At 45.0% G+C, this 144,179-nt stretch overlaps 2 protein-coding genes across 2 annotated transcripts; one reads left to right on the top strand and one right to left on the bottom strand.

The window, feature by feature from the left end:
* Positions 1-8,797: 8,797 nt before the first annotated feature.
* On the bottom strand, positions 8,798-30,232 carry LOC144824598 (gamma-crystallin M2-like). Its single transcript, XM_078683651.1, has 3 exons — positions 30,195-30,232; positions 11,937-12,179; positions 8,798-9,127 (listed from the first exon to the last, which is right to left on the bottom strand). Exons 1-3 carry the CDS (start codon positions 30,201-30,203, stop codon positions 8,846-8,848), a joined length of 534 nt encoding a protein of 177 aa, XP_078539777.1. The 5' UTR covers positions 30,204-30,232; the 3' UTR covers positions 8,798-8,845.
* Positions 30,233-48,421: 18,189 nt separating this feature from the next.
* LOC144824599 (gamma-crystallin-1-like) lies at positions 48,422-97,489 on the top strand. The gene is made up of 3 exons (XM_078683652.1): positions 48,422-48,439; positions 90,526-90,768; positions 97,160-97,489. Exons 1-3 carry the CDS (start codon positions 48,431-48,433, stop codon positions 97,430-97,432), a joined length of 525 nt encoding a protein of 174 aa, XP_078539778.1. The 5' UTR covers positions 48,422-48,430; the 3' UTR covers positions 97,433-97,489.
* Positions 97,490-144,179: the final 46,690 nt, after the last annotated feature.

A 144,179-nucleotide genomic window follows, 5' to 3' on the forward strand; every position in this document is an offset into this window, starting at 1 on the left:
ATGTTTTTTCCCACAAAGACACGGAACAGACAAATGTCCCACCCTCTGTTCTCAGGAGTAGGAGAAGCCTGCAACCTGCTTCCCACCGCACTCAAAATCGCTGTTCATCTCCCGCGGCGTGGGACGCTTGCAGCTGTTTGAAGTGCAGGATATTTCTGCCAGCAAGGGACTCTGTCTGCCAGAAATCCATGAGGCGGAGGAGGAGCCTGCATCCCACTTCCTTACGCCACTTGCTGAAAAGCGCTGTTCCTCTCCTGTGGCGCAGGCCGCATGCGTACTCCCCTGGGCAAAGCTCGGCCCAAGGGCGGGCTCGTCCGCACTCGTCAGAGACAGGAGGAGGCTAGGCTGAGCCCCTCCCCCTCTTGGTTTCCTGATCTTCGGGAGTTGGGTCAGTAGACCCATGGTAGATGTAGCATCCAGAAAATCATAACATCAAGGACCTTGTGTGGGAATATTTGAACAGGCCAGCAAGATCAGGTAGTAGGCCACTGTTTTACCTCCTGCTTTTTTTCTTGTTTATCTAAACACTTTGGTGCAAGAATGTTGTCACTTTAAAATCTTCCTCGGCCTTGAAAATCCAGCTTACTGGTACGGTTAGTGGTTCGCTCTACACAGCTCATCACTGTAGTTCTTAGTGTCATTGTTGGACAGTCATGGGGAAACACTAGACAGCCGTGGCAGCCTCCATGGTCTTATGGTAATCATGATGGGCTCTTTTTTACAGAGAGCAGCAGGGGTCTATCTTAGATACAGAGATAGAGTTGTTGGCTGGACGGCTCTCTTGCTCCCCTGTAAATCACCTATTCCCTAGTTCCCCAAGAGTTCCACCATCTCAGGTCTCCAAGCTGGATCTTGGATCCTCTGTCTTATCTATAGGGCAGAAAACAGGCGGAGAGGCAGGCCCACCTATTACTTTGGACAATGCTGCCAGGGATGAACCAGATCTTTCTTATGCTGGGAGTAAGGATACCATCAAGACAATGGTCACTCATCCCCTAACCTCATAAGGGGGCACCAGAGTGTGAGTAGGGACAGGAAAAACAAGAAAGTGTTCCAAGACTGGGGGTAAAGCAAAGCGCTGAAGGGTCGAGGGCACATAGCACACACAACATACAAGCACTGACCAAGGAGGATATAACGGTCATGATGAAAGAGTTCTTGGGTTCCTTGCTGGCCAGAATGGACTCAAAACTGGATCCAATCAAGCAACGTCTAGCTACAATAGAACAGGAACTTCTCAAGCTTAACCAGCATAATCTCATGGAAAATATTGTACTTCATTATGGACTTGTGGCTTCACCAGGCAAAGAGGCAAAGAGCGTTGTAGCCGGGTTGGTCCACGTATAATGAGTCAGGAGCAGCCATCATCACCAACTTTTGTGCAGGAGAGTGCAACCCATCCTACACTGCCCCCATCAAACCTAGTCCATTCGGAAGCAAGGACAAAGGGGGGGGATCTTCAGGTCATAGGACTGCCCGGGAATTGCCAAGTCCTCCACATGGAAGCCAATGAAAGGAGGGGATGATAGCTCAATGTATTGGGGTATCGGGTACTCTGAGATAGGGACTCATCACTCTTCATCTTCCACCAAAAACCACACCATATGTAGTGGTCTTAGGGAATGTACCCGTGCTCCTGTTGGATGTCTCAGAAGACTTCTACCAACTGAAGAACAAAGTTCTGTATTGGTTGAACTCTAACACGGTATTGGGAATAGGGGTGGAGAGGTACATCAACATGGTGCATATAGTTGCTTGGGTAGGGAGGTCTAAGAAGAATTGCAAAGGTGACTGTGTCATTATCAACTTCAATAGACCCATGTAGCAGAGAGAATCCTTTCAGTGGTCACCTTGAGTACCCCACATGCCCCACCATGACCATCGTGGCACTTCCTCTGGGTTATTTTCTATAGACCTTCAAGTATTTTAAAATCTCCTAGCGAAAGGAACCCCAGGAGTTTCCCTGACCAAGTCCAGTATGGGCGGCAGATAGAAACTCCCAATATACCCCTTGTCAATGGTTTTGCACTTCTGGTTTCGTTGGACAATTCGACAATTGTGATTGACTCTCTGCGGCAGTCCCAGTGGAGTCAATATTTTCCACACACCCGGTTGTCCCTGGATACCCAGGCAGTAGGTCATTGGATGGCAAGGACTGTAAATCCATCTTGTGGAACATAGCTGGGTTGGCAAGCATGTTTTCTTACCCATGATGGACTTCTTTCATAAAAAGGTTTGACGTGATATACTTATAGGAAACGTGGGCTCTCAAGGACACCTTTTTTTATAGATGGGTATAAGTCCTTTTTTGTACCTGCCACCCACTTGAGGGCAGGTAGACCCAAGGGGGGTTTGGTGGTTTATGTTTCCTTAGCAGTAAAATGTAGATCAGTTGTGTTGCCCACAGATAATTTATGCTAGTAAACTTTGTCACTTACCAAGTTCTTATGATCGTTTCCAACTGACCAGGTTCCGGTTTGACCTCTTTCATCTTCTTCTTGTCCACCCATGGGGGCGGAGCAGGGGTCAGAGTTTGTCGCACTGGGGCTGCAATCGAAAGTCTCCACAAAACATGCTCCATTTTTCAATGTTCTGTAGTTTTTATGAACTACCGAGGAAGACAAATGTCATCCCTATCTTAAAGAAACTTTAGGCAGGTGTGTCGTGCTTTTTTCTGTTTATCAGCGCTCTCAGGTAATACTGTATTTTATGTTCTTAGCTTTTTAAAGTCCGCTCTTAGGTTCAGATCTAGCAGTGATTAACAGTTGAGGGTGTATCATGGCTGGATGTGAGCTTGCTATCACTTTTTTATTCTGTATTTAGTTTCATGTACCTTTTTAATCAGAATTCTGCCAATCTGACTTTTATATTTTTTTGCACAAGTCAAATAAAGTTGTGTTGTTGTTATTGTTGTTGTTCATTGACACATGGCCCGATAGCAGTATTCTGTGACCTGCTGGGTCCTCGCCTCAGTAAAAAATGTATTGTATAAAAGCCAAAATATACACATATTTTTAGAATGTGTAAGTACTAATTGCATCTGTAGTCCCTGTAAGGGAAGGGGAGACCTTATTGTGCAGATGTACACAATGTGCAAGAGCAGAATGCCATCACTCACAGTCAGGAAAGCCAGTAACTAAAGTGGACTTGTGCCCCATTCTTCATGCTGTGGTGGGTGGAAGCAAAATTTGAATGACCCTGCAGCAGAACAATGGATGAAGAGGGCTTGCTGTTAAGTATATATATTTTTTCTAAAAACAAAGGCCCCCATTAGGATGGCGGGTGGACTTTGCCCGCCCGCCATCCTCATGCAAAACGGGACCGCCCGCCGCCACAGGAGCGGTGGTCTCGCCTTGAGCATTAGGCGGGCGCATCCTGTATTTTTACCATTGAGGCGGGCGGTACAGAAAGCGCCGCCCGCCGCAATGGTAAAAATGCATGTTGTGCATTTCAAAGCACAACATGACAGGCATCACGCGGTGCCTGCCATGTTGCACTTTGAAATGCGAGGGGGTACCATAGGTACCCCCCATGTGCATCCCCCACCCCCCGGACTCCCGCAGGGAGTTCCCGCATGCCTTTCCGTGGCGGCATTGCCGCCACGGAAAAGCATGCCAGGAAGGGCATCCTAATATGGCTGGCGGTGTCTCATAGACACCGCCACCATTTTAAACATTTTCCGCCCCGGCCGCAAGGCGACCGGGGCGGAAAAGCGGCGGACGGACTTTCCGTCCGCCGCGGTCCCCCCTGTGTTGTAAGGTTGTAGATCAAAGAACGCAACTTCCAAGGATCAAAATCCGTTGTTGTTAGAAATGTTGGAGCTAGTGACCTTAAAGTCCATGGTCGAACTGCTCATGTCGGTGGGTTTGATTCCTATCAGCTTCCGATCGTCGCCAATAAATGTTGTAAGGTTGTAGATCAAAATAAGATGGAAATCCGGATATAAGGGTTGACATAGGTGGTTTATTCAAGTAGAGTAAATCAACCCACGACCAGTAAAGTTGAACACCAGGTTTGCAATGGTCAATACAACAATCATAGCATTCTAAGAACATGGAATAAGAACTTAAGTTGGACATTCCTTAAAGAGCTAGTGTAACAATTATGAAGTACATACTACACCCTGCCATTCTAATATGGGGCCCGACATCATAATGTATGGGCTAACAGCAGACATAAAAATGCATCTGTCTAACATGATCTTGCAACTAAATGCTAATGTAAAATTAGCCTTTGCTGCTCACGAAATTTTTGGTGTTTTTCCTCACTTCGGTGATCATACACTGATTTTATGGCACGACACGGAGGCCAATATTATGCAAAACTCCTTTATTGCCACAGCTCAGTAGCAACAATTGAAGAACATGGAACTTCAATCAACATTCTAAAGAAGTATAAAGTCCCTTGGAGACCATCCATCATCCTTCTTTGTTGCTGCTGCTAAGAAAGATAAGTATCTCTCCAACATCCTTTGATCTGCTTTCTTTATTTCACACTTATATGTGTGTGGGTAGCATGTTATCTCTTATGGGAGGTTCTTACGTGTTTCTAACGTGGAAGCCTTTCTTTACAGGGCCTCAAAAGGAATTTTTTTAAATGTAATGTTAGATTGAGTTTGTTTTTAATTTTTCGTGTGCTCTTATTAATGCCTGTGCTTTTGATAGTGCCTGTCTCGCGCTGGTGATCGACCCGCGTCTTTCACCCTAAAATGCTCACCTCCAATTCTGTTTCGAACCGGATTAGGACCTAGGTTTACTTTTGAAATCCGGCGCGAGGATTGCGCTCACATGCTCCTACCTTAGCGCCTCTACACTCGCCTTTACTGCCAGCTCAACTCCGTCGATCAAACGCTCGCAACACCCAACGACACGGTGTGGCCCCACATCGCATCTTTGGGCAGCTTCTCCGGCACCCTCAGCATGCATGGCTATGCTTGGAGGGGGCCGGATTAAAGGAATTGATGTGCGTGGCGGCCATTTTGGGAGCTTGGGCACTCCCCATTGCTTAACATTGAGCGTCCATTTTAGGAAGTTGGGTTTAGTTTTCTGTCACTAATCCCACGATCGGAGTTTGGGTCGTCTTTCACCGGGACAACGCCGAATTGCAGCGTTTCGAGTCACTGGCCCAACTTTATTGTATTTTGTAGCAATAACCACTACTTTTGTGGAAAATATCATTCTGATATCATAGCTCATAGATAACAACAGAAGTAGGCTCCAAATATCATTTTAACATCTTAGCTCATCGATAGCATTAGAAGCAGGTTCCAAAATGTCTGAACCTCTGTCTAATATTGAAGGACACCTGGAGAAACTGGTTAATAAGGCCTTTGAGAAGGTCCTTGGTTCAATTGATGAAACAATTAACAAAAGACTAGAATCCTTAACATCCCCACGCCCTTCTACTAGCAACTATAAATCAGGAGCAGTTAAGGCTCCAAATAAATGGGCCCTTGGAGGAAAGGAGCACAAGGACTCTAAGAGGAATAAGACCTCCTATGCCCCTTCTGGCCCTCGTGGCAGTTATAAAAACGGTACCTCGGGCACCCCAATTGGGCAAGGTGAAGGCCCACAGCCCCCTATCGACATTGCTAGTGATAATAGCTCAGACAAGGAAATCGATTTATCCTATTCGTCTGATTTTAATACTGATGAAGAAAAGGCGCAACCAAGGGGAAAGGGGAGCTCAGAAGGGGCATCCAAGGCCCCAGATAAAAGCATGGGTCTACTGGACCCTTTTGGATACCTTATGTTTAACCCCCTGATGATCAAACACCCTTTGTCCCCGGAGTGGACCCCTCCCAGCATGTGGGAGATTACCTTTCCTTCTGGTTAAGATGTGAAATACCACAAGAGGTCAGAGCTAGTAGTAGCCTTTATATCCAAAACATCAAGAGACCCAAGAAAGGGCATAGACAAGGGCTTGAGATCCTGTCAGGAACGCCTCCTTGACACGGTGGGTCCTATTACAAAGATATTTGAGATGACGGAATCAGCTTACTTAGAGGACCGCCCGGTCGACCCAAAGGAACTCAGGGAGTGGGTCCAAAGGGCCATATGCCTTATCGGCAATGCTAATACAGCCTTGTCTATAGAAAGGAGGAAAGGGGTCCTGTTTAAGATCGATCCCAAGTTGATCGAGTTGGCAAAGAATGATGGTGGTCAAAATACTCAGGGATTCCTCTTTGGTGAGGAATTTATTAAAGATATGGCCAGATATATCGGCGCATTTAGTTCTATACAGAAATCCCAGAAGGATATTAAAAGAGTTTTCCAAGATCGTGTTTTTACTCGGGCCGGGAGAATGCAGGGTCGTTCCCACGGCCGTGGAAACTCAAATATGAGACCCTTCATGTCCGGGGGAGGCGGGAGATTCGGCAACACCTCAAGCGGCTTCAATCAGTTCTATCCCCAGAGACAGAGGACCCGTGGTCGTCCCTTCCGAGACGAACGGAGACAACAATCTTTTTCAACAGGTAAGAACTTTGTCAGACCCTTTAGATATCCCTCCAAGGCTGGGAACTGGAATTTGGTGACCAAAGATCCTTGGGTTCTCAATACTACTGAATAGATTTTATCGACACTCCTCTTCAGACGAGATCCCCCCGAGAAATCACCTTCCCTGTCAAGGACAGGGCACTGGTATCTCGAGAGGTTCAAGTACTTCTAAAAAAAGGTGCGATCATAGAGATTACTCATGTGGGCTTCCTCAGCAATATATTCCTTGTAGAAAAGAAAAACAAAGAACAAAGGCCAGTCATAAACCTGAAAGAATTAAACCAATGGGTGGTCTACCAACATTTCAAAATCATTACTGATCGAGGCACAGTGTCTTCAAAAAGAGATAGGATCATAGGAGTGTGCAGCCCTATACTTCTCCTCAATGATCACAACTCCGTCGCTTCCTCTGTGCCCATAGTCAGCGCCAAAAGCAGAGGAAAAAGCCAAACATGATGCCAATCAGTCACAATAACTGCTGATTATTTATTGGGTTATTGCATCATTGAAATCTTTCATGTCTGATCTTCATGTAAAACTGAGAGATTGAAATGAAAAACTCCCCAGTTATGTGTATGTGTACTGCCTTTATAGTCTCAATTAAAGTTATAATACATGGGAGCCTGATATCCTTGTATAAGAACCAGTCTCTAATTTCTTTATTATAGGCAACTTGTGACATCTTTATTCACCTGTAATAACAAAATGATGTAATTGCTCAACTGCTGCAGTTGAGTTGTGACGTCAAATACGTCCTGCCACCAGTCAAGGCCAAAGGCAGGTCACAGACCTTTATTACTGCTGCAGGTTAAACAATGCAAAGAAAATGAAAACTGACTTTTCATTCATATTCTTAGTTTTACTAATTATGTGTCTCAGCACTTTTTAATCTGACTTACATTAAACTGATTCCAATATCTTAATCAAATTATTAATTGCTACCTTATTTGTTTATTTTTATTCGAGGTTCCGCTTTTATTCTTTATGGAAGGAGCTATACTACCTCTTTCACATGAGCATGCCACTAAGGATTTAAGTGCTTTGCAGGAAGGGTGAAGGTGTGACCATGTATAATAAGGAATAAAAAACCCTGAGTAATACATTTTAAGGATATTGCAAGTCATTGCAAAGTTCCATGACCTCAACATGGTCACATAACACCTCAGTGAGTTGCAATACCCTTATAATATACAGCATGGGTGCTTTATCTTAGATATTATGCTGTAACACCAAATGTATTCATCTCACTTGGAGTGACTGTATGCACAGAGGATATATTACAGAAGTGGACCAATATTTGTAGCATGAGAGAGGAACATGTTAAAATGTATGTGTTCCTGTCTGCCAAAATCGATGTCCTTGAACATAATATGGCGAGAACAGAGATATTGCACATTCTTATTAGTATGGAAGCAGAAATGCACACAAATGTTATAGAGCAGGGGTTTCCAACCTTTGGTGTTCTTTGAAAATAATCCTGAGCTACTAATATGATGATTGTTCTAAAGTGACCCTGGTAAACACGGCTACATCAGTGGCCAGGATTACCACCACCGTTCACCTCAGTGCATCAGGCAGGGTTGTCAGCAGTAATACAAACAAGGCTATATCAATATGGAATGCCTCTGCTTGGGTAATGCAAAAAAAGACATAGCTGCCATTCCATTGGCACCCAGTTAATATTATTAGTAATTTTTCCCCAATGTGCATAATCTGTCACTTAAATATCAGCCCTAAAATTATTTTGAAAATTCAACAATTTTTCTCCAATCAATGAGCATATGAATTTTGACAGTACACACGTTTTCTTCTCGAATGCTCACTTTTTTTATTTTGGTTTATTCAATGTTAAATAAACCATGCAAAAGGTCTAATTGATAGCATTGGCTACACAGGAGAGCTATTTACATGCAGCTAGAGCTATTCGTTGGAGAAGCCTGTTATGATCCATGTGTTGTTGCCTGTCCTTATCATAACTGTCCAGAGAAGTGAACTGAATGCGAAAGATAAAATGAAGTGGGAGGCGTACTCATGATTCGAATGGACGGGAAGCACTTACTGGGGACATGCTATACAGCACCTTGAACTACTATAGCGGGTTTATTTCACAATAATTTGGCGTCAGAAATATTGGTAAGATATATTGAGTGTTTGACTACTTATTGAAAATAATATGGAAATATTTTCTAAACTTACTGACAGCTATTCAAATAATGTTTTGAAGTCATGAGACAGTTTACACATGTTGTGTCTGGACATATAGTAATTGAAGTTTATCAGTAATAAGAAAGAAGCAATGCTATGAATGAATACATTTTATTCACAGTTCTTGGAAACAAATTTAAATCTTAGAAACTTTTGTGGAATTCCATTTTTCTAAGGGAGCCAACTTTGCTGCTCATGGATCCCCAGTCTAAGTATCTTCTGTACTCCCCGGGTCTAAGGAAGTACTGTCGCCCCCTGAAGTTTGGCTGTTCATAAAAGATCCAATATCCCTCATGCACGGTGCAGGAGTGGATTTCATGGTATTTGAATTCTTCATGTAGATCAGGGCAATCCTCAGTAAACTCCATCATCTGCCCTCTGAAGTCCTCTCTCTCGTAGATCTGGATTCTGAACGTGCCTCGATACTGTGAGATGAAACAGTAAGGAACAGTGTTATGTTTAGTCATGTTATGTTATAGGAGATAGCTTGGATAGCACGTAGAAGCCCCAGTGTACATAAATGGAGTGCATATTTGACCCCCAGCTGCTAGTTCTTTCCTTCTATCTTTATTCTTACTTCTGTCATTTTTCCTTCTTTGCCTCTTTCTTTCTTCATTCCTTTCTTTCATCTTCCCTTCTCTCTTTCAGTTTCTTTCTTTCCTTGTTGCGGTGTTTCTTCCTCTTTTTTATTTCTTTCCTTCTTTGCTTGTTTGTTTCTTCCTCTTGTTCTTTCTTCCCTTCATTCTTCATTTCTTTCTGCCTCCTGTTTCCTGTTCCCTACTTTCTTTTCTTCTTTTTAATTATTTCCTTCTTTCTTTCTCACCATCTTTTCCAAAGGTAAGAGGTCTTTTTGCTTGGTCTGTGTGAACAGACTTAACAAATGAAGACCTTTTGATTTTACTCAAATTATGTGTATAACATAGTTACCTACTGTGGTTGTCAACCAGATTTTGTCAATTAGTCTGTGGTTCTGTCACTCACATTTTCCTTCCACACACTTCAGCCTTCATCAAGGTGCAATGTGTCAGCCCACTTCAGCCATTAGCTGATTTCACTATAAGTTATGGGTTGCTGCCCTTTCACATCAACACACAAAGTAGTTCCTTTCAGTGCCAGGCAGTACTATGCATATTTTTTCGACCAAAAAACAACACTTTTGCCTTTAATCAATTGTTTTGATTAAATTGATCAGTGCCCAGCAGCTTCCTGAATAATAAAGTTTGGCAAAAACATGACAAACAAAACAAGAATTTCCAAAAGGCTGGAGGCCAACACCATATCTATTGGCTTTGCCAATGCTTGTTTTTCCAAGTCATGGGAATTATGTCTTTTGCCTCCTTATTTTGCTGTAGGACAGGTTTGGCAAAGATGAAACCGATCAGTGCAGACGCAGATGGGAACCGTGTGTTTGTTTTGACCGAAATTGGCCTGTGTGCTGCACGTACAGTAACTAGGAAGATCTCCAAGTTAGTGGATTGGCAACAGACATCACAACTTGGAAAGTTGGAGCAGTAATAACTTATTGGGCCATATCATGAACTGCACTACTCCCTCACACAGTACACAGTGGCTTTCTTGAATACTCTGTCTACAGTGTATATGTTTTACCCAAAATGTCTATGAATATGAACATTAACTGCGGACAGCACTGCTTGTAATCAGATAGAGGCAACCAAAAACAGCACTGCATGCACTCACTCAGAGATATACAGAAATAAATGTGCTTTAAACAATGCATTGCCAGAAAACCAGTTGCACATAATATAACCCTCAGTGTTTCCAAACTGTGCTGTATGCAGTGCAGATATTAACTAAATGATTTTCAGAGATTATATATGTGCCAAAAGTGCAGCACTATTGGTAAAAAACACAAATGGACAGATCCCTATTTGGCACTGAATGGCATCATGATACAGCATATATTTAGATTGTTGTATGCAGAATGCACGACTTTTTGCCTCTGCATGGTACATATACTGTGACCTAATTCTTACGTTTAGGGGTTTGCCTAGTGAATTGGCAGTGGAAAAATCATTAAGGTCATATGATTATGCATTGTTTTTCATTGTAAGTACCAAGGAGATGACTACAGCTCCTACTGTTTAGATGATTTAAGTGGGTAAATCTGCCCCATTTTTAGGTGGGCTGGCAGAAGACATCCTTTGCCCAACCAACACTGTTCAGATGGCAGTACAAGTGTTAGTACAAGTGTTGTCATCTGTCTTAGATGTGTATCAGTTGTCTGTGTTACTACCAACGTGGACTAGGAACCAAAAGCAGTCCTGGCAAAATGTTCAAAACAGCCCACTAACATTCCTCCGGTGTCTCTGCCAAAATCCCTTTTCCATTCAACCACACTCTGTCTCCCACTCTATTTCTTTTCTCTATCCCACCTTCTCCCCTTCTGTTCTCTTTGTCTCATCTCTATTGATATGACCCACCTCTCTCTCTCTCTTTCTCTCTCTCCAAGGGGCTAATTTTGATGTTGTTACATTCGCCACCTCCGAGCCAGCAATGGCGACTGTCATGACATCGTAACGAGTGAAACCCCCCCCGCCATATTACAATGGCGGGGGTTTCGCGGCAGATGCAAAGTGCGCCTGCAGCTTTTCCTCCGGTCGGCAATCGTTCCAATGGCCGGCCGGGCGGAATTGGCCCCTAATATGGTGGCAGTGCCTAGCAGGCACCTCCATCCATATTAGGATAGTGTGTTGTGAAAGGCTGTCGGGATGTTCTTTGAGGGCCCTATGTGGCCCAGGGGTATGGGGGTGCACTTGGGGGGTATCCAGCAATCCTCCCTCCATTTGCATGCACAAAGTGGCAGGCACCGCACGGTGCCTGCCACTTTGTGCATGCAAATGCACAAAATGCCATTTTGGCATTGTGGCGGGTGCCGCCGCAATGTCAAATATGCAGGATGTGACCGCCAGGGTGGCGGGCGCATCCTAATCAGGGCTGCGGCACTGCAGCATGTCTGTCGACTGGTCACGTTTCCACTGGGATGGCGAGTGGACTAAAGTCCGCCATCCATCCTAATAAGACCCCAAGTCTCTTTTGCTCTCCCTGGAACATCTCATATGCTTGAGGATGGACCCTGGAGAGCTGTGAAAAGTTACAGTGACTCCAGCCAGAGCAGTGAGTCATCGAAAACTGTTCTCCAATGGCTACAGCCCTCTGGCAAATGCCTAATGAGATAAATGGCTAATCCAGCTCTTTTTCTACAAAAGAACTTACTGGTAAAATAAATCGGCAGGAACGAATAGTGTCGTTGTAACCCATCCACCGCTGGAAGTCAGGGTATTCTCCTCGTCTTAGAATGTACTGGTAACCCATATAATTGGGCCGCTCATATAGAACCCATGGTCCGCTTTCCACACGGATGGAGTTGCACCTACTGAAGTAGGAGGAAAGGTCTGAAGAGTCAGTGCTGCACTCATAAGAGCGTCCCTGAAAGTTTCGATCCTCATAGAAGATAATCTGCAGTATAAAAAGGAAATGTGTAAGTGAGCTCATTGAATTTATACACCTATTGGCAAGATATATATGTCTACACTGTAGGCTTTTTTCAAAGACTGTATTTACAGTACCACTTACTTATTACATCATGCAATTCACAAATGGGTGTACGGAGAGGTTTAGAGACAGATATGGAGGGGTTTTGGGGTGGACAGACACCCACCCACCAAAGAGTAATCCTGTTGCTATTCACAAACTTTACTTCTAAAGTTGTTACAGTCAAAAACGACACACATCAGTGGTTCATGTATTCTAACTCAGACCTGAAGCAAGTTTAGTACTACAAATGGCCAATCACTTGTTTTATATATCTTCACAACTGCTCTCATATTCCAGTAGCCCTGCAGCAAATGTGTATGTCTGGGTGAGGAGCACGCCAATCTCACCTCTATGAACACCCAACTAAGAGAGACATACACTTCGCTGAATTAATGCTGCATTTAATTCACATTTCGTGTGTAAAGCACCATGCAGTACAAAACACCCAATGCATTTGGGCATTAATAACTAATTGGTCACAGGTAAATATAATTTCCCAGAAAAACAAATAAATACACTTTAATGTGGATAAAATCAAAGAAGGACAAATGTACCAACGTTGATCATCTCATATTTCGGCCATCTTGAAGTGTAACAAAGGTATTATGTGTGTAATGTCGAATAGCTTTTTAATCTTGCCTAAATGTAAATGGGCATGGCAAATCCTCATCCAATGGCCTTATACTTGAGAGCTATAATTCATGACTCATGCAAACTGCAATTCCGTGAATGGCTAATATGCAAGAAAAATATAATCAATACATGATAAGTACATCATCCTTCTTATACCTCCTATTCACAAAAAAAGCTAAATCAACAAAAGGGCAAATTAAACCTACTTCAAACAACATAAAGCCCAAGGGAACTTGCCCATACTAGAATACGTAATGACAGGTTATCAAACAACATCTGACCTTATACTATCTTAATTATATAGTACAATCAAAATTATCTACACAACACAGTAACATTATTTATAACCAATGCCCCATTCCATATTCAGGACATCATTAACTGAGCAACAACTGAGTACTTGTCTCTCTTGACTGGATGTTAACGGAAGTGAATTGGAGATATGTATATATATATATATATATATATATATATATATATATATATATATATATATATACATATATAAATAATTTAACTTTTAAAGTACATAGATAAAAAATAAATATTGTATGATAACATATTTTAATGACATTTTAGATGATTAAAAATAATTACAACTTCAATGTACTAATAATTACAATGATCTTAATGAATTATATACATATTTTTTTGTAATTTTTATTACGTACAAAATAAATTTAAAGTAATCTATTGATAAATGGTAAGTTGATATGTGAGTAAATCTACACAAGTCTATGAGATTTTGGATGTCAGCGCAAGCTAAAATAGCCTTATCAATTAATTGGGTTGGGTAAAGAAGATAGAGAACCAGCTGTGTGATATGGCTAATATATTATAAATTCATAATTACAACGTTGAATACCCCATAGCCTCCTCAAAAAGGGAATTGTCTGAATGGGGTTTGATGATTGAGAGAGAAAAACATTTCCGATACCTGAGGCAAAAGCATGCAACAGCAGATCTGTGTGAATCATGGGAAATAAATTCTTCCTTCCAGTATTTATATGCCCTTTCTAATCATTTAATGTGGAACAAAATCAAATGTTTAGACTAGGACGCCATCCTCTCTGGAGAATCTTCCTTTAGGAAGTAAGATTGGCTGGGTGGATATAGATTGAAGATACAGTGTACAATGGCTCATATTGTATTAGATTGTTTTTATTTTTTAATGTGTGCTGCAAAATCCTAAACCATTAAAAAATATATATAATATAATATAAGGATCTGTGGCAATACAATTCCTATTTATGTATGCAATATATGGATGTAACCTGTGCAATGGCAAGATTTGTATTGGTTTTCAATGATTTTGTACTCTGATCATGTATATTTTCAGTATTTTAATTATCTATTATTTTAGTCTATTGTACATTTTAATGGGTCTTTTTAAAATTGATATTGTAGTGTTTAAGAGACATTTCTCAAACAAACTTAAGTTTTTGTCCTTAAACGGGACATTAACAAAAGTAAATTTACTCTTAAACTTAGGGGCCGATTACGATGTGGGGTGGACAATACCGTCTTGTAAACGGGACCAACCAACCTCCAGTCAGCGGTCCTTATCACCTGATTTGGATGCGACGTTGGATGTTTGGTTGCATTCGGACATTCGAGCATGTGTTACGGCCGGAAACCGACCATAGTACATGCTCCCATAGGGAAACCAAAGATCACGCACACAAGAGTGCCCTTCTAGGGGCCCCCAAACATGCTTTCCGATGAAGACCGGCATGGAAACCCTGCCTGAAGCCATGTATCTTAATCCCAAGGGCGAAATGACCGCTCTTTGCGATTACAGGCCGGCATCCGACTGGCCGATGAGCTCCTTGAATGACCGACGAGTTTTCATAATCCGCTGGTAGGAATTGAAACCGATTATGACGGTTGGAAAGCCTCTGACGTTTGGTCGGAGCTTTCCGACAGCAATCGTAATAAGCCCCTTTGTAGTAAATGTACAGCTTTTGTCTGTTTACCATTTCGGGGTATACATTTACTACGAGGTGCAGACTTAAATGTCCCTTTCCACTGTATGTGTGCTTTAAGCAATTTGGGCCAGTAAAGTCAGGTTAAAGTTGACATTCCTTATTTAAAATATCTGATGTCTGTGCTGTGCTTTCATGCACTTCAGCTTGAGGTCTATGCTATTTGAGAGTTACTTCATTTCTCTTGTTAACCTGCTTCGGGATATAGAGGGCAAGTTAGTGTATTTGCCTTCGATTTATTTTCTATGGTGTGATACTACTGTTAAATGTATCTTCTTCTTCCTACGTGAAATAGGGAATAGTGTCCCAATCATGATGGAACTGCAAAATATGGGTGTAAATTGTGCACCTGCCACTTTACATTAGTGAATGCTGCACAAAATAAAAGGTGCTTAATTTACTTCCGATTCCAAGTTTCACGCATCGGAATGAGGAAAGAGCACATATAGCTCATGTTATTTAGTTGACATTCCGGATTAGCAGGCGTTGCCCACACACGTAGCTGCTAGCACGACAGCTCTCCCCCTCCCTCTGCCCACTTCCTTTCTCGCTGTGACGCTGCTGAAATGCTCTGGAGGAACGAGATACAGAACCATGGCAGCCCAGGCACGGATAGATGTGCCAATTCCCTGTGGTTGGTTCGAGCAAGAGCAGCGCTGAAGTGGGGAAAGATACCCGCTATTCCTGGAATTTGAACACTGTTCTGGCGGCCGGTCTGAAGCGGTAACAGCACTTGAATCGTGGGTCCTGTAACCACTATGTGTTTTATATGGCGGAAAACACCCTGCAGAGCTCAGGGGTGGAATTAGGGGAGGCTACGGCTGTGTTTCACATGCCCCTGCTGAAGAGGCTTCTTATTTATAAATTTAGGAGGAGGATGACTTTCAGCTGCCTCCTCCTGCTTTGGCTTGTTTTCCTGAGGGGGTGAGATATCAGAATGGGCACAACCAATCTGAAACAGCGAAGAAAGATATTAGTGAAATGCCAGACCAGACCACCCCTTCACCAGCCACCAGGTCGATACGGAGGGCCCAAAAAACACCCAACACAGGGTGGAGCTTAAAACGAATGCACTTTTTGAGTTAGACAGGCAAGCTTGATGACCCCTGAGACACTGAGAGAACGCCTGCGATAGAGAATAATAAAGATCTCTCTGACCCTTTGTTGGACCTGCAGCTGGATACAACCTGCAACGTTGAATCCGAGGCCAAGTTCTAAAAAGAACAGAGATGCAGGGGGCTAACAGTGGTACAAGCACAAGCCCCAGCCCTCCTAAACAATACCTCCTCTTCCAATAATATTAGAAGCAACAGAACCCAGCCCCGTCTGTACCAGACAAGGATACACTCACTAGACAACTGGCTAGGTCTCAGGCTTTTTGCACAAGGACAAGAAAATATTCACCCGGGGCTGTCTCTAAATACCTCCAATGGCCCTCTATCTCCTCAGGGCATTCAACTGCTAGCTAGGACCGCACAGGTTTCAGTCAGTGAAAATGAAGAGAGGGATGAAACATTAAGCCCGAAGCTGTTACCAAGAAGGATGCCGGAAGATGGAGAGACATTGATTCAATATATGCTGGCTACCATACTGGGCGAAATTGGGGATCTAAAATAGTCCCAGGCTCTAGAGATTGTTTACTGCATGAACGGCTGTTCAAGTTGGAGGAGAGTTTATCCAATACACACAAAAGAATTGGGTAGGCAGAGAGTCGCATCTCAGAACTGGAGGATAAACAAGAACCAGATAGAGCTGAAGCTCCAGGACTTAGAGAACTACAATAGGTACTCAAACCTTCGCCTAGTGGGAATCCCGGAAGGGTGCGCAGATGCTCAGGTATCAAAATGGGCGGCATTGTTACTGAAAAAAGAAATACCGGAGCTAGAAGGGGACTTAACAATTACAAGAGCTCAGAGAGTCCCCACTCAGAGACAGTCAAACGCAAGATTCCCTTGGACAATATTATTGAACTTCGTGGACTACCGTGTTAAGGAAAGAATACTGAGTACTGCTATTGCTAAGAGGTCCTTCTCTACTTTGGAAATCCCACAGTTTAAGATATTCTCAGACATGTCGGTGGCAACAGCCGTGCATAGAAAAGAGTTTGTTAAAATGATCAATTTATTCAAAGAGAAGGGGGCTCAGGCATCGATAGTACAATCAAAACCTAAAATGTTAGCCAAAGAACACTTTCACATATTTACTGATATTCAGGATGCTCAATTGATGTTATCAAATTTGTCTGCAGGGGAAATGTGTGGTTAGCTCACAGTGCTGCAATTTACTCAGATAGTCTCACAGTAACGCATTGCTGAAGGCGGGAGGAGGGGTGGAATGGGTGCTTAGAGCACTAGTCGTCGATGGGGGAGCAGGAGTGCGCAAAGGATGCAATACAATGGCATCCAGTGTTAGAAGGGGGGAGAGGGAATAGTGGGTGATACCATGTTACAGGGAGGGCACAAAGAGTTTGAGGTGTTTAGGGTGGCGGGGTGGGGCAAAACATAAAAGGAGAGTTCAAATCTAAGTGCTTAACAATTTCAGGGGCTGTATCAAATGTACTATATAGGTCATATCATCTGTTTTCATAAGAAACTGAAAATAGAAAGCATGGGGAGAATAGAAATTGCACAGGACACTTTATCTGAACGGATAGTATACAGTTATAATAGGAAGAAAAGCACACTGCACTGACCAGTTATCTGTTATATTATCTGTTTACTTTAGTACGAGTCACTTTAGTCATTTTAGGTAAAGAGGTTCTGAAAGTAATCTCTTTTAATACTAATGGACTAAACAATAAACAAAAGGCTCAAACAATAGAAAGCTTGCTGAGAAGCCACAGCCCCGATATCATACTCCTGCAGGAAAACTCATTTTAAGAACACAAGCAAGCCGAGTTGGATTTTTTAACAATGGGCTGTTTTTTATTGTCTATCTAATGCCAGCTGCGCACAGAAGGAGGTATTGATTTACATAGATAAACATGTATCATTCCAGGTGAAAACCACACAGACAGATTCCGGGTGGAGTTAGGCCTTTGTAAATGTGAGTTTCAATCAATTCAATTTTACCAAAGCAACAAATGACGCACCGGTCTTAGACAACCCGCTCCCTTTGCTCCAGCTCAAACAGGTTTTAACCAATATTGGGTGGATACTTTAATTTTCTCCAAGAACCCCTAATCGATTCCGCCACTAAAGCTCGAAAACAAAAGAAGCCACAGATGGCTATTGCTGTAGCTAATTGCAAAATAGATTTAGATCTGATAGATCCATAGCGATCTCTGTTCCCTTGGAAAAAAGCTTTTTCATGTTTTTCAGCAAAATATAATAGGTCTAGAATAGACTACTTCTGGATCTCACATGGTCTGAAAATGATCTCTTATGAGGATATATCAAAAAACGCTTTTTCAGATCATTTAGAGAGGGAGGAATGGTATACAGAGGTAACAAATGACATTGATAGGTTTTTTTAACCCCTTCCCTGAGCTGCTAATTCTGCCGTGGCATGGGGGAGCTAGGGGGTGGGCGTGGCGCTTCAGTGCTCGTGACGGCTCCACGCCGTCATGAGTCACGGGTTGCGTGTGCTCATGATGGCGTGGTGCCGTCATGACCTCTCCCGCTCATTAATTCAGCGAAACAGAAAATAGAAAGCATGGGGGAGACTAGAAATTGCACAGGACACTTTGGGCTAGATGTAAGTCACAAAATCCCGGTCGGTAACGGCCGATTTCGGATTTTCAGATGTAGGGGGCTTAAAAATTACCGATTCGGTAAATGACCGAATCGGTATTTACCGATTCTGTAAATTTACCGAATCGATAATTTGAAATGTAGGTGGCACTGAAAACAGTGCCACAGGGCCTTAAGAATTCGATATTTACCATCAAATACGATTTGATGGTAAATAACCAATTCCTGTGTACATGCACATCTGTGCATGTACACCTGTGCCATGTGGCACACATACATGCCCAAAGGGCATGTATGCCTTAAGGGCCATCACTCCTAACCTTGTACATATTTTGTAGCTTTATTTGGCACACAAGCCTGAATCAGGGGTGCAACAGGGTGTCAAAGTGACACCCTGTCCTCCTTGTCAATTCGGTAATTTTACCGAATCGGTATTTACCGATTCGGTAATTGCCATTGGTTCCTATGGGCCTCAAGGCCCATAGGAATCAATGGCAATTACCGAATCGGTAAATACCGATTCGGTAATTACCGAATTCTACCGATTCGCTAAATTATCCGGTAAAAATACCTACATAGCATTTACCGATTTGTAAATACCGAATCGGTAAAATTCGGCATTTACGAATCTGTAAATGCCATTTACCTACATCTCGCCCTTTATCTTTAACAGAGCACTCGATGCACTTTAATACCTGCTACATGCTTACGTCACTTTACGTATATATGATGCACTTTTGATTTATATGGGCCGTATTCTAGCTGCTACTAATCCTGAACGGATGGTATACAGTTATAATAGGAAGCAATGCACACTGCACTGATCAGTTATCTGTTATATTATCTGTTTACATTAGTACGAGTCACTTTAGTAATTTTAGGCTATTGCTGTAGCTAATTGCAAAAGGGATTTAGATCTGATGGATCCATAGCACTCTCTGTTCCCTAGGAATCAAGCTTTTTCATGTTTTTCAGCAAAACATAATAGATCTAGAATAGACTACTTCTGGATCTCACATGGTCTGAAAATGATCTCTTATGAGGATATATCAAAAAATACTTTTTCAGATCATTTAGAGAGGGAGGAATGGTATACAGAGGTAACAAATTACATTGATAGGTTTTTTTTAAACCCTTCCCTGAGCCGCTAATTCTGCCGTGGCGTGCGGGAGCTAGGGGGTGGGCGCGGAGCTTCAGTGCTCCTGACGGCTCCACACTGTCATGAGTCACGGGCGGCGTGTGCTCATGACGGCGTAGTGCCGTCATGACCCCTCCCGCTCATTAATTCACCCGCACAGGCGGGGAAATAGTGCTGCGTCGGTGGAGCGGCAGCGGCATGACAGATCCATGCCATCATGAGCACACGGCTACAGTGACTCATGATGGTGTGGAGTCGTCATGAGCACCCAAGGGGTTAATAATGCAATGCCTGAGTAAGCATTGTTGGGATGCCTTTAAGGTGGTATTACCGGACTTTATCACATTGAAAGAATCCAACAGCAGATGAGTAAAAGGGAACTAAGATCCAAGCTCAAATTTAGGCTTGAGCAAGCACTTAGAGAGCATGCCAAAAATAGGAATGTAATTACAAAAAGAAACTTCCTCAGGCAAAGTTGGATATGCAGGAATATTACTATTTGCAGGGTAACATTGCTAACACTGTCTACCTCCAGAGTGTATATGAGGAGAGTGAATACACGGGGAGATTACTGGTGTGGCAGGCAAAGGATAGACAAACGCAAAATAGAATACTTTCACTGATGGATATGGATTCTAACACACAGATAATGAGTTCCTTGGAGTCCATTTTAAGTAATTATGAGAAAATCTATCAGACGGATCCCCAAATAACAGCAGATCACATTATAAGGTTCTTAGATAAACTGCCATTTCCATCCCTATCCAGAGAGCAAAGCGAAATGGTAGAGGCTGAGTTCTCTCTTGAGGAGATGGATACAGTAGTAAAGTCAATGGCTAACAGCAAAACAGCTGGGGAGAATGGACTACCGGTAGAAATATATAAGAGGTTCGCCCCAATTTTAAATATGCCACTGCTAATGCTTTCCAACCACATAGTAAAAGGAGGAGAACCCCCAGCATCCTTCCACACCTCTGTGGTAGTTAGTATTTTAAAAAAAGACAAAAATAAGGAAAACGTCACTTCCTATAGGCCTTTCAGCCTTTTTAACATCGATTACATAATCTTTACAAAGCTACTTACCAATAGGCTCAATAAGATCATGGGATCAAGCTGGTTTTGTAGCAAGCAGGCAGCTCTCTTCAAATACAAAGTTTTTAATAGAAGCTTTGGACTATTTTACACAAAACAAAATAGAGGCACAGGTGTTATTTTTTAGACGCTGAAAAAGATTTTGATTTGATATCCTGGAAATGTCTTTTTTTAAGTCTTGGAAGATTTGGGTTCTTGGAAAAATGTAAACATATAGTGAAACACCTATCGAGGACTCTTCAGCACAAATAATTATTAATTCTAGAAATATAGGTAGCTGTAGAATAAATAGGGGGGACAAGGCAGGGATGTCCTCTAGCCCCAATTTTGTTTGCTTTATTCATAAAATCTATGGCAATAGCTATAAGACAAAAAGCACTACAAACAGCACCTTTACAAGGCATGTCCAACATAAAATTATACGTCAATGTTATTGTTTTATTTCTCAGGCCGGGGGAGAGTATTCAAAAGGAAATTTTAGCAATTTTTGCAGAATTTCAAGCACTGGGAGGATACAAAATAAATAATGTTAGGACGGAAATCTTACTCTGCAACTGTCCAGGTCACACACTAATACCTGATTTCCAGCAACTACATAATTTGAGGCCTAAGATATCTTTAGGTATATTTGTGTCAGAAAATGTGAACAAACTGTATACATTGAACTATGTCCCCCTAGTCCAGAAATTGAAGCGTTTATATGCTAAATGGATTTAACTCCCAATCTCAATAGTTGGAAGGGTAGCATTAATACGAATGTCTATTTTACCATTATTTAATGTTCTATGCGCAGCAATCTCCTGTGCATTACAAATGTCTTTTTAAAAAAAAAGAAATAGATGGTCTATTCTCATCCTTTATATGGCCAACAAGGTATCGAGGCCAGCACAAGTAACTTTGAGTAACCCATATGAGGAGGGAGGGTTAGCCCTTCCAAACTTGAGGGAATACTATTGTGCAAATTTTGCAGATAACACATATAGATTTTTTTAAACTACAGTAATCTCCCAAGTACAGATAACTTTTATTATAATAAAGAGGCTGAAAGAATACATTTTAGATCCTATGAGGCTGGTGAAGAATCCCAAAAAAGCACACTATAAGGTCTTCTAGTGGATTTTAAAGCATAAAGCTCAACTACTTAAGTATTTTAAAATACCTAAGATAAATGGCTCTGCACGTTTGGCCGACCTTCAGGTTGGGGAGTTTAGGCTGATCCATTCTAACATATTAAAGAAATGGGAGGAGAACGCATATACTTATGTGGCAGATTTTCTCAGCTCTGGACAGAGATAGAATGCGGTCTGAGTCATTGTAAAGATATACTTAAATGGCCCTTAATCCAAATAGGCCACCTTTTAGAAAGTAGTATTAAGTGCAAGACCAGAACTCACTGAGTATCTATTAGAAACAACTAGACGCAGACCAATAAGTAGTTGGGTAACATTTTTTAATAAACACAAGACTGTCAAATTTTAAGAAATGTATGAGAAAGAAGGCCTACAGATTTCGAGGATGGTCTGGAATAGAATTAATACATTCAACACTACATTATTAAGAGATGCCAATTTCAGGAGAATGCAATTCTACACTACATGGCTGATATACAGGAATCCATCCTTTCTCCATAGAGTATATCCTCAGATAGAGGATAGATGTTTTTGGTGCTTAGAAGCAGTGGGAGGTACATGGACTCACATTGTTTGGGATTTCCCAAAGATTAAGGAATTTTGGGAAGAAATTGAGAAATAATGCAGAATGAAGCTAGGTCATCCACTAGTTATTGATAGATATATTGCAACTCTTGGATGTTCCCAAACATAACGGTATACATTATACAAGAAGAAGGGCCTTATATAATGGCGAGATCACTAATCCTCCAGAACTGGCGAAGTGAGATCGTACTTACTTTTCATTGTTGGCAGGCTAAATTACATAGAGTAAGAGTGCTGGAGAGACTTACAGGTAGATGCATCAAGCATTTTTGCGAGTGCACACGGTGCGAAATCGCAAAAATCTGCAGTTTGCGCCCGCAAAAATGGCATTTGAGATGCATCAAGGGTTCATGCACTCGCAATTTAAGAATTGGCAAATAATTGCGAGTTCTCAAATTGCGATTGCATTTAAGGAATCGCAATTTGCGATTCCTTAAATGCAATGCATGAACCATTCCAAGATTGCGAATTCGCAATCTGGGGTCGCTATTTACCGCAAATTCAAACTAGGTGGTAAATAGCAAAAACTTAGAAATATGCACTTTAGTGCATTTTTCTAAGTTGTATATTACACACACACATGTCCTTGGGACCTGTGAGTGCACAAAACCAGTGAACATGACCATTTCAGGGGTGCAACAGGGTGTCCTTTGGACACCCTGGCACCCGTGAAATTGCGGCACATTTGCGATTCGCTAATTGCTAAATGCAAATAACGAATGACTCCCCTGTCATTCCAATGGGCCTTTAGGCCCATACGAATGAATGGGAAAGAAATTCCTTATTTGCGATTCACAATTAGCGAATCGCAAATAAGGAATCACTAGGAATTGCAAATAACATTGCGATTCCTACATGCATCCCGTTTTGCGAGTCTTTAATAGCGAATCCTTAAAATTCTCTATTAAGGACACGCCAAGCATAACTTTGATGCATCTGGGGGTATATGCCCTAAGGTCGGGCTCGTACACTAAGTTTGAGAAACGCTGGAAGTCCATAGGAAGCTAGCCAGTAGATTAGATTATATAAGTTAAGTTATTAAGGGACAAATGTGCAATATGTGTTTTCTATGAGTTTTTAAAGTATTACCCTCAGCGATACATCTGGAATATATACTTTATTGTATATTTATGCTTTGTGGATGACATGGGCCAATCAAAATCGGGTACTCTAAGCACTTTATTTTTATACGAATGATTGTGTAATAAACTCTCAATAATAAAAATATATATTTTTAAATATATAGATCATTTTATTTCATATTCTGGGGTGCACAATCCATACAATTGTCATATTTACACTTGTGAAGGATTTGCATCAGATTTCACCGACTGCAAACTTTAGGTGCAAATACAATATGATGACTTTCTGGGACAAACAACGTTTGTGCTTAAAGCAGGGTTACCAGACCCATCATAACTGGGGCCGAAATATTTGATAAAACAGGTTGAATTATTAGCAAGAGGATCTATTTCTTGTGACAAGTACAGGCATAACGGTGTAGTGTCCTAGCTGACACTGTTAAGGGTTAACCATGTATGCCTACACTGAACACCCACCCACCACTGATGTCACGACATCACGTGACACAGTTAATAAAAGGAGCCGAGCGCACGTGCTCGAGGCTCACTAACCCACGATACCTCTGTGTGTGTGTCGCAGTTCTTCCACCATGTGGGCCTAGGGCCCCACACTATTACAATGGCGACGAGGCGGAGCCGGTGCCCATGCGTGCACCAGCATTAACGTTGGGGGGGAAAAAGAAGGGGAATGCTGCTCGTGCCATGAGCAAACCCCCCGCACCAGCAAGTGACCTTCGGCGAGAGGCCCGTGGGGCGTGTGCCGTGCCCCGGGCCGAGTCATCGGAGAAGAAGCGGACCGGGCTGTGCCCACCTGCACCGGCCGCAACTGTGCCCCAAGCGGACCGACCGGAGCCCACCCGAGCCGGCCGCAGCAGCAGTGATCCCCACCGGAGCGGAGTGCTGACCGGGCGGAGCCCACTCGCCACGGCCGCAGGAGCAGACAGGTCCGTAGGCCGGAGGTGAGCCCGGGGACTGTGAATGCCCCTGGGGGGGTCGCGTATGCCAGGAGCGATCCCCCCTGTGATCGCACATAAGCGGTGCCCACCCGCATGGTCAGGCGCCCTGCCGGGCGTGAAGCAGCCGAGAATTGACTGTAATTAACGGCAGAACAGCGGAGCCCACCCGCGGCCTACCTGCTGCTTCCCCGCCACGCAGCGTGTGAGAAGTGCGGCGGCGGGGTGGAGAAAAATGCCCGCAGCGTGTGAAGTGCTGCAAGGCGCTGCAGGCCGCCAGCGGAGCCTACCCGTGTGGCCATGGTGCCCAACAACATACACTAAACAAAGCAGCGCCGGCGGAGACCACCCGCGGCCTGCCTGAATCGTCCCCAGTCCCCCGCCCTGCGCAGCGTGGGAGTAGAGAAGCTGCCGCGGGCGGGGACAGGAAAAGTGCAGGTGGCGCGGAAACAAACTTTAAAGGCAAGCGCCCGCAGCGTGTGGAGAGCTGCGGGGCGCCTATCGCTATGTCCGATGCTGCCCGGCCCGCGTGCACACAAGCGGAGCCGACCCGCGATGGCAGCGACGCCCTGCTGAGCATGTGCAGCTAAGCCAGCGGAGCCTACCCGTGGCCTGCAGTGTTCCCCGACCCCGCCGCCGGTGTGAGGAGGAGCTGCTGTGGCGGCGGGGGGTGTCAGGAACAACGCGGAGGAAGCTTTCCCCACCCGCAGTGGGACCCGAGTGCAGCCGCTCCCCCCCCGCACGGTGAGTGAGGTCGGAGACTGCTGCCCAGCAGTAATTGCCAAATATAGCCCACAGCCCCCCCTGCCCGTTTGAGGACTGAGAGGCTGCCGGGCAGGGAGGGTGAAGATAACGTGCTCCACCCCCTGGGTCCTCGAAAGAGTGAACAGTATACAAACAGCTAGTGCTGTTTAAAACAGATGGAGAAGCACGAAATGCCTGCCAGCACCTGAGAAGACCCCACACTGACCCAGCTACAACAATAAAATAATGGACTTACCTGCAGCCTGCAGCCAGCAGTAACTCCAGCCTCCTCCCCCTGCACACTCCATGGGCAAGGCAAGTTCAGCAAGCCCAAACAACATGGGAAGGAAAGTCACCAAGAGGAGGCAAGCAGCTGCCGAAAGAAATCCAGCCTACACTGCCATCTATTGGACTTTGGTGAGCAGTGCACCCCAAAAGAAGCCACAAGAAACAAACAAGCACAAGACAGCACAAGGGACAGCCTACAGGAAGAGCAAGCCTGCAGCGACGCGGATCAAGACGGAGACCCAACACCGCGGCAGAAGTGACGCCTGTGGCCACAGGTGATCACCGCAATCGCAGATGAAGACAACCTCACGCTGGACGGAGAGGAAGAGTCAAGACGTCTACCGCAAGCAGCAAGATCCAAAGGCAACCGACTGGAAGAGCACAAGTGTACCCCGGACGCGGACAGTACAGGACCGCGCCTGAAAGTAAGGAAGCCACACCCAAAGCACCAGAAGACGTGCGAGGCAAGTACCCAAGTGTGAAGAAGAAAAGTGCGACACGCAAGTGGAAAAGCGACAACGCCAAAGAATCAAATGAACCGCAAGGAACAAAGCTACACTGAAGATGTATCACGACGGTACCAAGTGAAGCAAGAACTTGCCACTACACTGCACACTGACGTGCACCGGAAGAGTAACGCAAAGTTACCCCGCAGCCAAAAGGAGGCGAAACAACCAAGCAGGTGAACGCCCCAAGAAGCTAAAGAACTTCAACGGAAGCGAGCACGAGAAGTGCATCCACTGGAGAAGGTCCATGGAGCGGTGAAGTTAACCCTCCAGAAAAGCAGAGCACACGAAGAGCGCAGGAGAAACTGCGCCAACGCTAAAAGCACTGCAGCAGAACCAATAGCGATCCTAACGGTCGCGGATAGCAAGAAGACTCACGAAGAGCAAGCTATCCACCCCATCTGGTAGCAAAGAAGATCGCCCAGGAAAAAGGATGATCCGACAAGCCAGAGGGGCGCCCAAACAAAAGCCGATCACCCAAAATGATCGCCAGAAATGAAAGAAGAAATTCTGCCAAGACAGGATGAATATGTCCTGCCAGAAGACGTCCGTAAACCGAGAGATCAGAAGACCCGGAGAGACGGACGCAACACCAAGAGTAACTGGAAGTAATCGGAGACAAGAGAAAGGATCGTAATGACCGGTCCAGTCACCGAAGAGTGGAGAGAAGACAGTGTCCTAAAGACAGGACAGGACCCGACAGAATCAGGCAGAGTGCACGCTGCTTGAAGATGCCTGGTCAGCAAGACAAAGGAAGAAAGGTGACCGCACTGTGTCGTGAAAAGGAGAAGAGTGGCACGATGCCATGAAGAAGAGAACTGAAGAAGTCATGTGGCACGACGCCATCATCAACAACTTCTGGAAAAGGTGAAGTGAGGTGTAACAAGTCCACACACCTACAAGGAGAAGAAGAGGTGACACACCACAACATCGTGTACAGTGACCCGCACATCCTGGAGAACACTGATAGCACCAAGAACAGAACAGGCACCTATTCACAAGACCCCGACGACCCGTGGACGGTAGGAGAGCACAGGCCGGACCATTGGCAACACCCACCTTTGGGATTGAGCGGAAGTCTGGAAGCTGAGGGAGCTCAGATGTCCTGAACAAGGAGAACTGACCAATCCACACCAGCCCATGGAGATCCAAGGGGCAAAGGCCTCAGGGACACCGGTGGCAGAGGGTCCCAACACGAGAGATGAGTCCATCGCCGTCTAACCTGCATGTCCCGGGAAGATGTGGAACTTGTGCGCAAAGGCAAGAGTCAACAACTACCCTTCAGGTGGAGCTACGGACTTTGTGAGGTAGTACCCCATCGACTCCTCCATTCACACGCAGACTGTGGAGTTGGAGCAACGCTGTGGAATAATACCCGACCCAGTGGAAACCTGGTAAAAGGGCCTCCGGTGATATCTCGTGGCAGGAGAACACCCGCGAGAGGGGCGTCCTAGTGAGAAGAATGTCCTTCGAACACTCCACCCTTTGAAAAGTAAAGGCAAGCTGCCTACAGTGAAGAAACCGACGGACCAGCTGAAGACAACCCCATCCAAGTCTAACTTCTGGTCATCCTGTTTGACGTCACCCTCAAAAGTAAGATCTCCGTGGACTGACCACCACACGTCCACGGCGCAAGCAAAGAAGAACACGCCCACCGAGAACCAGGACGTCGAGCCAAGAAGAAATAAAGTCTCAGCAGCAATTTACATCACCGTCCTCAAGCAAGCAGCTGAAGAGACTCACTGTAAATTTGTAATTACTGTATATTTATGTACTTCCTCCCACAGGCTCGGACTTTTTGCCTTTCCTTAATTTTTATTAAAGTTTGGGAGGAATGTAGTGTCCTAGCTGACACTGTTAAGGGTTAATTGAAGAACGTGAGGCTAGAGGATCTCTAGTCTCATCCCTTCGTAGGAACACACGTTGTTGTCATTCCTCAGGTCAAGAAAAACGACTTTCATTCAATGATCCTTGTAATTCATTTGTTTATTCCATGATTCAATGTTTTTGTTTTTAGCGGATTGAGTCAGATTTCTTCAAAATCATTTTCAACAATACAGTTCAGGCACTGTCTATTAAACGTGTCCAATGCATTTCGGGCATTAAGAATATGCCCTTCATCAGGGAATTGACACTAGAAACAATAATATAAACAAACATTAGTATAAAGGATTTAACTGTGTACAAAGGTAAACATAATTAGTATCACTGTGTTATAACGTTATGAACTCATGATACAAAGCGGAAGGCATTCAACATTGTGTGTGTGGAAAATCGTTCCATCTATTTACATGCAAGGGAAAAGGTGAAACGGGTCGGTGTCTAACTTACATGCCTGTTGTCAGAGTGCGGTGTACAATCTAAAAAAAGAGGAGATTGAAAAAAACTGCGGTTAGAACCTATGAAACAAGGTGCTTAGTGGTGCACTCAAGATGTTCTGGGTTGGAAGGGTGATGTGGACTAACCTGGTTATGATCGGCAAGTTGAATCGGTCCGGTACTCGTCTCCGCAGAACGCCGGCAAAAGGTTAAGTTTGCCGCGTTCTTTTAATTCAAAATTCACATGACACCCTAATTTTGAATTAAAAGAACGCGGCAAACTTCATAGGTTCTAACCGCAGTTTTTTTCAATCTCCTCTTTTTTTAGATTGTACACCGCACTCTGACAACAGGCATGTAAGTTAGACACCGACCCGTTTCACCTTTTCCCTTGCATGTAAATAGATGGAACGATTTTCCACACACACAATGTTGAATGCCTTCCGCTTTGTATCATGAGTTCATAACGTTATAACACAGTGATACTAATTATGTTTACCTTTGTACACAGTTAAATCCTTTATACTAATGTTTGTTTATATTATTGTTTCTAGTGTCAATTCCCTGATGAAGGGCATATTCTTAATGCCCGAAATGCATTGGACACGTTTAATAGACAGTGCCTGAACTGTATTGTTGAAAATGATTTTGAAGAAATCTGACTCAATCCGCTAAAAACAAAAACATTGAATCATGGAATAAACAAATGAATTACAAGGATCATTGAATGAAAGTCGTTTTTCTTGACCTGAGGAATGACAACAACGTGTGTGCCTACGAAGGGATGAGACTAGAGATCCTCTAGCCTCACGTTCTTCAATTATTTGTTTGACGTCGGTGGGCCCTCGACGCCTCCTGGTAGAGCACCACAAAACACTTAGAAAATATCTTCGAACTCGAGTTCAAATTTGATCAAAACTCAGCTGTGCATCCATCTGACAATAGTTACTGTTAAGGGTTAACCATGTATGCCTACACTGAACACCCACCCACCACTGATGTCACGACATCACGTGACACAGTTAATAAAAGGAGCCGAGCGCACGTGCTCGAGGCTCACTAACCCACGATACCTCTGTGTGTGTGTCGCAGTTCTTCCACCATGTGGGCCTAGGGCCCCACACTATTACAAACGGTACCGAGTGCTGCACAAAGCGGTTGTTTTCCAGTATGTACCAAATCTGCCCTGGAGTGAGGTTAATTCAAAATATGTAGTCAAACAGCCCTGGGCCTCTCCCTCGAAACAGCTAATAAGGGTTGAAATCAGTGTTAGCTGTGGCATTGTTGTGCAAGTCATTGTACACGTAGCCAGACGAAACTGGTCTCAGAACCCAGCCTTTTCTTTTGTGGATGCTTCCGACTCCGAATCAAAGAGAGGATGCCTGACATCTGTGTGTCAAAAGGCAGGTTCTTTTATTTCCCTTTTATTGTATACTTTCTACCCTACCCCTGTTACCTAGACCATTTTATTTAGACATAGTCTTGGGTTTGAGGACAGATGGTTCAAGATTAATGTTCTATAATAAAAAAAGGGAATCTGTTACCCAAAATGTGAAAGACTAGTTCATCAAACCCAAGTATCAAAACCTCTAACTGTGACAAACATTCTGCAATTCAGGTCTTTAATTAATAAAAGGGTGGCAAATTTCAGTTTGAGATTATATTCATTGGGCAGCATTGGTTTAATCTTGCCTTGTATTAACAGTACGCCCCTCAGGCAGCACAATACTCGAAAAAAGAAAAGCACTGCAGTTTAAAAAAACTATATGTGAAACAGATAATCAGCCTTACCTTCCCCATGTTGGCTTGTGTTACGCTGTCGATGTATTTGCTTCTGCTCTCAGGCAGCAATCCATGTAGCTCTTATATACGTTCACCCGTGAAAACAGTTCAGGGACCCAAACAAAGGAACTTTTTGTGTGGAATCACAAAAGAATGTATAGCTCTTTCACTCTCCATTTAGTTGCCCTTTTCATTGTGAGTTTTTTCCTTTGTGGATTTAGATTGTTAGATTTGCTTACTGGAGGTCAATTTGCAGGTAGCAGAAGCTACTGATCTGCATACCACTGTGCTCCTCTCCACGTTTGTGTCTGTGCATCATGTGTTATGTGAGAATGTTTACTGCATTCCATTCGTTTGAGGTATGTCACAGATTTTCGGTGACATCCCTCAGACATATGGACCGAAAGCATCCAAACAGGTCATATGGTAGATTCATAGCCCCCCACATTCAGATGGGACACCATATCACTTAAGGAACTAGAAAGTCATTATATCACTTGCAATGGAAAGAAATACAAACAGTCTCTACTGCAAATTATGAAATGAATGGGCAAACAGTTAAGAAAAGCATGGGTGTGGGATTCATAGTGTAAACTATCATATTGTGTAGGATTATAGATGCAACTGCCTGAGAACCTTAATCTCAATACCACTTATTTATTGGTGGATGCCTCAATCAGTCATTTCTGATCACATTAATTTAAATAATTTTTCCACTACATGTGCTCATTTTGTAGGACAGCAACTCAGAGCTAAAGTAATGCCTTAATGATCTATGATCTCATTAACCCTTACTCCCTCCTGATTAAGGCCTCTGTGAATGACGTCAAAACAAATACATCAATGTTTTGGATCTAGACTGTTTTTTATTTTGTCCTCCTTTGTCAGTTTAAGTGAGGGTTTCAGAAAAGATCTAACCGTCTGTGGCAAAAAGTACCCGGTCTCTCCACGAGGGAGGGATGTAAACAGTCAACCCGGGCCAACCAATGACCTCCTGCCCAGTCGGAAGAACTGACTTCTCTGTACAGGTGCAAACTAGGGGGCCACAAACCTGTGCAACCTGTATAGCATATTGCTAATCATTGGACCATGGGTTTTCCAGCATTAGAAGAAGGAGAAAGAAGAGAAGGGAAGAAGAGCAAAGAAAAGAAGTATTAAAAAACTTAGTGGATTAAATTAGTAACATATAACTTAAACCAGTCTTTCCAGACTTCCCAAAATTGTGTTCTCTTAACTAGCTTGGTAGCTCGGTCGAGAGTCGCTATTTTTTGTACTGATCGGATCCATTCTGCCTCTAGAGGGGGACAGGGAAGAATCCACTTAATACACAACACTCTGTGTGCAAGGAGAATTAAAACAAAAATTGGGGCTTTATGAATCTTAAGAAGGCCCCCATTTCCTCCCTCCCGAAACCAACTCAAAGATTACCAAAAGACAGACTCACCTTAATCTCTTGAGCCAGGATTCCCGAAATAGCCGTGCCCACTTTGTGCCAAAAGATATGGATTGAAGGGCACTGCTAGAACATGTGGAGATTGTTCGCATTGTCTTCTCCACACTTAGGACACTTCTTCACTTTCCGACTTCCCAACTTTGATAATTTCCATGGCGTCCAATGGGCCTTATGAATTGTAAAAAGATGGGTCTTCCTCAGTGGAGCAGATTTCAAATATGACCACAAGTGATACATAGATACTTGCCAGAATGATTCAAGATCTTGATCTGGCAAGTTCCTGCCTCTAGATCACATTTTGCACTTGTTCTCCGGACTGGATTAACATCCAGTACCATATTGCAACTTCTTTCCACAAGAAAGGTCGTTAGCGTATCCTAGCCTCCAATTTTGGATTCCCTTCACCATCCTTTCCCAGGGTATTTGCCCAGCTTGCTATTTGGTAATATTTGAATTTTGAGACAGAACCCTCAGAGATCTCCAGCAGTCATTGCCCTGAGGTTTCTTTAGTGTCTCTAGTGTCTTCTATAAGCTGTACCCAGCTGTGAATACCTCACTCTCGCATGGGAGTTACTAGGGATCTAGACGGCAATCGGGGTACCAGGAGAGTCCCAGATAGGAGTTAGGTCACTGTAGTAAGGTATTTGTAGGGAGAGTCTTACTTGGTACCAGATCTTAGATGTACCTATGAGAAGTTTTTAACCTGACTTTTTTAAAAAATCTGGCATGGCCAAATTTAAGGAAGAGAAAGTCTGCCTGATCTTGAAGGCCTGCCGTAAGAGCCCTAAAAAACAGGGACAGGCAAGCACTACTCTTCAGAAGCTGTCAAACGTTCTTCAACTGGAAGGCATGGTAGTACTGATACAGATCTGGACTAGCAATACCGCCATGTTCTTTCTTTTACTAAGCTTCTTCCAGGTAATTCTAGGGTTTTTGTTCCCCAAATAAAGCTAGAAAACTCCCCTTGCACTTTTGTGAACCAAACCCTTTTAAAAACTAATGTAATAGCATTAAACAGAAAGGTTTGTATGACATTAAAATGCTGGCTTTTACCCCGCCTGCCATTACAACGCTGTTTTTACATCGCAAGTCGTTACAATGACTTGCGCTGTAAGCGCCGGATAGTGGAATAGTTTAATTTTCTATTCCAACTCCAGCCCACGTTACAGTAGGGAAGGTGTTGGAATAGAAAATTAAACTATTCCTTTTCCAACAGCGCCCTCCAGCGCAAGTCGGTAAAACGACTTGCGTCGCAATGGCAGCGCGTGGTAATGCCCGCGTTGTGATGGCTGCTCACCACAGAAAGGTGAACTTCGGGAGGATTAACATTTTCAAGAGATTAGATCTACCTAGAAAGGAGAATGGGAGTGCTCCCCAGGCCTGTAGCTGTTTTTTAACACCAGAGACTACCTTATCAAAGTTCACCTGGGCTGGCTTCTCCAAGTTGTGTACTATTTGGACCGCCAAATATTTTCTTTCTTGTCTTTTTAGGTTACTCGTATACTGGGTGTTCCACTGCATCAACTCAGTTTTTTGCTGATTAATTGAATACCCAGATACCTTTCCAAAACTCTCCAAAGTCTCCCAAAATGCAGAGAGGGAGTTAGGTAAGTCTCCTGTAAAGATCATCAGGTTGTCTGCGTACAACCCTATTTTTTTTGACCAGCCATACAAATAAAGGGGTAGATGTTCCGGCATGCCCTTAGTTTACAAGCCAATGGCTCAATGTAGATGTTAAAGAGGAGAGGGGAAGAGGGCATCCCTGTCTGGTCCCCCTACCAATGTTTATTAACTTAGTGAGGCTCACATTCACTAAGACCTTGGCCGATGGGTTTTTATGTAGTGCCTTGATTGCTGCCAAGAAACTTCTCCTAAATTGAAACGTTGGATCATCTTGTACAGGAACTGCCAGCGAACCCTGTGGAAGGCCTTGTCAGCATCAAAAGTCATCACTGTTAATGGGTTCCCATATTCCCTCGCCAGGTCAATTGCATCTAATAATTCACGGGTTAACTCATGTAGTTGTCTCCTCTTCAGAAAGCCTTCTTGGTCAGTGTGGATTAGAGTTCCCACCACCTTATCGTTTGTTAGAATCTGGGTATATACTTTACAATCGCAGGTTAGGAGGGAGATGGGTCTATAGGATTCGCAGGCCCTTAGATTTTTTTTGTTGTTTAAGGAGTATAGTTATGGTGGCAACAGCCAAGGAAAACAGGAGACTATGTCTGCAAATAAAAGCAGAGTTAAATCCTTAAAACATGGTAAAATTTGATCCACACCTACTTGGCACATTTAATGTACTTATAAATCCCCAGCAAAGTGGTACAGCATGTACTCAGGGCATGAATATGAAATGCTACTAGTGGGCCTATTCCTTGCACCACTTTTATTTCTAAGGACCTCACCCAGCCAACCTGAAGGACATTTCAGAGCCATCTGTGGGGAAGAAGGGGGGAGAGACTCTTCCACTTCAACACTTTAACATCAGCACCAAATAAAAATCCCGAGCTGATCACCCCGATGCTTGAGGACTGCCTTGCTGCTGGGACCCAGGACTATCAGTGTGACTCAAATGGCTAGCTGGCTCTCCTCCTGTTCTGAGCAATAAGGACACACAAAGCTCCAACTTGAGCCCTGCACTTGGACCCTGCCTGAAGTGAGTCCTTCCCTCTAAATGGTGCTTACCAAGTCCTGGACCTTGAAAGTGGTGCTAGAAGTACCCAAACAGCCAAAACCCAAAACGTGGGACTTACCTGTTCACGGTTCTGCCCAGGTGCATCGCCGATCAGCCTCACTTCATAGTAACTTCCAGTAAATTCTATTCTGCAGCAGCAAATCTTGTTCAGGAGCTCGTTGTGGAAGGGGTTTCTACCTCATGGACCCCTGGTCAGCTACAGCCTGCAGTTTCATCTTGCTGAAGATTTTTGACTTCTAAAAAAGTGGCAAAGTCCAAACATAGAAATCTTTACCGCAACTTCATCCGGAGGGTTCCGGACGATGGCACCTCTTCCTTGGACACCACCAGATGCTTTGCCCCGCTGAACTTTACCTTCTCAGACATTTGTCTTAAAAAATGTCTAGGCACAAAGGTAAGCAAACACTGAATCCAATCAACTCTGTGTATCTAAACTGCGCTCCGTTAAGGTTGGCCATAATGCCATAGCTTTCAACTTTGTCCCAGTCTTGCAAATCTAGATGCTTGCATTTGGCGCTTTGATTTTTAGGTGAGAGTTTTTACTAAAACCTTTAAATATTCATATCTCTGGTTCTACTAGTTAGATTTTTGTCATTTTGGTGTCAACTAATATATTAAAAGTTCCACTATTATTCTAAATGGGTGTTGGGTTTTTCTTGTTTTGTGTATTCACTTTTCGTACCACATATGGCCTAGATAAATACTTTACACATTGCCCTAAATTAAGCCTGACTGCTTCTGCGCCATGCTACCAGAAGGTTAAGCACTGGTTAATTCAGTGACGTTTGTGGATCAGCATGACAAGGATTGTAGTTCATTAAAATCTGACCCAATTACACACCTGCTGCCAAGAATGTTCCCATTAAAAAAAATAGACTGTTAGGATTCCTTAACCTCACAAGTGTTCTACACCACCATCTAAAAGGTCAGTCTGTAAAAGTGGTGAAGGGAATCACTCAACTTTTGTTAACAGAGGTTGATCCCTAACACACATCTAAGCAGGGCTGCCGGCACACCATAAAATAGTTCTCTATTAGGAAGATAATTTCCTGACTGTCTAGGAATAGCTAGGCTTGATTCACCAAAACAGGGAGTACAATGACCAGCTACCACTCTGGGTGTGGAGAACTACACTCGGGGGCACTCTATAAGCATGCACTTGTGTTGCTACCCGGGGCACTGTATTTTTATTATGCCAATACTGTTCAATTTATTGCAGCCAAAGCGAAAATGATCATAGCCAACTGCATTGTAATAAGTATGTAATACCTGCTACGATTCACAGACAATCAAACATTAATTCTAACAAATCCAAAAGTAAACTACTAAAATCATTGCACATTTTACAGAAGGCCTAAACACTGAGTAGAAAGAAATGCTCTGAAGGAAAGCTGGGGGAAATACAATTTCCTAAATGTAATAATCACAATGCAGCTGGGGCCCTGTAAGATCAGGCGTGGAGGTACTTGGGCACTCCAAGGGGTTAATGCCCCGGTTACTTACCGGTACTCTCATTACTCCGAGTATAGTCTTCCTCGCCACATGACTAACAAAGTGAGCTTCAGCTCCACACCAGAACCCTCCAAAGCAAACAATTCAGCCTCCCATGCCTCCCATCCCTTCCCAATATGGCCGACCCATTACACCCTTGACCTCTAAAGAGGTGGACAGGCCCAACCCATCAGCCTAAAACTACCAAGCACAAACATGAAGCCGAAAGCCAAACAGGGAGGGAGGGATGGGAACTCATGTGGCGAGGAAGACTATACTCTGAGTAATGAAGATTACCAGTAAGTAACCAGGGCATTACCTACTCGTTAGTCTTCCTCACCACATGACTAACAAAGTGAGCACATACCAAAGCCAAGCGGCTTCATGGAAATTCACAAGAAATCAACGGACCAGAATGGTATACCCACGAAAGAGGGCAAACCCAACAGACCAGACGAGTGGAAGAACCACCCAAGAGAGAGGCAACCATGAGCAGGAAGAACCAGCTGGGACAGAAAGACACCAGGAGGGCCGAAAACCCAGACCCCAGAGACACGAAGTGCCGCCAAAAAATCCGCCCTATCCAAAAGTCAAAGGAGGACAGAGAAGGCACGGAACCAGACCGAACGGAGCAAAAAGCAACAGCAAACAGGCCCCAGAACAGAAAGCAGCAAGCTTGTCTAAACACACCTAGACTGCCCAATGGACAGCCAAAAGTGAGAGGAGATCAAAAGCCCAAACAGAGGAACCGAAGAAACAGAGGGCATCCCCATCTCAGTGACACAACAAAAAAAACACAGCAGAAAGGAGACGCAGCCCGACAGAAACACAGCAACACCGCACGGTGGACCACCAACCGCGAGAGAGCCGAAACCACCAGAGGAACAGGGCAGCGGAACCAGATGCAATCAAACAGCCTGGCAGGAGCCGTAAGAATGGAGAGGGGTGCAAAAGGAACCCAGCACGCCAACCGAACAACCAAAACCACGAAGGTCACCACAACCCCACCCACAAGGAAAGAAACAGGTGGGACACGGACCCCAAGCGCACAAGGAAACCCCCGGGAGGGAGCGCAACACCAAAGAGAGAACCCAGGCAGGCACAAGGTAAAATAGCGCCAGGAAGGTGCCGGAAACGACACCAAAGAAACCCGGCCACCAAGGGAACCCAACCGGCCAACAGCGAAAAGCCCATAAAGCTGCCCATGGAGCCCAAAGAGCGGAAGGGACCAGGCCCAAGGCCAAACCACCAGAAAAGAAGCAAAAGTCTACCAGAGGTCCCCAAGCAGATGAAAACACATAGAGCCTGGCAGGGAGGGAATGTAGTGCAGAAATGCGAGATCGCTCCACACAGGGTTAGGGACCAAGTAAACCGAAACAGGAACGTACCACAAGAAAGAAGCGAGCCACCGAAGCGGATGCAAACACTCCCAGGCAGCCAACCGAGCCAGCAGGTCCCAGATTCAAAACCAGGGACAAAGAAGAAGAGGGGACAAAATCCACACCGGAAGCACAAGGCCCTGACTGGGAGAGGAGAACCGGGAATCCCAGCACCCCTGGACAACCAAAACACTGCTGGAAACAAACACCACCAAGGTAACACCAGAAAGCAGCGGCAGGACACAAAAAACGGTGCCCACAGAGGCATAACACAGTCCAATGAGCAACAGTACCCAAGACCACCAACTGCACCAGGAGATCTCCCATCCAGGTACGTGAGAGGCTCGACCCTGCTTAACTACAGAGATTAAATGAGATCATGTGCTTTCAGGGTGGCATGGCCGTAGCCAGAATAAAAGAGACCCATGCAAAGACAGCACCATCGTGACAAAAAATCAACATGGGCAAGCACCGCAAACCCCCTGGAGCACAAGGCAAGGGAGAAACCACCCAGGAGAGCAACAAGAAGCCCCCGCAGGGCCAGGGCAAATCCCAGAGAAGCCAAGGAACGGATGACAGAAGGCCAACCAACCGACCCAGCACCGACCGGGAACCTAGGCACGCCCCAAAGGACAGCAAAGGTCGCCAACACCTGGGAAGGGGAACCCAGAATAGAAAGACCACAGGCCCAAAAAAGAAGTGTCCGAAGACGCGAAGCCACAACACACACAGGACATAGGCCCCTGAGGAAAGGCAGCCCACAGCACTAAATACTAGACCCAGGCAGACACCCAGCAATGTGCTAACCAATTCAGACCCAGCCAAATTTCTCAAACAGACGCGATCAGAAGCTCTCAGGGTAGGAAGGACAAAGTGCCCTGGAAGACCAAGTTCAGGAGGCAGGAGATACATCCAAATGCCAAGGCGCAGCACTCCTATACTGCGGCAGCAAGCCACACCTCAGTGTACAAATATGCCGGAGAGGGTGCCACAGAGAGGAAGGAAGGGTACACCCAACTACCCCACCAGATCACCCAAATGCAACCCAGTCAACAATGGGAGAAGGACACCCAACTCAATCAGAATCCCCCACAACCCCGTGAAGGGGACAGTAGAAAAGGATGTGAACACAAAACCAGTGGAGTAATAGACATCAACCACTAGGCCACAGCGACTCACGGACAAGGGAAGGAACAAAAAGGGCCCAGCATGAAAACGAGCCCAGGGGAGCGCAAACAAAAGTCCAGACAACAAACACAGAGGCAGCACGCCAGAGGCCAACACAATCTAGGCTCCTGAAACATATCCACAAAATGCCCAAAAACATACTCTGCCATACTGGCAGACGGAAGCACCCTCCGGGATGAAGGGGACCCCCTGAATCGGGGTCAAGGAGTCCAAGAATAAGCTGCACAGAGGAGAGCCACACTCCTGCCACAATTTAAGCAGATGATGAGGAGGGCAGAAAAAACCACACAGCGCCACCTCCAAGGTACAAGGACACCCGCGACATACTTCGAGGGTGATCCCCGACGCCAACCCAATACCAGGGGACCAGAGGAAAAACCAATGAGGACTGCCAGGAACAGGAAGAGCCCCAAAACCCAACCTGAACAGGCCTCCCCAGATTGGAACCGGGAAGACCGACAACAAAGTGGTGCGGCAGCAGGCGGGAACCACAGAACCGCCATAGAGGCCACCCAAGACGCAAGGAGAGGCCACAAAACAGTCCCCCACAGAGCTCTAAAGGCCAGGAGCTGAGGAGAAGCCCGACACGGACAAGAGGCAGAGCGGCCGTATGCAGAGCCAAGAATCCGGACAAGAAAAGGGGGGTGCCAATGCAGCAGACTCAAAGGAGCAGAAGAAGAAGCAAAAAACCCACACGGAGAGGACAGAGGCAAAGGCCCCCAGCACACCCGCATCCGCTAACAACCCCCGAAATCCCCAGGAGGACACCCAACCAGGGACCCACCAGGCCAGACCCCACACCCCAAGGAGATCAGGCGAGAACAGGAGTTCACCTGACGGAAGGACCTTAGGCCCAAAGCCCGGAAGGGAAGAAGGAGCCCAGGACAAACACAGTCAACAATGAAGCAGTGGCCCCGCGAAACACCCCAACCGTCCCAGTAAAACACCAGGACCGAAACATGCAACCGCAAAGGAATGCATGAACAGCAACCCTCTCGGGATACTAAGCAATCAAAGGCAGGACATCAACCCCGGACCCACGAGATCCCATGCACCTGAGGCACACGATGCACCAGAGAGTCATAACCCCCGGGTAGAAAGCACTAGGAGGAGCCAAACGCCGTGACAAGCAGCACACGCAACAGAGCACACAAGGCCCCAGAAAGCAGCAGAAAGAAAAACAGAACAGCGTGGCCAGAACCACAAGAAGCCGAGCGTCGGCGCAGAGACCCGAACTGACCACACCAGCTTAAAGGCCACATCCCCACAGCCCCCCTCCTACACACTGTGAATAAGAGCAGGCCCGGAAACACAAGTGACAATGGGGAAAACCTAGAATGTAACCATAATCCACTTATGAAAGCAGTCAGGCAAACACCTACCAACCAGCAACCGCAGGAAATGTGGCTGTCGGGTCGAATACAGAGGCCAAGACGTTTAACCCCAAACACCAGGTCCCAAAATCAGCAGTACTGCTACCAGACAACATCTGCCTCACAGAACAACACGCTCACGTGATTGAACTAGTGACCACAAAAGTATGAAGGAACCTCGCATATTAACAAGGAGGTCCAGGAAAAACATATAAATATAGAAACAACATACTCACCCAGAGTACGATGATCCTGCATAACCAAGTCGCCCCCGCAGTGCAAGAGAGGCAGAGCCTGAAATGAAACACTGCCCACACAGTATCGCTGCGGGTATTAATGTAGCGCGCATGTGCATGTGAACACACCTGAAACACAAACAGAAGCCACAGGAAGGAAGGTGAGGTCGCACGCCCTTGGCCCGAGGGACGGGTAAGTAACGCAGACCTAAAATTCAAACATTTCAGAATTCTAAAGGAATAGCTACATGGCAGGCCTCGCTGTCTCTATATCATGTAGCCAGTGGGCAGTCATCAGAGCCATCACAGACACCTCCCAGCCCCCCTTTCGGGAACGTCCGCGGCCACGGCCACAGTGCGCGGCACCAGGGGAATGTAACTGCACGGGGCACCCGGCGACTCGCGCGCCCACTCCTGGAGGAAGCTTGCCCGGAACTAATTCATCTGAGAGACAATTCCCAGAAAGCAGAACAACGTAACAAGCCCAGAGTAAATGCACAACGCATTAAAACTGCCCAACCGAGGCCCCCAGAGGAAGCAAATCCCCCGCAGCAGACTGTGACCAACCAGCCCCACAGGACAGCATGAGGCAGAGGTGCGCCTGGGGAATGAATACCGGCCGCCGGGTGCCCCACCCCCAACACACAAGCCCCAAGCCGTCCCAGTAATGGGAGACCATTGGCATCAGACTGCCACCAACAGAAGGAACATTCCCAGGGAGGGAGGGGGAGGCGGTCTGGGCACAAGGATAAGCCAAAACATAGCGCCCGCACGGACAAGGGGAGAGGAAAAATAAGGCTGCTAGGAAGAGCCCCAGACCTCCCCGTCCGTCCTCCTGTACACCTTGGGCTCACTAGAGCAGAGCCTAACCAGCCCAGAACAGACACCGGGGGAATTAAGGAGGATGGTCCCAGAGTACTAGGGCCCGCTAGAGCATGGCCACCAACCAGGGACCCCAGTTCCAGCTATACCAGGAAATACTTACTTGAAAGAAGTACCGGAGAGAACTGCAGCGCAGAACCAAAAAAACAGGCTGATGGGTTGGGCCGGCCCGCCTCTTATCGAGGTCAAGGGACAAGGGTGTAATAGGTTGGCTATATTGGGAAGGGATGGGAAGCATGGAAGGCTGACTTTTTTGCTGTGGAGGGTTCTGGGGTGGAGCTGAAGCTCACTTTGTTAGTCATGTGGTGAGGAAGACTAACTTGGAGGGAATGGCGGCTTTAGTTTCCCTCCGCCTGTCTCCATTAATTTATGCACAAATAAATCACGTTTGCAGGTGTGTGGACTCAAAGCTCTGTTGAGGGAACCGCAGCAAAAAAGATGTTTGTGCCTAGAAGAAGCTACTCTCCCTACCTAGTGCTTTAATAACCCGCCGACTTCTAGTGCTCCATAGCATAAAGTTAATACGAATCTACTTTCTTTCCTACACGCTTTACGGCCAGGACCCAAATGCTTCCCATCAGCTATCCCTGCACGCCTGACCCTTAGAAACACGCAAGAGTAGAGCTAACATGACCTCACAAACCATGCAGACACGATAAGTCAACTGTTTGTGTATCTCAAGGCCTGAAGCACGGGTGGCTGTGCACAGATGTAGCGCAACATGGGGGCTCAGTTTCCAACCCAGCCTCATCCTCCCGAGGTAGATACGAACCACAGCCATGCGTGTGCATCAGCATGTTCCAGTTGTGGAAACCGGTAGAGACGTGTCTCCTGACGTTCTCGTTCATGCTTTAAGTTTCGGTAAGAAGAGAAATACAGAGCAATGGCGGCCCAGATTAAATCACCACGTGGCAGCTCCGTCTGTTGTATAAACGCCCCTGCACTCTTTATACTCCGAAGACCCTCGAGCTCTGAATAAAATGCTGTGTTTTATTTTATCATTACCACTTAGGGACCATTGATATATATTACTGTTAATCAATTTACATAACCTAAAATTAACCAGCATTAGTCAAGCATGAAAGCAGCCGAGCACGAAGGCCTGCAGGCAAAAGAGGCCCACACATTTATTTAAGTCAAGATGGATCCCAAGGCCCATCTGTTAATTTAAAGCCCAAAAAGGGGAAAACTGCCTTCCATGAGCAGCAGTCTTCAACGAAAACCTTTTGTAATACAGTTTCTGTGACTCCAATTTCATACCTCCAACCTGCCTTTCCAAGTTGGCTCCTTTGTAGACAGATTATTCCCTGCCCTGCTGGCCTATTTATAGAATCATATTTTCTCATTTTGGTTATTATCCCACAATTAATATGTTGTATACTGCCACACACCTTTTTACCACAAACTGCACAAAAACTCCTACGTAGGTTTCTTTGGAGCCCTTGCACAGGTGGGGTGAAGGTCGGTGTGTTGGTGGGTGGCATTGATTGATTTGTAAAAAAGTAAGGGGAAAAAAGTGATTGCCATCGTGCTCCACCCATTGCCCTGTTTGCTCTGCCAATGAAGGTAACAACACAACTACTAACCATCACACAAGTGAGACAATTCAGACTGTTTCTAGGCCACTTAAAGCTATAATAAACATGATTTGCAGGTATTTTATTAAAAAATTGTATATTGATTTAATAAACATTGTAATGCTCATATCAGAATTAGACAAACCGCGCCACCATGTGGGGACTGTCACTAGAGCCAGTGCAGACAATTAATTGCCGGTGACGACTAGCAGAAACTACCGGCTCAAATTGAGCACTGGTGGTTTGGTTTCTGATTTCTGGCATAGATGTGGATTGTGCTCATTCATGGGAGTGTGGTTGTGGTGGTGCATTGTAGTTATCCGGGCCTTATCTCGCAGCATCTCAGGGTTTTCTTTTGCTGATGGGTAGATTTATTTTAAGCAGATTTAGATTTTATCTTGTCCCTTACTTGAGAAACACTCTCTGTTCGTTCTTTGGCGGTGTTCTGAACCGTAGTACACCTACATTATTGATTTAATTACATTTTGGAATGTCCATAGAAAAACCTCAGGGGGGAGAATGCAAGAAAATGCTTGAAACCAAGATGATTAATTAAGGGCAAATGAGAGATGCAAGCATGGACGTGGGTGCTGCTCACCCTTCTTCTTGCCCTGCTAATCCCAGGCCAGCTGCAAGTAGTTTTATGTTTCCAGGGCTAAATACTATTTTTGTGCCTCCCTACCTCTATCAGCAAGGCTTGTTTAAAGACAGGTGCAATATGGCGCCCTCTTGTGGTCACTTCTGTAGCCAATGTTCTGCATCAGTCCCGGAAAGGCATATCTCCTGTAAAAGCACTCACTGCATCTCTACCTCACAGTGGCATACCTGCACGAGCCACTCACTCAAAACAAGCATTGGCATAGCCAATAGATCTCGCCTTTGGGACCTTAGAAGAGTTTAGCCATGCTACACTTGATGTTGTTGTCTCAAGGATATTGTACTGGATAACTAAACACTTATAAGGTACCAAAGGCGAGACCTATTGGCTACGCCAATGCTTGTTTGTGGCTGATGAGGGAGTCCCTCATTATCATTTAAGACAAGCAAGTCCTTTTGTTGTGAAGCCTTGTGAGTGCAGCAGGTGTAGTCCTTATGAGTGCAGTCCTCTCTTGTGCAGTCCAACGGTCCAGCAGAGCAGTGTTTCTTCTCTGGACATTTCTTTTGGGTCTTTTAGGGCCCACAACAACAACTCAAGGTTCCAGAATCTCTGAGTTGCTCCATGGGTAAGTTGGGACTACAAGACCCACAATGCATCTGGTCAGATAAAAGTCCGCTGAATGCTGTCTAGCTGAGTTCCCCTCGGTCGAGATGGAACAGGTGGAGCTCTTTTAATCTGTTGCTTTCAGGAAGTCAATCCTATCAATAGTTGTACTATATTAAAGTATTCCAATGTTAGCCTATGTTGCCAATGTGCTACAATGGCAAATTGGCATTTTTTCCCTTATCAAGGCATATAAAACATCTTTTAAAATGTTTCTGCTGATAGTTACAATGCACCCTACTGATGGAGCACTCAAGGGATACCTTAGGGGTGACGTATAAGTATGACGTTTAAGACTTTGGAAGAATCTTTAATTCCAAAATCAAATTTGCATATCATTTAATTTTAAATGCAGCTTGCAAAGCAGGGCTTCGTTTAAATTGACAGCAGGCAACACAACAGTGCACACTTAAGAGCATTAAATCTGCTGGCCTCTAAACCAACATGCCCTACCATATACTAAGTACTTACAGTTAGGTTATCATTACCAATTTTAACTATACCTAATTACCATGTGCCTTCAATCAGAGCACAGGCCCTGGGTCTGGTTAGCAGAGCCTATGGCACAATCAGAGCCAGAAAACCAGCATCTAGTAGTCAAAATGGGGACAAAAAGTGAGAGGACACTGAAAAAAGCGCTGGTTTCTCATACTTAACAAACTTGTGCTTTTTGTTAAAATTTGACAGTTGGGGAGGACAGCAGGGGCTCTCACCAGGTGTGTTTTCATTACCCAGAATCCCTTATAATCCTCAAACTTTGACTAGAAACACACATTTTCCTCACATTATGGAAAGTTCTAAAATCTGTAGGGAGCCACAAATTTCCTTCCATCTGGAATTTCCCCGCGTCTCCTGATAGAAATGTTACTTCACTTGTTTGGATAGGCCCAGTGCCTGCCACATGAAATAGTCCAGGATGCAACATGGACGCATCACATTAACCCTCTGAAAACTGACTCTTTTTTTTCACTGTGGGTAGCTGTGGATTTTGAACCCTAGCTCAGCCTGCACCTAGGTCAACTAAGCAAGCCTGTACATTTTTTAATTCTAGACACCTAGGGGTATCCAGGCGGGGGTAACTTGCATGGCTCTCACCAGTTTTTTCACCCAGAATCCCTTGCAAAACTCTAACTGTGACTAAAGTAATATACTTTCCTCACATTTCTGTGATAGAAAGCTCTGGGATGTGCAGTGAGCCACAAACTTCCTTACACTCAGCATTCCCCCAATATCCAATAAAAATGGTACCTCACTTGTGTGGGTAGGCCTTGGGTAGGCCAATGGCAGAGGCAGGAAATGAGCCAAAACACAACAAGGATACATCACATTTTTCCATTCAAAGCTTACCCTTTTTTTCAAAATGGGTAGCTGTGGATTCTGGGCCCTAGCTCAGCTAGCACCTAGGAAAACATAGCAAACTTGCGCATTTTTAAAACTAGACACCTAGTGGTATCCAATGTTGGGTGACCTGTGTGGCTTGCACTGGGTATTTTTACCCAGAATCCCTTGAAAACCGCATACTTTGACTACAAAAAGCCTATTTTCCTCACAATTCTGTAATGAAAAGTTCTGATATCTGTAGGGAGCCAAAAATCGTCCGCATAGCATTTCGACAAGTCTTCCGATAAAAATGGTACCTCACCTGTGTTGGTAGGCCTAGTGCCGGCAACTGGAAACAGACCAAAATGCCACATAGATACATCACATTTTCCAGTCAAAACAGACCATTTTGTTTGCAATGTGGGTAGCTGTGGATTGTGGACTGTAGCTCAGCCAGCACCAAGGAAAATCTGAACATTTCGGAAAATTAGACAAGCAAGGGCATCCAGGGGTGCATGACTTGCATGGCTCTCTCAAGGTAAATTTACCCAGAAGTCGTTGCAAATATAAAACTTTGATGAAAACACATTTTACTACCATTTCTGTGACAGAAAGTTCTGGAATCTTCAGGGAGCCATACATTTCCTACCACCCTGAGTTCACACACATTCCCGATAAGAATAGTACCTCACTTGTGTCGGTGGGCCAAGATACCACAACACAATTGGCTCTAAAGTGCTACATTGGGAGATAAGGAATAAAGTTAGCTTCTGTATTCGGAGCCGTGCTGTTGTACCACCCATGTAAACCTATGAATCACAGACATTTTCGAAAACTAGATAACCAGGGGTCCATAGTGGTGTGCCTTAGATGGATCCCACAAGGTTTTTCCTACTCAAAATGTTCTGCAATTCTCAATATTTGCCTGAAATCACACATTTTTCTTCCATTTCTGTGATGGTACCACAACATGACCTCAAATATAACAGCCACGCCTATTGCTTATCGCTCAACGTAGCACCTTCATGGGAGGCGTCATTAGGAGATTATACAGAGGCATCTGTTAGTTGAGATTGTGTGGAGGTGAGTAATGCATAGACAAAACAAGCATTCATAGCTGCTTAGCTACGAGCTGTGGACTAGCAATATTCAGCATTGATTCTGGGAAAAAATGCTGCCTAGTTAAGTGATCTTCATGGAGATGTTTTGCATGGGTGAATGTCCTCCTCCTCATCAGGTCATACTCCTCCTCAGTAAGGTCCTGCTCCTCCTCTCTTCTCAAGCAGTGTTGGCCACTGAGGTAGTACATCACAATCATCCTATTTCCTTTTGCTCAACAATATTCCGATTGGACCCATTGCATCAGGATAGTGTGCACACACTTTTCAAATGGGACTCAAATATCCCATAGAATGACAAGAATTGCTTTTTATCTTGAGGATGTGGTGCCTCAACTATTACCTTTACCGAGGATTCCTGAATGGACAGGCTGCTTAAACCCTACAAAGTCATGTTATTTCTGGGCGGACCCAACATAAATCAATAGCCTTGCCAGTGGAGCAAACCAGTACGCTTTCTGCATTGAAGGTTTGCACCTCTGCTCCAGAGAGTTGAAAACACTGTATTTATATTATTTCTAAAAGTCTTGCAGAGAAACTAACCTAGTGAATCATGATGCAGTGTTAATAGAAAATCCTGGGAATTTCATATTGTATGCTGGGGACAGCTAGGCCTAAGCTAAACTCTTCACTCATATGAGTACGTGGAACTCAAGATCTCATTAGCTCTGGATGTAAAAAGTGAATAAACCACTGTTTAAGCTTTCCTAAACATCCACCTTTAAGCAAAGGTCAGGTGTAATACCTGTAGTGTCCTGCCAATCCCCAGGTGCTCGCAAATAATCACGCCATACATAGAGAGCAATTTTACACATCGTTATTCTGCTTGGTGTAAGTCAGAACTCAACATTCAAAGCCTGCCTTTAACTTATCTTTCCAAACACTTACGTCACAGGCCTACAGTATACAGTGGGAGCCAAAAGAGTTCCAGCGTTCTTTTATTTACAAGACACTACATTCCCCACAAACAGTTGTGTTACAAGTGGAAAGACTTCAGTGCATAATGTGAGTTGGTGGTTGGCAGTGGTGCCCACTGGCACTCATTTTATGGGACCGCCACTTATGTTTCCCCATCATACAGTTCCCAAGAGCAAGAAAGGGAAAACACACAAAATGGAAAGACAGAGGAAGAGAAATACCCAAACAATATTGCAAAGGAGGAAACTGTAAGAGTGAAATAAAGGGGCGGGTATTGTCTGGTGGTGGATTAAAGAGGCATGAGGTGTATTCCAGACAACCAGCCTCCATATTCATGAGTCAGTGCCAGCTGTTGGCTTCTGATCAGAGCTTTAAGCTCGAGCACTTCTTCTGCCAATTAAGTACTGAAAGATGTTGTGTCGAGAAACTGGACTGGTGTTTCTATATTGGAGATATACATATATTTTCTAGGAATTCAAAAGTGTCATAATAACATTTGTGGAAGATATCTGTAAATGTAAATGTACAGGAATTTATATAGCGCAAATCACCAAGCGGTTTCTAAGCACTTGCTTAGGGAACCCGTCCTGGTATTCCCCTGTGAGATAACCCCGGCAGGGTATCCGCAAGGTGAAAGCCAGGCATCCCGCCGCGAGGGGCCGTTGTGGAGAATAAGCAAGCTATTGCCCAGAGTCGCAGAGTGTGAACCCATGAATCGAGTAGGCACCGGAGCGAGAATTGTCGAGTCCATGGACATTTTAGGACTCAAGACCCCGCCGAGCCGGGAATTGAACCCTAGTCCCGGGCTGACCTCTGCTTCCAGGTCTGCCTCCTCTAACCAGTGAGCCACACTATCTGTGGGATCTTGAATGACCAAATCCTCTTATTTCAGTTTAACATATTTGGTTATCGAATAAAAATGGTATGAAAACCTTTAATTTAGGGATTTAAGAATCGACTAACAAAGTATCAGACCTCGCTATGACAAAACAATAAATGTTTCCCTTCAAGCTCTATGAACACATTCAACATATGAAAACGTTCTCCATGTGTTAGGCTTCCAGGAATATTTAACTTTGTTTTGCTCAGGGGCTGTCAAAATGGTTCCAGAAACCTGTATTCTACGCAAAGTGTCAGCAGTTAGCTTTAACCCACAATAAGCAAAAACAGAAAAAGAGAATCTGAAAAAGAAGACTGTTCTCAATTACAGTGCAACAATACAGAAAGCTATACATTCCCTTTCAGGGCTTGAGCGAGGTTCATTGTTTCCAGACTTCAGCGTTTGTGCCCACGGTGTATAAAAGGGCTGGGGCCTCTGAGTACTGAGTACACAGCTTCACTGACACCAGCCAACATGGGAAAGGTAAGGCAACATGTCGGGCTTTAGCTTTAGAAATTCCTCAAGTATTATTGTCCCGGATGTCGCTATAATATCAATTACTCATTTGTTAGGATCCCTCAAGGGTTTGATAAACAGAGTTAATTGTTACCTTATGTTGTAATACAGATGGCTAAGATAGATTAAGTTGCTTTGAACAGTTCATTTGTACACGTTTCTGATGTAGGTGCTCATAGCTCAAAGAAAAACGTATTTAGCCTTTCCTAGAGCACTGTGCCATAATTGCATTATTTGTTACAATCTTATGGACAGGTGGAAGCAGGACAGGATAGGTTGCAATGCTTGTCAGAGACAATTTTTCTAAGTCACCAATGAGATTGACTGCATGCGTTCCGGGAAAGATCGCTCTTTGTATTTCTCGCAGTGCTCACCCTTATATCTCCTCTCGTACCTGCTAAATACACAGGGCCTCATTTATGAGAAATGACGCATCGCTGCATGAAAGCAGCGATGCGTCACTTCTCAGTGCGCACTCCTTGCAACATACCTGATGCGTCATATTTAATGTATGACGCATCATGTCGCAAGGAGGTACAGATACGTCAGTATTTCTGACGTATCTGTAAGCGCAAAAGTGACGCATTGCTGGAGTGTGTCACAAAAGTGACGCAACTCCAGCCATGCGTCCTTTCACATGGGGAAAGCCGGGCCTGCGTCAGTCTTACGTGACGCATCTGCTTAGTGCGCAACAGGAGGCATGTTTTACGCCGCCGATGCGTCACAAAAAGTGACGCATCGAAAGCGCAAAACTGCCTACTCTTTTTAGACTTTTCCCCTCACAGTTTTCATCTTCCTGGCTCCTCTATCCCAACTCCCACCCACCATCCCTTTCTTTGTCTTTAGGGTGATGTAGCTTTCTGAGTGACTGACTTAAGCGGTCAAAGAGTGTTTGATATTTTTGGCATGTCTATTGTTTTTCTGTACATTTAATTATTTAATTGTGGATTGTAGATTATCTCATCCATTCTTTCAATAAAAAAGTATGCAAAAAATAGCAAAAACAAAATTAAATCACACCATTTAACACTTTCCTTCAAACAAAAGTTCTACGTTGAGTATTTTGGGAAATCATTGCTGAGAGGGATCCATGTGTGTTCCACCGTTCTTGTAAATCCAACAGGTCTGGTTCAGATAGTGATTTATAGGCCACACTCACTGGAGTTACCAATGTTCTTTTGCAGCGGGCAGCAGCTGCTAGGATGTCTCAGTAGTAGCCGCTCGCAGGGGATAGAAGGCACCAAGTGGGGATTAAAGCAGTGCCGCGGGTACACAGTAAGGAAGCAGTGAACTGAGAGCATTCTGGTGGTAGGGTAGAAGGGTAATCAGGTGCAATCACAATGTCAGCTGCGGCTCAGCAGCAGGGCAGATGTGTGATTGGTTACTGTGCTAATCAGAAATTGATAGTGAATGTATGATGAATGACCAAGCATTTTAGATGTACAATAGCCCCTCATGCGTCCCATTAGATGAGAGAGAATAGTTTCAAACAGCCAGTAGAAAGACGCTGAGACTAAAATACGCTTGTGGGCTGATTGACAATGCCCCAGCCAATAGCCGAAGCATCCTGAGTCTAAGTCGTCAAAGGATGACCTGTATTCCCCTATATATTCTTAGTTTGTTGACAGAAAAAAGTCTTAGCTTACCAATGTGCTTAGCAACCGGCTGATCAACCCTAGAAATAGTCGTGGGGTAGGGTATTGAGACACAACAGTAATTGATGCTTCATTATTAGGGATAGGCTCCCCATTCTATAGTTAACATTGGCTGTGACTTCTAGTGCACTCTAGGCTATATACTATGCATGTTAATTTCATTAACAATGTATTCACACATCCCAGTGATGCGTGAAGGACAGAGCATGCGACAATTTTTACTGTATTTCATGGTAAGCCTCTCACTAGGAGATGAGTTCTATCAGCTTTTCAATAATACCGAGCCTCAGAGCTATACACGACCACAATGCTGATGAACACAAATTTTAAGCAAAGTAATGCAGAAATATCAAAACTGGGCAACACATTGTCTATTTAGAAATGTAGTTAAATAGATCTCAAAATATTTGGTGAAATTATGGAATGCATCGATGTGCATGAATTATGTTTCATGTAAAAGATAGGTGCCTTTCAAGGGGTGTAATGGTGACAATATCACTTAAAAAAATTAGTGGTATGAAATGCTTATATAGAGATGCCTATGCCAGAAGACTTAGCCAACCAGGCCTTTAGCTATGACCATTGGCTATTGCCATTTACCCACCTAAGCAAACATGAGAAAAATAAGTCTTGTATATAATTTTGAAATTTAACTCACCCCATAGATAATGGGTGAAGTCAAGCAGCCAGTACTGCTCAGAAGATTACTCTCATTTCCCTTCTTCCACTGACTGAATAGGTGACTAGTGATGAACTTTACTACTACATCGTAGTATAGACTCAGTTTACCAAGGATCTTTTTTTTTTTTTTTTTTTATTTCAAGAAAATTTTATTAATGAGAATAACGGTAAGGATAATGAATAGGAAATACAATACAAGTGATACACTCGATGCAAGAGACATGTGCAAAAAAGGCTAAAAGTAATATGTAAACTAAGAGAATATATATACACAAGGGACATTAGCCCATGAGAGATATAAATTGCATTCAAGTAAAAGCCTCTATCAAGGCAATAAAACAAACGTATCACTTATCAAAATGTGGAGAAGGGGATAGGGGAGGAAACAGAAAAGAAAAGAGAGGAGAAAAGAGAAAGAGTGAAGAGAGGATGAATGGGAAAAGAAGACAGGAAAGAAAGAAGAGAAGAAGAAAGAGAAAAAAGACGGATTCCCACAGGACAACCCCAGCCCAGAGACCAATAAGAAACAATAATTATGCCAATACATCAAAAGGAAACTGAGGAACCAACCCTGTGGAAGACAACTCCATATAATCATCCAAAGCCTGCCACACCCCACTAGAAATAGATGGAGAGAGGTGAGCTTGATCAACTGAAGTGTGTGCACTGCGTAAAAAGGAGACCCAAGCCCACCACGTATGATAGGAAACCGATGAAAAGGATTTCCACTCCATAAGAATAATTTTCACCGCGACAGTCAGGAGAAGATCTAACAACTGCAACTCCAATGGATCTAAAGGGAGAGGAGTAGGGGCCGCCAGTGGACCTAGCAAGATTAAGGGGAAGGAAAGTTGGAGCTCACAACCAAAGATAAGAGAGAGATGCTTCTGGATGAGGTTCCAAAAAGGTTGAAGCAAGGAGCAATGGAAAAACATATGAGGAAAGTCGCCCGCCTCCAAACCGCAGCTCCAACATAAATTATCATCTTTAAGGTTAAGCGAATGAAGACGTACAGGTGTCCAATGGAGAAGATTAATAGAGAAAAACTTAGACTGCATTAAGGAAGGTGCGATCTTATTACGGAGAGAAAATTTACCAATTGATTGCCAGGTATCAGGGGAAATATGCTCCGTAATAGCATGGTCAAAATGATGTAGCCATTTTTGTTGAGCAACGGTCTGTGCAGGAAGTGAAGCAGAAGACAAAAATTTATAAAGTTTGGAGGCGACATGCCCAGATTTAATCCATAGCTGAAAGAGTGAGATTGTAGAGGAAGTAGGATGAAGACGCACTTTAGCAATGGCCACCTTAATTTTAAGAAAAGTATAAAAATCCAGGTTTGTTAAAGAATGCTTTCGAGCCAAGGTAGAGAAGGGTAATGGTTCATCAGAAACACCATAGAGATGGTGGACAAGAGAAATCCCTTTACGTGCCCAATAGGACATGAGAGTTGGAGTAATGATAAGCTTAATTTTGGAATTTCGCCAGATAGATGACCACCTAGTTTTATGCAAAGGAATCGCCACCTTCTTATCTACTTTCCTGACCGCAGCAATTGTATCAAGAATAATAGTACGGGAAAACAGGATATGGAAAGTAGAAGTGGTGCAAAAAGAGGCGGGAGGCAAAGGGGATGCTAGTTCCTGTTCTATGAGCAGCCAAGAGGGAACGTGAAGAGCCGGCGGAGAGAACCATAAAGCACCTTGAGAGGCCAAAAAGGCAATTTGGTATTGTTCCCAGTCAGGAAAATTACAACCTCCCATATCACAAGGACGACGCAAAAATTTGTATGCAAGGCGAGCACGTTTGTCATTCCACAAAAATTTAGAAGTCAGAGTATCAATTTCGCGAAAGAAGGAATCTGACAATTTGAGGGGAATCATGGATGAAACAAAGTTAATAATCGGCGTAATCATCATTTTGAGAGTCTGAAGGCGACCCCACCATGAAATATGTTTCGGAGACCATGTATCCAGAAGACGACGCACTTTAAGGATAGTCTGGGATTCATTATAGGCAGCGGTGGCAGACAGAGTAGAACAAAAATAAATTCCTAAGTACTTCAGGTGTGTAGGTTGCCATTTAAAGCCCGCTGAGCCCATATGGGAAGAGAAACAATATGCATTCAAAGGGAACAGTTCCGTCTTATCTTTATTGAGGGTATACCCTGAAACCGAAGAGAATAAAGAAATGGTATCAGAGATAGCAGGGATTACCAAAGCGATATCATCTGAAAAGATGAGAACATCATCTGCGTACGCAGCAGTTTTAATACAGTGAGGCCCAAAAGAAAAACCTTTGATGTCAGGGTGTAACTCAATCAAACGAAGAAGGGGATCAATAGAAAGTAGGAATAAAAGTGGGGATAAAGGACATCCCTGTCTGGTGCCCTGATGAAGATTGAAAAACGAAGATGTAGCACCATTGACTCTAATGTTAGCTTTAGGTTGAGAATATAAGGACATCACCATATTAATGAAAAAGTCACCTAGGTTATGCGCACACAAAACAGCACGAAGAAAAGGCCAAGAGACCTTATCAAAGGCCTTTTCCGCATCCAGGGCCACAGCCGCGGCGGGAAGATGAGATCGTTTAGCAGCCCCGAGAATATGACAGAATGTGCGGACATTGTCTCGCGCAAGACGTCCTTTCACAAAACCAGTTTGGGAAGGGTGCACAAGATGAGGGATAAAGGATTCTAACCTTCTGGCCAGGATTTTAGCAAAAATCTTAGCTTCCATGTTAAGGAGAGAAATAGGTCGGAAGTTTTTAGGATCCGAATGGTCCTTCCCTTCCTTCGGGAGCACCACTATGGTAGCCTCGGCAGCCGTACCAGAAACAGCTCCATCCTTAACAAAGGAATCAAAGACAGATTTCAATTTGGGGACAAGCGTAGGAAGAAAAGTTTTATAAAATAAAATGGGATAACCATCAGGGCCTGGAGCCTTGCCAGAACGAGTAGCTTTAATCGCAGAAACGATTTCGTCGGGAGAAATAGGCTTGTTCAAAATAGAGCGATCAGCATCAGAGACCGATTGAATCGGAACTGAATTTAAAAAATCTCGACATTGTTCAAAAGAGGAATGAGTAGAAGGAGTATACAACTTATTATAAAAATCACGAAAAACTTCAAGAATTTCCCCTGTTTGGAATTTCTTAGATCCTGTGTGGTCAGTAATGGAAGAAATTTGCGAAGATTTGAAAGAAAAATCCTGAAATTTTAACGTAGCCGCCAAAAGTTTCCCAGCCCGATTTTTTAATAATAGCTTCTTGGATTTTTGAGCTTGCACCCCAATATAAGCTCGTTTAGTAACAATGGTATTATATTTGTATTTTAGTAGTTTTATTTGTTGTAAACAAGTTGGATCCTTAGAGTGCCTAAAGGAAGCTTCCAGAGATTTTATAGCAGAAGACAAATCCGTAAGTTCCTTTTTAATATCTGCATTACGTTTGGACATACATTTAATAACTTGACCACGGAAAGTGCATTTAAAGGAGTCCCAAAGAATAATTGGGGAAGAAACAGAACCTTCGTTTTCATGGAAAAAGGTATCTATAGCTTCCGAAAACTCATGAACCTGAGACGGATCATGCAATACTTCGGTATTTAATCTCCACGAACGAGCACGTGATTTAGGGGCAAAGGATGACAACGTAAAAGTTACAGCAGCGTGATCAGAGATCAAAATAGGATGTATAAGCGGAGAGGAGGAAGATGAAACAAGAGAAGAATGAACCAGGAGATAGTCAATACGAGAGAAGGAAGAGTGAGGCGAGGAGAAGAAAGAAAAATCACTACCAGTGGGATTATGAAGACGCCAAATATCTTGAAGATGAATAATGGAGCACATGTTGATCATTTGTTTGTGAGATTTAGGAGGACGAAACTGAAAGGCAGAATTCCTGTCTAAAAGAGGATCCATTGGTAAGTTGAAATCTCCACCAACAATGAAATTACCAGAGTGCGGGGTGTCATTTAATTTTGTAGTGACCGATTTCCAGAAGGATGGATCATCAACGTTAGGAGCATAGATATTCATCACATACAGATCATGCTGTCCATCCGACAATTTAGACAACAGCTAGCGACCCTCCGAATCATGATCGGAAGACAGTATCGATAAACCAGAATTCTTTGAAACCAGCGTAATGACTCCATTGCGTTTACCAAGGGCATCAGAACAGCAAACATCCGAAACCCACTCCTTCCTTAAAAACAACGCCTCTTTGTTAGTAACCTTGGTCTCTTGAAAAAGAACCAAATCAGAAGACAAAGACTTACAGTAGTCTAAGATTTTCGACCTCTTCACCGGGTGATTTAAACCCTTAACATTAAGGGATAATACATTTAAACCTGGCATAGGGAAACATAAAAATAGAAAAAAGACGACCTGAATGACAGAAAGAGGACGAACATCATGAATACAAGGAGCCAGTCAGCAAACAAAAGAAATAGTATGGGAGCGTCTATGTGAGGAATCCAAGAAAAAGAGAAAGAAAGAAGAGAAGAAAGGAGAGAAAAGAGGAAGGAGAGGAGAAGCAGGAGGGGAGGCCTAAAAAAGGCCCACATCATACTAGGGAGAACGTGGAAAGGCAAGCAAGGTACCCGAACAAGCCTAAAAAACAGTTGAGAACAATAGCCCCAAAAACTACAATAATCGGATAGCAGGAAAAAAAAGAACAAATTGGTAACAATCAAAAGCAATACCACAAAGCAGCTTAATAATGTAAATATACATACTCTAACTAAGATATTGTATAAACACAGTTAAAGAACAGTCAATGTCGAGAAACATAACTATATTCCTAAATACTAGTAGAAAACAGATAAGAAAAAGAAAAACATGAGGAAAACTATGAACATTAGATTAATGCAAAACAAGCAATACAAGCAATATGTAGATCCGAAACAAATAACTACATGGTCAGTAAATACACTACATCAATATAAAATAACAGTAAATATGTGGAGGAAGAGGGTAGGAAGAGAGCAGAATAGAAGGAGAAAAAAAAAAAAAAAAAAGAAGGGTAGAGAGTGCTCCCTACCAGAAAAAGCAACGTAACTGGTAAGAGATAGGCAGCAAGAAAATAGAAAAGTATGTGAGAGAGAAGAAGAATTGAAGACAAGTGAAAGATACAGAATAAGTTGAGTAAAAGAGAAAGAATAAAGAACAACAAGTTGGAGAAGTGGAGGAAAATAGACGAAGAATAAAAGCTGTAAAGAGATACTAAGAGGTACCAAGAGAAAGAGAGCTATAAAAGGAACGAACAATTGTGGATGCCAGAAAGAAGAATAGAACAAACATGAGTGGAAACACAAAAAAACAGAAAAAGATCATGAACATCCATGGAAGTTAAGGTTGGCCAAGAAGCCGACCAGAAGAGAAGAGGAAACCAGTCCTACAGAAAAATACATCCAGAGAAAAAGAAGGAGATAGTTCAAGTGCCCGAGGCACCAGGAGCCTGTGAAGTCGCCTTTTGAATCTCCATCTCGATCTCCAGCTGGTTGTCCAAGAAGGTAGTTAGATCAGCCGGCTCCTCGAAAATTCTAGAACGTCCTTTATAAGTGATGCGGAATTTCGATGGACCAGAAAACGAGAAGGGAATACCCATCTCAGAAAGACGTTTTCGAAGATTCAGGAATCCTTTTCTCCTTATAACCGTATCCCTGGCAAAGTCCTGAGAAATGGAGATCCTGTGACCATCCCAAAAGACTTGTTTAGCTTTCCGCATATGAGAGAGAATCAGTTCAGTATGCTGATGCCGCAATGGTTTAAAAATGATTGCTCTCGGCTGGGTAGCTGTCTTAGACCGAAACGTAGGAACACGGTGTGCTCTTTCAATTTCAAAGTCTCTGTGGAAAGAAATTTGTAAGGTATCCGGAATCCAATGAGATAAGAACTCTATCATAGATGAGGATGACTTCTCTGAATCTTCCGGCAGACCAAAAATGCGTAGGTTAGATCTACGATTACGGTCCTCCTGCTCAGTTAAGTCTCTGCGCAATGCCGCCATGGAGCGCTCCAAGTGGTTGAGGGATCTGGAGTGTTTTTGGACACCATCCTCTGCACAACTGATTCGTGATTTGGTAGCGGATACACGAAGAGAGAGGGCCTTAAAGTCATTTCTGATAGCAGCCACCTCCACTTGTAATAAATCCGTGTTTGTTTTCGTGGACTGCGCAATATCATGTACTTCATTGAGGCGCGCCAAAATGGTGTCCAGCGTTGAAGCGGCCTCTGACTGAGGAGGGTCAGGCGTAGGAGACAGTGACTTAAGCCTTTTCAATGACGTGCCAACATCTTTTGAGTCTTTATTGGTCAAAGAACGCCCCATAGTCGCAGCCATAAAGAAGCAGCCTCCAGAAAAAAATGCACAACCACTTGAGGAAAAAAAAAGAGAGGAAAAACTGCGCAGACTATACCATAAAAAATATAGATATAGCACACTGAGCTGAAATGGCGCTAAAATATGAATAGCGGCGGACTTATATGCAAGGCAGACAAGTAGCAAGAAATAACACAGCTACAAAAACGCAGGGGAGCACAGTAATGAGCTCGTAGGAAGAAGAGTCATACCACATGAGAGAGCTGCCCTGAGAGAAACAGCGCGTGGACAGCTTAATCCCAGCCAGGCAGCAAAGATACAGCAGAAAAAAAATTATAAATGTTACCAATTGCAGGCATCATTGTGAAGACGAAAGGAACATCCGCCACAAATTGCAATATTGTATCCCAGGCGGCGCCTCTGAGGAGAAGAGAAATCAGCGCGGAGAGCGGGAAGATGGCGGCCGCTCGTAAGGTAAACGAGCGCCTCTGAGGAAATCAGCAGAAGTCATGCAGCCGGTGGCCAGACGCACAGGAAAACACCTTCAGGCAGCGCTCCTCATGCTCCGGTGCCGAATGGTGTCTTTTCCGCCGGTAGGGGCAGCTGAACACGGAGATAGCAGCTCAACGGGCCAGACTTGCCACGGAGCTCAAGCGCGACCCGCCATACTGCAGCGGCGCGCAAGCCACGTCCCCCTCTCAGTTTACCAAGGATCTAAGACCAGGCTGATAAACGATGCCTTGTCCTTCAGAAGAGCAAAACCTACCGGATGAGCTTTGAAATCATTCCCCTCATTACCAAGGTCATTGCAGTTAGTGCTTCCTTGCAGTGAAAAGTTCCCCTCAGCTCCAAGCCACCCAATCTCCCTCCAGAATGGTTTCAACTAATTCATTGCAGTAAGCCATGCGCCTGGGGCCTGCTGCTAGGGCTCTGCTAATTGCACATTGTAATAATTTTTAAGCACAAAGGGTCAAATTTATCTTCACTTTGCACTGGGTATGAGTCACAAAACTGACACAAACTGGTGTGAAGTTTTGGTGTGGGATTTGCATTTCATCGAAAAGCAAGTTTTGTGATGGGAAGTAGCCTCAAAGTAACAAAAAGCAACCATTTGTGCTAATTGTGTGAACAGAGCGTATCATGGGTAGTGCATGGGTATTTGATGCAAGTGTTTGATGAAAATCCCTACCCACTAACATTGATAGACAGTGTTTTGCCAAACATTTACACCTTCTCGAGGCTGACATAAATTTAGGAAAAGGTTTTGCCAAAACATATCCAAATTTGCATCTGTACTGTACTATGTCAAAGCTTTGTATTTTGTACTGGAAGGTTCTCCGTCCTGTACAAATTCTATTCTTCACATCGCAGATACACCCATGATTCCATACTGAATATTTTGGGGTAGGACCGCTTAATGTGTGCTAACACAGGGGAAAGAAAATCTGTGCCAAATTTGGAATATGGTGCTGTGCTGCTCTCACCTTTTCCCATAATGCAGTGCAGCACAACAGAGCAACTTTGGTTGGTGTACTGCATTGCATGAATATAATTTACCCCAAAATGTCCTGGTTCACAATCCAAATAAATATATGTAAGTTTGGGTATAAAACCTACTGTCATCTTGGCATGTGAATAGAGATGTTTACAAGAGGATATGTTTAACCATCCTTTTTATGAAGAGGTGAGTGGATCTTGGGGAGTTTCACTTCGTGGAATGCTGCACAGTTACAATATAACCCTGTGAGTTCTGGGAGGGGAAACATCCTTTACAACGCAACTTTTACCACGCAGTGCCATTACGACGCAACTATTACAACACATGTCATTACAACGCATAGCGCTGGGGGGCGCTCTAGGATAGGGAATAGATTTAATTTACTATCCAACACCTTCCCTACTATCCACGGGGACTGGAGTTGGAATAGTAAATTAAACTATTCACTATCCAGCACCCCTAAGTGCTTTGCGTTGTAAAGGCATGCGTTGTAAAAACTGCGTTGTAAAGGCATGCGTGGTAAAAGCATGCGTTGTAATGTCATACATCCTCTGGGAGCGGACGGGATTTGGCATGTTGCGTTGATTCCACTGATTTTGTAGTACCAGGAGCTTGTTTGGTGCTTTAAAATTAGCACATACGACACCACATGGCATGCCAGAGGGTGCTGCTTCTTTCTGCCACTCGAGTAGATTTTCTACTCGAGTGGCAGCTTTATCAATGCGAACGGTCACAACCTGCCACTACTGCCTGTGTTGCTAAATCTCCCTGGGAGCCATTCTAGAACCCAAAAATCATGCTAGGGGATGCAAATTCTCACATGCAAGAACAAAATACTGACATGTGGTGGTTGGTGGAGTTTTGCCGGAAGTCCACATTCCAAGCGAAATGTGGTGTGGTCAAAACTCTGCAAACTCCGCAGGTGGAAGGGGATTATTCACCCACTCCTACTATTAAGATGTATGCTCTCTTCGCTGTGAGCACAATCATCAGATTTAAATTTAAGAAGCTCAGAAAAGCATCTATGTGTATGGGACTAGTGCAGAGGTATCTGTTCACTGTTGTGACATTGTAGTTGTGCGCAATGAATTTCCCTTAATCTACTTATGACAACAGGTTCTTTCAGCCAGAAACTGTGTCTGTTGACTGCATTACATTACTTGCATCACTATAATCACAGGAACATGTAGGCAGTGATTGCACCTTGTAATGCATTCCACTGCGTGACGGGGTTTCTGTCTGGAGGACTAATGGAGGCAGTGCCTGACGGCAGCGACTCAATCAGACTGACCATTGCCTAGCAATGCTTTATTTGCTTTTGTGAGGGGAAGGCGGATCTCTGAAGAAGGTTGAGGAGTAAGCTATAAGACAGTTCATTTTTCATCTCTGGTGAGGAGCATGAGGAAACTGCAGTATCATTGCATTTTGGAAAAACATACTTATACGCAACTGACTGAACACATAGAAAAAGTGGGTTATCTCCATTACTCTCAATCCGGGTTCAGAGCCAATTTCTCTACCGAAACTACTCTGCTTGGGGTCACTGAGAAGTAGCGGCAACATCTTGACCGAGGGGAAACAGTGGCACTCATTCTATTAGGCCAAACTGCAAATGTCCTAGTGTTCAAGGCAGTTCTCGTCTAATGATCTACAAACATCACTAGTTGTACATGAATTACAACAGACCTCTCTTCTTACAAAGATTTAGAGTAGGGGATGTCTCAGTCTACTGCTGGCCACACTGTAGGGCAGATGTTGTAGCGTCTTTGGTGGTGGACAATGAAAAAACAATCTGCGTATCATCAGCATACGAGTAGAGGGATAATCCTGCCTCCTCCACGATTTTAGCCAGGGGTCTAACGTAGATGTTAAAAAGCAAGGGGCTTAAATTGGACCACTGTGGGACTCCGTGTGCTGATGCGCAGATCTTAAATGATGACTTGGCAGAAAAGACCTGGAAGGTGCGACCACTGAGAAATGAGGCAAACCAAGATAAGGCAATGCTATCGAGCCCAAGTGACCTGAGGGCATTACGCAAGATGTTATGTGACACAGTATCGAACGCGGCACTCAGGTCTAATAGAATGAGTGAGAACAAGATAGGAGTATAGAGGGAAAAGAAAACTAGGACGCCCTCCACTAGGTAAATCGCCAAAATGCAAATGTCCTAGTGTTCAAGGCAGTTCTCGTCTAATGATCTACAAACATCACTAGTTGTACATGAATTACAACAAATGTCTCTTCTTACAAAGATTTAGAGTAGGGGATGTCTCAGTCTACTGCCGTTATTAAGAAAAGGAAGCCCAACTCTGATCAACAAACTTAGACAAACACAAAACCCACATTCACCTAAAATGACAACAGAAAAAGGTGAGAAAGGCGAGATGGCACCTCACGGGCACACCACCAATGGGACCCCTGGCTGGTACTCACCAGGATGGCCCTGTTATCATCATTGGTGCCATCAAGCCGTAACGGAAACGTGTCCTAAACCCAAAGAAAAGACAGTGAGTGGTGCAGTGAACACAAATTATATGTAACAAAACGTACAACACTTTAACACTTAACATATAATCCACTGTGCAACCAGGACAAAAACTTTACTAGTGTTCCTTTCTTGTTGCATACAGTACACATATAAACAATAAAAAGAAGGATGTGAATACTACCAATCGATTCACACCCTACTTACAGCCGACATGTTTCATTGCCTTGGTTTCTATCAGGCAATTTCCTCAGGGCAAACCAATTTAAATGCACCTGCAAAGGACACTGGGCTTTGCGTGCTGTATTAAAACATAAAACATGCATAGTCGAGGTTACCTACTATCCACCCTTGTTCAATTCCCAATGCTATTTTGCACAGTCAAACAAGCAAGATGCTGTATATAATGCAATAGTTACCCCCCAGTTAGCCTTGCCTCTCATACCAGCCAAGAGGAATTTAAAAGGAATACAGCCCCCATAGGTGAGCTGGGTCCAGTCTCCCTTCGTTTCTGTTGCTAAACCAAACAAAAACAAAAACTGGGGTTATGCTTTAAAAGAATATTCTTATACCTGTGATTAGAAGCTTGCTTATCAAGGTTATACGCTGCAAACCCCATGCAAAGATTACCGGTGGAGAATAACTGTCCGGCGTCTTCTCAGCACTCGAACACCGGCACATTTCTCAGCTGATCTCTTTAGAGTGTGCGCTGCCGGTTTTCGTGCCCTCTGATTGGCTGGGATAATCATGTGATACCCGCGGCCATTTTAGAGCAGTCTCAGGCCAATGTTATGTATGTAGCCTGTGAGAGTCTCGCCGAACTCTCACGATATTACGAGCTCGCCAATTTTTATTTGATTTGGGGTCATAAATCGAGATATTAATCCAATATCCCCTTTAGTTACATATTATGTTCAAATAGGGCCCACAGCCTCGCGAATGTGTGACGACGAATACCACGTGTCTCAGTTTATTACCAGCAACATCTCGTATTTAGTAACCGACTATTAATGAGGTTTGGGGGAGTATTCATATTTCTAACTTTACAACGTTTTAATACTCTCCTAGAAGCGTACGCCATCTTAGATTGGGTATAATCCCATTCCGAGTGCTGCGCTTAGGAGTTTTCACATAAGTTCTCGCGTGATTTCGCCATAACATTGTGTTTTATGATGAAACTTTATTAGTTAGAGACAACAGAGGTGGCACATATATTGATGAACAGTGGCCATATGCTGAAGGTCTCAAAATTCATACCATGTCTCCCTTGGGTGGCTTATGGACACATCTGTACATCCATATCTTAATAAACTGTGGCCATGTGTTATAGATCTTTATACTCCAGCTTCCTTACATCTCTAGAATTGAATGTGAGCTCATGGTGGAATATGAGTTTGTGGTGTATTTTCACGCGATGTTAGGGGATTAGACCACAGGTGTCAACAATGTTTCGGTGTTTTTGAATAGCATTTAGAATTACACTTATTATTCTACCTGTGGGGGTTGTAGTGTTTACCTATCCACAGGAATGGGAAAATGGCAGTAATTATAATGTATATGTTTCCACTGATGACATTTAATTGTCATTCTATATGTTAAATGTGTTATAGTACGTGCTAAGTACTTCATTCCCCGGCTGTTCAATAGTAGGCTAAGAGGAGCGCCTGGCTACACTGGTATAGATGGATCTACACGTACACATTAGTCAGTAGTTACCTCCACAAAAGAACATCTCTCAACGTAGCTTATTCCACTCCAGGAGTTTGTTCAATCCTTTCTGTTCACTCTTTGCCTGGAATATCCATCTTGCTTCTTTTGTGATTAGACGTCTTTCTACTGTCTGGGCATCCCCCATCACTCTCTCCAGTCCAACCCACGTGAAAGTATGTCTGTTGCGATGACAATGTTGCACTAGTTTGGTGGTTAGTTTCCCACTCCTTATGGTGCTCTGTCGTGTATTTCTATAGGTTCTGAATCAGTCCCCCTATTCCTGACCCTATTCTGGTTAAACTAACTATCAAGTTAACTAACAGTCAGCCCATGAGGCAAGAAAACCCCCATGATGCAGATACCGTTATCTGACGCAGTCACACTACGGCACAGGAACGTGTTATCTGATTAGGTCATAACGCTTTAGATCTAATTAGACAAGCGACATTCCTCCAGCCCCTGATAAGGCATACGACGTTCTCATAACAAATCAAACCTATGACAACCTGGATAATCCGTGCGGCCATTCTTTTGATTTCACAGAGAACTTTAGTAAAGAATGTGCTAACGAGCAAGTCGTATGACATCTTTATTGACGTATCTATGTCCATCCTTACGTCAATCTCGGCACCTTTAAGGTATAAATATTGCCGACCTTGCCCTATGCAAACACACGCGTGGTGACAAGACGGAGCAGCCATACTTGCCGAAGCCGAGAGCAGAAGCAGACCCTGCTGGCAGCAGCCCCGCCTTCCTGACGCGCTGAGAGACGCGCTGCTATCTCAAGCCGAGAGACCCAGCACCGGCGTTTCTGGGCAGCCCTCGCAGGCAGCCTGGAATATCGAGAGCAGAGAAAGAGATACTATTCCTCATCCATCCTAAATTCCAGGTACAGAACTGAATAACCCCTCACAGAGAATTCTTTAGTTATTCACTTGGCAAAAACAAACTTAACTTAAACTGTAACTTTCTATTCCCGCCCACGCATTAGACTTAGGTCAGGTACACGGGGTAGGCGTATTTAGAAACACCAGTTGAGTACGTTTAGTCAAATGTATATGTGTATGTAAATATATTTTAATCATTTTAAACATCATATGGCTCAGAAACCATATCAATGTTTTTACAGTATTATTTTATACTATTGCTTTTAATGTATGCACTTTACTTAACTATAAGTATTGCAATAATGTCGATCCATTTCTCATGTATGAGAAAAGAGACTGATCAATAAATAACACCTTTTTATTGAACACGCCCGTCTCTTCCTTTTCTCTACATTCTGATGAGACTAAGAATGCACGTACTGACTGAGTAAAATAATTGCCTTGTGCTCACACGACTCTCGAGATTGACTCTTGATTAGGGGAGAGCAAAGTTGTCATGTTCTATGGTTGTCAGAAACTAAATCCCTTCTTGTCTAATCAGGGGAGTTAATTCCTTCCTTGAACATTCAAGAAAGTTTCTAGCGAACTCTGAGCTTAGCTGGCAAACCCAAAAATTAAGTCTAGTATCGACAGTAGTAGACCTAGTTAACGTCTGGTCTAGGCCTTTACTGCTGTAGGTACTATTCCAATGCGCAGAGCCTATTGGGAAAATAGGAGCTACACTACATGGCGCCCAACGTGTTTGGAAAGGGCGATAAAACTAACGTAAGACATTTAGAGTAACTCAGTCGTGCTTTCTCACTCAGACCCCTTTTCCCAAATACTCCAAAGACGTCTGGAGTGGGTGAAAGGTAATATCCTCCAAAACCTCGCAGGAGGGAACTCCTATGTATGGTTCTTGGTCAAGTCAACGTTGAAGGATAAACAGTTCCAAAATATTGTGCATCTAATCTTTGTTCCATAAAGAAACCTGATCTGCAAATAGACATAATACCATCCTGTCTGTAAAATGGGAGACAGTGATGAAGAAAGAGAGGCAGTTAGATTAGCTACTGAACTCGCAGATGCTGATGCTACCATGCAAGCAGCAGACCCGAATATAACACTCATTCCGGTCATTAAAAGGAGATCTATAACCTTAAAACTTATAGAAAATGGACTGACACCTAGAGGTGGCACAGTCATATTCGTAATCGAGGCACATGAATATCGGCAGACAGAGGTATACTATTCATGGATACATTTTCCGGCAGCAAATGCTGTAACAAAGTACTTCCACTATTACAAAGTAGAGGAACCTCCTGAAACATACACTCCTTTCGAGGAGGTGGAAGTACCACTCAAATTCCAAGAGCATTTGCTCTTATTTGATGGCGCCCTAATACATAACAATCACATTACAAGGCTCGGTCCTTTAGGAAGACCAGGAGCAACGTGGCCGGTCTTAGCCGGATACACACCACATCCAGACATCGAAAGAATGCCTGCAGCAGAGCTGTTAATACAGCTAAAACAACTACTAAAAATTCATAGACAATTAGTTCAGTATGTAATGCGGACTTCAACAATTCAGCCAGCGATTAAACTTCCACAGCTGACCCCTCACCAGGGGAACACAAATAAAATTACACCACAGAACATCCAATCCTGCCTAGGTAAAGTTCCAGCTAAACGGGAACAAATACCATTCTGGTTGGCACAGAAAATCACCCAAATAGAGGCGGTGTTTCCTGACACCACCCCATTAGAAAAACACAGGATTCTGACTATATGTCTCCCAATGGGAATCGCACCACACATTGAGGACTGTGACACTTGGGGTACAGTCTTTGCTTCCATCTACACAAAAACGCACGGTGTTCCATCCATTTCGGTAATACCAGATGTGCTAAAACAAATTCAAGATGAATACGGTCCAGAACCTGCTTTAACCCTTGGTATGAAATTACTAAAAGACTTCAAGCAGGTCTCGGCTATATTATTAGCCAACATAAAAGGTGAGGCAGCAAACGTGGCGATCCGCCAGAGGTTAAAAGAGACAGATATAGCAGACCAACCAGCTGAAATTGCCAGAATCATAGAAAAATCCTATGAAGAACTAGGTAGAGATAGTTTAGGTGGAATACCAGTAAAACCGCAACTGACTGAAAGTCCAGAAAAAATATTTTTTAATAATAATTCACCAAAAAAGAACTGGGATGGAAACAAACAATCCAATCCTAAAGAAAAGAAATTCCAGTCCAGAGGAAGGTCTCCTAGGCGAAGAGAAAAATCTCCAAACCGAAGACAGAGGTCACCGCAGAGTGACCCCTCTGGGAATAGATATAACCTTAGAAATAGGGATAATATTAAAAAACCTGATAGATATCAAGACATTGATACACGTCCCTCTCAATCTTTTCAGACTTCCTCGCAGAAATCGGAAAGAAGAGGACGATCAGAACAAAGAGAAGAGCACGCCAAGTCCAAAGACAAGGAACCTGCTCAACAAAAAAAGAAATTACAATTTCCAAAAAAGAAGGTAGCCAGTATCAAGGTAGTTAAAAATGCCGAGAATACTGAGGACACAACTGAAAAACGGAGAGTGGGCTCAGACAATGCTAGACAGCGCAGCAGAGGTGAGCATAGCTCGCAAAGTCCTTATGAATCATCTGGAGACAGTGGACACGAATGAATACCTTCAAGTGGAAACTGCAGACACCAGAGTTAGCAAGCCCCACAAGATATACGAGATAACATTACGTATAGAGGGAGATAAGACTAGGAAAATAAGGGGACTATTTTGGGATAACCTCTCCAAAGGCTATGACATCCTTCTAGCTGAAAAAGACTGGCCACCAGAGTTTGTCAGGGAGTGCCCTCATGGCGAAGAAGTAATTATGCCTGCCTTCTCGAATCAAATACCGATTCATAAAAAATACACACTTGCTAGAAAGTGGGCAGTGGCCTTAGCACCTGCTTTATATAAAAATCATGTAGGATGGGATGAGGACTCCCCTCCTCACAAAATCCAGTTAAAATCACAACCTACTGCACAAAGGCAGTACCCAATTAAGCAAGAAGCTAAAAAACTGGTAAATGAAATACTAGATCAGCTAGAATACCAGGGGGTGATTGAAACTTGCACCTCACAAATGAACAATCCTTTGTTTCCGGTCTCCAAACCAGACAATTCATATCGTCTAGTTTTGGATTACCGACACCTTAACACATGTTGCAAAACCTTTGCAGTGCAAAACTCACACAGTGCTGCACTAATGAATAACATAGTGCGCAAAAAATACAAAACAACCCTGGACATCTCCAATGGATTCTTTTGTCAAAACATAGCACCAGAGAGCAGATATTTAACTGCATTCTCAGTAAATGGCACTCAAAAACAATTCTGTCGGTTAGCCCAGGGGTACAAGAACAGCCCGGGGGTATTCTCAGCGAGAGTAACAGAATTACTACAACTATATGATGATGAAGCATTATCTTATGTCGATGACATTTACTTAACAGATGATGACTTGAGACTCACTTGAAAAGGGTGAACACCATAATACTTGGGTTCGCTGCAGAGGGTTACAAATTCAACTTTAAAAAATCCAGAATTGCCCATCTGACGGTCCTATTCTTAGGATATGAGTTATCAAGTGAAGGCAAAAGCCTGGCAGACAATTTCCTAGAGAAATGTGCCGTAATCCAAGCTCCTAAAACACTAAAAAACCTACAGTCAATTCTAGGCTTCCTAAATTTCGGAAGAACATACATTGCAAATTACGCAGAAAGGGTCAAACCCCTTTATGATCTAATTAAACCAGACTTTAAAAGATCCAATTAGACTCAAACACACACAGAAATTTTGAGATCCTTACAAACAGACATGCTAATTAAAACAAAATTAGAAACACGTGATAACACACGCAACCTTGTGATCCGAGTCATCCCAGGGAGATGCGGATTCACATACCTGACCTCTAATGAGGGAGAAAAGGTACCAATTGCATTTAAATCACACTTGTACACTAAGGCTGAAATGAAATTTAGCCCAACGGAAAAAATTCTTACAGCAACACAGACAGCTATAGCAAAAGAACGAGCCCTGGCACAAGGTAAACGAATAGTAATCGTGACACCAATACCAGCCTTAGAGGCGGTAACAAAGGCAAGCATTCCAAATGCTAAAGCACTCCATCCGAGATGGATACAATGGGCTAACTCTCTTGCTGCAACAGACGTGGTGTACGAATTTGATCCTTACTTAAAAACACAAGAATTTCTCCAATATGAATTTGAATGTCCTCCGCCAACGGAAATTCTGCCTCTAGATCACTACGGCTGTATAATATATACAGACGGATCAGCACAACCCGCAGTAGGGGGTAAACAAGCTTACAGTGCTGCGTGCGCGATTGTTAAAGGTCGTTGGCACGAAGGGAAATTTAAACCAACCCTCACTAAAACACAATCCCTAGGAGATTGTACAGCTCAGCGAGCTGAACTACTAGCATTCAAGATGGCGCTTGAAAATACCGATCGAGAATTCCCCACACTCATAGTGTGCGATTCGTATTATTGCGTTCAATCTTATAATGAATACTTGCAGATCTGGCTTCAGAACGGATTCAGGGATGCGAAAGGTGGCACAATCAAGCATAAAATGCTCTGGGAACAAGTAGCTCTTTTACAAAAAGAACTACCAAAGACTCACGTGATACATACACTGAGTCATCAACGTGATGGCGTTCACGTTGCAGGGAATTCATTGGCCGATGAGGCCGCGAAGGCAGCTGTGCAAACGGCTTCCGTAGCTGCCGTCACCCGGTCAAAAACAAAAATAGACAGCGAAATTTTACAAGCTGTCAGCGCTTCAGAAAAGGATTCGATAGAACCACTCTCTAAAGGCTTTCCAGTAAAATACTCATACATAACTGATGCAAACAATGTTCCTTTTGCTCGAATCCCTGGAGTGGGGGATAGGGCAATTCCAAACATGGAACATAGGTTAGGACTAATAATAGCGGCACACGAAGGGCTTGCTTCTATTCATGCTGGCGTCTCAGCCACAGTATCATTATTAAAACAGAGATACTGGTGGCCACAAATGAGAAGACAAACAAGGAACTATGTTCTAGCATGTGAAATATGTCAAAAAATGAAAGTATCAACGGTGAGACGTCCAGCACAGACGCCCCTTCTAATCTCGGATAAACCATTAGCCTGTGTTTATCTAGACCACTGCGGTCCCTTACAAAGGGATGGTAACTATAAATATATCTTGGTCGCAGTGGATTCATGCACGAGATTCATATGGATGTGGCCCCAGCGAACGGCTGACGCCAGAACTGTTATAAAAGATTTGCGAGTCTTTATCGGCACATACGCAATTGGCATGCTGCATTCGGACAATGGTCCTGCTTTTAGCTCTCGGGCTTATAAGGAGGCCATGGTCAGCATGGGCGTGCAATTGCGGTACTCTTGTCCATTTCACCCTGAGGGGAACGGAATTGTTGAAAGAAAAAACCGTGACATAAAGCAATCTATAACGGCAAAGGTATTAGGTTCGGGAGCTGGGTGGGTCAAACATCTAATAAGTGTCCAACGTAGTCTAAATAACTTGCCAAGAAATTCTCTGAAGGGATTCAGTCCGTACGAATTATTATTCGGAACTAGGATGTTGATCTCTGACCTTGATAGTCAGACTTCAGTGGTAATAGAAAAAACCTTTGATGTCAAAGACCGTTTGGCTATTTTGCAGGACTTAAACAAAACAAGAAAAGACCTGAGCAACATACAGTTGAAACAACAGCCAACGACCACTGAAGAATCACCACCTGTCCCAGCAAGACCTGTCTGGATTCCAAAAGTCGGGGATCTAGTCAGGGAGAAGATCGCGGTAAAGAAGGAATTTGGGCCTTCTTACAGAAAAGCAGTTCCTGTCTTGTCTGTCAACGGGACAAGATCAGTTGTACTACCGCCACTTGCTGGAAAAAAGGAGAACCGAGTTGTATCCATCGACCTGGTAAAACCACAACATGTGGCCGATAACAAACAGTAGGCCAAGTGGACTCCCAATAAGTAGCAGAACACCAAGGTTTGCTACCAGCACAGAGGTCCTAACAAAAAGGCTCATCACATTTGAAACGCCTAAAGAAGAACAAGAAGGACTATGCAACAATGCAATAGAACTCAGACCTCTGAAAACCCAAATAAAGACATTTAGCAGAGACACACCAATCTATACTGAAGTACCAAGTGAAAATGCAAAAAAGAGAAATCCTGAACCAATTGGAACAATTGACAGAACTGCATCCGGTTACTTCATCAACTTCGATGATTCCTCTGACGGCTTCAGTGAATCAAAGACACAGCCATCATCAAAATCCTTTAAAGACAAAGCTAAGGAACTTTTGAAACATCTGAAAGAAACATATCTGGTTTCTCCATGGATTGAATTTTGGGTGGGTTTTGGTGCATTTATCCTCATACTTTGGCTCATCATGGTATTTACTTTGGGACGCTTCATTGAGGGAAAATATGCTAAAATGGACACAGCAAGTCAGAACATCAACTTGGTCCTCAAACCACACACATCTTCACACGTCGAGAAAAGAGAACTTTCTTCAGCCAACTTCACAGCCAATCCTATACCTGGTGGGGTAGCCTGGGACAACACTGACTATGAAATTTATGGTCCGGTCGAGATCCTGAAATATCCACACCAAATCAAGATCTCCTTGAGTGACTTTGCAAAACCAAACTCATTTGCTGATGATTGGGACTTCGAAAGTATTAACAACATGATGTCTGACTTAGTAATGTCTGCTAAATTTACAAAACATGATTATTTGCAAGGTTCTACAAATTATGATAGTATGTATTGCTATAACCATTATGGTAACCATTTTTTGCATAAATCTGCACAACCTAGAAATGTTTTAAGTTATAATCAATGGGAACATTGTGCTACACCTCCAAAAGGAAGCTCTAGAACCGTATATGACAAATATTCATATTTTTCAGGTTTTAACATAAGTAATGCTGAAACATTTTATTTTAAATTATCAAACAAGACAGGGATGAAAACCATGATAACCAACACAAAATTGATATATTCAGATTCATTCTTCGAAAAAATGAATACTTTTGGATTTGATTATTGGGACAAAAATGTTGATTTGAAAAGTGTTTGGGGTACAAAAGATTGGCAAGTACAGGGTTTAGAAGCTTTGTTAAGAGCCTGCATGATCCCAGAACAAATGATATTTTTAAATGACACTGTTCAACAAACCACCTGTCTTGGTTTAGCCAAAATCAAAGATTTAAATAAACCGTCTATTCCAAAGCCAACAATGTTTAGCAATAACTCTGATACAGATGAAGAGATAGACGTAAACCATATATTAAACCAAAACAGAACACATCCTGATTGGAAACAATGGTTGATCTGGCCCACAGATACAAATAACTGTCAAGATAGATTCCTGAATAAAACACAGGGTTTCATAATGACCAGGCCAGACCCTAGATATCCCCAAAGACATCACCCAGGGATAATAACAACCTACAGTGTGGGCAAATTATGCCTTCAATGGCTACAGACTTCCACACTGCCTGAAATTAAGCAACACCTAACTTTACTTACTGATGGTGCTGACTTGCGTGATTTCATACTGGGACCACGCAAACAGCGTCAAAAGCGTTTCATAGCAGCCTCTGTATATGCAGCATACAATGAGGCCTGGAAGGTTACTCAAATTGAAACAGCAGAAAGAATACGGGAAATTGACCGTATTCATTTGGAAAAATCACTATCTGTAGTGGACAATGGGTTAATGACTCTGTCCTCCAGAATTTTTTCATTGGACAGCATTGTGTCTTCAGCAATCGATATATTATCGCAAGACTTACTGTTATTACAACATGGTCAGTCACAATTGCGTTCCATTGTACAGCTTGGCTGGACGTTACAAAATCTGCGTTCAGGCTATGTGCCTTGGCGTTTAATCAACACAACGTCACTATTCCAAATCTTTAACCTTACTGATAGACAAATCGGTATGGCGCAAAAGGGTGCTGATTATACAATCTTGAGCATTGAAAAACTAGAAAGATTACCGTTGACAATGTCAGAACGACCTGTCAGTGAATGGATAATCCACGGAATCATAAATATTCCAATCTCAACCTTCAGGTTTCAATACTGCCAAAAATATATACAGGCTGGCATGTACGAGAAATTGGGAAAAGGGTACCTTAAAACAACTTGGAACCTGCCCTATTCACATGCATGTGTCAGTAATAAAGGACAGAAAGTGTTTCTTAGTGGCAACAATTGTGCTATGTCACTAAGCGGCACGCTTCTGTGTAACGGAATTAGTTTGCATGGAGCCTGTGAAGGGAATTCATACAACCTTTCATGTCACCAGCAAGGCGCACCTGCAACTGAAATAGAACCATTCTTTCAAAGACTCTATAATGGGAGTTACATTCTTATTGTAGACCGCAGATGTTGCAGTCTTATGCCCGGGACTCCTTATCTAGTAACTACAACGGCGAAGGTCAAGTGCTGTGGACGTTCTTTATTCCCCAGCTCCTTTCCAGACAGGGAGGCAAGGGCATGGCCCAGTTTGAAAATTACTTCTATTCGAATAGATACTTTAAGCAGAATGAAAACAGTGCTTCTTCAGACGCCTACAAGGCTCACGTCATCAAAAGAAACGTATGATCTACAAGTCGCAAGGACGACTGCAGAGATACATACATTATTATCGACTAATTCCCCCGTACATTTCGCGGAAATCCTGAGCGAAATCTTAAATATTTCTGATACCACTGGGGTCTCAAAGGTATTTAAGACAGTATTTTCGATGGCATTAACACCATTCAAAGCCATACTGGGTATTTTTCCAGATTTCGTCCATTCGATTTTTGGCGGACTTCCCCTGATCCTGGGACTAATTGCAGGAATCCTATTCCTAGTCCTTATTTTTCGTTATGGCAACCCATGTCACAGATCAAACTCTCGCGACAATGGAAGATACGATCCTAGCCATTGGATACCAGGACCGGATATCAAAAATCCTGGGACTCTCCCGGCTTAGAGACCTGAACATGACTTGGTTTCTATCATTTCGACCAATGTGGCAAAGGTGTGTTTTACCTGTACTAAGGTGTCTGCTATGCGGAGAAGAATGCGTGTTAGACACCTGTCTGACGCTACAATCGGATGCGCCAGTGGATGCAGATACACTGTTGGTTCCTACCAAGGTTCACGCTTTGTGCTGCCCTCAAAGGCTGCCAATCCTGATGACGGCATTCCTGGAATCTTCACCACTGCGATTGAAGAGTAGTGAAGTTCAAGATGAAAGCAACATCGAACAGGTACGACCTTCTGTCAGCAATGCGAATCAGAATGTCAATGGAGACAATCATGCGCACGAATGCATGGTTACCCCTATTTCCGACTTAGTGGAACTTTCCCATGAAGCTGTTGACAGTTTTTTCGAAAGCCTGAATGATATGATGTTCTCTCCAGAACAGAAATAGAGACTTTTGAGTAAACTCGCACACGGCGTTCCCTGAATTCGGCCTTCAACTTTAAAAATAAAGTTACATGAACAATTTCACTCCAGCTCACGGACAGCAATATTTTTCAGCAAGCCCCTTAAAATATTTTTCTACATATTTTTTTCCCGGGACACTGATCTTCTGCTTAAAGTAAGAAACTATTCCTAGAGAACTAAAATTTCTATTTTTAGATACTTTATAGACTTCAGCTGCTCGCTGGTATGTTCACAAATATTTTATTATGTGATGAAATGGTCTCGAACTTCCTTTCTGTATAGCCATATTAAGAGCCATTTCATGTGTATTTCTCATATACCAATAAGCAATAATGCATAAAAATGCGTGTTTACTTTTGCATTTAATTCATAGCTTAAGTGCATACAATATATATGACTGCAATTTTTCAGTATATTTGAAAATTTCGAAATGCATTTATGTATTTTGGGGTGGTAAGGTATACACTATACTCTATAGTATGTTGTACTATGTTATACTATGCATAGATTAGTAGATATGACCATAGTTAGCGTGGAGTGGGTGTCGTGTATTTCTATAGGTTCTGAATCAGTCCCCCTATTCCTGACCCTATTCTGGTTAAACTAACTATCAAGTTAACTAACAGTCAGCCCATGAGGCAAGAAAACCCCCATGATGCAGATACCGTTATCTGACGCAGTCACACTACGGCACAGGAACGTGTTATCTGATTAGGTCATAACGCTTGAGATCTAATTAGACAAGCGACATTCCTCCAGCCCCTGATAAGGCATACGACGTTCTCATAACAAATCAAACCTATGACAACCTGGATAATCCGTGCGGCCATTGTTTTGATTTCACAGAGAACTTTAGTAAAGAATGTGCTAACGAGCAAGTCGTATGACATCTTTATTGACGTATCTATGTCCATCCTTACGTCAATCTCGGCACCTTTAAGGTATAAATATTGCCGACCTGCCCTATGCAAACACACGCGTGGTGACAAGACGGAGCAGCCATACTTGCCGAAGCCGAGAGCAGAAGCAGACCCCGCTGGCAGCAGCCCCGCCTTCCTGACGCGCTGAGAGACGCGCTGCTATCTCAAGCCGAGAGACCCAGCACCGGCGTTTCTGGGCAGCCCTCGCAGGCAGCCTGGAATATCGAGAGCAGAGAAAGAGATACTATTCCTCATCCATCCTAAATTCCAGGTACAGAACTGAATAACCCCTCACAGAGAATTCTTTAGTTATTCACTTGGCAAAAACAAACTTAACTTAAACTGTAACTTTCTATTCCCGCCCACGCATTAGACTTAGGTCAGGTACACGGGGTAGGCGTATTTAGAAACACCAGTTGAGTACGTTTAGTCAAATGTATATGTGTATGTAAATATATTTTAATCATTTTAAACATCATATGGCTCAGAAACCATATCAATGTTTTTACAGTATTATTTTATACTATTGCTTTTAATGTATGCACTTTACTTAACTATAAGTATTGCAATAATATCGATCCATTTCTCATGTATGAGAAAAGAGACTGATCAATAAATAACACCTTTTTATTGAACACGCCCGTCTCTTCCTTTTCTCTACATTCTGATGAGACTAAGAATGCACGTACTGACTGAGTAAAATAATTGCCTTGTGCTCACACGACTCTCGAGATTGACTCTTGATTAGGGGAGAGCAAAGTTGTCATGTTCTATGGTTGTCAGAAACTAAATCCCTTCTTGTCTAATCAGGGGAGTTAATTCCTTCCTTGAACAGTCGAGAAAGTTTCTAGCGAACTCTGAGCTTAGCTGGCAAACCCAAAAATTAAGTCTAGTATCGACAGTAGTAGACCTAGTTAACGTCTGGTCTAGGCCTTTACTGCTGTAGGTACTATTCCAATGCGCAGAGCCTATTGGGAAAATAGGAGCTACACTACAGCTCACATGCTCCTGGATACGGAGCTTGATTTTCCGTGTAGTGAGTCCAATGTATTCTGTAATAACTGAATTGGTTGGGAATGCTAAAGAGAAGAAATGGATCAGTGTGAAGGAGGCGGAGTTCCTTATCAATACCAACCCCAGGACTCCGGCCTTCTACATCATTCCTAAGATTCCTAAGCCGGCCCCCCCCCCCCCCCCCCCCCCCGGGTCGGCTGATTGTATCTGGCATCCAATCAATATTGGAACCATTATCACAGTTCGCCGATTACTATCTTTGCGAATCTGTGATAACACAGAGATCCTTTGTTAAGGATACAATGGACATCTTAAACGTCCTTGACAATATGACATTTGATCCCGAAACTGAATATATAGTGACTATTGACATCAAATCACTATATTCATGTATTCCCCAAGATGCCGCACTGGTGGCAGCAGCGCGAGCACTAGCCACTCAAGAGTGGTTTTACGATGCCCCCCAGAGTTTCGTGTTACAATGTGTGGAACTGGCACTCACAAGGAATTTCTTTAGCTACAAGAATGATCTGTTTCTCCAAGTTACGGGCACATCAATGGGCGCAACCATGGCACCAAGTCTGGCCTGCATTTATGTAGGCCAGTTTGAGGAGCACATCATTGAGTCTGACACCAATCCCTTCAAAGGCCATTTGCGCCTTTGGAGGAGATATATTGATGATGTGCTCTGCATATGGACAGGAGAAGAAACATCTCTACTTCAGTTCTTGAACTGGCTGAACACACAAGACATGAGCCTACGATTTACCTGGAAATATAATCATACCAGGGCGGTCTATCTTGATCTAGACATTGAAGCTGCAGAAGGAGTCTTCCAAACGAGTGTACATCAAAAGCCCATGGACAGAAACTCGTTGCTTTCTTACCAATCGTATCATCCGAGAGCCTTAAGAGATAATTTGCCCGTGGGGCAATTCTTGCGGTACAGGAGAAACTGCTCCTCTACTGGAGTATATAAGGAGCAAGCAGAAGGACTCAGTAAGAAGCTGGAAGCCAGGGATTATCCACGCAGGGTCATCAAACAGGCCAAGAAAAGGGCTCTGAAAATGCCGAGATCTGTACTTTTAGAGACCCACACTAAGGAAAGAGAGGACTGCTTACCTGTGGTTATGACCTACGACCCAATGGCTACCAAGATCCGTCAATCGATCAGAAAGCACTGGTCTTTACTATCCACGTAGGACTTCAAGATGCCATCGCCACGCTTTGCGTTTCGTAGAGCCAGCAATTTAAAAGACAAGCTGGTACACACCAGGATGAATGTAAGACCAGAACCAGAAGCAAACACCGTCCCTAATGGACACTTTCCGTGCGGAAATTGCTCAGTGTGCCCTCTTACTAACAGAACTTCCACAGTGACTCTCCAATCTGGAAAGAGCTGGCTACTAAACCATTTTAGTAACTGTAATACCTCTAATGTGGTGTACAGACTAAAATGTGAATGTGGCTTGGAATACATTGGACTCACTACACGGAAAATCAAGCTCCGTATCCAGGAGCATGTGAGCACCATAAGGAGTGGGAAACTAACCACCAAGCTAGTGCAACATTGTCATCGCAACAGACATACTTTTACGTGGGTTGTCCTGGAGAGAGTGATGGGGGATGCCCAGACAGTAGAAAGACGTCTAATCACAAAAGAAGCAAGATGGATATTCCAGGAAAAGAGTGAACAGAAAGATTGAACGAACTCCTGGAGTGGAATAAGCTACGTTGAGAGATGTTCTTTTGTGGAGGTAACTACTGACTGATGTGTACGTATAGATCCATCAATACCAGTGTAGCCAGGCGCTCCTCTTAGCCTACTATTGAACAGCCGGGGAATGAAGTACTTAGCACGTACTATAACGCAAGTAGTGGGCAGCTGCACCGTTTAGGTTTTTCCTTTCTAGGGACATGTTCTATGGACTTAGGAGTGGGCGCACTCCGTTCCCTATTTGGCCTTCCCCAGCTGCGCAGCACTTAGTGCCAGCTGCAGCCTTTAGGCCCTGTTCTGTCCCTCAGCAGCCTAGCAAGTAGTGGGCAGCTGCTACGTTTAGGTCTTGGCGCAGTGGCGCAACCTGGACTTTGTGAGTTCTGCGCTAAAGGTGATTTATGCGCTAACTGAGGTTTAGATGCTGTTATGATCTATGTCCTATTGCTTTTGGGTGTTAGGAAATGTACAATGTGTAGTATGTTTTTCGCACCCTGTGTTCTGCACCTTTGAATGTGTGGTGGATGCATCATGTGCCTTGTTCCTTACACCGCTGAACGTGTGTTGATACGTCATGTGTTTCTCTTACACCTCTGAATGGGTAGATTATTCATCATGTGTTCTCCTGCGCTGCACCTCTGATGCTCTGATAATGCATCATGTGTTTTGTCCCCAGGTCTATGCCCCTACTTGTATTGTGACATGAGGTGGTTGTTTTCTTCCTAGTACAGCTGGTGCTAGTGAGGTCCTGGTTACCAGTAGTTACTGGTTGTGTGCTCTATTTTTATATTGTGCTACAGTGATTTTCTGTTATGGTCTAAGTGATATTCCAAGGGCTTGATACTGAGCTCGCCCCCTGACCAGAGTCCCAGGACCAGTGGACTCTATTGTGCCTTCCCTGCCAAATTGCTGGGATCTCCCTGGGCCCCTGGGGCCTCGCTGAAGTGTGCCTCGCTCGTTCCCCTCGGCAGCTCGTGCCCGGCCGCCCGTCCAAGCCTCGAGCCGCGCCGCTCTCCCCTGAGCCGTGCCGCTTCGCTGGGCCGCCCGCATCCTGCCTCCCCCTCCTCTTCTGAGCCGCACACATTGGTCGCCCCAGAGAAACGCTTGTAGCTAGCCGGTCGCCCGCTAAAGCCTACTAAGGAGGTCACTCGCATTATCCCGCGCAACCAGGACGGAAGGTACTGTCCGATAGGCTCTATGTTCTAAGTTCTAGGCCTACAAGTATTGTATTCTAAGTTCTAAAAGTGCTGATTCCTGACAGTGGTCCAGGTGGCCCTGTCTTGTAAATATCCCCTGTAAATTCTGCCCGTGCCTCTGGCACATTGTAAAGTGTGTGTTTTATCTAATGTGTTTTGGTGTAATACAAAGGCTATTTTTATATAACCTTGTGTGGAGTTTCCTTTGTGCTGGGCCTTTGGGTGTTGTTGCTGGGGTGCGTGCGCAAATACTTAACTCACATCGCCTCCGAGTTTAGCCTGGCTGCTCGCGCCACGTTACCTAGAGGGTGAGCAGGGGTTATCTTGGCGTGTAACTCCCTTGCCCTGACTTGGCAGTGGTGGTCTCTGACTGACTTTGGCGAAAGCCCTGGCCAGCCAGGGATCCCATTTCCAACAGGGCAAGACGGAGGTTGTTATCTCAGGTAACCTATGGGGCCCTCACCACTGGCCTCACAAAATGGGTCCCTTTACCGTTCCTGTCACTCATGTCCGCAATCTGGGCTTCATCATTGATGAAAATCTTTCCATGAGACAACAGGTGGCTAATGTGGCTGCCATCTGCTTTACGATCTTGAGATGGCTTCATAAGATCATCTGGATGCTCCCTGTCTCTACCCAACACACGGTAGTCCAGGCATTAATACCTCTCGCCTCGATTACGGCAACGTTCTTTACCTTGGTAGTTGTCAAACGGTACTGAGAAAGTTACAGGTAGTGCAGAACTCTGCAGCACGCCTTCTCTGCCAAGTTCCCAGACAGGCTTACATCTCGCCTTATCTTCTTGACCTCCACTGGCTACAAAGCGATCAAAGAATTACATTTAAAACTTTGTGTTACATCTTTAAAATCAATAAGGGGTTGCACCACCGTATCTGCAAGAGCTCATCCATCCCTACATTCCTTCTCGTCCCCGGCGCTCTACAGCTCATGGGGACTTTGTTATCCCTAAATTCAAATTAACAATTAACTCTTCCTGTGTCTTTGAAAAATGATTCGTCTTATCTGAGCTTTTGAACAAATCTTAAAACTTGGCTTTTTAGCAGTAAATGTGCTTTTAACCACTCACTTTCTAGCAACTTGCGTGCTAGGCACCGGGAATCTGCTCGCATTACAAATTTAATTAAATACAAATAATAGTAATAATGACCTAAGTATTTTTGTGTTTTTGTGGCCAGAGAGCCAGCGAAAAGGTGGTTGAAGAAGCACGCAATAAGGTTACGTTGAACTTATAAAGATTTTTGGTTAAAATTCAGTACCCTATGTTATTCTGGTCTGTGGTATCGTCCTTTCACTATGTATTTACTATTTGACTTTGTATTTTTCCTACCTTGTGGGCCTAGACATCTCAAGTACACTTGACAAGAGTTTGTGTTTGCAATTTCTCCTACTAGTGAAGTTGAGTACTCGGCTACACATTAGGGACCAAGAGTGCACTCACTGCTAATGTAAGGTGGTTAATATACATTTGTGAGTTTGATGATTGGTGGTAACTATAAAATAAGCACAGTGGCAAGTGCCTTTTCATTCCACACATAGTAACATTTGATAAGCCACTCAGAATGAGGCAATCTTCTGTTCTCTGAGTGCTGTGCATTTTGCATGTGGTGATTGTGAACCAAAATAAAAATTCAGCTGAGATGATTTAAAGGCTAGTCCATTTCAACTCCCTTTACACAATGTCCCTATAATAGTGCTGTAATTAGCTAGATCCTCAGAGGCCCCGTTTTTTCTCCATGATTTCCTGTTCTTCTACTAGCCTTGGATTGCCAATATAGATAGCCCAAAGCCGGTCCATTATATGCACACCTCGTATACAGAAACGTTCCTGTGCACTTCCCTCTACCTATGGACATGAAAACACCAGGAACATCTGCCATGTAACAGGCAGCTGGGAAAGGACTCACAGAGTCTGGTGGTTGGGAACCATTTATAAGACCTGTGGTAGAGCCCTGAAAAATGCACTTTTTAGTGCTTTGACAGTCCTTTTAAGCAGCGTAATGATTAGATACTAGTATATAGCTGCAGCCTAAGCCTGCAGAAATATATTGTCCTCTACTGCCATCAGGAGAGAACCCATTTGACTTTGGATAACGCTCTCTGAGCTTACATAGAAGAAGGCATGTTACTGTAATAAGGAAGAGCAGAGGCGCTGCCCTGGGAGAGAAAAGATGTGCACCTGCTTCTGTAAACCATAGGTATATCCTGTGTAACAAAGACCTGCTGTGAGCTCCTGCTGGATGAGAAAAAGCACATCCAAGATCCCAGATTCATCTAACTAGCTGCCCAGTCAGACCCAAAAGCAGGACCATTAACAATTACAACAGAGACTTTCAGAACAGCTTCAGGTGACAAAGCCTGTTTTGAGAGACACCACCCCTGCTCTGACCCCGACATACACCATGGGGAAGAGTATATATGGGCTTGTATCTGAACAGTGAGTACATTGAACTAGTTTATGCTGGATTTCCTTATAAGCCTCTACATATCTCCATTGGCGGAAAATTACATAGATTAAAGTCAAGGAACACTGGACATCAAAAATGTCACCCTCAACATTACTCTAATGCCATTTTCTTACCAGACCTATTCAGCAGGAACGTCTTTATGAGTGTAATGTGTAGTCTGTAGTGAATTTTGGAGGACACTGTCACAGATATATTACTAAAGCATCAGTTTGTAGAACATTTTCAGAAGGTTCAGACTGCATATTTACTATTGAAATTTCGAGTAAATTTGCATAGACATGCATTTTGACTGATAAAACTATACGGCGCACAACCGATAATGCACGGGAATTCGGTTTCAGCATATTTTTATCATGTGCACATCACCAAGTAAAGTGTCTTGATTTCTTATGAGTATTAACATTTCTGTTACCATTACTCTTCAGAATTATAAAACGTGTATTTTCCCAACCGCTGATATATTTGAAATATTTGAAATATTTGTACAGTTCATTTACAGGTATTTAAAGGTTCTTCTGTGTTAGAAAGAAACGTGGCATGCTACAGCCTTGCCGTTCACACTCACTGTTTCCCAGCAAGATTGTCACATAGTTCACTTTAGAAAGTCCTCTAACTTTCCAATCAGAGAAAGAAAAGTAAACACTAATCTCCATGTTAAAAGGATAACACACAATTTGTCTGAAGACATTGCCTGCCATTTGGACTCTCTTTGAACACAGAGCAAATGTGATAAGCTAAAAACATAATGTAAAGGAATCTTCATTATTGATTCACCTTCTGAACTTAAGCATGGACTTTGTTGGGGGTGCTGTAGTTTCCCCCACACCCATACTTCCCGCGCCATAAGGAAATGGCATCAGTGATTTGTTTAGGTGGCCAGCACAATAGTGAGATTTGTGATGACTGGATAAATTATGCCATGCAACTTTAAGTTGAGACTGTGGATTGCTTTACACAGAAACACTTTGTAGAAGTTCCCATGTGAAGTCACAGCTGTTAGGAAACATGAAACTCAGTTTCTCACCTGCACGGATTCTGCAAGACAATAGCTGTGAGTAACAGATGTTTTGTCTGCCTGAGATCCATCCTGTGCCACACAGCACTTCCAACTAAATGTTGCTTTTAATCATAATTCCTCCATATTTAACATAATATATCTAACTCAGTGCTACAGTGTCTGTATCATGTAGAGGTGGTAGCACTACAATAACATGTATCTTTAAATCATGGGCCTAGAAATTATTAGGACCTTCGACTTTGCCTTGCTGATTACCATTTTACTCCTCTATTAATGCATTTTGAAAAGAAACAGTCAAGCATTCGTAGCTATAGCTCTTTCTTGGGATTGGTAGGCCATTTTGAGTGTTATTTCATTGTGTCAGACTGTATCTGAGTCTCTGTTGCATAATCACCTCAAAGAGCAAGCCCGGAGTTCATGACTTCACCAAGAAAGTGATGACCGTGGTAGGAGCCCATGGTACTTTGGAGCAAAGCAACAGTGCTTAATTTGTAAAATAATTCGTGGTGTGCCTCAATGTTTTGCTCAGAAGCCTGTGGTTGGATCTATTGAAGGTCGGAGTGCTGAATACCAATACTTTTTAGGCTTGATTGCTCTTGTTACCCCCTACAGTATGGTTCCAGTCATCAGCGTACGGCACAGAGATTTGTCTCCAATCAGAAGTGGTCTGAGCACCATTTGGACTACCCCTTGATGTTTCTGCATCCTGTATGACTTGTAACTTTCATTCATCTAGTAAAGAGGCACGAGGCACCCGTAATTCATATTCGCGGACACTTATAAGGGATGCAATGCGATATGAAAAGCGCACACACTTCTTTGCTGCTTTTTGTTTGTTGAGGACTTTCGCTGTTTAAAGAAGTGTTGGAGTTCAGTTTCTATATGAAATGGTACCAAGTAATCGGATATATTTTGGTTGCCCTTCCACTCGTGAACTTTTATGGTGTTTTGTGCCCTGAGGAAGGTGCCTAGCCCTCCGGTCGCTTTGCACCGAAACGAGCGTCGGCACCTGCAAACACTTGTGCTTCATCAAGAAGAGTTGCCTGATAATTTAAGAGGTTGGATGTAACCGATATATATGAAGACTTCATATCTAGTAAAAAATCCTAAAAAAATCTTATAATGAATAGGATATTTGACTCTATGTTATAAAGGAATTTGATATATGAACTCATTTTACGTGATTATATTTTTCAACCACATATATATAAGAGTAAAATACATTTTTTACATATTTTTGTTACGAAATGTTGGAGTACAGTGTATTCAAAAACACATTTCAATAATAGTATTCATGCAGTTTGAGTGTATTTATTGTTTTATAGGGGCTATGGTAGTTCTATAATACATTGAGGGAAATTATATGAGGAAAATTTTTATTTTGGGTGCGAAATATATATACCCATTTATTTCTTTATTTTCGAATAAAGAAAAACATAATTTAGAGAGTACTTCATGCCAGAAGGATTGTATGGTCCCGCAATCCAAAGTCATGTGCAGGTAGTCTGCGTCTTCCCGGCTGCATCTCGAGCATCCCCTCGGCCCGGATGTATGACGTTACAACGCATGCTTTTACCACGCATGCTGTTACAACGCGGTTTTTACAACGCAAACCTTTACAACGCATAACGCTTTGGGGTGCGGGATAGTGAATAGTTTGATTTACTATTCCAACTCCAGTCCCCATGGACACTAGGGAAAGTGTTGGATAGTAAATTAAATCTATTCCCTATCCTAGAGCGCCCCCCAGCGCAATGCATTGTAATGGTTTTCGTTGTAAAACCTGCGTTGTAAAAGCACTGTGTTGTAAAAGTTTCGTTGTAAAGGATGTTTCCCCCTCGGCCCTCCCCCAAAAGTGACAAATATCCTATGTGGTGTCAGGTATGTCTTATGCACATTATTGAATTGAACATATTTCAATTGTGTATTCCGTGATACTTTCTTAGGGGATTCCAGGACTCTGCTCCATTCCTTATCAGTCATTTCCCTTCTCAGATTCCTCTCCCATTTACCCCTCAGTTTCAGTTGTGGAGACAGCAGGGACGCTTAGAACCATTTAATTTGGTGTCTCGCTGTGCCCAGGGTGATCAGACCCCGCTCGTTCCCGGTTCCTCTCTACTTCGACCCCATAACTGCCCAAATGCTCATTGCAAAGTCTCATATATAAGGAACTGGCTGGGAGGCAGGCCACATCCCTCCACCAGTTCTGCAAAGGGGAGCAACATTCCCTCGGATGACAATCCCCCACGTTCTCAAGTCCCACCGCCGCCCATGGTGACATCTGTTTCGCAGCTATGACACTCTGCGACTCCTCGTGTGGCAGCCCCACCAGGGGCAAGCCCGGAGAGTACTTTGGGGTATCAGGTACTTTCTTGATGCAACGTTTCCAGCACTGTAGTGTTGTGGTCTGCAATATCGAGGTATAGGGAACTTTTATTGTATGGTCCAAGAGTTTGGCCAGCAGCAGCAGCCTGGGATTTTGACCAGGCTCCATTAAAAAGGTCCCTTCCATATTTACTCCTTCCAGCTATTGGGCCAGCCACTGCAGCTGGGCTGCCAGTTGATAGAGCTCAAAATGTGGCACTCCCAAGCCCCCTGCCTCTACAGGATGCCTCAGAGTCTGGAGGGACACTCTATGTGTCCCGTTTCCCCAGACTAAGTCTTGAGTTAAGGAGTCAAAAGTGTGAAACCATCCTGCAAGCATCATTACTGGCAAGTTTGCGAAGTAGCATAATAAGCCGGGTAACTTGATCATTTTCACCAGGGAGAACGTAGCCATTATGGGAAGGAGTAACGTGCCCCAGAATTGAATGCTGGACCTGAGTGATCTAAGTGCTTTATGCAAGTTACCACCCCTTAGATCTTCCAATCACTGAAAGACCTGAATACCTAGGTATTAAAACGTAACTGGTGCCCAGTTAACGGCCGCAAGTAGATCGGGAGGGCGCTCTAATGGTCCAGCCACAGGGAACAGGTATGTTTTACATTTATTAACCCGTAGACCCAACAGCTCCCCAAATGTCTCCAAGCAATGTAGAGCTGTCGCCACACCCCTAGTAGCATGGCAGAGGTAGACCAGAAGGTCATCCGCAAAAAGGGAGATGATATGTGTCCTGCCTTTTATCGCCATGCCCATGACTTCCCCTCTTTGTCGAAGTAGCTCAGCCAGGGACTATATCGCCTAGGCGAATAGAAGCGGCAACCGGGGGCATCCCTGTTGGGTACCTCGCTCTATTTGATATTCTGATGAGATATTTTTACTAGTCTTGACTCTGGCTGTGGGGTGCGTATACAATAGTCACACCCACGCCACTCAGTCATCTCCCATACCGAAGCACCTCATGACCGCTAGCAGGAAGTCCCACCCCACCATATCAAAGGCCTTTTCCAGGTCGATGTACAGAATAGCGGCCTGTCAGAGGGATTGTGCCTCTGGGTGATACAGTACAAGTATCTGAGGTTGTAAGATATATTGCTGGAAGGCATAAATCCATTCTCGTCGGCATGGATTAGGTTCAGCATATATGGAAATAGTCTAAGCACCAACACTATGCTTAATATTTTAAAGTCAGTGTTGAGCATGGAGAGGGGCCTTTAATCTTTTACCCCAGCATCAGGGGCTACAGTCTTGGGGAGAGGGATCACCAGTGCATCACACGTGCTCTCTGACAAATGACCCACCTGTATCGACTCCGCATACAAGGTAACCAATCTTGGAGCCAGTTCGGTCCGAAACTTCCGATAAAACTCCGCCGGATGGCCATCCTGGCCAGGAGTGTTCCCATTGGCCATAGTGGCGATGGCTCCCTGCACCTCCTGCAGGGTCACAGGTCCTCCCAATTCCTCTCTTGCCTCGGCATTTAAAATTCGGAGGTTTAACGGGCCAAGGAAAGCACTGGTAAGCGCGCTGGGGGCCCCAGAGGGAGCGGCATAGAGTGTCTTATAATAGTTCCTAAATTTCTTTCTTTCTTTCTTAAGACCATTGATCTCCTCCGGGTCATGTACAGTCAAGCCAGCAGCCGTCCGAACACGTAGAACTGGGGACCCATGTATTTCCGGCCTAATTAACCAGGCCAACAATCGGGCAGCTTTTCCCTCCCTTCCTTTGCACCCTGTCCATATATGTGTAATAGTCGTAAAACCTGAGCCTTTCCAAGGTGTCAGCGTATTGCTTGCGTCTATCCAGAAGATGAGTGTGTGCCTGCCCATATTGTCCCTGGAGGTTGTCAATTGCCCGGATTTCTTCCTCCCTAGCCAACAAGTCCTAGTGGAGGACCTTACACACTCCCACAGTTTGCCCCACACAGTGTCCTCCCACCACCACCTTAAACGCTTCCCACTCTATTAATGCAGAGGAAGTGGAGTGTTCATTTTCAGTAAAGAACTCTCCTACGAGGGAGTGCAAGTTGCTAGTAAACAGTACATCTTCTAGAGACATAGGATTGAGGTGCCATGTAGGTATGGGAAGTCTATCTCCATGAGGCCTGTATGTCAGCAGCAATGGACTGTGATACGACAGGGTCCGCCCTAGATATTCCGTACCCATGATAAAACCGCTGAGGGAGGGGGAGCACCAAAAGGCGTCTAGTCGTGTGTGCAGTTGGTGCATTGGGGAGTAAAATGAGTATTCTCATGTCTCTCCATGTTGGATTCTCCAAATATCTTTCAATTCCCAATGTGACATCCACTCCCCAATCCACTCGCCACTCGTCGGGTTTTAGCCTCGTGTAAGGGAGGGTGAGAACGGTCCAAGTCTACCTCTATCACTATATAAAATCACCCCCCATTATAACCTGTCCTAGCATTATGTCCGCTATTTGAGTAGAAAGGTTGGCCATATAGCCTCCCCATGAGAAAGACATATCTGCCCTCCTTATCTATTATGGACCATGTCAGCTCAAAGGGTACCCTGGATCCAACTCTGACTAACACCCCTGTGCATACGCTGAGAAAGATGTAGCATGGACCTGCCCTCCCCAAAACCTACACATTCTTTCTACCTATGCTCGAAGCAGATGTGCCTCATGCAGGAGAGCTATCTGCACTCCCTGTCTCTTTAAATAATTCTGTATGTTATGGCGTTTGGACATGGACCCCATCCCCTTAATGTTCCACGTAAGGAACTACAGTGCTTGGCAGTGTATTGATATCACAGATGAGGCAGTCCATCCCCTTCCACCACCCTCCAACCCCCCTCCCAATCCAGCTAAACGTAAAAGCAGTCAGTTATCCGCTCTACAAATATGCCAAGCCTTGCACAACAAAAAACAACAGAAAAAAGGATCCCAACATGGACCAAATCCCCATTCCCGAGCAGTGGGGCAACTGCTGTCCGCCCAAACCCTTCATATGACTATAAAAGACAATCAAGGCCCAAACCAGCTACGGTAATGTCCTTCAGAGGGTCATGGCTTTATTCGATATCTCTCAAGAGCGTGTCAAATATCAGGGCCTTTTCCGTGCACCATCCTCAATAATAGTCCAACCAGGGTGATATCGCCTCCTCAGGCTCAAGGAGAGTCCGCTGCTACCGCAGCGGCAAGGCACTGAGCCAGTGCCATTCTTCAGTACAGGCTAAGCTATATGATCTCATTAGCAGTTTTTGGGGTTACTTGTGGCATGTTAAGGCTGTCTCCATTAGTGGAGTCTGAGTCCGAACCCCAAGTGCCCCTCTGGGAGCATGACCCCGCTTCAGAGTGGGACTTATCTTCCCACACAATCATAGCCCCTGCCTGGTGTGCCGCCGCCCTTTCTCGCTCTGTCTGTGAGGGACACTTTCCAGCCCACCTATTCTGGCGGGTCAGCGCCTGTTTTTGCGTAACCCGAGGGGTCTCGGTTTTATACTCTTCCAATCAGTCCCATGCAGTTGAAGCGTCTTCACAGAAATGTGTCTTACCATCCACTACTATGCGAAGTTGGGCAGGAAAAATAAGAGAGTACTGGAAGCCTTCTGATCTCAGTGCCTTCTTAACTTCCAAGAAGCAGGCGCGATTTTGTTGCACTTCAAGGGTATAGTCGGGGAATATGGAGACAAGTCTGTAAATTACTTCAAACTGGCTATCTGATCATGCCTAGTGCAGTAAGATGTAATGCAATAACCAGACCACTACTGGTCTCGGGGGTCGGCCCGGCACCAGCGGGCGTGCTGGGACCCGGTGCCCTCTCCAGGGTGTAGAACTGTGCTAGCCCCTCCGGTGCAACCACTGTGCAGAGCCATGGTTCCAAATAGGCCATCATGTTGCCATTTTCAACCTCCTCTGGAAGGCCGAAAATGCGGATGTTGTTTCTTCGACTACGCCCTTCACTATGTTCTGCCCCGCGCTCCAGTGTTTTAACCCTGTCCTGCCACTCTGCCACCTGTTCGACCATCGCCTGGAGGGCCGGGGACAGCTCCTCAAGGCTCGATACCACCACTTTCACCTTTTCGTTGAGCTTCTGGTGCTCCGCACGGAGTAGGCCAAACCCCATGGACACTGTGCTTATATCTTGAAGCAGTGTCTCTTTTGAGTCTAAGATTGCCTCTAGAAACATAGCCAGTTGTCGTTGTATGAGGTCTTCAAGCTACTGCGCCCTGCATTGCTCTGCACCTGCTCCCATTGTGCCTCCTCTTGTTCTGTGGCAGTCTCCACTGGTTTTGCCCTATGTTTGCCCATCTTTGCCGCTCGGGTATGATATTGTCCTGAGGTGTCCCTGATGTCGCCTCTGCTCGGCCCTCACAAGAGTGCTCTCCACCATACCGCAGAAATGCAGTACTCTGCTGTCGACGGGTGCATGCAGGGGAGACCCCGCTGGTCTGCAACACTTAAGGGCTCAGCACAGTGCGCCGCAGTCCCCACAGTATTAACTGGCCCCTCTCTCCCGTGGCTCCCGCATTCCAGGTGGCAGGCCTCAGTCAGGCAATGGCCAGGTCCACCAGCTCTGTGCTGCGGTATTCGAGGTATTGAGGGAGGTAGTAAATCCCCAGTGCTGGGAATTAAGTGGATCTCACCTGCTTCGCACCAGTCACTTTTCCGTGGCTCAGGGCCTCCTCTTTACTTCATTCGTCCCTGGGCTGCCCAGTCCGGGTGGTCTCAGGGCATTGTAGCTTCTTCCCCAGGTGACGCAATGGGGCTCCTTCCAAGGTGCCACCCACCGAGTCTCATGGCCGTAGATCGTCCCACAGCAGCCGTCCGGTCCAGGGGGCACAGCCAAGCAGGGCCCACCCCAAAGCAGGGCACCTCGCCGCAGTCAACTATGGCCAGCCGCACTGACCAGGCCTCTCAAGCCCAGGACCCAGACCGGGTGCCACCGCCAGCTCTCTTGCAGCTCTACATCAAGCCACCACACCACTTGGTTCACAGTAACTCTTGCCTCCACGTGTCTTTTTAATTCTCGGGGAGGATAAGGCTGGATGGAGGCTGCGGGCGCAAATCAGGCACACTGCTCCTCAGGTCTGTCCCCAGGCCCGCCTTTGGGTCAGCGATCTCCCCAGGTCTGGGCCCGATGTTCTTTTGCGTTTGTGGTCCAACTGCCTAGCTTTGTCCCCCAGGGGGACCACAGTGCCACCGATCTCGCCCGGCCTGCGCCGCCTCAACAGCAACTGGCTCAGGCCTCCAGTGGGTACGCGGTCACCGGTCCTGGGCCAGAATCCACCTCTGCAGTCCGTTCATCTCTCTCTGCATTGGTAGGCTCCGGGACCGACTCGTCCCAGCCCCCAGACCAACGTCCGACGCAGAAAGCTCTTTTTAGCCGGGCCCGGTCAGAACCATGCGCAGGTTCAGAGCATTCCATCAAAACTTGATCTCGGGCTGCCGTGGTTCCCCTCCAGCGGCGGCAGACCCCCCGGCGGCAGCGTGGCGTTTGGTACAGCATCAGGCCACCCGTTGCAGTGTCTTAAGTGAAAAATTACCAGGTCAGTGCAGAGCCTCTAACTCATGTGTCCGCCATTGCTGGCTGCTAAGCAACGCCCCTAATATTTGACTTGTTTTGAACACTGGAGAAGGTAAGATTATGTTCGCTGTAGCCCTGATTCCACTACATGCCCCTTCGTCCACCACCAGACAATCACTGTCCTTTTATCTCACTCTTCCAGGTCCCACCTTTCTCCCTTTGTCACAGTTTTTTTTCTGCTCCTCTCTCTCGTGTGCTGGATCAAAGTTTAAGAGAAATAACTCATTGTCCTCAGAATAGAGTGCTGGTGAGTCCCACCTGCTACCACAGGTCTCAAATTAACCACTGATAGTGTTCAACGCCCACAGACACCAATTGGAAACAAGAGAGAATCACTTGAGAACTTTTTGGTGGCCCCTACCCTCCCTTGTGAAAAGTCCTGCAAATGGTACACAATTAATTCCCTGGCCCACCACTTATCAACATCGTTTTAGAAGGGGCAGTTCTGGGGTTGTGTGAGGCGAATAAAGATACACAACCCTAACAACTGTATGAAGTCACCATCCACATGTAGGTGCTTTAGGTTTTTATTTTCTGATGTTACTGCACAGATTTAGAACCAATCTATGTATAGCAGTACTTTTATAGATGGTAGATTATCTATATTCTTACATGTGTCCTCCAATTCAGGATTAAAAGAAACGGCTGAAAAAGTGTGATAAAAAGAGTGATTGGCTCAATACTTTTCTAAAGTTGGATCTCTCAACAGCCAGTTGGAAAGCTGGATGTGTCATAGGTCAATTTACCCATTATAAAGTCTTGAAAAATGCTACATTTAGGAATGATTCACCAGGTCACTTTTTAGTATTAATGTATGTGATTTCAACTGAAAGTGTAAATATGAGATTAGATAGCAAGTTTGAGGATTATGACAAAAGTCTATCTTTCATCGAGGTCAATGAGAACAGAGTTATCTGCTACGGGTGCAACACAGCATAGCCAATAGCTCATGTAATGTTTCATTTTATCATCCTTTTTACAGATTATTTTCTACGAGGACAGAAACTTTGGTGGCCGCTCCTTTGAGTGCAATTCTGATAGTGCAGACCTGCACTCCCACCTCAGTCGCTGCAACTCTCTCCGTGTTCAAAATGGAAACTGGATCCTTTATGAGCACCCCAACTACAGGGGGCGCCAGTACTATCTGAGGATGGGGGAGTACCCCGAGTACCAGCGGTGGATGGGATACAATGACACTATCAGGTCCTGTCGAATGATCCCTGAAGTAAGTCCAGGTTCATCCCATATGCTTTCAGCTTTTTTAACAACTTTATTTTGGTTTTTAAAGACACAAATATTGAAAATGTATATTTTATGCTTCTGTCTAAAATAGGTCACTAATGCAACAAGTGCTTTTCTAGAGCATCCACATTACTATGCCTCTCTCCAAACAGTTTTGATAATTAAAGCCCTGCACATCCTTTTTAGTATGGAGGGAGACGTATCAAAATCCATTGATCAACCATGACACCCTGTTCTTTCATGTATGCACATATGTATGTGGTATTTATATAGTGTGCTCGTAGCTGAAAAGCAGAGGAGTGCTGTATATGGTATAAAGCAAAGACTCAGTCAACGTGTGGGATGGAGGGGTAGTAGTTGGTTTCAAGAGGCAAATCGGACTGTTGCTGCATCATGAGGGAGTGCTCTTTAAAGAGGTGTACCTAAAGCTGTTTCCCAAACATAGGGGCTCATTAGGATGGCGGACGGACCTGCGTCCGTCCGCCACCCTAGAGGAGGAGGGATCGTTCGCAGGGGCAGCGGCGGTCCCTCCAGTGCAATTAGGATGTGACCGCCAGCCTGGCGGTCACATCCTCAATAATTAACATTGCGGCAGGTGCTGCTTGAAGCAGCACCCGCCGCAAGGTTAAATATGCATGCTTAGCATTTGCATGCACAAAGTGGCAGGCACCGCGCGGTGCCTGCCGCTTCGTGCACGCAAATGCAGGGGGGTACTATAGGTACCCCCCCATGTGCACCCCCACCCCCCCACTCACCCTAGGGGCCCGCAACAGGCCCCCAAAGAATTCACCGTATGCCTTTGCACGGCGGAGAAGCCGCCGCGGAAAGGCGTCTGTTTTCCGCCATCCTAATATGGCTGGCGGTGTCTGATAGACACCGCCAGCCATGTTAGAGCTTTTCTGCCGCGGTCGGAAGGCGACCGCGGCGGAAAAGCTGCGGACCGATTTTGAGACCCACTGCCATCCTGATTTGGCGGTGGGTCTTTTGTGCCTCCCCAGCGGTTTTCCCGCATCCTCTGGGCCGGCGGTGGCTTCCACTGGCCCGGAGGATGCAGAAAAACCTCGATCCTAATCGTCCCCTTAAGCAGGATTGGACAGTTCTGATGCTAATGAGGCTGTTGGTCCAAATGCTGGCCATCTAATCTGAATCACATATTTTTGGGAGATTGTTGTAAGCTGAAGTGCCCGCCCGCACCACTGTCACCAAATGCGAGACCTGGGACTCCTCACTCAACGTTAGGCCAAGTATGGACACCATTTGAGATAATCCTGCTCACCCCCTTAGTAGCTTGGCACAAGCAGCCAGGCCCATCTACAAGGCACGAGTATACAGTATGTGTAACCACACCCACAGCAACCCCCTGCTGACACCACAAATGGACCCCACACAAGTTTGATAAAAACGAGTATAAACTTTATATGAAAAGATACAAAAAACAACATATAATAAAGGGTAATATTTGTTCCGGCTGGCTGGTAAGTTAAAATCCCAACCATCACTTTTAAAATGCTATGCTGGTCGCAATGCTAGAATCACACACGTTGCAATGGACAAACAATAGTGCACTGCGTAACAATACAATCCTGTGCTGGGCAAAGGAGAAATGATACAGTGCGTAACGATACACCCTGGTACCTTGCAATGGGAGAAATAAATAAGGCAATGCATCCAGCTACAATCATGTACTGCGCAATGAAGGAATAATGCAATGCGTCACACCCCAATCACGTACTTTGCAATGAAGAAATAATGCAATGTGGGCCGCTACAATCATGTACTTTGCAATTAAGGAATAATGCAAAGCGTAGCTACAATCATGTACTTTGTAATGAAGAAATAATGCAATGTGGGCCGCAGCAATCCTGTACTTTGCAATGGAGAAATATGCACTGCATAGCGCTACAATCGTGTACTTTATTATGCAGAATTAATATCAGGCGTCCTAAGACAGTCCGGCAGTTCGTTAGCAGGAATATTGGCAATGTGTATTCTGACAATCAGCCTCTTTGGTAACAGTTGCCCCCCACACATTTCACCGATGACATATAGTGCAGCTTCTTACTCTGGCCTCAGTACTGCCACTCCTTTCGTCAGTACGGGCACCAATGTGAGCCGAAGGAAAGGCTCATGTCGTCAGAAGAACTAAGAGGCAGAGAGAGTGTTCCTCCGAGCCCGCAACCCGCCCAGGTAGTGATCCGCATTACCTGGGGGCGCCACCCCACTCTCTTCTCCTCCTTCAGCGAACTGGGCCTTCAGTGCAGAACTTTATCAATGGGACTCAGCGTGGAGCCTGGCAGCTCAACTCCTCCGGGGCTGCCGTTATGGGCCGCAACTGTTAGTAAGGTCTCAGGCAGCCGTAGGGCACACGTACCCTACGCCCCTGAGATTACTTTACTCCGGGTACACGTTCACCACAGCACCCTCCGGGTCTCCTCTGGCACGAAGTCACACACACAACGCTGATGGGACTCCACATCGATTCCGAGTGTACGCTCACCAGGCACTCCTTCCAGCAGTCTCAGTTGGAACCAAGACAAGAACACCGCACTGCATAGACTCACTTTCTTCTGGTGCACACAATGATCAGCCAATCACATCCACGGTCCCAGGTTGCACCAAAGTATGCACACTGCTTCACTGAGACTTACGCCAACTCCGGTGCCCCTATATCCAGGCGCTCTTCACCAACGCCTTCTGCTGCACCACAACACGCTACCCTGTCTAAGCCTCACTTCTCCTCCTGTGCACTCAATGACCAGGCGCTCTTCACCAATGCCTCAGGTGCACCCCGACTCGCACCCTGCGCATCCGAGACTCACTCCACTTCTGATGCACATGTTGATCAGGCGCTCCTCACCAACACCTCCTGTGCACCACGACACGCACCCTGCACGTCCGAGACTCACTCCACCTCCGATGCACATGCCGACCAGGTGCTCTTCACCAGCGCCTGCGGTGCACCATGACAGGCACCCTGCGCGTCCGAGTCTCACTACAGCTTCAGTGCACATGCTGACCAGGTGCTCTTCACTAACCCCTGCGGTGCACCAAGATACACACCCAGCGCATCCAAGACTCACTTCACCTTCGACGCACACGTTGGCCAGGCGCTCTTCACCCACGCCTCCTGTGTACCACGACACGCACCCAGCGTATCTGAGTCTCACTCCTCCTCCGTGTGTCGAAGATCACAGGGCACACCTTCCGAGGGTCTCACGCTGCCACAACACGCACCCACTGCGTCGCTTGAAACTTCCCCGGAAACTTTTATGTTCTTGTGTTTCCAAGCAGGGAGCCAGATTACCTTGGGCCCTTGGGGTAACAAGCCACAGCACAAAGCACAGTCTTCGTCAAGCAGGGGGACCCAGTGCACCAAGCACAGTCCCAACAGCCTCTTCCTTGGTTAAAACAGCAAACTGCAGATCACGAAGCAAGGGTTGGTCCTTCCCCAGCAGTCTCTTTAGTTGTTCCTTCCTTAGCAGAGGTTGCTCTTGACCACGAAATGGGTTTAAGCCTTTTCAGTCTCAATCTATTTCTGCTCCAGGGGTCTCAGCTCTCATAGTTATAACCCTAAATGTCTGTGAAGTTTGTTGTGCTCAGGGGTCCCTGGTCCCAGCCTAAATCAGTTTTGGATGTCTCCCTCCCAGTGTCACCTTTCTCCCTTTCATATTCGGGGTCTGGATCCTTAATCACTCAGCAGGAGACGGGTCAATTGTTTTATAGCAGCAACCCAGGCCTCTTCACCTCACGGGGCTTCTCCTTGCCTACTCTTCAGATGCAGGTCAGCCTGGTGCCATCTCAACCCCTCCCTTGGGTCAAGACCTCTCCCAGCTCCTCTCACCTCTCAGATCCAGACAGTCATTCCATATTCAACAGAGACACACAGAAATGCTTAAGGCACAAAACTCAGCCACTTTCTAAAAGAGTGGTTTCTGAACACACAGTGACAAAAGCACCTTCATAGAAAGATACGTTATGACACTGTGAGTTCATACATACTAAACTTCACCTCTGCATTTTAAACTTATAGGAAACTAGGCTAACAAAATACAATGACCCAGCCTCCCCCATTCTGTCCTATGGGCAGGATGGCCTTTCACCAGTGAAAAACGAAATGGAGTGTTTTTAACTGTCAGGCCATAGCACACACCTCAGTAAATGCCCTGCCTTTAATTACACTGCACCCTGCCCAGGGGTTACCGGGACCTACCACAGGGTTGCCTACTGTGGATGCAAAAGTGAAAGTAAGGCCTGACAAGTGGTTACACTGGTCAGGACAACATGCTAACTTAGCAAACTGCACGCAGGCGCTACACTGCAGGCCGGAGTTTCCTTCTCCGCGCGCCTTTGCATTACTAGCCCTGGCACATACAATGCACATCACTAGGAGCTTTACTAGTAAGGCAAACATACCAATCATGGCCAACCAATTACCATTACAATTTACACAGGGAACACTTGTACTTTGACACTGATCAGCAGTGGCAAAGTACCCAAAGCATCTAAATTGGCAACTCTGTCAGAAAAACGGTCTAGGGGGAAAGCAAAATGTTTAGGGAACTTTAGCCAAAAAGGCCAAGTCCCACAGAGATGCACTATAGAACAGCATTAAATTGTTAATTTTGTATAATATGATCAGACCTGAGTCGATTTACAGTGTGTTGGGCAGGTATTATCTAATACAGGTTTGATTTTGTGAGTAAATAAATCATAGCAACTATTTATGAAAAACCTTTGAAAGCATGCAGGAATAAATTGTAAAGATTGTGTGTAGCCAACATCTCACATATATACTGAGAGGTCTGTATTCTGACTGTGCTAACATGATTTTTAAATATACAACAAACAAATTGATGGCATATATTTGCCTCTCTGACTCTTTCCTGTCCAGTCTCAAGTGTGAAGTGCTCCCTAGTAGAATGGAAAGAGTAGCTGGGCCAGGACACCTTTAGTTGTTACAGCAACTTGTATGGGCATTGAAGGCACATGTTGCAGCTAGGTACAATGAAGTCTGTATTTCCTTCCTACAAGACACAATATTGTACTCCTTCCTGAAATGAGGTGCAAGTTTAATACTTAACACTGCTAAGGCATGGTTTAAATTGTCTGTGAACTTGACTCTTGTGTGATCAACACCATGGCACGTATTTAGAGTTTGACAGATGGGATACTCAATCACAAACATGCAGCTATCCCATCCATCACAAACATGATAGATATCCCATCCATCATATTACAAGTGCATTACAGCCTATGACACGTCCAATACAGTGGATGGAAAATCCGCATCATTAATATTATCTCAGAATAGGCTGGATTGCATCACTAAGGGCAGCATAACATCCCTTTCCTTGATTAGCAACATTATTTATAGGTCTGTCATCATTATCACCAATATTCCTTTTACCATCATTTTAACTATATGGATGTTGTTTGCTAAATGAAAGTCATGTGTGATTGTCTTGCATTTAATTTTGTGTGGGTCAGAGTAAGGTAGCAGAGAGCAAAGAAGCAACACCACACTAGGCAGTTTGGGTGGTCCAGATCATCATATTGTAAACCACACATTTGAAATGCAGTGCTTAATTTACAATGCAGGGTCTCTATCACCAGAAGCCAGTCTTCAGAATAGTCAATGAATCTAAAGAATTCTCAGCATAGTCCATATAATGATTGGTAGCACCGTGGAAACCTTGAAAAAGCAGTTTAGACATACCTACAATCAATGGGGTGCAGGTATCCTACCTTATGTAATGTGTCCCCTTGTTATCCATTCTTAATTTATCTGCTTTTGGTAAGAGAAGACCTAACTCCAGTTAGATAATTAATCTTCTGGTAAAACATATCTTTATAGTGTTTGCTGTCAAGCTATCTTTCTGTTTGATGAAAAGAATATAATACAGTTTCCTTTTCAGAATGAGACGTGAAATAACATTCTGTATAAATACTGATTAAATATATTCAGGGTGTTTCAATACCATTTTAGTCAAAAACACGTGTTTTGTAAGTGGATAAGTTGTATGTCAAAATATTGAGTAAAAAAATATATTGATGTGTGGAAATATCTTGGCCTGAATATTGGGAACCTAAATGTCATGAATATAAGGTACATAGATGTACAATTCTTAACTTTACATCTATGTTATCTTTAAGGTAACCTATATTGTCAAAATACATATGTGTGAATCAAAGAGTATCTAATCTATGCTTACTGGTATATACTTACCTTCATACTATCACAATAATTTAATAGCAGTTATTAAGGACCTGATATTTTGCCATCATGATATTTTAAAACTCGATATTCCAGTGGTATGCCATGTTGATCTAAAAATGTATCTTTTGCATCTCTTCTTTTCTTTTCACTTTCACAGTACCGTGGCACCTTCCGGATCAGGCTGTATGAGGAAAGTGACTTCGAAGGGCAGATGATGGACTTCACAGATGACTGCCCAAATGTCTATGACCGATTCCACTTCAATGACATCCAGTCCTGTAATGTGTTTGAAGGGCACTGGATTTTTTATGAAGAGCCCAACTATAGAGGACGTCAATACTACCTGAGGCCTGGGGAGTACAGGAGATACACCGACTGGGGAGCCATGAGCCCCAGGGTTGGTTCCTTCAGAAGAATGGGATATTTGTAAACTACTGTAGGTAGTACCTTTGTTTCGATTGTATTAATAAAGCTTAAAATAACTTGATTTCAAAGTGTATTTTTCCTCCCCTCAACAGTTGAAAATAAAGATCCTCACTACTTACTTATTAGATGTAGGTAGGTACCTACCACTAGTAAAAAGGCCATAATCAAAATATAAAGTCCAGTCAAGGTCTCAATAAATTATTCCCTTGCTCAGCACTTGGAAGCTGGCTGCGAATAGGCAGGCTTAACTTAGGAGACAAGTTTTAAAGCAATTAAAAAACAGCAATACGTTACATACGTAAGACACAACACACAATTCATAAAAATCGGAAATATTTTTATGATTTAAATGACACCAAAATGGAAAAATGTCTAATGTAGCAAACCGGGGATGTGACTTTTTTAAAAATAAACACTTTTTAGTGACTAAGGGCCATATGTATCATTCAAAATTGCGATCACAAACGCCAACATTCGCAGAATTTCGGCTTTTGAGGTTGCAATTTAGCTAAGTTGAATGTATGAATGGAGAACAGCCTCGCAAAATAACGAATCGCAAATATGCGATTCCCTATTTTGCGATTGCATTTAAGGAATCGCAAATTGCGATTCTTTAAATGTAATGTAAGAGGCCCAGAAAAAGTGCAATTTGGCCATAAGGAATCGCAAATTACCACTAACTGCAAGTTAGTGGTAATTTGCGATTTCTTTAAAAAATGCACTTTCTTGCATTTTTCAAAATGACATGTGGCGCACATACATGCCCTTGGTGAATGTATGTGTGCCACATGTGCACACATGCACATTTCAGGGATGCAACACAATGTCCTTTTGACACCCTGGCACCCTTGAAATTGCATTCTCAATTTGCAATTCTCTAATTGAGAATCGCAAATTGAGAATGTCTTTCATTCATTCCTATGGGCCCCATTCCTATGTGCCTAACGGCCCATAGGAATGAATGGGGAGGTATTCCTTAATTGCGATTCGCAATTTGTAATTCAAAATTAAGGAATATGTGGGATTCACAAACTTATTTGCAAATCCTACATACATGGTGTTTTGCAATTCTTAAATAGCGATTCAATAGTGCCACTTAGGGGCATCTGGACATGCTAGACCCAGGATTTTCCATTGCTGTTTCAGTGCACATCCTCACATTTCTCCTCATTAGCACCTCTGAAGATGAAGTAGTTACCAGTTGCATGACACCTTGGTCCTTCAGCTCCTTTCCCCATTTAAACAAATGCCAGCACTTCAGAAGACCTTTTTCTATTTCTTATACATACTGTAAAAAAAAGCTTAATATTAGGAAGTGAGCAACATGATGCACACATGCAGGATTGGCCTGTTATTTCCTTGTAAAGATGATGGGGTTGTGTTCTTGATAAGCCACTTCTAGTTCGTAGTCTTTTTGAACCATTCAACGTGTGAGTGGTCTATGTGATACATTTCATTGAGTACCAGCCTGATTAAGAAGGAGGTCGACTGGGGTTGTTCATCAATTAGAGAGACTCATCAAGGGGACCTCTGCTTTCTGCCCAAAGCGAGACTATGGCTACCAAATAAACACAGCAAACACAAGGAGATGATGGACGGAGCGCTGAAAGTTTTCAGACACTCACCCCTCAGTCACAGATCTGGGTTGAATCCATCATCATTCTTTAGCGCACTTCGGACCGGAAACAAGCATCCTGAGACCGGTTTTGGGGTAACACCCCTCATCAGACAGGCTAGCTTTGAATCCAGTGGCAAAGTGAGCAAGGTACTCACGTCTGGGCATACCTTGCCAACTAAGGGTGAACAAAGAAATCACAAGGAGATGATGGACAGAGCGCTGAAACTTTCCAGACACTCACCCCTATTGACAGATCTGGGTGAAATCCATCATTGTTCTTTAGCTCACTTAGATAACCCCAGTTAAGACCCAGCCATATGCAAATCAGTCTTGACCCTGTACCTCATGAGAGCAGTCCAGCCCGATCTGCTAAGTCAGGTCTTCCCTGCACTGAAAACAATCATCCTTGGACCGGCAAAGTGAGCAAGGGACTCATGTCTGGGCATACCCTGCTAACTTCGGGTGAACAAAGCAAACACAAGGAGATCATGGACGATGCGCTGAACATTTTCAGACACTCACACCAGTCCGAAATCTGGGTTCAAGCAAGCAGGGCTGAAGAAGTCTGTAATGCCAGAAACCGGTCCTCTGAAGCTTGTTTCCGGTCCAGGGAAGGCATGGCTTGGCAGTTCGGGCTGAACTGTTCCCATGAGGCACAGGGTCAGACTGATTTGCATATAGCCATGTCTGAACTGGGGTGGCAGAGTGGGCTAAAGAACGGTGATGGATTAAACCCAGATCTTTTGACTGGGTGTTAGTGTTTGATTGGTTCAGATGCTCCGTCCATCACCACCCCCTTTTGTACCACTAGATCTGGGTTGTATCAATCATTGTTCTTTAGCTGACTTCACCACTCCAGTTCACACCCAGCCATATGCAAATCATTCTTGACCAGTTTTCGATGGACTGTTCCCATGAGGAACAGGGTTAAGACTGATTTGTGTATGGCTGTGTCATAACTGAGTTGGCATAGAGAACAAAAGCACAATGGATTAAACCAAGTTCTGTGACTGTGGGTGGGTGGTTCAAATGTTTCAGCACTCCATTCATCTTCTTGGTGTGTTTACCAAATAAATACCACAGCTTTTTATTTGCTTCTTTCTCGCCTACATGCAACTGTGTCTGGTGCTTTTCACCTCCATGGGACTCTCATAATATTTCTTGTTTTGATCCTGAAGTCCAAGCCAAAGTTACACCCTGTAACCGCACAAGGGCACATTAGCTGCCCAGATATTCCTCTGTATTCACATACTTAAACACAGCTGATTTATAATTTTCCTTCAGCTGAGCAGAAAAAAATTAGTTCGGATTGGCACAGGTTAAAAAATCTTAGCTGCCCAAACTAGAAGTATCAGTTTAATGAAATAGAGAATGTGTTAAAAGGTAAGGGCCGAATGTTCGACCAAGAACCCTTCAGTATTTGCCCGGCGTTAGCCGCCTTTCATACCATTCGAGATTACCAAACAAAGAGGCAGGCGCTGGAGACAGAAGGCAGGAAACAGGAGTTTATTCCGATGGAGCAGAACACGTCAAATCAGACAACAGGGTATCTTCTCGAGGTGCTCTAACCGCATCTCTGAGGCCTGGCCTCTTATACACAAGTTTATGGCTTTATTACATTTATGGCATCAGTAATGTTTCTTTGAAGGACAGAAAAAACATCCTCAGAATCCCCGGGCCAGGCCCGTTCCCACACATATCTACAGTAGAGTTCCCACCCCGATCTCAGCATGTGGTGGTTATCGAGCAGCAGGGCATTCCGCTGGGAACGGGGATGTGTGTGATCAGTCGGATCTTCGGGGTGCGAAAGCATTGATTAATCCCCGCTCCTTTGATGTGAGGCGAGGTCCTACTGTAGGGGGCAATAAACTGCATCTGTTGGGCTAGGTGATGGCCTGGGATCAGGCCGGACAATCGGGCAGGGAGGAAGAGGTTATCAAAAGGGCCTGTTCTTTGAATGAGATGAAAGAGTGAGGGGGTTCAGCACGGGGTGTGGCTCGGAGACAAGGTTGCGTTAGAGGTGCGCTTATGGCCCAAGCAGGAGAGACCGGGGGCTGTCGGGGCGCGGGGGAATGCTTGCGAGGCCGGGGAGTGAGGGGGAGAGACGCGCAGGCTATTGGCAGTGGGCAGAGGCCACGACAAACAAAATGGCTGCCACTTACGCGCATGATGGGGCCTAAAAGGGACAAGATAGCGTGGCCACTGTTTCACGATTCTCACTTTACTTTCAACAGTGGCTGTGGTGAACATGAATGAACGCCGCTTATATATACCTAATTTTGGTCATTTTCCACAGTCCCCAGTTTTTATCATAAGTTAGTTCATTCCTGTTCATGTCATAGGTGAGGATGTACAGGCCGACATTAGTTATACAATTCGCTTTGGCAGCCCATATGCATTACAGGCAGATGAAAATAATTCTGCTATCAATGCGTGCAGAATCGTACATAACCATATGTAGTCAATGTGATGGGCGGGGAGACAGTGCATACAAAATTACATTTAGCTGCGCCATACGTTAGACCTTGGAGGCGGGGACATTACTTTAGACGATGTAGGAGATTCGTCCGAATACAAACATGATGTCATACAAAAATGTTCTGGCAGGATAAGGGTTATTATCACTTGAGGTCTGGACTCCAGGGGGGTCAAAACTAGACAGCATGTTCATGTGCATAACTGGTGTTCTACAATCATCAAGATACAGAGTTAACGCCTTCTTAGTTATTCATGTACAGTTGAAAAGTGACCGATGTAAGGTTTCGAAAGTTCGATTGGGTGATAATCAATACAAAACGGTTGGGAGAGGAATTCAACTTAATATACGGGACAGTCAAGGGGTGGAAATGTTAAAAAAAAAGGTTAGTCTTTCCAGTGTCTTATTACAGCGAGCCATCACTGGTAAGCTCTCATTGTTTTTCTTCTTTCTTTGGCACTGTTGAGCACCGGCGATGGAGCTATGCGTCCAGCTCGGATTCAGATATCGCGTTGCAGGGTGTGGCCACTCTTTGCTCTAGGACCACAGTCCTGTTTGTCCTGTTACCTAACTAATCTACCATAGATACTTTAGTCGGGGTACCCGTATCCCGTTCTTCTTTCGGGACAAACTCTATTCTATCTTTTGGGCTGTGTTTCTTCTTTAAGTCAAGTTAAAAAACTCCATATGGAAAAAGGGGTGATGGGGGCGTGCTTTGCGAGGCCGAGGGAAAAGAGGGTGGAGTGGGATCAGATCTGAAACGGACCAAGGAGGGCAGAAATTTCAAGCAAGTGGGCCCATCGATCGGGCACAATGGGCTGGGACTTTCGGCACGAGCTCATCAACATGCAGGGGGCTTCTGGACAGCCCTTCTTTCCTTCACTTCCCACGTTGAGAATGGTGCCTTGTCCCGCAACTCTTTGCTCTGTGGCTCCACCTTGGTCGAGGTCATAGATATTCCCCGATCTGCAGCCAGGCTGCGCGTCACATCCGGCCCCTCTCCTCCGACGACCGCACGTTATCTTTAAATGAGTACAAAAAAACAAGTTTTTAGAGAACTGGCAGGGGAAGATGTTTACACACTTTAATTTCTCTCCCAACCCCAAGTAGTTGGGGAAACGTTTATTGGTCACGATAGGGTGGATGCTTAGTAATCCTTACATCGGTGTATGCTGTTAACTCATGCATCATTGCTGTTGTGCAGGTCTGCAAGTATCTTTCTATTTTCAAACATCATGTCTGTCTGGTGTTTATTCCTGTTATATTCGCGAACGGGGCAAGAAGTCTGATATCCAACAATTACATGGTTCATCGAAGTCAGACCGGCTCCCCCAGTAGAGACTTGTGTTTTTCTAAAACAAATCCTGTTGAGCTATATTTTTCTTCAAAGTCTGCTAATTCATAAAAAGTGTGAAGTGCTTATTATCATGGGCTTACAGCTACCTTTTCCAGGGAAGGACATTCGCTAAGCATTTTTTCTTTTCTGACAGCAACGGCTAACTTTATCAGTTTTTGGACGATTTATCTTTAAAAACAAGGTCATCAGCTACAGTCTTTGAGATTTTCTGGGACGGCTGGTTACAGAACTGGGACCATTCTGGGAAAACGGGGACGTTTCGGACATTTTATTTAAGTGCAATGGGCGGTGGTAACCCGAATGATGAGGGTGGAGTTACTAGAGCACTAAAACAAAAGCCACTGACATATAGTTCCCTTTTAGGGTCAGATTAGGGGACATTAGTCGTCTTACCTGTCCTTTCTTTCTCAGCCAATTAAGTTCCATCATTTTACAGAAAGGAGAGGTAGTAATATGGCAAAATTCGATAGTTTTGTTTCTGTCAATTTGTTCAAACACTGTCGTGTCTAAAGCCAATTATACCTGTGCCGGTGAGGTACAGTGTCGTCATTTATTCAAAAGGGAGCAAGGGAACCCTCAGAGGGAGAGAGCGTCGTGTGCACCAAATAGGCTATTAGTACACATACAACATAAAGAGAGAGAGAGAGAGACGTGTATAATAATAGGTTATTCAGTGCACACACATATAGAACAGTACGGGTCGGTTTCACGTATAAAACACAAGCTGAGGGAAAACATAAATTCATAGTTTACGTACACACAAATACCAGATAGGGTGCGACAGTACAGACATCACGTACGGAAACCTAAGACAGAACACAGAGCTATTTTGGGCAAAAGGACTTTGTCATGCATGTTGCGTATTCTCAGTATTCCCTTTAATTAATTCTGGGGGTCTAGCTCTTTGTTCTCCTTCCTTCCTAATAGTAGACAATTTTTGTTGGTAACCTCGCTTCAAAAATACTTACTCCTTTTTAATTGGTCGGACACTAGTCCAGTCGTGCTTATACTCACGGTGGGGTCTACCAACATCTAGCAAATGATGATCCAAGCTGAGGTAAAGGAGGGGTGTCAGTCGGACGTGTGATGGTTCAAATCTGACTTTTCTATGAGGGTGGAAGAAGAAGGGGTAAATCTAAAAAAATAACAATATCCCTAATATCTGGGCTGAGGGGGATTTCGGATGAACCCCAACCCGGGGTACTCTTTAACTTTTCTTATTTAGTCAGCACATAAATTGACTCATTGGTGCGCATTATTTTGGGTGTACATTTGGGATATCGGTTGGGGTCGGGTTCGTCGTACTGAAATAAGCCTTCGAGTTTCTGGTGTAGGCCACTCTCCCATTCGCTAGCTCCAGAGAGAGTCGTTCCTAAGTAAATGTAAGTGCTATATTTTTATTCGTCTTTCACATGCGGGTACCATGTTCGGGCTTAATTTTCCTATCCCATTAACCGTTCGATCAACGCCTCAATCATACAAAAAGCATTCTTTTATTGACCCAGACGTGCGCCACACATACGCATTCATACCGTACAAATCAGGGCCCATGCGCACATTCATACCATACAATTTTTCACGCTCCCAGAGATAACTCCTACATATAATATACCGTCTCACAGAGCTAGCCTATTTTCCTCACGTGGAACACGATGCGGTTTTAGGTCTTCTCCATACTTCAGCTGAAATTCCGATGTAACCTGCAAAAAGAAAAAGAAGGGGGGTGCAGCATTCAAAGCACATCAGCGCGCATAAACACGAAAATGTGTTTACCTACCACGTACTTGACTTGTTTCTCTGGGATGCAGTCCCTTATGTCTCGGAATTGAAGCCCAGAGGAACTGGTAGTGCGGCAAAGATAACCAATGGTAGTCTGTTCATTACATAGATCGCCCGAGGGCAGTAGCACAGACCGCGTGTAGGAGAGGGTCAAAGGCCAGGGATATTCAGTATAAGGGGGGGGGGGAGTGACGGATTCATGTTTTCATTCGAGGAAAAGAATAGGTTCACGATAGTATAGGGTCGTTCCTGTTCGCAGAGCATGGTATTTTAAAAAACAACCCTATCAATCTAAATGACTGTTACGATGCTAGTTCCATATATTTTTCTTTTAAAACCTTGATTGTAAAAATGTCAGCATTCAAATACGGGCCTCCAACCATACAGGACGGCCACGGGGCAGACGGGAAACGCATGAGGTAAGGAGAGGTTACACTGTAGTATAGGAGTACGTAACGAGCGAGCCATTTAATTGGAAAAAACTAAACATGACAAACGGTTGCAGGATCAGTGAAGGTTGATTTTATAATTGAAAGTATAACAAGATCAGTTACAATAAAATCGTTCATACGCATACCATGGGCGAGTATCATAAGTAACATTACTTCGGAGCTTTTAATAATACAATAATCAATAGTAAATAAACCCGACATCAATAGGGTTGTCCGCATGCTCAGTCAGTACACTTCCCCACCCGCCATGTGCACAAAGACCGCATACATCCCCCATAACATCAAGGCTAAGTAACTAGAATCGTCATAAGGAGTTGCAAGTCCCGCCCATACTGGCGCCATTTTGGTCGAGGCCAGGCGGGTCCAGAGTATAGTTCGAATGCCTCCAATAACTAGCGGCCGGACCAGAATCCCTTTCGGCAGTTCAAAAAATTCCGTTAACGCCAGCAGAAGGGACAGGCGACATGAACCGCGACTTAAAGGCGAGGAAGGCAAAATCTTCCCTACCCGGTCACGCTGAGGTCCCACCGGAACTGATCGAGTTGGCAGTCTTACAGTGTCTCTTAGTAATTCGGACAAAAGCTGGTGTCAGCATGAGAGCACCACCATCTTGTGACGACGTTGTGGCCACTCCGGAGAGCGGGACAGCAGGCGTATCCCACCACAGATGCGTTGAATCAGTCTTTCCTTCGGCACCAGATGTGGATAAGGCGGCGGTCGTCCGGGGTAGCGGCATATCCATGGGGAATAGTCGAGCAACAGTGGCGGTTGCCCCCACCGGAAGCCCGCGGGAGTCGAGGGCCAATGACTCTCGTAGAAAATTTAAAACTGAGAGGACGTCTTCAAGAGTGGGGCTCATGCCCGAGCAGGCAAGCATCCGAGTTTCATGTTAGCCCAGAGCCATCCTAGTGGACCAGGCCCAAATCCGGGGTGTCGGCTGCCATCTTGAGAGCCCCCCCAGCAGCTGCCCTTCACCATGGCCACCGGAGCGGCCCCTCCCGGTCAGCCAGCCATGGGGGGGCCCGCGGGTGGAACGCTAATGGCAGTCTTGGTGCAGGAGAGGAACCTCCACCTGGGGGGGGGCGGGGGAGAGGTGGCTGTCTGCGCCGCCTCTCCGCGGGCGCCCCACGCCATCTGCGGGCGCCCCACGCCATCTCCTGGCGCAGGTATACGAGATGGCTGGACCAGGCAACAAAGGGGGGAGCCATCAGCAAGGCATCCCCGCACACAACTTGCTGGACATCACCTCTGGATGATCCGGGGACGGGTCTTGGCGCGTTGGGTAGCCTCCGGCCTATTCGCACAACGGGCCACCACCGACGCTACCTCGCCGGCTGATGGCTTTTGTAGACTTTTCTATAGCCCAAAACCAACCAAAAAGCAGCCCAAAGTAGCCCAACATTGAAGGCGGGACAGGAACAGCGTTAAGCAGACGGCGAATGCGTTGGGTTTGTTGTTGCAGCCGTTTGTCATGTAAATAGTTGTTTAATAAAAAGTTTTAACATGTTACTTTGCTGGAGTGTTGTATATATTTATAATATTTGCATAGGGTTTGTCGTTATTTGGGCGGGGTGGGCGGCGGAGCCGAGCTGTCTTGCAGCCATCATGGCGTCGAGCTCGGTTCTTCTCACTAGTTTCATATTTCTCATGAGGGGTTGTTCCTAATGTTTCTATTTTAGCGGGGTCAAAAAGATCCCATCAGTGGCCTACTGATTTTGCTCGATTCCTTTTGTTTTCCCTAACGATTTTTAAGTTATAGTTTGCTAGCATGATACAGCGGCTAATCCGTATTTATATATATATATCCTTTTTATTAGGGGTGTCCTCCGGTGGAGCCGGATGATCTACCTCTAATAACGGTCCGGGCTGAACCACTACTAAACAATGGGGAGAAGATAGGCATGACGGGTTACAATGGGGACAAAAGTCTGCACTACCTATCCTTCACTACTGTGCGGAGACTAGGCAGAATATTTCTATTCTACAGTATTCGCAAATAGGGAATACCCAAAGAGAGAACCAATTCCAAACAGTCAATGCTCGGACAAACAATCAATCAAATGAGGGATAAAAATAGGCACGACGGATTACAATGGGGGCAAAAGCCTGCGTTACCTATCCTTCACTATCTGCAAAGACTAAACAGAGTATTGCGACTCTGTGCTTGTTTGCAAATAGAGAATGATCCAAAGAGAACAATTCCGAACGATCAATGTTCGGATAAACAATCAATCAAATGAGGGATAAAAATAGGCACGACGGATTACAATGGGGGCAAAAGCCTGCGTTACCTATCCTTCACTATCTGCAAAGACTAAACAGAGTATTGCGACTCTGTGCTTGTTTGCAAATAGAGAATGATCCGAAGAGAACCAATTCCAAAACAGTAAATGCTTGGATAACAATCAATCAAATGGAGAGGGAAGCAGGCACGACGGATTACAATGGGGGCAAAGGCCTGCGTTACCTACCCTTCACTATCTGCAAAGACTAAACAGAGTATTGCGACTCTGTGCTTGTTTGCAAATAGAGAATCTCTCAGAAACAATCAAATGAGTAATACTAGTATTTTCAAACAATCAAACAATCAATTCCCAATTTGTCGTGTTACACGACCTTACCCGGACCTTATGGACAGTTTCTCGTCTTCCGCTTCCAGCACCTGATCGTCCTCTATTCTCCGTAATTGCTGTGGCACTCCTGATGGTTCCCAGTCAGGACCGTAGATCACTCGAGAAGGGTCTGCTCGGAACCAGTGAAGTTCGGATGATCGGCTGCCAGACGAGGGTCTATCGGGCAGGTGCACTTCCCGATCGTTGCAGTCGTTCACTCTGTCATTGGGACCTCTCCCACTGGATCCACGTGTCGCTGATGGGCCCCACGTTGGGCGCCAATTGTTAAAAGGTAAGGGCCGAATGTTCGACCAAGAACCCTTCAGTATTTGCCCGGCGTTAGCCGCCTCTCATACCATTCGAGATTACCAAACAAAGAGGCAGGCGCTGGAGACAGAAGGCAGGAAACAGGAGTTTATTCCGACGGAGCAGAACACGTCAAATCAGACAACAGGGTATCTTCTCGAGGTGCTCTAACCGCATCTCTGAGGCCTGGCCTCTTATACACAAGTTTATGGCTTTATTACATTTATGGCATCAGTAATGTTTCTTTGAAGGACAGAAAAAACATCCTCGGAATCCCCGGGCCAGGCCCGTTCCCACACATATCTACAGTAGAGTTCCCACCCCGATCTCAGCATGTGGTGGTTATCGAGCAGCAGGGCATTCCGCTGGGAACGGGGATGTGTGTGATCAGTCGGATCTTCGGGGTGCGAAAGCATTGATTAATCCCCGCTCCTTTGATGTGAGGCGAGGTCCTACTGTAGGGGGCAATAAACTGCATCTGTTGGGCTAGGTGATGGCCTGGGATCAGGCCGGACAATCGGGCAGGGAGGAAGAGGTTATCAAAAGGGCCTGTTCTTTGAATGAGATGAAAGAGTGAGGGGGTTCAGCACGGGATGTGGCTCGGAGACAAGGTTGCGTTAGAGGTGCGCTTATGGCCCAAGCAGGAGAGACCGGGGGCTGTCGGGGCGCGGGGGAATGCTTTCGAGGCCGGGGAGTGTGGGGGAGAGACGCGCAGGCTATTGGCAGTGGGCAGAGAGGCCACGACACACAAAATGGCTGCCACTTACGCGCATGATGGGGCCTAAAAGGGACAAGATGGCGTGGCCACTGTTTCACGATTCTCACTTTACTTTCAACAGTGGCTGTGGTGAACATGAATGAACGCCGCTTATATATACCTAATTGTGGTCATTTTCCACAAATGGAACGCAGCTGTTGTTTCCCAAGCACGCCTGATGTACACACACATTCATAGGATAGAACTGCTTGAGTGTTCTTGAGTCACCACCCCATATACATTTGAAGGGTCTGTCCTGGAGTCAGTGAGCATATAAGGTAGCCCCAGCAAGAATGAGTGCAAGAGACTTTGTGCATTTATACAGAGGCACTAAAAAATAGCATCAATCTACCAAAATGAATGCCATTTTAGTTTTCAAAGAAACACATGTATTTAAAAGAAAACTGAGATCTGGAAAGCAAATGTTGTCTAGTATCTCGAGAACAACTGCCAAATCTTTTGAGGTTAAACAAAGAATTGTTTGCACTGTAATACTTTTGACTTTTAAAATGTGAATGTCCACTCAAATATAACCACCTTTCTAAACATAGTTAATTTTTATTTCCATAGAAACCATTTATAGGAGGTGTTAGATTTGGGGGTCTCTAGTCAGCATATGTAGGTACCTGTGACAAATAGGGACCCTTGCATCTAGTTAGGGTAAGGGGGTACACTCCTAAAATAACCCCTGCTCACCCCCATGGTAGCTAGGCACAAGCAGGCAGGCTTATCTCATAGGCAGTATGTAAAGCATTTGTGAACACATACACTAACCCAGTGACAACACTACAGATGGACATCACACAAGTTATAGTATAAAAATAAGTATTCTTTATATAGATTTAACACAAGACCACAAACGACAAAAATCCACAATACTGTACTTAAAATGGTAGAATTAGCATAGTTCTCTTTAGATGTTAAAATGCAACACTTTGAGTCAATGTACCTTGGGATGCATAACACTTTACAACAAAAGTGTTGCAGGGAAGGTGATGTGTCGGTCCCTTACTCGCAGTGACAGTGATTCATCGGTTTCTTACTGCTCTTTCGTGGTGATGCGGCTCGCAACGCCATGTTGCGATGAAGATCGGGTGCAATTAAAACGATGATGGCGTCTTCTCCTTGATGCGACACGATGCCTGCACACCCGACAGCCATGTGGCGACTCAACGATTCTTCTGAGCCGCGACAGGCCCTGCGACACGCTTCTCTGGTGATGCGGGATGCTCTGGCGAGGGGGTGCACCAACTGCAGGGGAGACACCCTTGTTCAGTGATGCAACGACACCGGCTGCGGCACTCTACTCCGGTGATGCGATACGCTTCTGCGATGCGATGCGACAGCTACAGCGGTGTCATCCTTGTTCAGTGATGCGACGACAGTGGCTGCGGCGGCGACACTCTTCTCCGGTAATGTGAGATGCTTCTGTGATGTGATGCGACAGCTACAGCGGCGTCATCCTTGTTCAGTGATGCAACGGCAGCGGCTGCGGTGGCGACACGCTTCTTCTTTGTGAGTCGCACTTCCAGCTCCTTGCGACACGCAGTCCCTCAGAAAGCCCAACACAACTGCAGGCACTTCCAAAGAACTCTTGGGGAGCTGGGGGTTGAAGTATGTTGTCCTTGAGACTTCAGCAGGAGGCAAGCTCTTTCTCAAGCCCTTGGAGATCCTTCACAAGTTGATGAAAGTACACACAAAGTTCCTCTCTCCTCTCTTTGGCAGTCAGGCAACCACTGCAGGCCAATCCTCCAAGCAGCAATTCAGCTTAGGGATAGTCTCTCCTCAGTCTCTCTGGTTCCTCTCCTCAGCAAAGATTTCTTCTTGTTTCCCAGTAGTGATCTAATTTTCTGGGGTCTGGGTCCCCTCTTTTATACACAGTTTCTCTTTTTAATTCGAAGGCAGAGAGGCCTTTGCCTAGTTCAAACCAGTTCTGGTCAGTCCTGGAGCACTCTTTTTACATGACTCCTTCTTTCCTTTCACAGTGCAGGGCCCACACATCAGATGCACCACAGGAGGTGGAGCCAGCATTGTGGAGGGACGGCACAGCCCTATTCAGGTCCCAGGTGCAACTCCTCCCACCACCTGCATGTAGATCTCTCTATTCAGCACTGTGCTGACTCACCCTGTCTCCTGGAATCCCATCGCCCCTGTCACTCAAACTTCAGACAAGGAATACACAACCTAGCAGAGGCAGGCTTGGATGGTTAGACAAGAAAATACCTACTTTCTAAAAGTGGTATTTTCAAACACAAAATGTTAAAATAAACTTCACTAAAAGATGTATTTTATCATTCTGAGTTCAGGCATACTAAACTCGAATTTCTACCTAGTTCCCTGAGTCAGTAGGATGTTAAGATGTACTAATCAAACTGCCCATTCTGGCCTATGGGGAACAGTTTGCCTTGCAATAGTGAAAAACGAAAATGGCTGTAATTCACTATTAGGACATGCCACACAAGGCTTGTCCTACCTTATACTTACAATGCACCCTGCCCTTGGGCCTACCATAAGGGTGTCTGATATGAAGAAAATGGAATGTTTAGGGACTGGCAAGTGGATGCACTTGCCCAGTCAGCATGGCAGTACCAGACTGCACACAGACTCTGCAATGGCAAACCTGAGACACATTTTACAAGGCTGCGTCTGTGGGTGGCACAACCAGTGCTGCAAGCCCACCAGCAGCATTTGGATTTTGCAAGCCCTGGGCATACTCAGTGCACTGTACTAGGGTCTGACAAGTAAACCGAACCAGTCAATCATGGAGTCACTAATCCATATATCAATTTACAGTAGGGAGAGCATATGCACTTTAGCACTGATCAGCAGTGGTAATGTGCCCAGAGTCATAAAACCAACAAAAACAGCTCAGACAAAATACAGGAGGAAGGCAAAATGTTCAGGGATGACCCTGCAAAAAGGGCCAAGTTCAACAGGAGGGTAGAAGAAAACAAAGAAATCATTCTTTCAGCATGTTATTACTGAAGGGCATATACCACCGAATGGATCGTGGTAGGATCGGGTGCTTTACTTGAAAATACTGCTTTTCTTTGTTGTGTGTGGCACCCATGTGGAAGCCACAGTCCCTCTCCCCTGCTCATGAATGCTGGCCTAACATCAATCCAAAGTACCGGAAACACACATAAACCATCTTGCAATAGGCAACATAGCTATATGATCACCCCTCTTTCGTTTTCTGTCCCTACTAGGGCTCTTTAAGTGTTATGTGGGAAATGGCTGTTGACTTCTTGAGGGTGTAGGAGAGAAAAAGAGCTGTCTGAGTTGGATATCTGGTGGCAGCATATGTTCATGCACTTAGACTCGCTGTCCCCTGCATACACTGTTATTTTAAGGCTCATGTTGTAATGTTGTAATGTAGTACCTCAGTACGACATACTGAGGTTCTGGGGGGGAATGTTGTGGTAGCATGATAAGACCAGAGTCAGTTGTCCCAAGGCTGGTGAAGGGAGAATCAGGCCATTTACTGTTGAAAAATAAATTAGGGTTTCAGCTTGATATCGTGCTGTATTTTGCTGACGATCGCCAGCCGCCTGTCGTGACACCGGTAACAGCAATTGACGTGAGGAGCATAGGCAGTTATGAGAGCCCTGTGTTGCGTCTCGGTATATGGAGCATGACGGCACTGCTCTTTGTGTGGAAGTATCCGTGTTACCCCAACGATGCAGGGGCAGGAGATGTTTGCCACTGGGAGTCTTATGGCTTAATTCTGTAGTGCTGCTATCGTTTAAAGGGACTGACGTTGGAGGAATGGATCATTTGCACACAGTGGAATCTCGCGCGCTCGTGGCTGGGCTCTAGTCTAAGACAGTTTCACAACACCTGATAGCCTTCCACGTGCACTTTCTGTTTGAAAGGATCGGAGGGTAAGTGCACATTCTTTTGAAGGCACCCCGTTGTGGCAGAGATATCTTGCCCTGTCTGCGACACAGAAACAATTACGGCAGTAAACCCGATGACTCAGGTGAGACCGGGCAAAGTTTGTACAATACAACAATGTCTCAGCTGGAAATCATTGACTAGGGCAATGAAACAGTGAGATAACATAACGTAACATAACATATGGTAGGAGAACAAAAGAAAGGGCGACCACAACAGAAAGGACAAGGTGAAGGAGGTATTATTTGTAAGTAGTTATGACAGCACTACAGTACAATTCAATATTCAGTGACCATAACACACAAGTGGGCACTGGCCGTGCTACTGATAGTGAGCGGCGCAGTGACACAGGGGTGAAAAATAACGGTGTGAACCATGCAAGGCGTCAGGAAAATAACGGTGTGAACCATGCAAGGCGTCAGGAAAATTACGGTGTGAACCATGCAAGGCGTCAGGAAAATTACAATGTGGTCAAAAATACAAGCTAAATATATACAATGTTGGTATGTAGAATTCGGGATAAATTAATTGACCACAACAGCGCCAAAGTTCTATGCTGGGTAGTCGACGGTGATTCAATCTGATTTTAGTTTTTTGGTCCTCATTTTCTACCCTGGTCGTGCCGTTAGAATCTAAAGAGAGCGACATACTGCCTCAGAAATCTGGATAGGAAGGCTTGCTTTTTCAACCGGCCTTACCAATCAGTGCTGTCACAGTCTCCAAGACCCACATTCAGAGGCCATAGGGGCAATATTTGCAACCTGGACAAGATCTAACCAGTGCTTAATTTGTAAAATATGAAGTGCAGGTGCTCAAATGTTTGTCGGAGGCCACATCTACTTTTCTCCGTCTCCACCCACTTCCTCTACTGGCTCCACCCACCAATTACTTGGCGCTACACCAACCAGTTCAGCACAAATGCTAAGTTGCCGCAAATCTTGACCTTTTGAAAAGAAGCACCTTAGTTCTAAGTGCTTTGCTGTAATTGTTATTTTATGTTCATTTTGGGGGCTTAAGGGTTGACTGCACTCCGCAAAAACAATACAGGAACCGCAGTCAACAAATGTGTGAAAAAATATGGGGCAATCAAGTTTTGTCTGTGCTTTAAACATTTATTTTCTCGTTCTAACCACATTTTTGTTCTGAACTGACACTTTTGGTTTTGCTTTGGTTTAGTTATGGCTCTACATGTCCCGCTCTAGAAATGTAATTTGATTCGCACCTCACTTTTGTTTTCCTTCTCTGTCACGCGCTCCATCACGCACACGCATTTAGATTGGACACTTGTTAGGTGAAAAAAACACTGACACTGACATACAGCCAAGGCTCTAAAAGGAGGGTTTAAATCTAAAATTGCTCAACGGGTAAAAAAGATTCTTAAACGCATCTATAAATACATCAAAGAGATGTCCCTCAGCACCTTTGACAAGACGTCATTAAAGCAGGCTAGTGCCAATATTTCCACTAGTAATGATGACCCGATAAAAAACAAGCAACAATTTCGATGCTATGGCTGTGGCACTTAGGGATGAACGTCTACATTGACTCTCTAAACAGCGCCGCCATTACCGTGGGCATTTGAACAACATAAAGGTTTTTCTAGAGGCAGAACATGGATGTACTCCCACATATAAAAGCTGCTGCAAGAAAATTCGAATTTAAAGTTAAACACAACTTCCACAAACCTTTTAGCATGTTACGATAGAGCATTCCAGTGGCAATGTCCCCTGGGCGGCATTTATATTTTTCATTTAACACTAACAGGAAAATTTTTGCTTAATAAAAAAAACGAACTCACCTTTCTGCTGCAGAGAGCGGAGCTGCCCTGGGCTCTCTGTGCCAAAAATCACGTGCAGAGCGCGCTTCAGTAATGTTAGCCACCGGAAGTACATCTTTTGACTTTTCCAGGGCCCGCCTGCCCCGCGATGAAGTACAGGTCAGCTAATCAAAACACTTACAGCAACGCATGGGCGGGCAAAAGCGTGCCGGGGAACGATGCAGCCAACAATGCGTCTGATATAGCGCCTGGAAGTCGGCCGGGGCATTGGAATCACAGAGGAGCACTTCTTGGCTTTTTAGGATAGCCTGATCCTCAGATGTGAGAGAAGGAGAGACCCTCATCTGCTGGTCTGGAAGGGGTGGATGCAGCTGAGCCGTCCAGACAGAAGAGAGACCAGGGCGAGGGACACCAATTTAAATTCACAGTTAAATATTACGGACCAGTCCCAAAAAGGGTGACAAGCCCGTGCCATTTCTATAGTGCTTTCTACCTCTTGACAGGCCTCAGGGCCCGTTCCAACTTGCAGAGTAAGCAGGTTCGGCTTGGGTGGTACATGGATGAGAGACGGGTGCTGGCTGGGGTTTGGGCGTGCGCTTTACCTCCTGTGGAGGTGCATTTCACAGTGTGTGCACTGGAGCACTCGTCCTCCCCCCACCCCTCCCCACCTGTGACAGTGCAAGCCCAGCCTGGAGCAGGAAGGGGGGCACTGAGAACCGAGGGCCGAATCGTGGTCAACATTAGGGTGAATGTTAGGTTTCCCTAACAACTCATATCCACCACCCCCCTCCCCCTGCCAAAAAAAGAACACATAGCACACTATGGTCCCGAGGCAGGATGTTTGCTTTCCACTGTCCATGTGCAGCTTCAATGTTTGTTGGTGACCTAAGGTCCTTGCGTGCTGCTCTGCCAATGAAGAAAGAAAACCGCACACATCTCTGGGTAGGTGTCAACCTGTGTCACTGCTGGTGCCAGAAAAGAGAGTCAATCCTGGTGTCACCATGGTCAAATGGTGTTATCCTGCGCACCTAACTCCGCCAGATAATACTCGGGGGTTCTGCTGCCCGACTACAGTAACCTGATGGGAATTCAGCCATACAGGAAGGCGAAGCAGATATCCGTCTTCCGCCCACCGCCTAAGGACAGCAGTGGCAATTCCATCTGAATGGCTCAGGCGGTCATGGGAGACGTCGAGAACAACACTGTGCCGAGTGAGTCAGTGAGGAGGAGACAGTATTTAATCAATGAAGTCAAGTCAAAAATATAATTAGAATAATGTGACATGCAAGCAGCAGGCGCATAGACCCGGCCCTGATAAGTAAGTACCGGTGCTACGCACCGGCAAGCACCGGCACAAATTAAGCACTGGATCTAACTAGTCTGGGTATGCCAGCAGAGGAAAGGAAAACCGAAGGCAGTGTAATCATTGGACCGAGGAGAAAAAAAAAACCAAGAAAAAAAAAAAACATACGGTTCAAAGTTGGTCCCACTTCAAAAGGTACCAAAAGGCTATTTTGTTTGGATTACCTAATCTAATTAAGTCAAGCTTTGTGACCTGCAATATTGATGCCCGTCAATCAGAAAAAGAGGGTGGTGTGGAGTCCTTCCATTTTTTGCATATTTCTCTCCTGGCCAGGAGGATGGAATGAAAAAGAAGATGTTTAGAAGGGCCCATAAACCCCTCCATAACGCCGAAGATTACGAGTGCAGGATTTATCATGATTTGGCGGCCCATAGAAGTTGAAAGTGAAGTACTTATTGAGTCCTAAAATAGAGATAAAAGTGGACATTCACAAAACATATGTAAGTCCAAGGCAGCTATTGCCCCACACTTCGCACAAGCTAACGGTACGTCTTTGGAGAATTTTGAGAGCCTTTGTGGTGAGTAATAAGCCCTATGCAAAGTAAAGAGATGGTTTCTTCGGAGCCATGCTGGTTTAACAATATCCCACAATAGCTTGAAAGAATTAAGCCAAAGGCTACCCACATCACGGTCTAGAAAGGAGCTCCCTCAAAGTTTCTCGGCCAGTTGAAATTCGCCGTCAATCTCCTCTAGAATTGAGTGGTACCAGAATGATATCTCCTTTTTGGCCGGAATTTTATTGAGAAGTTGAGACTCCAGGTGGTTACCTCCCACTAGTGGGAATCTACTCTTAATGGTAGCCTGTGCGTGAGCCCAGCTGGCTATCTGTAGGTATTTAAATCTCGAAAGGTTAGGGCCAGTTCTAGAGCAGAGGGATTCCCATGGTATCAATAATCCCTCAACAAACAGATCGCCCCAAACTTCCAACCCAGCCTCTCTCAGGGCAAGGCAAGGCTATCCTCAAGCCAACTCGGGCCCCCAGGTGAATCCCACCGAGGTGCCTTACTTGAGAAGTAACCTAATTTTATGGAGCTGCTAACCTTGGCCCATGTTCTAACAATGCCCTGCAAGACCTTCAGTTTTATTTTATTTTTAAATTTGGGATCTCCAAGTTTGAACAAAAACCCCTACTGTGCTAAACTTGCCCCACTAAGCATGGCCCTAAACATGCAGCCAATCCCGATGTTGGTGGTGTCTTCAATAGCATGCGGGAGTGGGTGAGTTGAAACGATGAGCATACAATTGAAGATGCGGGGTTACTATCCCTCCCTTTTCTCTTCGGCGCCTTAGTTTTTTCCAGGCAATTCTGGGTATGCGCTGAGCCCAGATGAATGAATTAATGTCACTCTATAGTTTAACTAAAAATAAAGGTTCCAAATAAAGGGGAATAGTATTAAACAAAAAAGTGATCTTTGGTAAAATGGACATCTTTATAAGGTTAACCCTTCCCAGGATGGATAGTGGCAGCGACGACCATGATCTCATGAGTTTACTACAATCTTTTGCTATAACGGAAAAATTAGTCTCAACACTTTTGTTAACATCTCGGACGATGTCTATACCCAAGTATCGCATTCTTAAACTGGGCTGGACCCCTGCAACTAACTCCTTATGGTTCCAGGTCATGATCTCCGTTTTTGAGGCATTAACCTCATAGCCAGAGATTTCTCCAAAATTCTGGGCCAATTTAATGACAGAAGGAAGGGCTGTGCTTAGTTCTGAAGAAAAGATCAAGATGTCATCCACGTACAGGGCCACCCTCTTCTCCCATCGCCCATACCTAAAAGGCTTGATGTTAGTATCGTCCCTCAGCCGTTGGGCAAAGGGTTCATTATATCGGTCAAACAGGAGAGGGGAGAGAGGGCAGCCCTGACGTGTTCCCCTTGTGATGTTAAATGGGTCGGTCAGTGATCCATTCACCAGAAGGCAGGCTGAAGGATTCCGGTATAACAATCTCACCGATTTCGAAATCCATCTCCGATGTTAAATTTACCCAAGACCTCCGACAGGTATGACGAGTTCACCCTGTCGAAGGCCTTGTTGGCGTCGAGCGTGAGAACAGCCAAGGGTAAGCAAGCAGAGGATGCAATATCATTAGCCCCTATAAGATTATAAGTCAACTCAAAGAGTTGACGGCCCTTAACAAAACCTTTCTGGTCTTGGTGCAGGATGCCTCCTGCAACCGACCCCAACCTGTTAGCCAAAATAGAGGCAAATATTTTATAGTCAGCGTTTAGAATCGAAATTGGACGATGTGACCCAGAAGATGATGCTGGTTTACCCGGTTTTAAAATTAAAGTTATTGACGCATTATCCCAAGAGACTGGCGGTGACATCCCTTCCTGGGGAATCTGGTTAAATAAGGAAGTTAAGAAGGGGACAATCGACTGCTCCAAGTCCCTGTAAATCTCAGCTGGGAGACCATCCGGGCCCGCCGCCTTCCCCGACTTACTACTCAAAATAGCTTTTTTGACCTCGTCCTGTGTAATCTCTTGATCTAAAGAGGCTGATTGTACCGAGGTCAATGATGGCAAAGATATCTCATTCAGCCACTATTCAATAGAATCCTGATTAATACACGTATCCTCTTTATAGATACCTTGAAAGAATAACCAAAAGATTGTTCTTATGTCTTCATCTGAAGAGTAAACCACGTTATCATGGGTAGTTGAACTAATATTGTTCCGAACCTGGTCGGTCTTAGATTTCCAGGCTAAAAGTCTCCCTGCACCCTCACCATATTGAAAGTGGGCGATTTTACTGGCTACCCACCTTTGTAGAACACGTGCATTCAGCACTGAGTCCAAGTGCCCCTATACTCGCACCAACTTATTTTGTAGTTCTTGCAAAAGGTTAGGCGAGGCGGCTGATTGCAAGTCGATTTCCCTTTGTAGAATACCAATTTCAGACTCACTTGAAGATACCTCCTCTCTATATATCTTCCTCCTGTAGGCGACCCTACTAGTAATTTGGCCCATAAGAAAGGGCTTGAAGGAGTCCCAGACACATCCTGGTGTGGCAGAGCCAATATTAAGATTCATAAAGCACTCGCTTTCCTTTGCGAGAAAAGAAATCTCATCTTGTGCTAAAAGCAGTGAACGATCAAATGTCCAGCTTCTAGGAGCTGCTTTGGGGAACCCTGCAATTACCATCAATACAGCTGAGTGATCTGATAAATGTGAGGGGAGATATGGGATGGTTTTTACTATGCTTTTCAATGTCTGGCTAATCAAAATGAAGTCAATCCTTGATTGATGGTGATATTTATAATTTCTGAATGAGACACTCAGTTGTTGGACAGACATTATTCTCCAAATATCTAAATAGCCTTACTGTTTCATGTTGGTCAATAAAAGAGCCCTAGTTTTAGAAGGAGTTAAAGCCTGACTATTTGGTGACTTATCTAGCAGGGGATCAAGAACTATATTGAAATCGCCTGCAAAAATAGTGGGTTCTGGAAAAGAAAGTAGGTGAGAGAAAACAGATTCCAAAACCGAAGGGTCATCCTGATTTGGACCATAGTATCCTACTATAGTAAATTGTGCCCCTGCAATATTAACTGTAGCAATAACCCATCTGCCACCTGGGTCTGTTAACTTAGATATAAGACGGGCTTTTACAGATTTTTTAAACAGTATCGTGACTCCCCTATTGTTCATAGATTGTGTTGTAGTAATACAAAAATCGATCCATGTACTTTTTTTAACCAAGGAAAGCAACTCTGGTTCTGTCAAATGCGTCTCCTTGAGAACAATGACCTGCGCATCAAAATCACGGAGATATTGCAAAATCTTGTCCCTTCTGGGACTGGTGCGGGGACCATTGATATTCCAGGAGAGCATCCGCAAGCTATTCATGGAAGGGGTTGCCTCTCTCCTACAACTGTCCAAAAACCAGTCCCAGCTGGCAGTATAATCATACCAAAGATCACTTTAATAAAAAAAAAAACAAGCACTGCCAAGAAGGAAATTGGGAACTTTTGGGATTTTTTCCCTTGCAACACCCACCCACTTATCCCGTGCCCTGTTCTACCCCCCTTGCCCTATCTATCCGGAACATGTCCAGAAGATAGTACCCCCCTCCGGGCTCCCGCAATGATACCTACATTTTACGAAGAGTCCAAGATGCCTAAGAGGTTAAAGGTTTACCGGCTGCATTGTGTTTAAAATTTAGAATATGCAAACCCTTTTTTTTTATACGTTTTTCTCTTTCTCTTTTTTATTATTTATAAATTTTATTCCCTTTTGTTTTTCTCTTTTTTTTTTTTTACGAGTATAGAGAGACATCATTTTATTCATTTAAATAGATGTGAATATCAACCTAGTCACTGGGCTAATTTCCCCAATACAAGTTTTAATGAATGGAATAAGAGACTCTATCCAATGGCCAAAATCAAAACAAAACTAGGCAAAAGTGGAACGACGGCTAATCTAATGGACCCTCTTTATTACCCAAGGCCAACAACAATTCGTCTGCTGCCTGAACAGATCTAATGTTGTACATTTTATTGTTATGCATTATCTTTAATGTGGTAGGAAACTTGAGTTGGGCGGTGGCCCCTAGCTGCCTAAAGGCGTCTAGTCTCCTCCTACCCTGGATAAATCTGACCTTATCTGGAAAGCGAAGCCCTTGCTGCTCAAAGATTTCTGTTTAAGGGCTTGATTAAGAATAAACTCTTTAAGGGAATAAGTATGGAAATTAACTAGAATTTTTCTAGGTTTAGATCTTTGTGGATTTTTCCTAAAGGGATCCCTATGAATTCTTTGGATGTCAGTACCCAGGTTCTCCGCTGACTGCTCAAGCTCTAAAGAATCTCTTAAAAGCGTGATGACATACTGCTTTACATCAGTGCCCTCACTCCCCTCTGGGACATTAAGGATTCGGAGGTTACTGCGCCGGGCATTGTTCTCCAAAGTCTCCATTCTTTCAGAAAGGGCAAGATCTTCTAAGGTTCACACTGTCAACCTTGGCCTGAGCCAGATGTAATGAGAGTCCCGCCACCGTTTCTTCTAATACCGCTGTTCTGGAGTTAAGTCCATCAATTTTACCATCTAGAGATTCACAAAAGTTCCTGATTTCTGACTGGTTGGCAGCCGAGACCTCAAAACCCTTTTTTATATCTAACGACAAAGATGAAAACATCGATTTCAATGAGGTTTCTGCCAGACCGCCGCTAGTATCTCCCTGCGGGCTATTTGACATTAAGGCCATAGTCTCCTGCAGAGCCTCTCCCGGTCTTGACACCTCTAGTTCCACCAATGCCTCTAATACCTGCAATGGTTGCTGCTGTAGATCAACGCCTTGATCATCTGGACTACTTCCAGCTTCTAAACCATTGTCAACAACCTCCATCAGAGATATGTTACTAGAAAGCTTGCTGCTAGTACCAGCCTTCTTACCCTCCAATGAAGAGCCCTCTAAATCCATTAAGGAAAGAGGGACAGGAATTAAAGGAAGAGTGAGCTCAGACACCGATGCCTCTTTAGCCAGGTCTAAGATTTGCGGGACCACTTTAAAATACGATCTTAAAGAAGGTGTTACTCTCAAACTTGAACTCGAACCAAAAATAGCAGCCTTAGTAGCTTTTGCCGATTTACACCCTTTTGAGCGCTTGGCTTTAATCTCAGCCCATAGAAACGTGGAAGATTTACTTTTTTTACTAGCCCCGATGGAACTATGGCTCAGACCTTGTGTCTGAACAGTTACTCCTTTGGTTGTTGTTAATGAGGGGTCATTCTCACAAAACACTTCTTGTTTCCTAGTTTGTGCTTCAGCCCCTCACTTTCCTTTTCTCATTACTGCAAATGGTCCCGCCGCGATTCAACCTGATTGATTTCAGGTCATCATCAGGACAATGGTCACAAGTTTCAAAATAGTGCTGTATAAGAGGGGTAGGGAGAGGAAAATAGAGTAAGCAGGAAAGTGGCCCAACATAAGAAATTAAAGAAATGAGAGGGTCCCGGTGATAGACAATTACCAGAGATAAGCAAGATCAATCTGGTTGTTTCACTAGGCCCGAAGATGTGAGACGTCAAGGAGAAGTTAATCCATAACTGGAAGAAACAGGGGACAATTAGCGCATAAGTAGGGTGCCAATTGTGATGCCAGGAGTAGGTATGTGGGCGGCGCTAGGTAAGACCTCAGTATAATTACTAATTGGGAAAGGGGTCCGTTTATCCATGTGGTTTTAGGGAGCAGCGCACAAATGTGGAGATCTGTAATGCCGAGATAATTAAATAAAAGGCATTAGGAATTGAGAAGACCTTAGGGGTAGCCTCTGTAGTGGGTGTACAGTGGCCACAACATACCTAAATGAACCTCACCTGATTGTTCAGTGCCTCAGTAAATAAATGCAGGAGCACCTGTAGGAAGCAAAACAAATCCATAAATGAACAATTCCATTACAATTGCAAAGGTTGATGAGAAATCCGAGAGATGCATGAAAGAGTTAGGCACGTAAGAGATGGTGGATAGCCAGGTTGCAGCAGTATGCAAAAAAGAAGGCATGTCTAAAGGATCATCCAACAAGGTTTCGACGAGACCTCAGAGAGGGGGTAGATCAAAGGGCTGTTCACTCTGTGGTAGTGATTTCCACACCAGTGATTCAAAATGGTGTTTTGCATCTAACAAGGAGTGCAGAAGGTGTGGGCGCCTTTGCCATTATACATGTGTGTTCAAGGATTTGTCTAAGTCACATGTGGCTGGCCCTGAGGAAACCTTTTGGGAAGGTGATAACCAGGATCAAGTGTTGATGGTTTGGCCTGAGGTGTAGAAAGGAAACTGGAGAGACGCACCTAAAGCCTGGTTTGGGACTCGGGGCAAACAAGTGGAACTCATGGTGGACTCCGGCTCATTGTACACCATCATACCGAAGACGTTGTGGAAGAATGATTGGCCACTAGTGTCTCTTCTGTCTAAAGACATCAATAGCAGGGGCTACCAAGGAGAACGCTTTGGGGTATTTTTCTTCTCCCATTGTGTTCAAATGTTAGCCGGTCAAAGGGAAAGTCAATGTGGTGGAGGATGGGCCACCTATTTTGGGGTAGGAGCATCAATGTGATTTGCATTTTATAATTGATCCCCTATGCTCCAGGTCAAGTTTTGCCAGGCACTGATGTTACCACTGAAGAGGTGATGCAGGAAATGAAGGATGTATTCTATGAGAAGCTGAGTGAGATGAAGGGCTATGCGTTCAAAATTGTGTTGGAGGAAGATGGCATTCCTGTTAAACACAAATTGAGGAGGGTGCCGATTGTACTGAGGGGTGAGGTCAAGAACTTTTTAGATAACATGCTCAATGAGGGAGTCATAGAGCCTGTTGAGGCTTTGGGATGGGTCTCTCTAGTAGTTATTGCCAAGAAGAGTGACAGCAAGCTTAGATTCTGTGTGGATCTATGCAGCTTAAACCAGCATGTGGTGACAGATATTTTCCCCCTCCCAAATATAAATGAGTTGTTCTTGCTCAAGCGTGGTAAGTACTTTTATAAGCTTGACTTGAAAAGTGCTTACCACCAGATCAGGTTATATGAAGATTCACAGAATATATGGAGGGAAATTTTAGGATTACAAGTATGCCATTCAGGTTATCCTCAGCTTCAAGCATTTTCTAGCGGATCATGTCTGAGGTGCTCAGGGGATTGCATAATGTAAAATTATTTCAAGATAATATCTAGGTTTTTGATGTGTCAGTCCAGGAGCATAACAACATTTTGAGGTCTGTGTTGAGTAGGCTCAGTGAGGCGGGCTCACTTTGAGGAGGAAAAAATGTAGGTTCTTGGTGGAAGAAGTTGAATACCTTGGCAATACTTTATCCGGGAAAGGGGTTCATTCCAAGGTGGACTTGTTGAAAGCTATCAGGTCTGTACCAGTTCCCCACGATAAGGGTCAGTTATGGTCATTCATGGGTTTGATCGAATATTATGCTAAGTTTGTGAAAAAATTTGCAGGCAAGACTGAAGATCTGAGAATATTGCTACAGAAGGGGTATATGTTATATGGTCGTATGGGGTGAGGGTCAACAGAGAGCATTTGAAGTGGTGAAGAAGGACATTTATGAGATGGGTATCCTTGCACCATTTGAAATCCAACTCAAAACATTTTTAATTGTGGATGCAAGTGCATGTGGTCTGAGGGCTGTTCTTTCTCAGGTACATTATGGTTCAGAGAAAACTAGCATTTCCCTCACATTCTCTGATGGATTGTGAGAGCAACTATTCAGTCATAGAGCGTGAGGCTTTTGCAGCTGCTTGGTCAGTAGAACATTTTAGGACCTTCTTATGGGGTCTCAGATTTTGCATTCATAGAGATCATAAACCTTTGCTCAAACATTTGAGTCCTGGTGGGGCAGGCAAGATGTCTGTTAGGCTGGTTAGGCTAGCTTCCGGGCTTCAGGACTATAGATATCAAATTGGACACATACCAGGATCAAAAATGGACAAGCTGATTGACTCTCATGCTTATCTTTGGAGTGATCAGAAGGGGATAGACATGGTACTTTAGCTTGGGAAAAGGAAGGGGCTGTGACATCATTGTGTGATGTGAAAAAGTGCATTGGAGGTTCATTCTCAGCTGAGGAGTGGCGTAAGTGTATGGATTTTGATCTTGTTCTCCAAAAAGTAGGTGAATGGGGGTGTGTGGGGGGCATAGGGAGAGTACTGTGGCTCCGTCTGTTAGACCAATTGTGAAAGTTCTTGATTAATTTACTTTGACTGACAAGGATGTTCTGATGAGAAATTACAGATTTGCGCCACCATAAGGGTTGAGGGAAAGAATTTTTAAGGTGACTCTCAAGGGTCACTTAAGACAAACTATGACCAAAAATGCTTAGGTGGCCATGAATTGACTAGCAAATCATTTCTTGGGTAGAAAACTGTGAGGTGTGCAGAGAGAGTGAGAAGAGGCTCAAGACAGATGAACAAGCTGCCCAAAGGCATATTGAGGACCCAGGGTGTCCATGGGGTATAGTGTGCTTGCATTTTATTGGACCAATGCAATGGCAGGATGAGAAAATGAGAAATACTCTGGCTTTGGTGGCTGTGCGTTCCAAATAGATGTATGACGGTACGACGCGTACCGTCACAATGCATCCCTTTACACCGCGTCCCTTACAACGCAAGTCGTTACCAAGACTTGCGTTTGGGGCGCGGATTTCGAATAGTATAATTTACTATTCTAACACCAGTCCCCGTGGACACTAGGGAAGGTGTTGGGATAGTAAATTTACTATTTTTAATCCTTTAGCGCCCTCCAGCGCAAGTCGTGGTAACGACTTGCGTTGTAAGGGACGCGTTGTAAAGGCCACGCGGAGTAAAATCGCGTGGTAAAGGTTGTTTCCCGTTCCAAATGGTTGGTGGTAAAATTCTTACCTGATGTAACCACCAGAATGAGTGCGGAGACTATGAAGAGTGTCTTATCGGAGGAAGGGCTACCTCGTATGCCTATCACAGATAATGGAACTCAACTAGTTTTTCACGACATAAAACATTTTCTAGAAAGAATTTGGCATTAAACATCATCATACTGCACTGTACAACCCCCAGGCCAATTGCATGGTGAAATGGGCTTACCGGTTGGTTAAGGGTGCCATGTCTATGGCTATCCAAAGTGGAAAATATGTCAGGGCAATGGTGGATTATATGGTATGGGCTCATTGCACCACAATTCATTGTGTGATCTATGTTTCTCCTTTGAGAAAATGTGTGGATGAAAGCTGGGAACTAAAATTACTGTGGCTCATTAGTACTGGTTGAGAGGAGAGTAGTGGGGTGAGTGGTGTCAGGAGAGAGAGAGTGAGTGCTGGTGACTGGGTCAAAATAAGGCATGGAATGTTATGCAAGGGATTGAGTACATTTTGGGGCCCGTTCAAAGTCAAGGAGATTTGTCACAGGTATGTGGTGTTGGAAAATGGTAACAAGTGGAACAGACGCAAAGTGCCATTGTGCCAGAAAGGGCAGTTTGGAGACAGGAAAGAGTGTACTGTGTAGGGACCTCAATGGCTTCATGCTTCATGAAATACCATAACTCATGATGACTGACATTACAACAACGAAAGGATGTACTGTGGGATATTGAAAATTCCACCCCTCATAAATAAATGATTGAGTAAAGCTGACCTATTACACTACTTGTTAGAAATTGGGTCTCTAGTTGGCCGAGGTTATCACCCTGTCCAAGTGGGGACCACAATACTAGGCAGGGTAAGTCAGATACAAAACCTGAATTAACCTGTGCTCATCCTCTGATAGCTTGGCACAAATCAGTCAGGCTTAACTTAAGAGGTAATGCGTAAAGTATTTTTGCAGCACTTAAATTAAAGTAAAACAGTGAAAACACCACAAAAAGACTCTGCAGAAGATTTGAATAAAAGAGAATATTTATTTGAGTAAAACAATTCTGAAATAACAAATATCCAATAAGTAGTACTCAAAATATTAATTTTTAAAGATTAAATTCCAAAACAGTGCTTAGACGTCAATGGTTACTTGAGGTCGTGCTAGATCGGGTAAATCTAAAATTCAAGCCAACCACGATGGAGGGTGTTGGACTTGGCCATTTTTGCAGGGTCATCTCTGAACTTTTTGCCTTCCTCCTCTATTTTTTCTGACCTGTTGTTGGCTGTTTTATGACTCTGGGCACGTTACCACTGCTGATCAGTGCTAAAGTGCATATGCTCTCCCTATTGCAACTTGATGTATGAATTAGTGATTCAATGATTGGCTGATTAGGTTTACTGGTCAGACCCTAGTACAGTGCACTGAGTGTGCCCAGGGCTTGTAAACCAAATGCTGCTAGTGGGCTTGCAGCACTGGTTGTGCCACCCACAGAAGCAGCCTGTAAAAGTGTGTCTAAGGTTTGCCATTGCAGAGCCTGTGTGCCGTCTGGTACTGCCATGCGGAATGGGCAAGTGCACCCACTTGCCAATCCCTAAACCTTCCCTTTTCTTCACATCAGACACCCCTATGGTAGGCCTAAGGGCAGGGTGCATTGTAAGTATAAGGGAGGACATGCCCTGGTGTGTGTCGCATGTCCTAATAGTGAATTACAGCCATTTTTTTTTTTCACTATTGCAAGGCTACCTGTTATCCATAGGCCAGAATGGGCAGTTGAATTATTACATCTTATAATCCTAACTGACTCAGGGAACATGGTAGAAATTCGAGTTTAATATGCCTGAACTCAGAATGATAAAATACATCTTTTAGTGAAGTTGATGTTAACATTCTGTGTTTGAAAATACCACTTTTAGAAAGTAGGCATTTTCTTGTCTAACTATCCAAGCCCGCCTCTGATAGGTTGTGTATTCCTTTTGTAGAGTTTGAGTGACAGGGCTGGGGGATTCCAAGAGACAGGGTGAGTCATCCCAGTGGTGAATAGAGAGATCTGCATCTAGATGGGAGGGAGGAGTTGCACCTGGGACCTGAATAGGGCTGTGCCTTCCCTCACAATGCTGGCTCCACCTCCTGTGGTGCGTCTGATGTCTCTGCCCTGCACTGTGAAAGGAGAGAAGGAATCATGTCAACAGACTGTTCCAGGGCTGTGCCTTTCCTCCACAAAGCTGACTCCACATCCTGTGGGGCGTCTGATGTTTCTGCCCTGCACTGTGAAAGGAAAGAAGGAGTCATGTAAACAGTGTGCTCCAGAACTGGTTTGGACTAGGCAAAGGCCCCTCTGCCCCCGAGGATAAAGGATTTTGGGGTATAAATATTGGTACCATGATCACAAGAAATTAGATCACTTTTGGACTACAAGAAGAAACCTTTGCTGAGGAGAGGAACCTGAAGAAACTGAGGAGAGACTATCCCTAAGCTGAAGTGCTGCTTGGGGGATTGGCCTGCAGTGGTTGCCTGACTGCCAAAGAAAGGAGAAAGGACTTTGTGTGCACTTTATTCAACTTGTGAAGGATATCCATGGGCTTGAGAAAAGAGCTTGCATCCTGCTGAAGTCTCGGGGACAACAGACTTCAACGCCCAGCTTCCCAAGAGTTCTTTGGAAGTGCCTGCTGCTGTTTTGGGCCTTCTTAGGGATTGCGTGTCTCAAGGAACTGTAAGCGCGACTCAAGAGGAAGAAGCGTGTCACCGTCGCAGTCGCTGCCATCGCATCTCTGAACAAGGGTGTCGCTGCTGTAGCTGACGCTTTGTACTGCATCAAGAGAAGCGTCTCGCACCGAAAAAGAAGCGTTTGGCCATCGCAGCCGCTACCGTCGCATCTCTGAACAAGGATGTCGCCACTGTAGCTGACGCATTGCACCGCATCGAGAAAAGTGCCTCGCATCCATGGAGAAGCGTGCCGCCGTCGGAGCAGCTGCCGTTGCATCTCTGAACAAGGGTGTTGCTGCTGCTGCATTCAGTGGAAGCGTCTCGAATCGAGGGTGAAGAGTGTCGCCGCCAAAGCCGTTGTCATCGCATCCCTGAACAAGTGTGTCGCCGATGCAGCTGACGCATCGAGTCGAGACTTCTCGCAACATTGGAGAAGCATGTTGCATCAAGAAGAACTTGACGTCTTTATTTTTTTGCACCGGATTTTGCCGCATTTCCATCATTGCAACACTTTCGTTGCCCTGCGTGTCGCATCTTAAGGTACATTGACTCAAAGTGTCGCATTTTAAGAACTAAGTTAAAACTACCATTTTAAGTACAGTATTGTGGATTTTTGTCGTTTGTGGTCTTGTGATAAGTCTATATAAAGTATGCTTATTTTTTATATAAAACCTGTGTGGTGTCCATCTGTAGTGTTGTCACTTGATTGCTGTATGTGTTCACAAATGCTTTACACATTGCCTCTGAGATGAGCCTGTCTGCTCGTGCCAAGCTACCAAGGGGGTGAGCAAGGGTTATTTTAGGAGTGTACCCCCTTACCCTGACTAGAGGCAAGGGTCCCTATTTGTCACAAGTACTTACCTACTGCCAACTAGAGACCCCCATATCTAACAGAGGGCAGGCCGGCTACAGGACCGATGCAGGGACCCCTGGAAAAGTACCTTGTACGGAGCAGGCATCTCCATCACAGACTCCCTGCATCACTCCCTATGTCGGTTCCAATTTACACAGTCGGGTCAATGCATCAGAGTCGAGTCTTGCAGTCTGTGTCGAAGGGCCGGCGCTGCGTCGGAGTCAAGCCTCATAGCAGCGTCATCAGATCCTCACTGTGTCGTTATCTGACATCGCCGTCGAGACCAGTGTAGTTGTCTCATCAGCACCGTGTTGGCACCAGAGGACACTGCATCAGTTCCAATAGCCGCAAAGTAGTCACTGCGTCAATATTTTCTGGAAACAGATGCAGAACCTGCTTCTAAGGCCCAGGACTGGAGGAGGCTTCTCAGGCAAGAGTACGGTTCACAGATGGCAGAGTCTAGTAACACCATCAGAGTTGCATGAGATCCTTTGTGACCATGAGACTTCAGAGAACAGGAGGAAGGCCAACAATCCCTTGGAGAAACGTGGGTTCAAAGATGTAAAGAGAAGGCCCTCTCACTCCCAGGCAAGAAGCATAAGGCAGCAGTTCAACAAAGCAGAACATTTTGCAAAGTGGTATTCCCTCCTACAGTAGAGTAATCAGCAGGCAGCAGTCCAGTACAGCAATGCAGGTAGCAAAGTGGCAGTCCCTCTTACAGCACAGCAGCTTTTCTTCCAGACAGAATGTTCTTGGTTCCAGCAACGTTCTAATTTGGTGGTGTCAGGGGTTCAGTACTAATACCGAAATGTGCGTTTGAAGTGGGGGAGACTTCAAGGAGGCCTTTGAAGATCACAAGGTTCCTGTGTTTCCTTCCCTGGCTCCAGACTCACTACAGGGGGGTATTCAGCTCTTTGTGTGGGAACAGGCACAGCACTATTTAGGTGCAAGTTTCAGTAATCCCAATCTACCTCAGGAAGGCCCCTCAGTCTGTCTAGAGGTAATACACACAGCCCAGCTGTCACCCAACCCAGACACGTATTCAGAGGCACAGAATGGTGAAAGTAAGAAAATGCTAACTTCTAAAAGTGGCATTTTCAGACTAGCCTTTTAAAATCCGACTTCACCATGATTTGTGATTAGTTTAACTTGTGTGTCCAGAGACATCAAACTCCAAATCTCTATCTTTTTCCAATTAGAAATTACACTTAAAAGATGTTTTAAGGCAATCCGAATTTGAACTTATGGGAGAGATAAGCCTTGCAGTAGTGAAAAATTAATTTAGCAGTTTTTCATTACCTGGACATGTAAAACTCAAAAGTACACATCCTACCTTTTAAATATAATGCACCCTGTCCATAGGGCTGTCTAGGGCCTACCTAACATAGAGGTGACTTTTAGGCAATAAAAAAGGAAGGTTTGGGCCTGGCAAGTAGGTGCAGTCTCACTAGTAGAGTGTAACTAGTAGGCGTTGGGCACATATAGTACACTTTATAAGGGACTTCTAAGTAAATTAAATATGCCAATTGTGGATAAGCCAATGTTACTATGTTTTGAGAGGGGTTGCATGCACTTTAGCACTGGTTAGCAGTGGTAAAGTGCCCGGAGTAGTAAACCCAACAAAAACGAATTCAAAGAAAAAGGGGAGGAGGAAGGCAGAACGTTTGGGGGTGACCCTGCAGAAAGGGTCATTTCCAGCACCAATCTATGTAGGCTGAACTGTGGTCTGATTCAAAATATGAATGAAACTTTGAGCAACAAATGGCTGAAGTGGACTCACCCAAGACCTTTCTCATTGAATTATTTTTTTCTTCATTGCATAATCCTTAGAGGTTAACTAACGCTGTTGTGCTAGGCGTAAAAATATGTGACTTCTCATGGTAGGCCTCATCAGAGGAGCTCAGATTTATCACAAGTCCTGCGCTAGCAAGTAAGGATGCTTCAACATTGAGACCATTGATTCAGAGGATTATAGCTGAAGATAGTAACCAATAGCAATGCTTCACATTTAGGCTGTGTGTAAAATCGTGATGAATGTGTTGGGCTGTATGGCCACGCGGACCTTACTCTTTCATTTCAGCTCAACATGAATTTACTACAGGCAAAATAAAGCCTAGGGCAGTGGCAGGACTTCACATGCAACTGTTTTTCTGTTTTATCTAACTTAGAGACACTTTACATTCCAGGGCAAAACAAATAAGTGGATAGCCATAGAAATCCAAATTTAACACAATTGCCTATTTTAACTACTGACCAACCTTTATTATTTCCCTGATTTTCTATTCCCACTCTTTTTTAAAAATATTTACACAACAGTCACAATCATGTCTCAGCAAAGGTGGGCAAGTAGTTAGGAAACCGTATTATTCACAATGACAAGGAGAAAGAACAGCTCATTGGCCACAACTTGCAGTATTCATGAGCGAGCCCAAGAAACATAAATCTCCCTCATTCATATTCCACTTAACGTGATCCCTAATTTGGGTCATCCCTATTGTGGTGTCACCAACCTGCCCTCAGACCTAAGCATTGTGCCTATAACTGAATAGTGAGGCCCAAATGGCTATGGATCAGGAGTGCGGGGAAAGGGGGGGCATGGAGGGCAGATGAAGTAACACACGTAGAAAAGGAGAAAAAGAAACAAAAAGAAATAAAACAATATGTCTGAAGGTGTGTAATTCCTTAACAGCAGGAGGAATGTCAGGGAGGTGCAGTTAATTCAATATCAGAGGGCTGTGTGTGCTAGAATGCCTAAGGTTGGACTTGCCACATCCTGGGGGATTGGAAGGAAGAGGGACATGGGGCACATGGGGGGCACAGGAGTAGGCAGGGAGCCCAGCATGCGGGGGATTGTAAGTAGTCTGATGTCAAGGGCGTATATATCCTTCAGTCAGTGCACTCCCTCACCCGCACCTGGGTCTTCACCTCTAGTTCCCTATCTCGTGCCCGCCTGTTCTCCCTGTTCTGATTCCTTGTCTCCCTCTGGGTGTTCGCAGCCCCTTCAGTACTTCTGTCTAAAGCCCACTATAGGGCTTCTACTTTTCCTCAACTCTGACCCAGGTGGTGACATCTCTTATCCAGGTCTCAAATACGGGGGCCCTCACCGACTTCCACACCATTGCTATCCTTTTTTAACAGTATAAGGGCCAGGTTCAAAAACCTGGTGCCTACCTGATGAGCCTTGGGTCCGGCGAGCCCCCGCCTCCCCCCGAAGGCAGGTCTCAATCATGCATTGAAGAGTGCGATCAAGTGCAGTATGGAATCTGATAAGGACTGCTCTCCAGAACAGCTGAAAGATAGGGAAACCTCAAATCATGTGTCAAAAGTCTGGATCTGGCTTTTAACACTGGGGACATTCACAAGGGTCTCCCTCATAAATTACTTGCAGTCTATTCGGTGTGTGATAGCTCATGTGGACAAAATCAATTTGGATATACTTCAATCTCGTAATCCGAGATACCTTCATAGGGCAGGCAGTAGCTTACTCCATTCCTTGTCCGCGATTTCATTGTCTAGAATTCTGTTCCACCTGTCCCTAAGTGCCATTAGTGGTCTTCACCCCATGTCATTCAGGGCCCCATAGAACCACTTCCCTAGGTGACGCGCCAACTCCATTAAGAGCAATAACTGGACTACTGCGCAGGGCGATGGTTCATTCCGACTCCCATTCCATAGTTCCGCAAAGGTACTTACTAGAGTTTTGTGGGTCAGAAATTGACCATGAAGCAGAGTGTGCTGCTCCTTCACCTCTTCTAGTGAGGTGAGAGTGCCCAGCTGGTAGCAGTCGCCCAACAACACCAGTCCCAACTCTGTCCAGTACAAAAGCTGAGGGTCAGTGAAGGAGGCAAAGGGTCCCCCATGTGGTTGTTCCATCAACGGAAAGGCAAGGGCATAGAGCCTAGTCCTCCGGGTCCGCACTATACAACATCACCAAAACTGCAGGGCCACTAACATCAGGGTGCCTAGTTGCGAAATAACCACAGAAGGACATAGAAACTATGCCAGTAGCACTTGCTGACAGAGGGTGAGGCCCATAAGTTCCAATCCGTCCTGGCAGGTCCCATGCAGTTTACTGACACTTCGACTTGCCATTTAAAAACACTTGTTAAGCCTTAAACTCCCCTTTCATTACACATAAACCACCCCTAAGGTAGGCCATAAGTGACCCTAACGGCAGGGTGCTGTTTAACTAGAAGACAGGAGATGTTCTTTTAAGTTTTACATATGACATGTAAAACTTAAAAGAACATCTCCTGTCTTCTAGTGACAAACAGCTAAATTAGTTTCTCACTGCTGTGAAGCCTACTCCTTCCATAGACTAGCATTGGGGATTCCTTAAAACACCTTTTAAGTTGTAAATCCGGATTAGAAAGGAGTAGCTACTTCATGTCTAATGTCTTTGGAATGGTTATAATAAAACCTTTTTAATGGGAAAGCTGAATTTAACATTACCACTTTAGAAATGCCACTTTTAGAAAGATTTCTCTGCTGTGTGAGCCTTCAAGCCTGTCTCCAATACACATCTTGGCAGGGTGACAGCTACACTTTGTGCATTCTCTTTAGGCAGCCACCACACAGCAGGGGCTGGGTATGACAGCAGATTCATAAGCATTCATCTGCATACTGATAGCCTTCCTGGGCAGGAAGGGGGAGAGGTGGCTCACATTTTCAACTGAATGAGTTGCGTCCTGCCCTCTAACAAAGGATTGATGAACCCCCTATGGGTAGTCCAGAGCCAGGGCTGGGCTGTAAGGGATCATTCTGTACTTCAGAGGGATCCTTTGAAGTCACCCCCTATATCAAAGGCACTCTTTGGTATAAGTACTAGGTCTCTGGCCCTAACAAAGTAGAACACTATAGGACTTGGGAAGAAGTCTGCAGGAGTAAAGGCTGCTGTGCTGGAAGCATTGCCACTTTGCTGTGACTGACTATTCCAAGGGTCTGCTTCTCTGCTTTGCTGAGCTGCCTTGCTCAACCCAGAGTGACTCCAAGGGCTTACTGGCTTGTCTCCTGTTCAGGACCTCTCAGGTCCAACAAAGGTTTCCCCTTATTGCCACAACAGTGAGACTCTGTCACTAGTGAGTCCGGTAGCTGGCTGTTGACAAGGATCGCCAACCCTATTGTAAGCAGAACAACTCATTTTTCACTTACTGCAGTCCATGTGCATTGCTGTGTCCAGAGTCAGTGCTTCACTGCATGCTTGCGCTGCACCCCGGGTCGGAGTTCTGTGATAACAAGCTTTCCTGACGCTGGGGGAGTGCCTTCCACTGCTGCGTTGCTGTGGTGACTAGAGGCATTCCCAAGACGCATGTCTCGTCAGATGTATGTGCCCACAGGAGCTGCAGGATCCCCAGTTTGTGCCTTCCCAGACAAAGAAGCATTGATGATGTAGGTCCTGAATAAAAGGCCCGCTGATATCCTCTCAGTAAGCTACTCAGTGCAGTGTCACCAGCGCTTGGAGTCCCTTGCAGAATTGACAACCCCATCAACAAGATATAGTGTGTAGCGGGGGCCACAAAGATGCCCGTAGCCTGCTGGTGTGAGATTGTGAGCGGCTGAACTTGGCTAATTATTCCAGTCTCCACAGTCACCTCGCCATGCTCTTCAGTTCTGGCTAACTGGACAAAAGATTATTTCACGATCCCTGGTGGGGATCCTTTGTCAGATACCCTGGTCTAGGGTCACTGTACCTAGCCCACTAGATGCCAGTGCCATGCTAGCACTGGGTTAAGGACTAACTTTGAACTCGTATATCTTGCACAGTGTACCTTAGATTTTTATCCTTTTCAACTGATCTCCCTAAATGGAGGACACGAGCGTGGTCTCTGTGGCTGCGTATTTGGTGGGGGCCGTTCAGTCATCCGGCTGAAGTTCTTTGTGGGGGCCCGATCGTTAAGGAGGACGCTATCCTGTTGCCAGCTCCCCCCTTGCCACACTGAGGACTACTACTACCAGCAGCCCCTGTGCAGGACACAGCACCGGGAGCACCTGAAGCTCGTTAGCCTCGCAGCTCATTTAACACCTTGCAGCACCCACTGGCGCGGGTGCCGCTGCGCTGAGGACACGAGCGCAGTCTCTGTGGCTGCGTGTTTGGTGGGGGCCGTTCAGTCATCCGGCTGAAGTTCTTTGTGGGGGCCCGATCGTTAAGGAGGACGCTATCCTGTTGCCAGCTCCCCCCTTGCCACACTGAGGACTACTACTACCAGCAGCCTCTGTGCAGGCCACAGCACCGGGAGCACCTGAGGCTCGTTAGCCTCGCAGCTCATTTAACACCTTGCAGCACCCGCTGGCGCGGGTGCCGCTGCGCTGAGGACACGAGCGCGGTCTCTGTGTGTTTGGTAGGGGCCGTTCAGTCATCCAGCTGAAGATCTTTGTGGGGGCCCGATCATTAAGGAGGACGCTATCCTGTTGGCAGCTCTCCCCTTGCCACACTGAGGACTACTACTACCAGCAGCCCCTGTGCAGGCCACAGCACCGGGAGCACCTGAGTCTCGTTAGCCTCGCAGCTCATTTAACACCTTGCAGCACCCGCTTGCGCGGGTGCCGCTGCGCTGAGGACACAAGCGCGGTCTCTGTGGCTGCGTGTTTGGTGGGGGCCGTTCCGTCATCCGGCTGAAGTTCTTTGTGGGGGCCCGATCGTTAAGGAGGACGCTATCCTGTTGCCAGCTCCCCCCTTGCCACACTGAAGACTACTACTACCAGCAGCCCCTGTGCAGGCCACAGCACCGGGAGCACCTGAGGCCCGTCACGCCCCACCCTATTTCTCACATCACTGCCTGCCGCCCACGCAACGCGGGACGCCCGCGGGCGGCGCCGGAATAAGCCCGGGCAAAGGGCGGTGTGGAAAATTAGTACGGTTTGGTAAACATTATCTGCGCCATCTTGCCTTTTTTCCCGGATGCCACACTTTTTGTCGTGTGCACCCGCCATTTTAGGTGCCTCGATCAGAACCACCCTCTGCACGCCACTGGCCCCCAGCATAGCCCTTCGCCCTCGCAAAGCCCGCACGCTGACAACCCCCACACTCGCATGCCTTGGGTCATAAACCCCCCTTCAACGCAGCTCTGCCTCAGAACCCCATCCTGTTCCCAGCGCGACACCTCCCTTCATTCCTTTTCATGGTCCCAGGCCCTTTGATACCAACCCCCCCCCCCTTTTCCTGTGTGCCCGTTTGTCTTCCTCTTTCCCAGGCCGACACCTAGCTCTGCCGATACTGTTTATTGCCCCTCCCCGTACAGTAGAAAGCTTCCCTCATCAAAGGACCCCCGAGTTGATCAAAGCCCCCACCCTATGAGATCCGATCAAACCCCCACATTCCGTGAATCGGCGGAATGTCCAGCTGCGCGATAATCATCACCTGTTGTGACCGGGGTGGGGACTTCAACTGTAAATGTGTGTGGGAACGGGCCTGTAGGGGAGATTCAGAGGATGTCCTTTCATACTTCAAAGCATTACAAGACTGTGTTACCTGCAATAAAATTCATTTAACTGTGTATAAGAGGCCAGGCCTCAGAGATGCGGTTAGAGCACCTCGTGACGATACTGGCTGTCTGAACTGATGTGTTCTCCTCCGGAGAGAATAAACCTTGTTTCCTGCCTTCCAGTCTCCAGCGCCTGCCTCTTCATTGGTTAATATTTTGTGGGTTAAAGAGGCGATACCGCCGGGCAAATATTGATTGTCCATTGACCTTAGTTTTAACAATTGGCGTCCCAAGCGGGGGCCCATCAGTGACTCGTGGATCTAGTGGGAGAGGTCCTGACGACAGAGTGAACGACTGCAACGATCGGGAGAGCTCTTGCCCAATAGACCCTCGTCTGGCAGCCGATCATCCGAACTTCACTGGCTCCGAACAGACCTCTCTCGAGTGATCTACGGTCCTGACTGGGAACCATCAGGAGTGCCGTGAGGAATACGAGGAAAGGAGGACGATCGGGCGCTGGATTCGGAAGATAAGAAACTGTCCATACGGTCCGGGTAAGGTCGTGTAGACACGACGAATTGCGAAATAGTTGTTTAATTGTTCAGAAAATACTAGTATTACTCTTTGTTGACCTATTTGGAGATTCACTGTCTGCAAACGGAGAAACAGTAGGCTCTTTCTCTTTGCAAACAGTGAAGGATAAGTAACGCAGCCAGCGTGCCTATCTTTCTCCCCCACTGATTGATTATTTATTCACGAATTGTTTTCGGGAGATTCCCTCTCCCACACTGATTAACTGTTTTTTGACCCCGAGCTACTGTTCGCGGATTGTTTTCTGGAGATTCTCTGTCTGCAAACAGGAAAGAACAGGTTCCCCTTTGCAGATAGTGAAAGGGTAGAGGACGCAGACCTTTGCGGATCTACTTATTCTTCCCACTGGTCGTTTATTTATTGTTTTGATATTGGTTCATGAGGTATTCACTGCCTGCAAACAACGTAGAATAGAAATATTCTGTCTAGTCTTTGCACGCAGTGATAAGATAGGCAGTGCTGACTTTTTGTCTTCTTCGCGAGCCGTCATGTCTGTCTTCTCCCCACTGGTCGATAGTTGGTTCAGCCCGGACCGTTTATTAGAGGTGGATCATCTAGCTCCGCTGGAAGGCACCCCTAATAAAGACATGTTCATAAACTATGGATTAGTTACCATAGCCTATAGTAAACTGTGGCACAGGTATACCAAAGAAAATCAAGAGAAACAGTGGCCACTGATAGGATCCTTCGATCTTGATAAAATAGAAACGTTAGAAATAGCCCTTCGTAATAATAAGACAACGCCTATTATGCTCGACAGTCTCGGTATGTGGCGCAAAGAAGCAATGCAACGAAAGAAAAGAGACGAGGACAGAGTAGGTAAAGGAATATATCGACAGGACAACCCCAGGACACAACGACCCGAAAGTAATCCCCCGACACTGCGCACAGGGCGACCAGACTTAGGGCAAAACCAATGTGCTTTTTGTAAATATGCCGGGCACTGGAAAGCCCAATGTCCGACTCTACTGAACGAGAGTAGGAGCAGAGGGCCGACAGGAAAACCAGGCCGGCAGAAAGGGAAAAGGCGCGAGACAAAGATGAATCAGACCGACATGGACAGGCCAGATAGAACCACCACGTTTGATTATGCCCGATGGCACAGATTTCGCCAGGCCGATTTCAGCGACATGTTCGAGTCCTCATAGATCAAACAACGCTAAGACAGGAAACCCAGTCTAGCTCTAAATTAACCACGACAAACCCCGAATAAAGCAAAAAGAATAATGTACACACGTGATCAAGCATTCTTACGTTTAGCCAAGTAGGGAAAAGTTTAGGGTATTTCGAGGTAAGGGTTACACAAGTATCCTCCGCCGAGAGGACTAGGGATATTGCCAATGTTTGAAAACCTACTACCCCCTTTTTCCGCATCCTTATAGGCATATAACTAAAAGCTGCCCCATTGCTCTCCAATTGACACCAACGGTTTGTCTCAGCCTGGAAACGTACTTGCTAAAGTGACTAAAAAAAAAAAAAACCTCTGTGAACATTAGCCCAACTAGGTTAGTTCATGACCAGTTGCCAAAGGCGTAAGTGCGTACAATCAAAGCCACCAGAAAAAGGCAGCCAACGAATAAAAAGACAAGAAACAGGTAAAAAGAACTCAGAACAATAAGTATGCGCAGCATACAGAAAAAGATAATTATGGCCAATAACTGTTTTATGTTTGTCTTGGGTCTTTGTATATAATACTTGTACTGTCTCCCCGTCTGAGTTTGTGTGTACGTGATGCATGAATCTACGTCATCCCTCTGCCTGTGTTTCCGTGTTACTTAACTTCTGTTATCAGAAGCTTTAGCATGAAACAACCTGGAAAGAAAGGAATGGGAAAACGAAATCAGTAGGCCACTGATGAACATGAACTTTTATTTAACATAACGAGCAAGAAACAATAACGATACGTAATAATAACACCTATTAATGCCCTAACAACAGGAAACGTTAGAAACAGGAACGGTAAATTGTAGAAAATGAAAGTCAGCAGAACATCCCCCCCCCCACTCTGGAAACTTCCAAGGTGGGGCAGGGTTGCGGCTACGCCCAGCCGGCAGCAACCCATATAAGGCGGGTCCTGCTGCCAACAGTCGGCCAGGAAATCGTAACATAGGGTGGAGCCGGAGGAGAGACAGGGGCCAGCGGGACCCAGCCAGGGGATCGCCTTGACCACACTGGAGAGTTGAAAGGGGGGGAATGTCTATGTCCTCGACCCTCCTCTCTCTCTCTCCCAGTCCGGCCGCGGTGGCACGTGATAGTTGCAGATAGTCCCGCCACATGCTCCCCCGGTCCGGCCACCAATGGCCGGGGACTGGGGCCAACTGGAACCGGCTGCAGCCGATGAGCCAAGGAACCCGTTCATGGGGCCAGAGCAAGGGGCGTCCGGCCGACATCCACCGGAAACCCGACCCAGAGACGGACGGGACATTTTTTCCTTTTCTCCTTCGTAATGGCAGCGACAACACGCCAGGCGCCACTTCTTTCTTTTCTCCTCCGTAATGGCAGCAGCAACACGCCAGGCGCCACTTCTTTCTTGAATAATGGCTGCGACAACTCTGGGGGGAGGGATGTCTTGTACATACCTCCGCGGAAATTAGTCCAGGTCGGGCTGGGAGGGAGAGGCGACGCGGACGAGCCTCTCCCACCTCCACGGATAGGAGGCTTCCCAGCCCCAGTCCGGCCATCACAAATACCTCTGCAGAAATTTGTCCAGGTTGGGCTGGGAGGGAGAGGCGACGCGGACGAGCCTCTCCCACCTCCACGGGTAGGAGGCTTCCCAGCCCCCGGCCCGGCACCGAAATCCTCCAGCCGGGCGGCGCCGATACTTGCGCAGCACCGAACATGCAACGGTGCCGATACTTGCGCAGCACCGAACATGCAACGGTGCCGATACTTGCGCAGCACCGAACATGCAACGGCTGCGCCAATACTCGCACAGCACCGAACATGCGCCGCAGGTGGCCATACTTCCGCAGCACTGGACATGGGACTTGAGGCCGAATGTCCTGCTCCTACGACACAGAGTTCCTTTTCTTTCACTCCAAAAGGTCTCCTCCACTCTTGCAGACTCGACAAAGGGCGGCTGCTGCAGGCCTCAAAATGGCGTCTGGGCCCCCTGGAAGGCGGGTCTAGGCCGCTAGAGTAACTTTGACCAGCAATATAACTCGGACGCTTGTCCACCGGGGCACGAGCCCCCACCTCCGACAGCATCCCCACAGCCTTGAAGATTCTACAAAAGTCCCAGGAGCCCTCGGCCCCTGCCGGCTCCCGGTGAGGAACGACTGCCTTGGTCGCTAACGAAAATAACCACGACATAGCCACCCCTTCTGTTAGCACGAGTGTTTGAACTGCCGAAGAGGACTCTGGTCCAACCGCCGGTTATGGGAAACATTTTGTCTCTGATGCTACTTCCGGACTAACCCGGCCTCGCCCAAAATGGCGCCGGAATCAATGAGAACTTGCGAACGCCTCGTGGTGTTTTTTAGCTAAAAAGACTCGATGTTCTGAAATATGTGTATGATCCTTTGTACACTTGACGAAAAAGAGGGAGGGTTCACTCGACGAACATGTAAAAGGGTCCCGTGAAAAATGTTTTTTTCAAATGTACAATTTATTATGATGTTTATTGTAGCCGATACATAACCTCGCTTACGACACACACCCACGGTATACATATAGGAAATTTGATTGCAACTAGTCCAACTGTACTGCCAACTATGAAATGACTGCCCCTTGATCCCACAACTATCGATAGACATTTTAGTCCCCTGCAAATGAATGAATAAGCCTTTTTTAATATTTTTAATATTCCCAATACTGCAAAATAACCCCCTACTGTACGCACTTTAGCCATTGCCGTGCCCGGCCAAATACGATTGCACTGTCATATCTACATGCTGAACGATTGTGCAAATAAAGGTTTTCCGAACTATGGAATGGGTATTGCATGCTTTTTTTTTGAAAAATGTGGGGTCAGCGGGAGAGTTTTTTGTGCACCCTGCTTTGTTCTCTTTTTAAGGTTATTAGAAGATGGTTGCTCAGCTCCAGAGGGAGGATCGAATCTAAGACACGATACTCTGCCTCCAAGTATGCGACTGGCTGTGGAACTAACGCATGGAGAAGGACCTCGACTTCTGAGGACGGGTAACGTGAAGCGGTGTAAATGATAGAACGTTATGAAGGTACGACGCTCAAAGGTACTAGGGAACAGAGTTGGCCGAAGAGCTGGTATGCCTTAGACCATCACAGCATTGGAAAAGATTTAAGGGCCCCGATAGCTAGATACATCTACCAACTAGATACCCCACACTAAGAGCCCCTGATTTTTAATGTTTCCCTACACGCGACCTATAAGGACACACTGCCCCTTTTTCCCCCCCCTGGCTTCAGAAACCAAGACCCCAGGGATTCTATCCCGAGGAGACAAGACGAGTATGAGGTAAGTAAAGAACTTTCGTACCCATGCATTTGAAATGCGCGAATGTTGTCCCCCTCCCTTCCCCTCTTTTCCTCCCCCTACAGGTTACACTGGAGATCACGACCGAGGTATGGTGAAGATCTGAAGCCCCGCCATGTCTGATACACGAAGCGGACTAATGTTGCGTGAATGGGCACGTGTCACGTATGTCTGAAAACACGGTCACCCCTAATCCGTGTTGTGCGAATGGACACGTGTCACGTATGTCTGAAACTATGAGAACATGTTTTTGTGCGACTGAGGCGCTGACTTGACTGGTCGGCGGACCAAGAGTGCGATAAGTGCGATACAATGGTGTCTTTTACTCAATGCATGCCCCCTCTACCCTGCCTAATGCTCGTCCGTCCCAAACTGCATGTTTTCGAAATTCTAACACGGACCCGTAATGTCTTATGTTGTGTAATGCGCTGAATAGCCTATCTTAATACACGGCCACCCCCCCATGTCACACGTGTACTATTTAGCCTATTGTTGCACATCTCTCTCTCTCTCTCTCTCTCTCTCTCTCTCTCTCTCTTTCTCTCTCTCTCTCTCTCTCTCCCCTCCACACTCTCACTCTTCCGAACGACTAGCACCAAAATTGGCAGACCGCCACCCCTAGTGCACCCCCCAATTGGCTCCAAATACCGCAAGTATTTGCACAAAATTTGTCTTAAATATAATCACCCTGATGCCGTGTCACTACCTCTCCTTTCTGCTAAGTATTGATGAAACCTAGAATTGGCCAAACGGGAAAGGACAGGTAAGACGACTAAGGTTCCCTAATCTGGCCCGTAATAAGGGAACTACATGTCAGTGGCTTCTATAAAAAAAAAAATAATAATTGCCTCAGGATAATGCGACCTTCCCCATCCCGAATTGTCGCAATCCCCGAACAGTAAAAAGTGATCGAAACATCCCCGTCTTCCCAGAACCCCCTCAGTTTTGTATCAGCTGCCCCGGACGAGAGTTTTAAAAATGTCCCTCACCCCCTGTTGTAGGAAACAAGTCGACTTACAACTAACACGGGCCAGCCGTTGTTCCTAGAAATGATCTGTTGGTGAGCAAGCTACGGAGTTTTAGAATTCGAGAAATGTCACTGAACGCTTACCAACTGAACTGTGGCCTTCTGCTAAATAACGCCCTTATGACACAAAGCAAGATGATAGTCCCTAACCACAGTTTGCTATGTCCCTAGTTGTTTCCATAAGACCCCGTTTTTTTTTTAAATAAAGTAATAAGGTTGTAAGAGGCTATGTAGGAACCAGACTGATGTTTGCGAAGTTAAAGATTAGGCCGAAATGAAGAAATCGTTGTAATTAACCCTGTTGAAAGTAAAATGTTTAGCTGAAAGGTAGGATGCATTTATAGGATGGAAAAATGTTTAGCCTATGTTCGTCCCTCAGAAAGATACCCATCAGACCATGGTGATAGCACGTTGCACTTTTTTGAAAAATATAAAGTCCTGGAGAACGGTATAGCTTTGTAAGGCACGTACTAGGAAGGTGGGTCTCTGTCAGAAGATCTGACGTAACTGTAATACACAAAATACGATGAATAAGCACCAGATTTCGTACCACGACAATGAATGTAACGCCAACAAGCACCAAAGAAATAGTTACGAAGGAAAGTTATAGGAAATCCAACGAGCCCATCATCAATTATTTATATGATGGTTGTGAACCCCAATGTAACGGATGTTTCTCATTTGCGTGGAGCTGGGAGAGAAATAGACTTATGTGATTACCTTCCTCTGCCAATTCTCTAAAAACTGTCTTTTCAAACTCATTTAAGGGTACCGCTGTCGGAGGAAAGAGAGACCGGATGTGGGAGCACGTGGCCTGACTACAGATCGTGGAACATCTGCGACATTGGCCAAGGCGAGACCGCGACAGAAAGGAGTTGCAGGACGAGGCACTGTTACCGACAAAATGAGAGGAAAGGGCTGACCTGATGCCCCTGCTCAATGTTCAACGTGTGCCGAAAAGTCCCTGCTCTCTGAATTCGGTCATGAGCCCGCCTACCTGAAATTTTCCGCCCCCCTGGTCTGTTCCCGATTTGGCCCTGCTCCATCCCCCCCTTTTTTTCCTCCGACCTACCCTATGGACTACTTACACACTCTTCTTCCACCTGAACTTTTTGACAATCGACTCCAAAGGACACAGGGCGAAAAGGACCTTCTTGACCAGGAAAGCGAGGAAAAGATCATGCCCTGCAACGCGGAGCTCAGAAGAGAGCTGGACTCATCGCTCCACCGTGCCAACAGAAGACGACAAAGAATGCTGAGAACTCACTAATAACGGTCCATGACAATAGGACCTCCCCTTCGAACAATGGCGCCTCTGATTATTGTTTTTACTACGTCTCATTTCTCTCCCAGCCACCATTGTATTGATCATGCTCCAACTAAAAATGAACAGAACTTACATATGTAATAACCTATCAGTTCACATTCCGAATGACTACAAGTATCTATGAAATGTACTCAATGATCACACTACAGAATCGTTTTGTCCGATATTGCATTACTATGACCTTCCTGCAAACGAGTTTATCGATAGACCCGCCTCCTAAGACGAAATATTTTAAATGTAATGTTTATAGCTTCTTCACCTGGGTTCCCATTTCTTTACTTATGACCGCCACAGTAGACATGGATAGGAAATAGGCCAGCAAGATGTCTTGGATATGTTAAAGGGAGGACTGTGGAAAATTAGTACGGTTTGGTAAACATTATCTGCGCCATCTTGCCTTTTTTCCCGGATGCCACACTTTTTGTCGTGTGCACCCGCCATTTTAGGTGCCTCGATCAGAACCACCCTCTGCACGCCACTGGCCCCCAGCATAGCCCTTCGCCCTCGCAAAGCCCGCACGCTGACAACCCCCACACTCGCATGCCTTGGGTCATAAACCCCCCTTCAACGCAGCTCTGCCTCAGAACCCCATCCTGTTCCCAGCGCGACACCTCCCTTCATTCCTTTTCATGGTCCCAGGCCCTTTGATA

Source organism: Lissotriton helveticus, chromosome 3_1 (genome assembly GCF_964261635.1).
Source record: "Lissotriton helveticus chromosome 3_1, aLisHel1.1, whole genome shotgun sequence".
NCBI lineage: Eukaryota > Metazoa > Chordata > Amphibia > Caudata > Salamandridae > Lissotriton > Lissotriton helveticus.

Coding starts and splice junctions, on each gene's coding strand:
- LOC144824598 (XM_078683651.1), bottom strand. Junction 9,128..11,936: donor CCTGCCGATTTATTTTACCA/GTAAGTTCTTTT, acceptor TTCATCTCACAG/TATCGAGGCACGTTCAGAAT.
- LOC144824599 (XM_078683652.1), top strand. Junction 90,769..97,159: donor CCTGTCGAATGATCCCTGAA/GTAAGTCCAGGT, acceptor TCACTTTCACAG/TACCGTGGCACCTTCCGGAT.